The 131,233-nt window shown below is 49.4% G+C and overlaps 43 protein-coding genes across 43 annotated transcripts; 25 read left to right on the top strand and 18 right to left on the bottom strand.

Moving 5' to 3' along the window:
• Positions 1 to 3,500: 3,500 nt before the first annotated feature.
• BDQ94DRAFT_153765 (MFS transporter) lies at positions 3,501 to 6,328 on the bottom strand. The gene is made up of 9 exons (XM_026768186.1): positions 5,880 to 6,328; positions 5,762 to 5,815; positions 5,518 to 5,702; positions 5,251 to 5,445; positions 4,749 to 5,190; positions 4,660 to 4,686; positions 4,503 to 4,599; positions 4,171 to 4,444; positions 3,501 to 4,112 (listed from the first exon to the last, which is right to left on the bottom strand). Exons 1-9 carry the CDS (start codon positions 5,991 to 5,993, stop codon positions 3,926 to 3,928), a joined length of 1,575 nt encoding a protein of 524 aa, XP_026620587.1. The 5' UTR covers positions 5,994 to 6,328; the 3' UTR covers positions 3,501 to 3,925.
• Positions 6,329 to 6,338: 10 nt separating this feature from the next.
• BDQ94DRAFT_112610 (carotenoid oxygenase family protein) lies at positions 6,339 to 8,300 on the top strand. Its single transcript, XM_026763597.1, has 3 exons — positions 6,339 to 7,100; positions 7,172 to 7,641; positions 7,750 to 8,300. The coding sequence occupies exons 1-3, from the start codon at positions 6,641 to 6,643 to the stop codon at positions 8,179 to 8,181; spliced, it is 1,362 nt and encodes a 453-aa protein (XP_026620586.1). The 5' UTR covers positions 6,339 to 6,640; the 3' UTR covers positions 8,182 to 8,300.
• Positions 8,301 to 9,090: 790 nt separating this feature from the next.
• Positions 9,091 to 10,681, top strand: BDQ94DRAFT_153760 (uncharacterized protein). Its single transcript, XM_026768185.1, has 2 exons — positions 9,091 to 10,597; positions 10,654 to 10,681. The coding sequence occupies exon 1, from the start codon at positions 9,548 to 9,550 to the stop codon at positions 10,154 to 10,156; it is 609 nt and encodes a 202-aa protein (XP_026620585.1). The 5' UTR covers positions 9,091 to 9,547; the 3' UTR covers positions 10,157 to 10,597; positions 10,654 to 10,681.
• Positions 10,682 to 11,729: 1,048 nt separating this feature from the next.
• BDQ94DRAFT_153759 (uncharacterized protein) lies at positions 11,730 to 12,306 on the bottom strand. Its single transcript, XM_026768184.1, has one exon. The coding sequence runs from the start codon at positions 11,955 to 11,957 to the stop codon at positions 11,802 to 11,804; it is 156 nt and encodes a 51-aa protein (XP_026620584.1). The 5' UTR covers positions 11,958 to 12,306; the 3' UTR covers positions 11,730 to 11,801.
• A 14,896-nt stretch (positions 12,307 to 27,202) lies between these two features.
• Positions 27,203 to 28,981, top strand: BDQ94DRAFT_112504 (uncharacterized protein). Its single transcript, XM_026763596.1, has one exon. The coding sequence runs from the start codon at positions 27,666 to 27,668 to the stop codon at positions 28,680 to 28,682; it is 1,017 nt and encodes a 338-aa protein (XP_026620583.1). The 5' UTR covers positions 27,203 to 27,665; the 3' UTR covers positions 28,683 to 28,981.
• Positions 28,982 to 29,131: 150 nt separating this feature from the next.
• On the bottom strand, positions 29,132 to 29,518 carry BDQ94DRAFT_112503 (uncharacterized protein). The gene has a single exon (XM_026763595.1). It carries the CDS (start codon positions 29,439 to 29,441, stop codon positions 29,169 to 29,171), a length of 273 nt encoding a protein of 90 aa, XP_026620582.1. The 5' UTR covers positions 29,442 to 29,518; the 3' UTR covers positions 29,132 to 29,168.
• Positions 29,519 to 30,618: 1,100 nt separating this feature from the next.
• BDQ94DRAFT_153748 (ankyrin repeat domain-containing protein) lies at positions 30,619 to 31,942 on the top strand. The gene is made up of 3 exons (XM_026768183.1): positions 30,619 to 31,074; positions 31,108 to 31,149; positions 31,192 to 31,942. The coding sequence occupies exons 1-3, from the start codon at positions 31,045 to 31,047 to the stop codon at positions 31,642 to 31,644; spliced, it is 525 nt and encodes a 174-aa protein (XP_026620581.1). The 5' UTR covers positions 30,619 to 31,044; the 3' UTR covers positions 31,645 to 31,942.
• Positions 31,943 to 32,236: 294 nt separating this feature from the next.
• BDQ94DRAFT_163537 (uncharacterized protein) lies at positions 32,237 to 32,489 on the bottom strand (the record flags this gene model as incomplete). The annotated part of the gene is made up of 2 exons (XM_026769762.1): positions 32,237 to 32,436; positions 32,468 to 32,489. 2 exons carry the CDS (start codon positions 32,487 to 32,489, stop codon positions 32,237 to 32,239), a joined length of 222 nt encoding a protein of 73 aa, XP_026620580.1.
• Positions 32,490 to 32,842: 353 nt separating this feature from the next.
• Positions 32,843 to 33,085, bottom strand: BDQ94DRAFT_175551 (uncharacterized protein; the record flags this gene model as incomplete). Its single annotated transcript, XM_026772523.1, has 2 exons — positions 32,843 to 33,022; positions 33,080 to 33,085. The coding sequence occupies 2 exons, from the start codon at positions 33,083 to 33,085 to the stop codon at positions 32,843 to 32,845; spliced, it is 186 nt and encodes a 61-aa protein (XP_026620579.1).
• A 2,673-nt stretch (positions 33,086 to 35,758) lies between these two features.
• On the top strand, positions 35,759 to 36,773 carry BDQ94DRAFT_175550 (uncharacterized protein; the record flags this gene model as incomplete). Its single annotated transcript, XM_026772522.1, has 3 exons — positions 35,759 to 35,825; positions 35,882 to 36,285; positions 36,348 to 36,773. The coding sequence occupies 3 exons, from the start codon at positions 35,759 to 35,761 to the stop codon at positions 36,771 to 36,773; spliced, it is 897 nt and encodes a 298-aa protein (XP_026620578.1).
• Positions 36,774 to 41,762: 4,989 nt separating this feature from the next.
• Positions 41,763 to 42,714, top strand: BDQ94DRAFT_163535 (C2H2-type zinc finger protein; the record flags this gene model as incomplete). Its single annotated transcript, XM_026769761.1, has 7 exons — positions 41,763 to 41,816; positions 41,898 to 42,099; positions 42,180 to 42,222; positions 42,273 to 42,404; positions 42,472 to 42,514; positions 42,555 to 42,634; positions 42,684 to 42,714. 7 exons carry the CDS (start codon positions 41,763 to 41,765, stop codon positions 42,712 to 42,714), a joined length of 585 nt encoding a protein of 194 aa, XP_026620577.1.
• A 2,846-nt stretch (positions 42,715 to 45,560) lies between these two features.
• BDQ94DRAFT_175549 (uncharacterized protein) lies at positions 45,561 to 46,289 on the top strand (the record flags this gene model as incomplete). Its single annotated transcript, XM_026772521.1, has 1 exon — positions 45,561 to 46,289. One exon carries the CDS (start codon positions 45,561 to 45,563, stop codon positions 46,287 to 46,289), a length of 729 nt encoding a protein of 242 aa, XP_026620576.1.
• On the top strand, positions 46,219 to 47,689 carry BDQ94DRAFT_112484 (uncharacterized protein). The gene has a single exon (XM_026763594.1). It carries the CDS (start codon positions 46,346 to 46,348, stop codon positions 47,528 to 47,530), a length of 1,185 nt encoding a protein of 394 aa, XP_026620575.1. The 5' UTR covers positions 46,219 to 46,345; the 3' UTR covers positions 47,531 to 47,689.
• Positions 47,690 to 49,832: 2,143 nt separating this feature from the next.
• BDQ94DRAFT_112479 (uncharacterized protein) lies at positions 49,833 to 50,334 on the top strand. Its single transcript, XM_026763593.1, has one exon. The coding sequence runs from the start codon at positions 49,865 to 49,867 to the stop codon at positions 50,207 to 50,209; it is 345 nt and encodes a 114-aa protein (XP_026620574.1). The 5' UTR covers positions 49,833 to 49,864; the 3' UTR covers positions 50,210 to 50,334.
• Positions 50,335 to 52,712: 2,378 nt separating this feature from the next.
• BDQ94DRAFT_153742 (uncharacterized protein) lies at positions 52,713 to 53,115 on the top strand (the record flags this gene model as incomplete). The annotated part of the gene is made up of 1 exon (XM_026768182.1): positions 52,713 to 53,115. One exon carries the CDS (start codon positions 52,716 to 52,718, stop codon positions 52,938 to 52,940), a length of 225 nt encoding a protein of 74 aa, XP_026620573.1. The 3' UTR covers positions 52,941 to 53,115.
• Positions 53,116 to 53,126: 11 nt separating this feature from the next.
• BDQ94DRAFT_184506 (uncharacterized protein) lies at positions 53,127 to 53,561 on the bottom strand (the record flags this gene model as incomplete). The annotated part of the gene is made up of 2 exons (XM_026774661.1): positions 53,402 to 53,561; positions 53,127 to 53,370 (listed from the first exon to the last, which is right to left on the bottom strand). The coding sequence occupies exons 1-2, from the start codon at positions 53,473 to 53,475 to the stop codon at positions 53,127 to 53,129; spliced, it is 318 nt and encodes a 105-aa protein (XP_026620572.1). The 5' UTR covers positions 53,476 to 53,561.
• A 1,048-nt stretch (positions 53,562 to 54,609) lies between these two features.
• Positions 54,610 to 55,451, top strand: BDQ94DRAFT_153737 (Con-6 family protein). The gene is made up of 3 exons (XM_026768181.1): positions 54,610 to 54,978; positions 55,034 to 55,183; positions 55,247 to 55,451. The coding sequence occupies exons 1-3, from the start codon at positions 54,935 to 54,937 to the stop codon at positions 55,332 to 55,334; spliced, it is 282 nt and encodes a 93-aa protein (XP_026620571.1). The 5' UTR covers positions 54,610 to 54,934; the 3' UTR covers positions 55,335 to 55,451.
• Positions 55,452 to 58,227: 2,776 nt separating this feature from the next.
• On the bottom strand, positions 58,228 to 61,112 carry BDQ94DRAFT_163532 (uncharacterized protein; the record flags this gene model as incomplete). The annotated part of the gene is made up of 10 exons (XM_026769760.1): positions 58,228 to 58,352; positions 58,514 to 58,667; positions 58,810 to 58,944; positions 58,981 to 59,112; positions 59,260 to 59,471; positions 59,599 to 59,796; positions 59,853 to 60,383; positions 60,418 to 60,422; positions 60,550 to 60,732; positions 61,093 to 61,112. The coding sequence occupies 10 exons, from the start codon at positions 61,110 to 61,112 to the stop codon at positions 58,228 to 58,230; spliced, it is 1,695 nt and encodes a 564-aa protein (XP_026620570.1).
• BDQ94DRAFT_153734 (uncharacterized protein) lies at positions 61,042 to 61,346 on the bottom strand. Its single transcript, XM_026768180.1, has one exon. It carries the CDS (start codon positions 61,337 to 61,339, stop codon positions 61,139 to 61,141), a length of 201 nt encoding a protein of 66 aa, XP_026620569.1. The 5' UTR covers positions 61,340 to 61,346; the 3' UTR covers positions 61,042 to 61,138.
• Positions 61,347 to 63,292: 1,946 nt separating this feature from the next.
• BDQ94DRAFT_153733 (uncharacterized protein) lies at positions 63,293 to 63,617 on the top strand (the record flags this gene model as incomplete). Its single annotated transcript, XM_026768179.1, has 1 exon — positions 63,293 to 63,617. A coding segment is annotated over one exon (172 nt), but the record flags the coding sequence as incomplete, so codon positions are not given.
• A 2,309-nt stretch (positions 63,618 to 65,926) lies between these two features.
• BDQ94DRAFT_163531 (uncharacterized protein) lies at positions 65,927 to 67,040 on the bottom strand (the record flags this gene model as incomplete). Its single annotated transcript, XM_026769759.1, has 3 exons — positions 65,927 to 65,929; positions 66,525 to 66,704; positions 66,774 to 67,040. The coding sequence occupies 3 exons, from the start codon at positions 67,038 to 67,040 to the stop codon at positions 65,927 to 65,929; spliced, it is 450 nt and encodes a 149-aa protein (XP_026620567.1).
• A 2,829-nt stretch (positions 67,041 to 69,869) lies between these two features.
• On the bottom strand, positions 69,870 to 71,658 carry BDQ94DRAFT_112422 (uncharacterized protein). Its single transcript, XM_026763592.1, has 2 exons — positions 70,617 to 71,658; positions 69,870 to 70,553 (listed from the first exon to the last, which is right to left on the bottom strand). Exons 1-2 carry the CDS (start codon positions 71,650 to 71,652, stop codon positions 70,258 to 70,260), a joined length of 1,332 nt encoding a protein of 443 aa, XP_026620566.1. The 5' UTR covers positions 71,653 to 71,658; the 3' UTR covers positions 69,870 to 70,257.
• Positions 71,659 to 73,617: 1,959 nt separating this feature from the next.
• On the top strand, positions 73,618 to 75,939 carry BDQ94DRAFT_153727 (Zn(II)2Cys6 transcription factor). Its single transcript, XM_026768178.1, has 4 exons — positions 73,618 to 73,833; positions 73,887 to 73,998; positions 74,052 to 74,779; positions 74,835 to 75,939. The coding sequence occupies exons 1-4, from the start codon at positions 73,640 to 73,642 to the stop codon at positions 75,892 to 75,894; spliced, it is 2,094 nt and encodes a 697-aa protein (XP_026620565.1). The 5' UTR covers positions 73,618 to 73,639; the 3' UTR covers positions 75,895 to 75,939.
• Positions 75,940 to 76,997: 1,058 nt separating this feature from the next.
• BDQ94DRAFT_153724 (uncharacterized protein) lies at positions 76,998 to 77,287 on the bottom strand (the record flags this gene model as incomplete). The annotated part of the gene is made up of 2 exons (XM_026768177.1): positions 76,998 to 77,115; positions 77,154 to 77,287. The coding sequence occupies 2 exons, from the start codon at positions 77,285 to 77,287 to the stop codon at positions 76,998 to 77,000; spliced, it is 252 nt and encodes an 83-aa protein (XP_026620564.1).
• Positions 77,288 to 77,649: 362 nt separating this feature from the next.
• Positions 77,650 to 80,445, top strand: BDQ94DRAFT_175542 (Pfs, NB-ARC and TPR domain protein; the record flags this gene model as incomplete). Its single annotated transcript, XM_026772520.1, has 3 exons — positions 77,650 to 78,667; positions 78,720 to 79,355; positions 79,403 to 80,445. The coding sequence occupies 3 exons, from the start codon at positions 77,650 to 77,652 to the stop codon at positions 80,443 to 80,445; spliced, it is 2,697 nt and encodes an 898-aa protein (XP_026620563.1).
• Positions 80,446 to 80,611: 166 nt separating this feature from the next.
• BDQ94DRAFT_153722 (uncharacterized protein) lies at positions 80,612 to 81,269 on the top strand. The gene has a single exon (XM_026768176.1). The coding sequence runs from the start codon at positions 80,906 to 80,908 to the stop codon at positions 81,239 to 81,241; it is 336 nt and encodes a 111-aa protein (XP_026620562.1). The 5' UTR covers positions 80,612 to 80,905; the 3' UTR covers positions 81,242 to 81,269.
• A 1,211-nt stretch (positions 81,270 to 82,480) lies between these two features.
• BDQ94DRAFT_184494 (Lactonase, 7-bladed beta-propeller-domain-containing protein) lies at positions 82,481 to 84,042 on the top strand (the record flags this gene model as incomplete). Its single annotated transcript, XM_026774660.1, has 4 exons — positions 82,481 to 82,851; positions 82,906 to 83,032; positions 83,086 to 83,508; positions 83,551 to 84,042. 4 exons carry the CDS (start codon positions 82,481 to 82,483, stop codon positions 83,686 to 83,688), a joined length of 1,059 nt encoding a protein of 352 aa, XP_026620561.1. The 3' UTR covers positions 83,689 to 84,042.
• Positions 84,043 to 85,499: 1,457 nt separating this feature from the next.
• Positions 85,500 to 87,269, top strand: BDQ94DRAFT_163525 (major facilitator superfamily domain-containing protein; the record flags this gene model as incomplete). The annotated part of the gene is made up of 5 exons (XM_026769758.1): positions 85,500 to 86,157; positions 86,220 to 86,482; positions 86,538 to 86,663; positions 86,734 to 86,852; positions 86,912 to 87,269. The coding sequence occupies 5 exons, from the start codon at positions 85,500 to 85,502 to the stop codon at positions 87,267 to 87,269; spliced, it is 1,524 nt and encodes a 507-aa protein (XP_026620560.1).
• A 1,299-nt stretch (positions 87,270 to 88,568) lies between these two features.
• BDQ94DRAFT_112290 (SDR family oxidoreductase) lies at positions 88,569 to 89,962 on the bottom strand. Its single transcript, XM_026763590.1, has 2 exons — positions 89,368 to 89,962; positions 88,569 to 89,312 (listed from the first exon to the last, which is right to left on the bottom strand). The coding sequence occupies exons 1-2, from the start codon at positions 89,804 to 89,806 to the stop codon at positions 88,906 to 88,908; spliced, it is 846 nt and encodes a 281-aa protein (XP_026620559.1). The 5' UTR covers positions 89,807 to 89,962; the 3' UTR covers positions 88,569 to 88,905.
• Positions 89,963 to 91,479: 1,517 nt separating this feature from the next.
• BDQ94DRAFT_163523 (uncharacterized protein) lies at positions 91,480 to 92,519 on the bottom strand (the record flags this gene model as incomplete). The annotated part of the gene is made up of 3 exons (XM_026769757.1): positions 91,480 to 91,763; positions 91,812 to 92,410; positions 92,470 to 92,519. The coding sequence occupies 3 exons, from the start codon at positions 92,517 to 92,519 to the stop codon at positions 91,480 to 91,482; spliced, it is 933 nt and encodes a 310-aa protein (XP_026620558.1).
• Positions 92,520 to 93,606: 1,087 nt separating this feature from the next.
• Positions 93,607 to 94,565, bottom strand: BDQ94DRAFT_163522 (uncharacterized protein; the record flags this gene model as incomplete). Its single annotated transcript, XM_026769756.1, has 3 exons — positions 93,607 to 93,972; positions 94,002 to 94,340; positions 94,419 to 94,565. 3 exons carry the CDS (start codon positions 94,563 to 94,565, stop codon positions 93,607 to 93,609), a joined length of 852 nt encoding a protein of 283 aa, XP_026620557.1.
• Positions 94,566 to 96,304: 1,739 nt separating this feature from the next.
• BDQ94DRAFT_163521 (uncharacterized protein) lies at positions 96,305 to 106,876 on the bottom strand (the record flags this gene model as incomplete). Its single annotated transcript, XM_026769755.1, has 34 exons — positions 96,305 to 97,281; positions 97,352 to 97,567; positions 97,656 to 98,361; positions 98,397 to 98,692; positions 98,732 to 98,861; positions 98,904 to 98,999; positions 99,033 to 99,221; positions 99,252 to 99,307; positions 99,338 to 99,430; positions 99,494 to 99,732; positions 99,771 to 101,382; positions 101,424 to 101,556; positions 101,596 to 101,730; positions 101,850 to 101,906; positions 101,966 to 102,040; positions 102,096 to 102,418; positions 102,455 to 102,562; positions 102,599 to 102,640; positions 102,674 to 102,965; positions 103,077 to 103,215; positions 103,246 to 103,409; positions 103,440 to 103,561; positions 103,595 to 103,736; positions 103,773 to 103,892; positions 103,935 to 103,940; positions 103,974 to 104,119; positions 104,150 to 104,203; positions 104,234 to 104,246; positions 104,280 to 104,429; positions 104,469 to 104,495; positions 104,528 to 105,097; positions 105,134 to 105,138; positions 105,189 to 105,411; positions 106,259 to 106,876. 34 exons carry the CDS (start codon positions 106,874 to 106,876, stop codon positions 96,305 to 96,307), a joined length of 8,274 nt encoding a protein of 2,757 aa, XP_026620556.1.
• Positions 106,877 to 107,812: 936 nt separating this feature from the next.
• Positions 107,813 to 108,076, top strand: BDQ94DRAFT_184488 (uncharacterized protein; the record flags this gene model as incomplete). The annotated part of the gene is made up of 1 exon (XM_026774659.1): positions 107,813 to 108,076. One exon carries the CDS (start codon positions 107,813 to 107,815, stop codon positions 108,074 to 108,076), a length of 264 nt encoding a protein of 87 aa, XP_026620555.1.
• Positions 108,077 to 109,063: 987 nt separating this feature from the next.
• Positions 109,064 to 109,785, top strand: BDQ94DRAFT_153699 (uncharacterized protein). Its single transcript, XM_026768175.1, has one exon. It carries the CDS (start codon positions 109,141 to 109,143, stop codon positions 109,408 to 109,410), a length of 270 nt encoding a protein of 89 aa, XP_026620554.1. The 5' UTR covers positions 109,064 to 109,140; the 3' UTR covers positions 109,411 to 109,785.
• Positions 109,781 to 111,149, top strand: BDQ94DRAFT_153695 (uncharacterized protein). Its single transcript, XM_026768174.1, has 2 exons — positions 109,781 to 110,829; positions 110,893 to 111,149. Exon 1 carries the CDS (start codon positions 110,112 to 110,114, stop codon positions 110,643 to 110,645), a length of 534 nt encoding a protein of 177 aa, XP_026620553.1. The 5' UTR covers positions 109,781 to 110,111; the 3' UTR covers positions 110,646 to 110,829; positions 110,893 to 111,149.
• Positions 111,150 to 111,281: 132 nt separating this feature from the next.
• Positions 111,282 to 114,413, bottom strand: BDQ94DRAFT_184486 (FAD-dependent oxidoreductase). The gene is made up of 6 exons (XM_026774658.1): positions 114,386 to 114,413; positions 113,948 to 114,271; positions 113,617 to 113,891; positions 113,185 to 113,555; positions 112,373 to 113,127; positions 111,282 to 112,313 (listed from the first exon to the last, which is right to left on the bottom strand). Exons 1-6 carry the CDS (start codon positions 114,403 to 114,405, stop codon positions 111,575 to 111,577), a joined length of 2,484 nt encoding a protein of 827 aa, XP_026620552.1. The 5' UTR covers positions 114,406 to 114,413; the 3' UTR covers positions 111,282 to 111,574.
• A 222-nt stretch (positions 114,414 to 114,635) lies between these two features.
• BDQ94DRAFT_184483 (uncharacterized protein) lies at positions 114,636 to 117,107 on the top strand (the record flags this gene model as incomplete). The annotated part of the gene is made up of 6 exons (XM_026774657.1): positions 114,636 to 114,736; positions 114,821 to 115,208; positions 115,288 to 115,462; positions 115,540 to 115,571; positions 115,638 to 116,957; positions 117,015 to 117,107. The coding sequence occupies 6 exons, from the start codon at positions 114,636 to 114,638 to the stop codon at positions 117,105 to 117,107; spliced, it is 2,109 nt and encodes a 702-aa protein (XP_026620551.1).
• Positions 117,108 to 118,594: 1,487 nt separating this feature from the next.
• On the top strand, positions 118,595 to 119,880 carry BDQ94DRAFT_175531 (alpha/beta hydrolase; the record flags this gene model as incomplete). The annotated part of the gene is made up of 2 exons (XM_026772519.1): positions 118,595 to 119,764; positions 119,812 to 119,880. The coding sequence occupies 2 exons, from the start codon at positions 118,595 to 118,597 to the stop codon at positions 119,878 to 119,880; spliced, it is 1,239 nt and encodes a 412-aa protein (XP_026620550.1).
• A 306-nt stretch (positions 119,881 to 120,186) lies between these two features.
• On the top strand, positions 120,187 to 123,711 carry BDQ94DRAFT_184481 (bifunctional cytochrome P450/NADPH--P450 reductase; the record flags this gene model as incomplete). The annotated part of the gene is made up of 6 exons (XM_026774656.1): positions 120,187 to 120,292; positions 120,338 to 120,456; positions 120,509 to 120,544; positions 120,593 to 122,665; positions 122,734 to 122,930; positions 122,984 to 123,711. The coding sequence occupies 6 exons, from the start codon at positions 120,187 to 120,189 to the stop codon at positions 123,681 to 123,683; spliced, it is 3,231 nt and encodes a 1,076-aa protein (XP_026620549.1). The 3' UTR covers positions 123,684 to 123,711.
• A 964-nt stretch (positions 123,712 to 124,675) lies between these two features.
• BDQ94DRAFT_184479 (uncharacterized protein) lies at positions 124,676 to 125,656 on the top strand (the record flags this gene model as incomplete). The annotated part of the gene is made up of 1 exon (XM_026774655.1): positions 124,676 to 125,656. Exon 1 carries the CDS (start codon positions 124,739 to 124,741, stop codon positions 125,654 to 125,656), a length of 918 nt encoding a protein of 305 aa, XP_026620548.1. The 5' UTR covers positions 124,676 to 124,738.
• Positions 125,657 to 126,230: 574 nt separating this feature from the next.
• BDQ94DRAFT_163515 (uncharacterized protein) lies at positions 126,231 to 126,494 on the top strand (the record flags this gene model as incomplete). The annotated part of the gene is made up of 1 exon (XM_026769754.1): positions 126,231 to 126,494. The coding sequence occupies one exon, from the start codon at positions 126,231 to 126,233 to the stop codon at positions 126,492 to 126,494; it is 264 nt and encodes an 87-aa protein (XP_026620547.1).
• Positions 126,495 to 128,266: 1,772 nt separating this feature from the next.
• On the bottom strand, positions 128,267 to 128,740 carry BDQ94DRAFT_153686 (uncharacterized protein). Its single transcript, XM_026768173.1, has one exon. It carries the CDS (start codon positions 128,605 to 128,607, stop codon positions 128,317 to 128,319), a length of 291 nt encoding a protein of 96 aa, XP_026620546.1. The 5' UTR covers positions 128,608 to 128,740; the 3' UTR covers positions 128,267 to 128,316.
• A 364-nt stretch (positions 128,741 to 129,104) lies between these two features.
• On the bottom strand, positions 129,105 to 129,272 carry BDQ94DRAFT_153685 (uncharacterized protein; the record flags this gene model as incomplete). The annotated part of the gene is made up of 1 exon (XM_026768172.1): positions 129,105 to 129,272. The coding sequence occupies one exon, from the start codon at positions 129,270 to 129,272 to the stop codon at positions 129,105 to 129,107; it is 168 nt and encodes a 55-aa protein (XP_026620545.1).
• Positions 129,273 to 131,233: the final 1,961 nt, after the last annotated feature.

Raw genomic sequence — 131,233 nt, 5'->3', positions numbered from 1 at the left:
TCGTTTCATGCATAGGCAGTAGCGGATTAAGCAAAGGTAAGTAGTCTGTCTGTGTGCTAAGGCCCGTCCTCCAAAAAGGATGAATGTCTGCTAATGGAATTGGTAGGCCTTCTTTTAATAGGCTAGCTATGCGATGCGCGCATGGATGCCCCATAGTCCTAGTAAAAACGTCAGTACAAGGTCTTAAAGGGGCGGAAGGGGTAGCTCTTTTAGCCTTATCAGCCTGTTCTTTAACTCAGTTAATTAAATTGCGCGATGGTGTACGCTTTAACTCCGAATATAGCTGCTGGGAACAGTAGGTAAGGGTTCTGATCTTATCTGATGCAAGTTTAGATGAAAGGACGTCGGGCTGTGCCTTTATAGCTTCATCAATACGCTCCCAAACAAGCACAATATCACCAGGAGGCCCCATAATATAATGCTTTAAGGCTCCATGTGAGCCTTCGACTCGAGAGGTAGCCGCATTACCTAGATGGAGATATTGTCTAGTCCACGCAGTCACGAACATCTCTTTATAAGTTAGCCACGTTTCCTTCATATAAGTTAGGGGGTAGGATGATTTATATATATCCTCAAACCTGCTTAGCTTCGTCCAATATAAGTCCTCGGTGTGTGAATAGATTAGATCAAACCAATCCCGCATAAAGGTATTATAAGACTCTTGTGTATCGAAGCAACCCTTAACTTTCTCTGTCACATTTTTTGTTAATATGCCAGATACAAAGCAAATGAGGGCTTAGTGGCTCAACTTCACGGATAGCACCTAAAATAGTAAGTTAATACATATAAGGTTATTAGATTTGATCTATAAAAGGTCATACTTACCTAGTAAGGCTAGTTCCCTGTCCGTACACAGTACTGGAGAGTTAGAAATAGGATCAAGCCATGAAAATAAAGCCCTAAGTGCCCAGACATAGCCACCCTCCTGCTCATGCTTCATAAAACAGAAAGCAACACTAAATGACGTATTCGACGGTGACATGCCAACAATATGTAGTAGGGGCATCTTGAATTTATTCGTCTTATAGGTGCAATCTAAGACGAATACCCTATTATCTCTATTAGTATAAAATAAGGGTATAAAAGAAGGGTATATTAACTTACCTATTATATTGATTGGCATATTGGATAGAATGAGGATGCGCAAACATAAAGAAAGTACAATGCCCATCACTATCTTGCTCAAAGATATACCTCCATTTTTGCTGAATAAGCTGACCACGAAGCCACTCTAATGGCTCAGAGTCCTGGAGTTTCTCTCTTCGGGTCGATAGCTCGCTGATTTTAGATATCTCGAGGCAAAATCAATGCATTAGGCGTATGCTGCTTGATTAGGCTGATAATCTGCCGGGGCATCGAGCCAATCTTCGTTAATTGCTGTATAGTGTCGCGTTGATGCTGGGTTAATTGCCGTGCTATAGGATGGGCGATCATATTATGATCAGGTGGATGGTTATGGGAGGGGTTTTTGACCCTTAAAACCCATTTAGCATTAGCATTAGCTTTGCTGCTCTTACTCCCATATAGACGAAATGGACAATCAATCCGTCTCGTACTAGTTTTGCGGCGCTTAGAACCCTCAGGTGCATCGATTCGGTCACGGTATACACCCCCCCTATCGCACCCAATACTAACATATCGGTCTTTATCAGATCGGATAGTAGTAATACCATAGCCATAAGATAGCGCATGTTGTCGTACCGAGGTAAGTAACTGATCCTTAGTGTCGAACGACCCCTCAGGTGGCGGTGGCATAGCCGGGGGAGCTATATCGGTGGTAGCAGTAACGGCAGTAGCAGTGGTTGCTATAGTACTAGTGAATATAGTAGTGGTGGCTATAGTAGTGGTGGCTATAGTAGTAGTGGCTATAGCGGTGGTGGTAGCAGAAGTCGTAGCAGTAGCCGTGATATCTGCAGTAGACAAGATAAGAGCAGCAGGGAAGGCCATCTTGGTTGAAGCAACGGTGGTAGCAGTGGTGATACTAGTAATAGGCCTTGCAGTGGTAGTGGATGGTAGGTAGAAGCGGTAAAGTGGGATGATTACTTTCATATAGCTATGATATAGCTACTATGGCATCTGGTTGCTATAGTAGCTACTACTGGAATCTAGAACGATCACGTCGTGCTGGCTGATGTAAGCCTGGATGACATAATTGCGGTGTCCCTAACAGTTCCCACTATCCATTTGGGCCGCCCTGGGCGGCCCGATTCGGCCCATTTAGTGCACAATTCTCCCAATTTATAAGCATAACTCGATGATTAATCTGATAAATTACCTGTTTTTTACACCTGTTCCAGTTCCCTACACTAGGTGTTGATATTTATTAACCTCCCGCGTATACCACCGAATCAAGATGTGAGGGTGATGATATTATACATTACTAGGTAGTATGTTATAGAGTAATTCAATCAATGTCAGGCTGGACCTATCCGAACAACCGCTTCTCTATCTCTTGATTTTTCATGTAAGGCGAATACGCAAAAATACGAATGAAAACTGCACAAATAATGCATGTCACGGGTTTCCCTATGTTTGCCCTGTTTGACAGCCCGCCGGGCGCCCGTTTCAGCCCACCGGGCATGCCCAGGGCTGTGCCGAGGTTTAATTTGGACTAACACCAATTCTACTACCAGATGTGAGCTTCTGATTTTGATACCAGCCCTCTATATGAACCTTTCCTTTGAAGATAATGCAGGAAGGAAGCGCCCAACCAGTAGTTGATACGCTCAATCGAAGTAACACATTTCCGATTGCCTGGCTGTACGAAAAGCGCTTTTCCATATTAATCTGCTCTAGTAACTGCTCGATCAGTAGCTGCTAGGTCCTTAGCGAAGCCAGTTTCGTTAACATAGTAGATGTCTTCGCGTGCGAGCCCGTGTTGCATTATAGTGATTTGTACACAATCAAACCACACCCTAAAAGTCGTCAGTTCTTCGCAATTAGTGCGATAATCATAGCGTCGAGAATAGCGAGACTTTATTTCATCTCGTCGCTTAATAAAATTAGAGACCGAGTTTGCTCCGACTGATTGAATAGGTGTAGTACCACGGAAAGGAGAATATCGGCCATTCTCGTATATGGAAAGGTCGGGGAGGGAACGTCGATCTAGCGACAGAATCTACCGTGCAAGCGATTCCTCTTCATTTTGAGTCAGTTTATGTCTGTTGGCGCGAGATTCTGAACGTGCAGTTCTCCCATTAAGTCGTAGACGAAGGATTTCGTGGCAGACATCAAAAAAAGCAGCTTCACGAATGCTGCAATCCCCTGTTCAGATGAATCTCTTCATCTTTGACGCGCCTTTGGAGGCATGGGTGGTGGTTGAATTAGGTGAGATTTTCAGTCGTAGCCAAAAAGTATTCAGTGTCCCGCTCGGTGATGCGTCACGCTCAGTAGTGAAATACTTTAAATCCATCATCGGCCTGGATTATATATACTAAGCTTATAGAATAGACGCACCCCTTTTTCTCGGTGTGACTATGCTCTAATCATCTCTGCAATTTGGCAAGATGCTTCTATTAATCCCTGGGCCGGCAACCAGCCCTCTTGTAATGAGGATAAGCCATCAGTCGCTAGGGAATGCATGGCTGAAGTCAAGAGTTCGGGACGGAATTAATGTGCAGAATAAACGCATATTTATGTTGCGGTGGGGCAGGACATTGTAAATTGACCAGGTAACAAACAATGACTTAAACCCTATCACTTAGGGTGAGACTGAAAGGTTGCCGACCTCAAACTGTGCTTCAAGGCCAATAGCACCCAGTGTTATTCATATATCGGCTTTCCCAGGCCTGATTTGCTCATTACTGCTGAGGAGGGTGTTTTTGCAGCAATCGCAGTCCAGCCACCCATTTTCGGCTCCTTTTCCCAAATACATCTTATTTTATTGCATCACTGTGAGCAGCGATCTCAAGGAGATGTACAAAGATCACTTACACATCGGCAAGGAGGTAGCGAGAAGGCAAGCTGATACAATGCCGAAAACCTTGAAAACATCCCCAGGCCCGGATTTGCTAACCCAGCCATTCATGAAGTAGGAGAAGCCGTAGAAAATGAAGTTCTTCACGGACATCAGCAAAATGAAAACTTCGATTGCTTGGTCAGGATGTGCATCACTGGAGAGTTTTGCTAAAGTCAGTCGTTGGTCCAGATGGAAAGGAGTAAACCACTCACAGGATATAAACCGAACTAGAAGTCGCTGCTATAGTTACCCCGGCACAGATGCAACCGTGGCAAAATGATCCAAGGAAATATCCAGTCTTTGTCGGGTGTTCAACGTCCCACATGAAGAGAAAGAAGCCAAGGCACAAAAGAGCAGCCGCAATAATTTGCGCGGGAATTCGAAATTCAGGTTCATACACGCCACGGTTGCGTTTCGTCAGCCAGTTGGTGGACAAATCACACAGCTTCGCACCTCCTATGCCACCGATCAGACCTCCTAGCAGAGCTGTACTGACTCCAATAATTAGCTTGAACTCGCCTCCACTGGACGGACTGATCCTTGCCTCCGACATAAAAATAGCCATTTCCTGCCGAACCAAGAAAGTAGGGGGGCGCGGACCATATCTGCCCAAGGATATACGAAAGGGTGCCGTAGAAAGCCTTGCATGGAAAGTCAGTTGGGGTACGGCTAGCGCTTCCGCTCATCTGCTTTTGACCTACAACAGCGATACCACCAACCAAAATTGACTTCGCAACTGTTAGCTTCAAATACCAAACCATATGTGAAGGCCTAATACTTTCAAACGTACCCAGGTAACTGATGGGATCACCAATGTAATGAAAGGCGCTAGTAGTAGCTTCATTACAGATTCATTGGTGTATGTCCCACTGACTATTGCCAATGTCTGTACATAGCGTTTCCTCCTCGACAGGTGGTGGGCCTCAAGTGAACCGGGCCTAGTCACAGTCTGGACGATTTCATCGTGTGAGAAGTCGGACTGCTTTGCTGTGTCTGCCTGCGCGCTTCCCGGGGAGCGCTGCTCGCAAGTAGGCCTCTGGAATTGTGTCTCTGGAAGAAAAAATATCACAGTGATGGCACCCGCTATCTCAAAGGGGAGATGGACGATGAACATGTATCTCCAGCCTAAATTCTCTGTAATCGGCCCGCTGACGATGGAAACGACGGCCGACATGCAGGTAAGGGAAAGGGCCAAAAGACCAGCGCGGCTGCCTCGCTCATGTACAAAGTACCTATCGTCATTAGTAAATACTCCTCGAAAGTTGGGCTGAGATGCAGATTCTCAGACTCACAGATCACCTAAAAGGCCAAGTGAAAGACTCTCAAAAGCCACTATACCAAGCCCTTGGACCAGACGTCCTGCGAGGAGGACATTGTAACTATTCCCACTGCCAATGTAGATTACCGTCCCAATAATCGCCATTATCGCCGCAAACACGAACTGCGGACGCTTACCGTATTTTCTTGCTAGTGCTGATACTATAGGTCTGTACGCGCTCGTAGTCAGTGGGCGACTTACAAAGTCGGGAACTTCCACTATCGAAACAGGACGAACTCACCCTAAAGCAGCAACCAACACGAGTTGGTAACCGGAAAGTAAGGTAATTGCCATTGTTGGCCGCCCAAAATAAACAGATAGAACCTGAAGCGATGCTGCCAGTAGCGGGGGAGGAACGGCTCCCATTATTATGGTGTTCGTAAAGACGACAGCAAAGACCAGATTTCTCCTCCAAAGGGACCAATTCTGCGTTTTTAGACGACTTGTTAGCATGGATTCCAACTTACCAGCCTGACTGTACCAACCAGCGGGTCATTTGGGTTGTCTGTGGGTTGTGGGACGAGGATGACATGAGCGTCCTGAGAGGGAATCAGTCTTATGGTTACGTTGCCAGCATTACTGGCCGGGGCACCAAAAATTAACCTTGCTGGTGCCGTGTCGCACGTTGCATGTATCAGCAGCATTGCTTCCTTGGTCTACGAGAGTGACCGTTCCAGGAACATGTTCACAATCGTCATCGAGGATCCCCAGCGGCATAGTGATTCAGAACGTATCTCGTATCTCGTAACTAGGCCTGACGGCGGCAGGGCTTGCTGAGTCTAATCAGCTGCTGCTGATTATAAGAAATTTGAAGAACAAAAGATAACGGAAGGCTCAGAAGACTATCAGGCGAAATTTAAAGGATCTTGTTGCACTGTATTTAAACTATCTAACAAAGTTTGCGACCACTCAACTCTGTTATGTAGTGTTAACGCTGGTAAGGAATGAAAGTCGATAAGGTGACCCGCTAATTCCCGGGCTCTATAGCATTTTCCAAATAAGAACAGTTCCGTCTAGAACCAGAAAGGGGCGTTCGGGGAAGAGGCGGCATCCCAGGCGTAAATGTCTCGTAGGTCTAGGAATCACAAGCAGACGTCGGGGAACGAACCCACGTTCTCCGCGTGGCAAATGCCGGACCGGGGAACGGTAGGGTGTCCCGGAAGCGCAACTTACTTCACCCGCGGCGGGTCTTTCAGCACGGGCGGAATACTTTGTCCTACCCGGTGGCGCTCAACAACACGCGTCCTCTTTGCGGGGGAATGACCGCTCGAAAGAAGGAAATATATAAACTTATCGTTGGATTTTTTGTACGATAATTCGCCTTGCTTTCATGTCCACGGTAATTGACAGACAATAGACTCACAATGCACCTAGGCGACTTCGAGAAGGGGCTCGAAACCTCCAAGGAGGTCAACGTCACGAACCATCTTGAAGCTGAGGTCTACAACTGCGTCGTTCGCGGACAGGTGCCGAAGGGGCTGGATGGCACCTTTTACAGATACCTGCCGGACTTTCCATGGTCACGGATCGACCATGATGACGTCTTCATCAACGGCAACGGTTGCATTGACGCTGTACGTTTCCAGAATGGCCATGTTGATTTCAAGCAACGCTATGTGCGGATGGCGAAGTTCGTTATCGAAAGAGCAGCGCGTCAGGCGGTGCTTGGCAAGTATGGAAACCGGTACATGGAGGACCCTCGTGTAAAGCACATGATTCATTCCACCGCCCACAGCAACATTGTCTACTATCAAAATCAGCTACTGGCTACGAAAATGGACTCTCTGCCATATGTTGTCGATCCAGACACCATGGAGACAAAAGGTTGGTATATTTTCGAGGACAGTCTTACTCCCGAAAGAGGATACAAAAGAAAGACTGACTCAACTTGGCAGGTGTCTATGACTACAACGGCCAATACAAGGCACCCACTCACACGGCACGCCCGAAGATTGACCCGCGTAACGGTGAGTTGATCACCATGGGCTATGAGACTAAAGGTGATTCCAGCCCCGACATTGCCTACTACTTGTTCGACCGGAACGCCAAGAAGCTTGAGGAATGTTGGGTGAAGGGTCCCTATGCCAGCATGATCCTTGATGTGGCGGCAACGGATAAGTGGATCGTGTTCGTTCTCAATCCGCTGGCCGCAGTGCCCGTCGAGATGATGCACACCGTCCATCATCACTTTGCTTGTGACCCGCAGAAGCCGGCGGTCTTTGGGGTATTGCCGCGTCGCGGCCCCAAGCCAGAGGATGTCAAGTGGTTCCATTTTGAAAACACCTTTATCGGCCATACGGGCAACGCTTTCGACGGCGAAGAAGGTTGCATATACATGGATACCTCAGTCAAATATGAAAAACTAGTACGTTCCGACTGCTGCGGTGTGACACAAGCAGCTGTGTTCCAACCCTAGTCACAACTTCTCTGCCAGTGGATCATTCCAACTAAACTTTCTCTTTATCCTATCTAGTTCTGGTCCTCTTCCCCCGAACAAAGGAGCAACCTACCGCTGATGCCACCAGATCCGAGCAAGCACAAGAAGGGCTCTTACGTGCGTTGGCGGCTCGATCCGAATGCGAACGATTTATTTGTCAAGCCCATCGAGCTGATAGACCTTGAGGGTGATACGCCTAAGATCGACGAGCGCTTCCAAATGCAACCGTATAAGTCCCTCTTCTTTAACACGCATGTCGGCGCGCATAAGGAAGGCCCAAAGGGTGCTTCATGGAATGCCATTGCGCGGTGCGACGTGGAGACGGGCAAGTACGATATATGGAATGCGGGGCCGGATACAGCCCTGCACGGAGTGGCCTTTTCACCTCGTGGTTCCGATGGTGAGCCCCACGTTTACTCCTCAATCCACGAATCTCCGCTAACTCTCTACTCTACGCGGAGTCCCTGAAGGTGATGGTTACCTTATCTCTATCGCTAACCGTTGCGACACCCAGCTAACCAGCATTGTAATACTGGACTCAGCACGCGTCAGTGCGGGGCCTATTGCAGTCATTCAGCTGCCCTTCAGCCTGGATCTTGGCATCTGCGGCAGCTGGGTGTCCGCTGCGGACTTCGCTGAGCGCAAAGTCTTGAGTGACGTGCATCGTGTTAATGAAATCCACAGTGAGTTTGAGAATAAGCCCGTCATGCTGCAGGAGGGGATTGGGGCTGTGCAGATGGAGCCCCCAGCGATGTCGGCCGCAACTACGCCCAGCGTTGGAGTCATTGAATCGGGCACCACCGATTTCGAAACTTGGCCTTCGACATCGGTGGGATCCTCCGACTATCCCGCCATCAGCGACCGAGGTCCTAGCATCATCAGGACGGGAAGGACTGATCAAACCGCAATCGACCGAAACAAGCAACTGGTGAGAAATTTTTACCGGCGGGTCTTCGACGGACAGAATGCTGGTGCAGTCAAGGACTTCGTAACGGAGGACTACATCCAGCACGGCGCCCACGTACGGCCAGGTCGCGCTGGGCTGGAAGACTTCGTGCGCACGACCTGTCCTGGTGGCCCCGTGCTGGAGCCTGCGGAGATGCGTAACCCTCCCACCTTCATGGTCGCGGAAGGTGATATGGTGGTAGTGTCGGCTAACTTTCCGCAACCCGACCCCGAGCGCCCGGGCGAGACCTACGACTACTACGTCTTCGACTCCTTCCGCATCGAGCGTGGAAAGCTTGCGGAACACTGGAGCAGCATCAACAAGATCGCTCCCCCGATCGCTCCTGATTTCGTGCCGGTAAGCATAAGGAAGAGGAATACCATATCCGAATGCAAGAATATCGCGATTGTCGGTGCCGGGATCGGGGGGCTCGCTGTAGCCGTACGGCTACAGCGAGAAGGATTCGACGTGGATGTGTATGAACAGGCGTCGGAGCTACGCGAAGTCGGTGCCGCCATTGGCCTGCGTCCGCGAACCGCGAAGATCCTCGCAAGCTGGGGCCTGAAGGATCGCTATACCCCTTTAACCAGCCGGGTCGGCAACATCCTCTCACTCGACGGTAGCACTGGCACGCCGATCGGTGAAATTGTCATCCCGAGCGAGACCGACGATCCGGATGAGAACTGGTCCGACATTATCCACCGCGGCGAGCTGCACAGCCTTCTGAGCTCTGAAATCCCGCGCGAGAGCATCCACCTGTCGCACAAGTGCATCCGCGTCACTGATCTGGGCAATCATGTGGAACTCACTTTCTCTGACGGGAGAACCGCGACCGCTGCGGCGGTTGTCGGCGCTGACGGTATCCACTCGCGGATCCGCCCACTCATCATGCAGACGGATGCAGTGTTTTCCGGATTGCAGGGCCATCGCGGCATCCTTCCCTTCGAGAAGGTCAAGGATCTACTGCCAGAGAAGCTGCCGTGCAACTGGCTGCTGATGAACCAGGACGGTGTCCTGTCGCTGTTTGTCGTTCTTCCCTATGGCGGTGGCCAGTACGTTGCGTTTGACGCCGTCCTTCCCGCCAATGAGGAGGTCGCCGAATCGTGGCGCAACACGACCACCCGCGATGAACTCATCGAGCGGCTCTCCGGATTTGAGCCACGCGTGCAGGAGATCGTGCGCCGCTTCGATCAAGATGAGGTTCTCGCCCTCGGCATGTACGACCGTGATCCGATCTCGCAGTGGACGAAGAATCGCATCACGCTTCTGGGCGATGCCGCACATCCGATGCTGCCCACCGAGGGGCAGGGTGCAAACATGGCGATCCAGGACGCGCAGACCCTCGGTGACTGCTTGAGCGGCGCCACACACGATCAGTTCCCAGCTGCGCTACAGGACTATGCCGAGTTACGCATCCCGATCACCCGCGAGATCCAGCGGAAGTCGCGCGACAGACGTCCCTTCGACTTCGAGATACCGCCCCACCTGACGATGTGACCGGCGCGATATGCCTGATCTGAGTGGATAAACGACAGCAATTTGGAACCCTCGCTTACGCCGGCCCGGGAACTGCCATGCTTAGGTAGGTGCCTGCATGGATCTACCACGGAGGGGGTTGCCATAGAACGCACTGTGCAGCTCGCTTCCTCTTTCGATGTGGAGCGGACCCCAAATCATAAACCCGTTCCTCACTCACTACGGCAAAGGTCCAATCCTGTATATGACGTATTTCACAGCTGAGTCGGCCCACACATAGAGTCGGTCACCGCCAGCCTTTCCTGCCCATGGCCTAAATAATAGAACCTTTATGAATCAAGCAATTGCGTTTTTTACGAAAATCAATGCCTAAGTGGTTTATGGATCTAACTCTAGTATGTTGAAGAGACAACACATGGCCTTTAATGATCTTGTGTAATCGCGTTGTTAGTAAAGGAATAGGTCTGAGCGTGTTCTCTAAGCAGTTTTCTTGCTGCGGGTGCTTACTTCCTGAATAGGTTCTGCTGTAAAAGCGCTTTTGCCAGCCTCCGAAATGATCTCTAGTAAATTAAGCTCGTCGATATGGCTGACTCCTAAGCGCATTCTTTCCTGCACTAAATCGCCGTACGCGCTTTTTAGAGCCCAAAAACAGCCTATACCTAAAAGTTGGAGATTGCGGGGAAAATGTGCAGGCATGCAGATAGGAATGATATTATTCTCACTGCATATTTGATTGAATTGAGTCGAAGGGTGGCTGCCATGACCATGGCCGTCTTTGACTAGAAGTCGATATATCCCAGTCGTACGGCGAGTAGTGAAAGAAATAATGAGATATTTGAGCCAGCGAAGGCTATCTCATTAGTAGTCCATCCATTAGGACTAACTCCAAGCCTGGTATCCAGTGGGAGCTTTGGTTTCTCATACCAACCCTCTATATGGACCTTCTCTTTGAAAATGTTGCATGGAGGAAGCACAAAACCAGTAGAGTTGATAAATTCATCGGAGTGACACTTTTCCCTATTTGAGTAGTCATCTCTAGTAATCATCTCTCGAGCATTACATACTATGCCCATAGCGAAGCCGACCTCGTCAAAGTTGTAGATGTTCTCCTGTGCGATCCCATATTGCATTTTAGTGATTTGTACGCGGTCAAACCATTTTTTTAATCAATTTAGGGTCTTCGCATTTAGCACGCTGGTAATCATATCGTCGAGGAAAGCAGGAAATCACTTCAGGACGGCGTTTGTTAAGCTGGTAAACCAGTTCACTCCAACTGATTGAGTAGGTGGAATAATATTAGTGATTCCTCGTGCACGTGATGGCTTGGGAGGCGCTCCACGTCGATCTATCGATAGAACCCATTGTACAAACGATTCCACTTCATGTGAGTTATCTTACTATTATTGGCGCGTCTTCCTGAGCGCAAAGTTCTTCCACTAAGTCGACGCCGTAGAGTTTCATGGCGACATCAAAAAAGTACGCAACTTCACGAATACTGCACATTTCTTATTATTCAAAGCGGAATAGCAAGTAGGATTCTCACTTCCTTCTCAAATGGATTCCTTGATTTTTGACACCCTTTGGAGGCATGGTTGGTGGTTGAATTAGGTGAGGCTTTTTGACGCGTCCAAGTTACGAACAGTGTCACGCTCGCTAGTGAAATACGTTACCTGGAAGTGCAAGGATTAATAATCTCCTGCTCCTTGGGGACACGAGAGGCGCCCGCTCTACGCGTGACAAATGCCACAGGAACCTCCGTCGCCCCGGAGCGACTGTTTACCGCGACTACAGCGGCGTCCGCTACCCCCGGGTGGCCAAGCATGAGACGACCTTCAAGCTCCGCAAGGGCGACCTGTAACCTTTGCACCTTGATCGATTCCCGCGAGTTTGTGGTCTTAGAGAAATTCGAGTTGCAGAAATCTCGACTTTCAGCGCTTCTCAGCTTTTCCCGATCAACAATATACCACCCGTTGGCTTTTGCGTCGAACAACAGATATCTCACGTCCGAAGCCAGCCGTCTCGGTCAATGGTCGCCTCGGTGGCATCGGGATTGTTTAAGTATCCAACCATGAGAGTAGGACTTCGAACGCAGAGCTTGCGTTGTGTATTAGGCTGCGCAACCTCCTTGCCTCCTTCGTCAGTCAGCTTTGCTTCCACATTCGGAACTGTTGTAATTCAGAAGAATATTGATTATTCTATTCACATCAGGAAACTCGAGGATTTATATACAAGACGAATATCAGATTGATTGGAAATCAATCTGGTTGTATCCGGAATAAATTCCGTGTACAAGCTCTGTTGTTTACTTGGTCGAGCCTCGATTCACAACATTGCCCCTCAGGATCACCGTGCTTGCACGCTGATACTGCACTGGCGAGAATCAACTAGGCCTCGGTAAAACCACTAAAACCCTGCTCGGGAGAAAAAGTAGAAAGAGCGCCCCTGTACGATTACGCCTTCTATTTTGGGTCTTCAACAATACTTATCAGACCGATTAACTGACAGAAATTTGCGAATTCCTTCGGCGCCAAAGATTTGGTAAGTCCGTCTGCAGCCTGCTGCTTGGTCGGAACATAGTGGATATTGATCTCTCCAGCATCCAATACGAATCGCTGATAGTGAAACTTGACATCGAAATATTGATTCATTTATAGAACTCCGGATTCCTGGATAAGGCTATAGCAGATCAATTGTATGTTATAATGTCTGTGGAGAATGACCGATAAAATTTGGTTTTATCCAGGAAGATGCGCAGCCACTGCAGATTTAAAATAGCATTATACTGGCCGGTATTCTCTGCATGAGTAGTGGACGTGGCGACTTCTCCCTGTTTCTTGGATGACCAGGAGATGGGGCCTCCCGCAAGCTTAAAGACATATCCGGAGGTGGAGTATGCCCGGTCAGTCATAACCAATCCACCGAAATCGGCATCCGTATAGCTGATCAGATTTCCCTTTCAACATAAGATGCAAGCATCCTGCGATACCTTCAGGTAGCGGAGCAGCCGCTGCAGCACATCTTGGTGATATAATTGCGGTCGAGACACAAATCAACTAAGTGTCGCTACCATAAACGCGATATCTAGTCAGGTTCCGATCATCAGATACATCGATGCACCGATAGCCGAGCTATAGCGGGCTCTAGAGGAGTTGTCAAGTCTGCGCTCATCTAGACTTGGGTCCAGAGAGCTTTGGGGAATCATTGGTGTACCCTTAAGCTGGCAAGTCTCCATGCAGAAATCAGATAAGATCTTTTAGATATACTGTCACTGATACAGAGAAACAGATCTATCATCATGAATATCGAATTGGATTCCAAAAGAAGATCGTGGAGTTCCTAGATTGTTCAGTTTGAACTCCGATTCAAGAGCGCTTCTAGCAAGGTAGATTTCTCGGTCATTGACTCCGGCCAGCAGGAAATCATCAACATAGACACAGACCACACAGTTCTCCTTGTAGAAGACGCAGTTGTCGGATTATGCCATGAGGAAACCATGCGCCTTTAGGACTCGCCGTAGACAGCGATACCAGATCCGGGGAGCTTGTTTTAAGCCATAGAGAGATCATCGCAGACGGCAGACGTACCCTTCTTCCTGGAAGCCTTCTGGGAGCTCTATATAGATATCTGTATCGATGTCTCCGTGAAGAAATGCTGTCACCGCGTCGAACTGGTAAAATTTTCAGCTTTTTAGGACAACACTGGCTACGATACAGCGGACGGAGTCCATTCAAGAGACCGCCCCGAACGTCTCATGATAGTCGACTCCAGTCCTCTGGCAAAAGCCCTTGATGACCAGGCAGGATTTTCATACTCCATTCGCTTTGGTCTTGAACACCCATTTACTCTCGATAGCCCGATGTCCAGGTGGAACATCTTTTCGCAGGATTTTTTCCCATGTACCATCAAAATGTGAGCTGTATTCCCCCTGGATGGACGCACACCATTCTACATGATATAGACCAGATACAGCCTCTTGGAAAGTCTGTGGGTCACGGTCTGAGGACGACAACAATAATATAAAGTAGACCTTGCCCATCACTTCGAGGAGTCACCGAGACGGCTGCCGCCGTCGCCTAAAGAACAAGTATCCTAGGTCCGGTATATCTTACACTTCAGACACTATGGGATTGGTCGTTCCAGAAGAAACGGTGTCGTGTATAGTACCGCCCACTTCTGGCTCGTCTACTTCTGGTAGAGGTTGAGAAGGCAGCACGATTGACAGTATTACTATCGATATCAGTTTCGGTGGACTGAGGTCCACAGCAGCGGCCGGAATGTTCGGAAGGTCTAACGACGGAGGGTCATTGCTTGGGAGGTCTTTGCCGGCTTCGCCCTTGATGTGTGGCGCCACGGGGGTCCTCTCATTGGACTCAACATCACGGGAAAAGACGATCCGTCCGGAATGGACCTCGTATAGTTTATATTAATTCGGTTCGCCGTACCCGAGCAGCCGGCACTCGAGGATACAGGACCCTAATTTGGGCCTCTGTTCTTTGGAAATCAGGACCCAAGCTTACGAGCCGATTCAGCGGAGATGGGACAAGCTTGGTGGCTTTCCGTATCGAACCTCATAGGAGGTCTTCTTTTGCAGGAACAATACCGGCACTCGTAATTTCAGGTAGACGACCGTGTCAAGGATCTCGGTTCAAAAGACTAGAGGAAGTTTCGCATTATACATGAGCGTGTTGATCCGTTCCCGGATTGTGTGGTTCGTACGCTCCGCCAGGCCAATCTGGCCCTTGCAGTACGGAGCAGATGTGTCAAACTCTATGCCCTGGGACTCGAGATAAGTGCTGATGGCCAGATATTCTCTTCCGTTGTCGCACAGAAACCGCTTGGTGCGGGTCCCGAATTGTCGGCGTATCCATGCTTCAAAGACCTGGAATCTCTGTAGCGCTTCGGACTTCCATTTCATCGCATAGCTCCGAGCCGCGGGAATAATCATCAGTAAAGGTGACACCGTACCTGGAGCTTTCTTGCCAACAGGCATTTCCATTAGATTAGAATGCACCAACACAGAAATCCTGGAGGATCGAAGTTTATGTGAGTTGGCTCTAGTATCCATGCAAAATTTAAGTCTATTTAAACGATCTTGAAATATTAATCAAGGAACTTAATAAACACGTGCAGCTTCACAAACAAACTTTATATATCTTTCTGAATAGCTTCAACCACTAAGCAGAGTGTCTGCCCTCTTGTTCCACTAAGACTTTTGATAATTTAGACATTTTTGGTGGTGTAATGGCTGTTTAGATAACATCACTTTCAGAGGTGCGGACGAGTTTCGATGGGGTGGCCGACTCGCTTACGTGGCCGACTCGCTTGCCGATTAACGTAATCGGACAACGAACCGCCGGGACAACGAGCCGCCGGCGGTTGGCCGCCCCGCCCACCAAGATGCAATGATCGATTCAACATGAAGCAATTCAACACTATACAGATAATATATACAGAATTAAACTACGTGTTGACTTTATCTGGACATTTGAGGCGATTATGGCCTTCTCTATTGCAATTACTGCAGCGGGGTGGCCGGCGTTGAGTGCTTTGAGTAGCCTGCTTCTGTATAGCTTCAGCATTCTTTTCTTGAGTAATTTGATGTGCAGTATGGCCATCTCAAGTGCATCTTTCTTGTAAAAAGCGTTTTGAAGCCATTCTCTTGTTCATTTTATATTGGTTCACTTCACGGAGTTAATTCAACTCCTGCTGAAGCAGTACAGCATTCTGCATTGCCATTTCTGCACCTTTATACACCTTTTCAAGTGCTTGATCAGCAATAAGTGATGATGATCCTGTTTCTGCAGTGCTTCAATCTCTGCTTTTTGATGATTCATTTGATAAAGAATTAAAGGCGTTTTCCCGAGATACATAGATTGATTAGATGATGACGTTGAAGGTGGAGGAGGTGTTTGATTTGATATCTTAAGATTTTGAAGCACTCTTTCCGGGTTGTACGGCGAAAGACCTGTTGCAGCGAAGCCTTGCTTTATATTTGCTGTACTGAAGGCTTTGAGATAGACCTTTTTATAATAATATAAAAACTCTTCTTTCTGTATATGGTGGATGCCTTTATCAGCTGCATCTTTGATTCGACGGCCGTACAGGATCTTTAGCGGTGCAAAGCAAGTGACATCAAGCGGTTGAAGCTTGTGAGATGAATGAGGCGGCATGTATAAAGGAATAATCAATCTTTCTTTGCAAAATTGATCAAATTCGACAGTTGAATGACTTCCGTGGCCATCAAGAATAAGAAGACGATACTGGCCCACTGTTTTTGATGCTGTATATGCATCAAAGTATTGAAGCCAGTCATAAGCAAGATTATTATTCGTCCATCCGTTGTCACTAATACTGATCCGCCAGTCATCGGGAATAGCTTCAAACCACTTCTCCTGCTGCATCTTGCCTGCAAAGATAATATGCGGAGGTAGTACGACCCCTGCTGCACTGATTGTAACGATCGAAGTAACCCATTCACGATTCCCGGGTTGTATAGATCTTGCGTTGGTTCCGCGAGATTCAGCACCACAGACAACCTTTGCAGTTGAAGCTATTCCCATTTGAAATCCCGTTTCATCCATGTTATAAGTATCGTATTCAAGAATCCCATATATTTGTATAGTATTCTTAACTAATTCGAACCACCGACATATGATACTGGGATCCTCGCATTTTGCACGTTGATAATCAAACCGTTGAGTGTATCTCGACTTCAATTCAGTCTGATGACGTTGGATGAATCGATTGACCCAGCGATCACTGATATAAGCGTTGTTTTTGGTGTTTTCTGACTTCAATTTTGACGATAGAAGGATCTCTGCAAGATGTCGTGCTTTTGCGATGGTAAGCGGATAGCCTCGTGAGTCTAATTCAAGGACCCTGCGCTTCAACACCAACTCATCATTATTAGATAACTTTCGCAGATTCGCCTCTATTTGAGTACGGGGTTTGACTCCTTTCAACCGTCCCTTCAGAGTGCTTATCTTGACATCAAATGCTGCAGCACACGCTTGCTTAGAGGAAAATTGACCTCAAGGCCTCGCAGCAAGCTCTAGCCTTTTATCTCTAGAAAGACCCTCCATACGTCTGAATAGCTTCAAATTTGAATGAATTAAGCAAGGTTGGATATTGCGTGTTGTAGAGGTTTGAAGCGGTGAGGATCACCGGCGGTTCGTTGTCCGATTACGTTAGTTGTTGCCGTAGATTAGTAATCCAGGAGCCCCACCGCCTGGCATAAGAGCCATTGTTGTACTTGGAAGCTCCCAGTATTTACAGCAGCCACATACTGTGACAGGCCAATGAAAACATTATTGACGACACGAGCTTTGCTACGTCAGCCTGACTTGACGAACTCGCAGCTCTTGCGTATCGGGTTCGGACAGTTTCACAAGCGCTAGGTTTCTCAGGCTTAACAAACTCTCTTAGATATTGACATACTCTGTGAGCGCTTGACAACTTTGTAGCATTGGTCTAATTCTAAGGCATTCATACTATAGTATTGAACTAAATACCCGACGTGATCAACCAGGTATGCAGGAGAGAGTCAAAACTTAAACAGGTAACGCAACCAAGACTCAACTATTGTCCGGCCATTGCGGCAGCCCTGGATATACAAAACAAACAATTTATTAACGCCCGGCGGCTGAGCCGAAAGGGCAACTATCGCTAATCTACTAGTACATTTCCTATCGGGTGCCATGTCTCCTTCTAGCCCGTACAGTTTCACGTTTAGCATATGTCGTGCCGTCTATCAGTATTGTAGGAGATTCTCGTGGGTTAGTAGTTTTGTTAGTAGGCTGGCTTGAAGGCGCTTCTCCAAGTGTTCAACATCCCATCTTCGGCAGTTGAAGCGCGTCTACCATGTCTGGCACGAGGTGGTTGGTGTGGGTTAGTTCGGGAAGGGTGGGTGATTTGTGTTCAACGATATGGTTAAGCGACGTCGAGTCGGCCAGTGGCGATTGCAAACCGTATTGACGCTCGTACTGAGTCTAAGTTTGGAGTCCAGTCTTGGTTATCTGAGGGCGACTTTCCGCCCAGGGAGAAGGATATGTTGCCCCAGTGAGTGTTGGTGCATTGCAGCATTTCTGTCCGATGTGCCGTCCATCTCCGACAGCGAAAGAGAAAGTGCTCTACCGTCTCTCTCGCTTGTCCACATTCACACTGATCGGTTTCCGCAACGTTGATTCGGTAGAGGTATCCGTTTAATCTTGCCATGCCCGTCCGGAGCTGAGCCAGCACGCTCGCTTCTTTGCACGATAATCGATCATACAGCAGTCGAGTGTGCTTGCCTGGGAGGGCCGCATCCACCCTTTTCACGTGTTTGCCTACTTTCTCGGGCAGGCCTTTGCTGGTGTCTTGTTGGGATCGTGCGTTATTGAGAGTGGTTGATTTCATCCTGGGGAGCTGTATGTATGGCATGGGATCCTCTTGGGTCGCTGCCCTGGCCTGCACTTTAGCAAGGCTCAGCAGTTTGTTTCCCTCGCTTGTGGAGACCCAGCGGATTGTGATCCTGTTTCCGTTTTTCCACAGTCTTCTGATCAGCTTGTATATCAGGCACACGCGCCCCCGGCCCGACTGTTGTCGCGGGTTTCCCAGGGAAAGTGCGGCCGCTTTGTTGCTCGTCAGCAGCGTGATTCTGTACAATTTCAGTACTGGTAGCGTCTTTAATGCGTGTGCCATTGCTGCCAGCTCTCCCGAGTATGGGTTCTGCTCCGATCTTGCGCCCAGTGTGACGGAGAAGGCCTTTAGTCTCGGCTTCTTGTACTTGGGCGGTTGCTTCTGAATAACTCCGCCAAATCCCACTACCTCATTCCGTGCCGAGCTGCTGACTGCGATCTGCATAGATCCGCCGGCTTCTGCTGGTGACTCTGAGGTTTCTCCAATATCGGTCTGCAGTCGTTCCTCCCATGGTGCTAATGTAAATGGATTGATGGTTTCCAGTGTTTCCATCTCGATGTTTTTCAGCACATCTGCTACCTGATATAACGGCGAGCGGGTGGAATCTTCGGAATTTCCTGATACGATCCGTATTTCTGCGGAGTGGCTTGGTTTCTGGTAGGGTGTGGATGTCCGTCCACATCTTCACTGCCCGTTTCCAGAACCGGCTCTGCGCCGAGGCAATGTGAGCCTCTGCTTCCGCCACACTGGTTGCGACGGTGAGGAATGTTCCCACTATTGCTTGAGCTCCAACCCGTTGAACCCGGTTAATGGGCCCGCTGGCCTTATCCTTAAAAGCGTGCATCCAGACATTAGAGGCATAGTCCACCATTGGGGCAACAGTTGACGTGAACAACTGCCGCGCTGTTGAGGGAGAAAAGCCTTTGAGTCGTTTGAGCTCCATCGCTGCTTCTAGGCCCTTGGACGCTGCCCTGGCTATGTGTGCCTTGTATTTGAGTCTAGTGTCCATCACTACCCCAAGGATCTTGACGTGGTCTTTAGGCTCAACGGTTTGTCCCTTGATGGTGAAAGGCTCCTGTTCTGATTTGTGTGCTTTGGGGGTGAAGTGTATAATGGCAGTTTTGTCTGCTTCAAACGCCGCTCCACTCCTCCTCTCCCAGTCAAGAGCTTTATTAATAATTGCCTTAATACCTTCCCGGTTGCTCTGCGCAGTTGGCCCGGTCACCCACGCGGTGAAGTCATCCACGAAAGCAATCGCTCCGCCGCGGCTGTCGATCTGTCGTTGCACGAGGTCTGCGTTGAAGAAAAGGAACAGGATCGGTGATAGGGGAGAGCCCTGCGGTAGTCCAGCCTGTGGTAGGCTTTGTACCTCAGACCCTTGCCCATTGATTTGGATGGTCGCTGTTCGTTCCGAGCAGAAGGCCTCGACCCACCGGATCAGACTTTCTGGTATGCCTCGCGCTTTCATCCTCTGGAGTAGTCGTTCTTTGCAGACCCCATTGTAGGCTCCTTTGACATCGAAGCTGATCAAGCTCAGGACCCGACGGCCACGCCAGGCCGTGTAGATTTGCTCTTGCAGGAGCAGGAGTGCCTGTTCTGCTGATCGCTGTTTTCGGGCTCCAAAGTGACTGGTTGGGAGTAGGCCGTACGTTCCCACTGCGTGTGAGATCCTTTCTGCCACCACTGATTCTAAGACCTTGCCCAGTGTCGCGAGAAGTGAAATCGGCCTCCAAGCTTTCGCAATGGTGTAGTCTTTTTTGTTTGGCTTTTTGAGTGGTATGATTTTTGCATGTCTCCACTGACTTGGTAGCGTGCCCTCTTCCAGCGACGCCTGGAACAGGTCAAGAACCCTGTGTTTAACCACGGGCCAGGTCATCTTCCAAACTATCGCTGGTAAGCCATCTTCTCCCGGTGCCTTCCATGATTTTGCTTTGAATAGTTGTCGCTCTACTTCCTCCATGGTGATGGCAGGCATCTCCACAGGTGCTCTTTGCGGCCTGGCTCCTTCTTCCTCAATGTCGTTTGGTAAAGGAGGAAAGAATTTAGCCAGAAGCTCTTCTGCTTGTTCCTTGTGATCGGTGGTGGTGGTTCCATCTGCACGGATGAGCTGTGGTACCTTCCCGAATGCTGTATCGTCTCCAGACTTCAGGTACTTGGCGGCCTTCCATATGTTGTTGTTGTCTGCAAGGAACTCCTTCCAGTGCTTTTCTTTTGCTGCCGGATGGCATCATGGTATTGCTTCGCTGCATTTTTAGCTGTCTCTTCTAGTTGTGATGTGATTCGTCCTGCCCGCCGCTCCGAGCGGGCGTGGTTTCTCCAGTATTTGTAGATATCGCGGAGTTGTGTCAAGTCCGTCGTCCACCACCTCTTTGCGTAAGGTGACGGTCTAGCCTTTGGGGTCAAGGCATGCACCGCCTCCAACACCGCGGCCATTAATCAGTCGGTTCTCTGCTGCACCGTACCATCAGACGGCGTGCTGCTCAGGCTTCCTGCAATTCTGGCACTAATCTCCTTCCATGGTGCGTTCTTGAGCAGCAGTCGCTCCTGCTGTTTGGAAACCGGAACCGGAACGTCAAACGCGGTCCCGATTGCGCGATGGTCGGAGCCGTGCTCTGTCCCATGTACTGCACACTTGACCATGGAACCCGTCAGATTTTCCGAGGCAAGGACGAGGTCGATAGTTGACTCGGAGTCTCCACCCTGCCATGTTTTTGTGCCTCGTTTTAGTAGACTTCTGAGAGCAAATTCACTCATAAGGTCAATGATTGGATCCGCTTCGCCCTGTCTCTCCAAAGACATCGTCTCCTCCCCAAAGTTGATCATGTCGGTTGAAGTCCCCCACGATCAGAACTTCCACCACTGCGCCTGTACCTCGCCTTACCTTGGTAATTGCCTTGCGTAGGCTACTGCAAGTATCACGCAAGGCTTAGGCATCTCCCCCTTCCGCATAGACTGATGCCATGAAAATCAATCGCTCGGGAAGCCGGATGACCGCCGCTGTCAGATCCGGGATTCAATCGGCACTTGCTCCGCTTCCACGTCCTTTCCTACCCAAAGCATGCTCCGGATTGCCCATCTGCCTTCCCTCCATGCGGAGGGGACCATCTTCGTCCATTTGTGATGTCCCATCGGAGTTGTCAAGAGTCGGCCGTTAATTCTTCTCGCTTGAGGTTCTTGGATTGCTATTGCCGCTGCATTCTGAATTTCTTCGTCGTTCATTAAGCTGTCATGTACTGCTCCCTGTTTCCTGACATTTAGCTGAATTATTCGGAGCGTGTTATTCATGTTGCACGGGATAGAACTTCCGGCAATTTCTGCTGTACTAATTAATGTGGGCCTCCGCACGGAACGCACTTGAGGACCGTCTCGTTGCAGATGCTGTGGCGGTGGCCTTCCTTGGCGCATTTCGCGCACTTCTGGGCGTTGTTGCATTGGAATGCCTTATGTCCGATCTCTTGGCAGCTGTAGCATTGTGTCGGTCGTGGTCGATGTCCAAAGGCGCTGGTAACGCCAGATTCTCCCCCAGCGTGGAAGAACCCCTCGGCCAGGAGCCTTCGTGCATCGGTGCCTTTGGTCAGGTACACCACCATTGACCATAGGCCTTCGCACTTTCCTTTCTGCTGAGCCATGCGATCTTGGCAACGGTGGCTTCATTCTCCTCGCTGAAAGCTGCTGCGGCTCCTACCCTGACCTCGTTATTTTCGTCTAGCACCGCTGCCTTCCTGACACTGTCGACTTTAATTGGGTAGAGGTCGTCGCGGAGCACCCGGGCTCCTGCGCCAATTGTTGCTTCTGCAGCTTTCTTAACCAGCTGGTGTTCAGCTTCATCTCGGCAAGCAATTCGGATCCGGTTGGTGTTCTTTGGGTCCACCGTAACCGCGCGACAGCGCCAGTTAGTGTGGTTCTCCATTGCCCGGATCTCGTTCTCCACTGCTGCCCTAATTGGGCCTGCGGACGCTCTATCGTTTTCATTGTCTGCCATCTTCGAGGTATCTATCGTGCAATATAATGTATCGGTGAGGGTGGTCTGTGTCGTGTTAAACGAAGAAAGAGTCCGTATGTTGCTTGGCTGGCTCGTTGGAGGAGTGCGGGCGACATCTGCGTAGGACAGGTTGTTCGTAGGATCAGGGGTGGTTATAGAGGTACGTAGGGATTGGATTTCGCGATGTGTCTCGTCATGGTTGGTTTGGGATGTGGCCAACTCATTACGCAGCTCCGCTAGTTCCTGTTGCATTCCAGAAAGAGCTTCCGTAAACTGAGTTTTAACTTCCCTTAATTCTTCTCTGTGGGTCTCATCCCTTCTCTTGATTTCTCTTCGTAACTTGACTAACTCTGCGAGCAGTTCAGTCGTGTGCGGGTTGCTGTTGCCGGTTTCTATTTCGTCCTCTGAGCTGTCAACGCGCTCTGCTGCGGTTTCATTGCGGGTCTTTGGTCTGCCTCTCCCTCGGCGTTCAACTTGACTGCCCAACGCATATCTTGTAGCTTCCTCTTCCTGTTCTCGGGCATAATTATTCGGTGGTCTGGTGACTCGTTTGGGTCGTAGCCGTGGTGGTGATTCTTCGCGTTCGTCGCGGTCGGGGGCTTCGGGGGTTCGTGTTTCGGCCCGTCCCGCGCGCGCGTCGCGTGTCGGCAGCTTGCCAACAACCTTCGGCAAGTCGTTCCGCGAATTCCAATACAGTCGTCAGCCTGTACCGCGATCGCGATGACATACGCTTCGCCAAGTGAGACACCAGTTTTACCGACTCAGTTAATGACACACTAGATGGGAGAAAATCTCATCATCTCGGTACTGTACAGTCGTTTGCTTTATGGTTGGGATGTATTTCAGCTCCACTGTTCCAAGGTCTTGGACCTCTCCTTGCCATTTGCGTTGGATTTCCATATGCTTCGTGCGGGAATGATATTGCGGGTTCGAAGACAGGGCGATGGCTCCTTGGTTGTCACCGCAAATGATCGTGGCGGCTTTACCTTGGCTCATGTTCAACTCATTGAGAAGTCTTCTCAGCCAGGTTGCTTCTTTGATTGCTTGTGTCTGGCCTAGAAATTCAGCCTCACAAGTTGAGAGGGCAACAACGCTTTGGCGCTTCGATTGCCAACTGATTGCTCCACTCCCGATATTGAAGAGATATCCAGCTGTTGAACGTCTGGTGTCGCGACATCCACCCCAGTCTGCGTCTGTAAAGCCTTTCAGCATCTGGGGTTGACCCTTGTACGTGAGCCGGAGGGTTTTTGTGCCGTTGAGGTATCGCGCGATGCGTCGGGCGAGTTTCATGTGTTGCGGTCCGGGATTTGCCAGATACCTGCTCGCCATTGAGACGGCATACGCGACGTCCCCTCTAGTTCCAAGCATGGTGTACATTTGAAACCCGACAATGCGTTGGTATGTGACTCTTTGGTTTGGAGGACAGTCATATCCTGGACTGTTCTCGGGAAGTGGTGAGGTTTCTATTGGTGTGCCGACAGGAGCGCCGTTGCTGATTACAAATTGGTGAGCGACCTTGTCAATATACGCTTCTTGATTGAGGTATAGCGTCCTGTTTTGACGGTCTCGCTGAACGGACATTCCGAGATAGTAACTGCATGGTCCTAGATCTGTCATTTGGAAGCGGTTTCGGAGGCTCCGCTTGATCTTCTTTATTTCTGCAGTGCTTGGCCCCACGATCAGAAGATCGTCGACGTACACCGCGATGTACATATTGCTCCGGATGAAGATCCCAAGATCAGTGCTGATCGGCTCGAAGCCGAGGTTCCGAAGGAAATTTGTAAGGGTCTGGTACCAAATCCGAGGAGCTTGTTTGAGGCCATACAGTGCCTTTCGAAGTTTGCAGACCTTAGATGTGCCGTCGCTCATGTGGTGAGGCTGTTCGGCGTAGATCTCGTGGTCTATGTACACATACAGGAATGCCGTTTTGACATCCATCTGCTCGATCTTGAGATCTAGGGCCGCCGCGATTGCGAATAGAGCTTTGTAGCTCATTGGCTTGACCACTGAGGCGAATGTTTCTTCATAGTCGATCCCCTCTTCTTGTGTAAAGCCTCTCACTACCCATCGGCATTTGTAGCGAATGACTTCGCCATGCGGTCCTTGTTTGACTTTGAAGACCCATTTTCCGCTGAGAATCCGCCGATCTGTGGGAGGATCAGCGAGCTCCCACGTTTTGTTTTGGTGGAGCGAGTTCACTTCTTCAAGCATTGCTCTTTCCCATTCGAGCCAGCTCGCGTCATTTTTCGCTTGATGCAGGGTACTTGGCTCAAAAGGTTCTGTTTCCTTTGCAGCCACTGTTAAGAACGTTGGGATGATGTTTTCTTTGGGTATATTCATTAACGCAAGCTCTTCTTCTCTATCACTAAATGTGTCTAGTGTGGCCTGCGGAGCGCGAATTTTGAGTTCAGGATGGTTTTCTAGTGCTTCTTGTGGCACCGTATGAATTGGGTGGTCACGTTGGAGTTCTGGATATCGTTGCCATTCTCCTAGGTCTTGACCTTGGTGAGCGTCGCCTTGTTGCTGGTCGCCGCCGGTTGGTGACTCATTCCTCTGGATGATGTCTTGTGGATCATCTGCGAATGGTCCAAAGGTATCGTCACTCCTTGTGGGCGACAAGGTCCTATCTCCCTGTACAGCAACGGGTGGCTGCGAGTCTTCGTCACTCGATTGAGACGACGCTGGTGTTTGCGAGTCTTCGTTACTCGACTGGTTTAGCCCTCGTGAGTTATCGTTACTCGGTCGAGGCAGTGTGTGCGAGATATGTTTGCTCGACTTAGGTAGGGCCTGTTCTGGTGGTGCCATCGACAATTGGCGCCCAGGGCGGGCACGGATGCTTGCCGTATGCCTACCGACGGTTGGTTTATTAGTCCCACCGTCTCACTCCCCCCTGCGGCAGCAGCCGTTACCGCAGGTAAGCCGTCTTGTCTGGCCACCACATCTTCTCTGGTCTGTGTGGAAGGAGCTTCAAGGACTTCATGAAATTCAGCGTTTGGGGTCCCAACGATTCGTCCGTCTTCCAGCAGGATACGGTAGTTGGTATTTCCCTCGTAGCCTAGTAGGATGCATGGCCTTGTCCTTGGCCCTGTGAGCTTCTTCCTCAGTTTGGGGTTAATCAAGTACTCCCCTTTGGATCCGATCACTCGGAGTCGTGATAGGTCCGGCTTGTCACCGTACCACGCTTGATATGGAGTCATGTTGAGTTTGGATGAGGGCGACCGATTGGACAGGAAGGCTACGGTTCGCGCAATTTCTGGCCAGAATTTCGGTGGTAGCCCCGCATGCGCGAGCGTAGGGCCAACCCGATCGTAAATCGCCTTGTGCGCTCGTTCAGCGACTCCGTTCTGCTGGTGTTGGTCAATCCCCGTGACTTCCGCTTGGATGGCCCGTGAGATGAGGACCTCGAACTCCTGCTGGCGCTGTTTTCACTGGTCTTCAATTCTTCTTTTTCTGGGCGGCCATTTCATCTTTTTCATTGGTCTTTCGAGCATTGGTCTTTTTGTGAACACCAGTGGTTTTTGAAGTATCTTTTCCTGAACGTGTGTTGGCCATGTTTGCTACAGCCAACAAAGTTCGGTGGTGGATAGATGGTAGAAATCACAGTCCGGACACAGAGGATCTATATGTTTACTACGAGCTGCTTTAGATGTGAAATTAAGTGAATGTAAGTGACAAACAGGTATACCCTTATGATTTCTGAGGCATACAATAAATTGCGGTGCAGTGAGACTGAACAATAGTAGTGTCTCGGGAACTCTCTCGAAATGGTGGGGAATGAGCCTGCATCGTTCATAAAGCTTGTCGATGTAAGCCATTGGATTTTGCGGGCTTCGACATAGAGACTCAAGTCCTTTCCCGCGGATCAAGCTACATCCTGGATTTAGAAGGACATTTCTCCGGGTATCTGCCATATCTTCCGCCTGGGAGCTAATATTGCTTTGAATTCTTAATGCTCTCAGTGCCTCGTACAGGCTTAGTCGGGACCGTCTCGGATCTGGCACCTGCAGCATAGAACTGCGGGGCAAGTGTAGAGATTCCCACGCGTTTGTGAGTACGTCCTTCTACACGGGTTGCACGTTCTGGATAGTTATTCCAAGGGCTGCTTCAGTCATTCTGTTGACCATTGTTGGTACCGAAAGTAGTGGTTGGCAATCGGTATACGCAGTTGTGACAATCACCTTATGATGCTTATTATGATCTGGGTTCTCCCTCACGACAGTAAGATACAGAGTATAGAAACGCTCACCGCTGGTCTGGTGTTTTGTTAGCAAGGACTTAGTAACCAATTTGGGGAACACCGAGCTTGTACTTTGGGTGTCGTCGCACAACAACTCTTCTTCTCGTAAGACAACCAGCCTGGAACCAATCGAAGGCCCCCGAACAATGACAAAGCGAACAATAACAAAGGCGTGGGAAGAGGGAGTGTTGTCAATGGAAGCATATCGAGAAATTTTAATAACAATACCGAGCATTGCTTACTACTATCTATTTAGTACTGGTAACCCCCCTGGTCCGTCGTCATGTGAAAGGGCGGGCTGAAATATTACGGTAATGCATTCTGCTGCATGGCTCAGACCCACGCTTCGGGCTTCACTTTCGGGGACGTTACTCACCCTCGCAGTAATAGTAATAGTATTCTTTCCCTTCTGTCCTGTCAGCTCCTTCACATCCAACTCACTTCCCCTTCCATTGCTTCTATCTTCTGCCCTCGTTTCCTTCCCCCCTTCTTTCCACCTCCTGATTGTGGTTCGACCCCTAGTGTCAGTCACCTCTGCTCTTTCATTGTTCATTCTTCTTCTTCCCCGGTACCTTAATTTTCCTCATCTCGCCCACTAGCTCGATACCGCTCTCGTGAGCAGTTCCCGACCCATGGAACAGTCGTAGGTTCCTGAATCCCTACACCTTTGTTCTCACAACCACCGCCCATCGGCTGTTCACGAATCCACGACGAAACGGATTCGCTACTCTGTCCCATAACCCAATCTGTCATAAAACCGTTCTTACTGCTTTTTCCTTGCTGGCGACCGAGACGGCTGGAAATTCTAAAGTGGGCTTAGTGGATCACCAACCCCCACACCTAATTTTCCGCCCGGAAGTACAAATCCGGCCTACAAAGCAAATGTTCTCCCTCTCCTCACACTGAATCACATCATGCTTGCTCAAATGGACGCCCTGGGGGCCTTCACCCACCTCACCGAGAATATTCCCTCCTGGATCGATGGACTTGCGGAACTATCCGCCTATACCGCTGCAAAACACGCAGAATACGCTGAGGCGTACAGAAGACATGTTACTGTGAGACCGCGCCGTCGCAAGAACAGCTCTGTCGGCTCCATTCGCAACAAGGACCTGCACTCATCGGCCCCCGAAACAGAAACACGGCCCCAATCCTCCGCAGCGGCAATACATACCACCGTCACCACGCCTGATACCTCCCAACACCAAGCGAATGTGAACCCTCGTAAACGTGGTGCTGAAGATGCGCCCTCCATGGAAGCCAGGGACAGGGACCCGCTTGTCAGTACGCGCAGCAACCTCACCATCCATTATGACGGGCACACACAACACGTGCTGGAGGAAATGGTGTGCCATATTGGGACAGCTCGCAACAACATCCGAAAAGGCAGAATGTCTCAGCTGCCATTGCCGGGGTATCGCAGCAAGATGCTGGACAGAAGCTCAAGAATGAATAGCTTGGCCCCTTCACTATCCCCCTTGGACTCTGGCAAAGATGATGTGCTATCTAGCATCCGCAGAGCCCGCAACCGGGGCCCTCCGATGCCTCGCGCTCGGGAAATATCTAAAGAGTCGCCATTCGATATGGCGGAGAAGCAGCTGGAACTGGCTCACGGGGTGTGTGAGACAGCTGCATATCAGTTTCTCCGGTCCGGAGATTGTTCGACGGATTTGACCAGCGTAGAAGGCAAATTCAAGAGCCTTTTAGACCTGGCTACCAATGAGGTCCGTCGTCTGAAAGCAGTACAGCCAGAGGACCAGACGGTAGAGGAGGACAAGAGAAAAATACCGATTGTGGAATCCGCGGCTACTACCATTGAGGCTGACAGGCAGTCTCTGTCGAAGATGGACACCATCGAGGTGGATGATAGTGCGCAGTCGGTGGAATCGATCGATTTGACTGCTTTTCGCATTAAACGCCTTCGTCAATAGATGTACCATGGCGACGCACATACAGCATTGCTGGCGCACTCTTTTAGCGTGACTGGATCGTTTCCCTTCCAGTTTCATTTCTACATAAGCGACGATACCACCGAGATACTCCTTTGTTTTGTGTTCAATCCCCGTCTCTTCCTGAAAGTGCATTGTTATAGCCATCTATCATTGGTCATATCTACTCGCGTGACTCTCATTAAAGCGCGTGGAGTTGGCTGGGGCATTTGTTTTGTCTGGATTTGTTTTCCATCCCTTCCTTGCTGTTCACCAAAGCAAAAATCTTACTGTCTGCATAGTTGTCAATGGGCACATATGTTGTTCGACGACAGATCATTCACGCAACGTGAACTCAATGAGTTAGTTATCAATGTGGTGCCAATGGCATCAAGCCTGTGTAACCGGTTTGCCTTGTCCCTCACGGGCTTCTAGCTACAATTAGATGGTCTCCCAGTCCAGTCTATTACCTAACGTTAGTGGGAATCGTCACGGGAGTGACAGTACCATACCGGGCTCCATCCCTCGGGCTCCACTCTCATACAGACGGAGAATCCGGGAGGGATTGACAGCCGCGGTCGGGTCGGAGTAATTTAGTCTGGTGGCACAAACAAACACCTCTCTCTCTTTCTTTCTTTCCAACCTCCAATGGTCGTCTCGCTGCCTTGTTGACGGTGGATGTGGATCTTTTGTTCGCGGGGTTGTAATGTTTGGTGTGGGTATGGTATGGATCGCGTCCCGTCCCTCAAGTCTCTTTCCCATCCTCCATAATTTACATTTTCTGCAGTGCGTTATATGGGGTAATTTCCCTGAAGACTGCTTAATATACTTGACAGTTGTAGTAGAGTTTGTACCGTAGATGAATAATGGGTTTGTTGTTTGATAAGCTGGATTGTATGCATGTATGTGTGTAATGCAAATCAGCAAACCTGCACTGTGTGAGCGTTTTATCTACACCGAAATGCATTCAGCTGCCAAGCCATTATTCTGAGAGAGATCGCCACTTCGATTAGATGTGATATTAGAATCCGGATATATAGCAGAGCCAGACTTTTAAGCGACTTTTCAATTCAAGTTGAGTGTACTCGTCTGAGCTCTCTGATTACCTATTACATGTAATTGGCTCACCAGAGACCGTACCAGGGATTCGCTGAAACAGCAAGAGAGGTTCGATTTGGTTTTTTGTCGCTCTTTAAGGGGGCCGTGACTGCGCTTTCTGCATACTAGTACATGAAATGTCCAGGAGCTGTGCTCTCAAAGACTTCCTACCAGGATCATGTTTTCCGATGCCAAAAGAAGTTACAAAGGGCTTGTCTAGCGCGATTATTGCAAAGTACCATATTTGTCCGATCGCCATAACAGCCAATTTTGAGCGCAAGCTTTTCGAAAACCACCAGTCAAACAGACAATGAGGAAACATGCTCAGATCTATTCCTTGTCCAGTATGTGGTTTTCATCTGAGTGATAAACACCCATATCCATCTCTTCGCATCACAGAAGTAATAGTTCGCTCTGGAAACGCAAGGACGACAATCAACCCTGCAGCAGGGAAGTCTGAATACGAATGGGGATATGCTGCCGAGTTATAGGGCATTTATTGCGCAGTCAATCACCATGACTTAATTTTCCTTGACTGCCTCGTCCTACGGGTGGGGCATGACACAATCACTCTGCAAAGCGGAAGTTCCGAAGACATTTGGCGGAGCATCAGCTTCTAACGTACATGTCGTTGCTGGCCTCAGGTCGAGGAAAGACGAAAATTCCGACCAGAACTTACCGTCGTTTCCTTCCTTTGCTCTATCGTTCTCAGTATGTTCATCCCATGAAACATCCAGTACAGAGATAGTGCACTTATTCCTCAGCTGTGGTTGGTGCGTGAATGAGGTGGGTTTAGAAGGACGAACGCCATTACACCGCGCCGCGGACAAAGGGCACTAATCCAGTCGTCCAGGTGCTATTGAGCAACGAGCAGCTCGACGTGAACGCGCGAGACCAACGGGAGTCGACCGCCTTGCATGAAGCCGCCTGGAAAGGGCATTTGGCAGTGGCCGATCTACTCCTGACTAAGCCCAACATTGATATCAACGTCGAGGATAGGTACGGCTGCACCCCGCTGTGGTATGCCACGCGACACGGTCACTATAACGTGGCTTTGAAGTTACTGGAAGAGCCAAACGTCACCGTCAATGCTGTATGTCGATTTCGGACTCAGCCTGAGATATCAACACCGCTCCATCATGCGGTCAACTGCAATACGACGCAGACCGTGCAGCGGTTGTTGGCCCAGACAGCTCTCAACCCCAATATTACGGACGACTGCGGCCGCACTCCACTGAGCTGTGCGTCCCACGCAGGTAACTTGCCAATGGTGGAGCTCCTGCTGGGTCGATCTGACGTGTAGGTGAATGCAGAAAATCGAAACGAACAGCCACCGCTGTGGTCAGCTGCTTCGCAAGGACATATCCAGGTCGTGGAGCGCCTGCTGCAGTGTGGAGATATTGATGTCAATTAGGGATGGGGCTCTTATTTGTCTCCGCTCCTGGTCGCAATTACGCGAGGTCATTCCGATGTAGCCATGCGGTTGCTGGATTGCGTCCCGCGGCTGGATGTCAATATCCGGACCTACCTAGGGGATTCTGCTCTCTCCATGGCCGCTCACCAAGGACATGTGGACGTGGTTGCGCGTCTGTTAGAAATCTGGCAGACCGACCGGAATGGCGCCGACAGGTGGGGACGCACTGCGTTATGGTGGGCGGCCCGGGCGGGTCAGGCTCGAATTGTGCAGCGGCTGCTGGAGGACGACCGGGTTCTAACCGACATGATGGACAACGACGGGGTAGATGCTATGGATGCTGCGAGTAGCCAATATCATCTTGACGTTGTTCGGCTGATCCGGACTCATTACTCCAGGCGAAACAGTAATTGGACAGGCGGTGGCCCCCACAATTTGAGGACTAGGAGCTAGAGCATTTAGGGCCTTGCCAGAAACCTTCCTTCCGCGGATTTGTACCAGCGGGGGGTCTTTGCCAAAATTAATGCTCGGCTCATTGCTCGTCCTGGGACCGTCGGTCGTGCGGTCACTCGGTCCATTGTGCGATTACATTTGGATTGTTGCTACCTAATCTTCTTTCCTTCAACAACGAACCGTCAGTGGCGCTAGATGGCTCTTGTATTCTGATGTGTCTACCGAAATGAGGGTATGATTATCAAATCTGAGAGCGCACAGTATTTGTTCTTATCCATAGATTGCAAGGGTACTGTGCAATTTTACTATATAATAGGTTTCTTTGCTTTCATGTCCTTCAATTTCTCAAAGTATCGAGCAGGTTTATTTTGGTATGCAAGCCGCTGTTTCCTCGCTTGGCTTCGTCCATGTATATTGAATGTCATGGGTCAACCCCTGACTGAAGCGTAAACAGAGGAGAAAGCACCGCCGACAGACACGCAGATATAGGAACAACCTTCTGCGTTGTGAACAAGTGTTTCTTCAATACTTGACCCCTGCCAGTGGAATGAATCTGGGAATGACCTACTGCCTACAGAAAATCCTTCCAAGTTTAGTTACTTTTGTACTTTCTCATCCTGAGCGAGTCGAGAGCGCAACGCAGGTCAGCCGCGATCGCTATGGCTGTGTCCACACCCTGATCTGTTACACACTGTCCCCTGTGTAAAGTGCTCAGCCTATGGAGTATGTGCAGGATCATGTCTTGCAGATCCTTCAAAAACAAAGAAGGGTAGCATGCACGATAGTACGTGTCTTGGCCTTGTTGGCGACCAATTTGTCTGACAAAGCTCAAGAATTTCATCCATTGTCTCGGTCCTTTGGCGTATGAATAGGTTGTGCGACACTCTGTTAAGCTCTAGGACCTGTCTACACGACACATAGTTCAGTACAGTTCTCTTATAATTATACATCACAAATACGCTAGAAAAAGGTAAGCTTGTTCGCACTATGTAAGTGTTGGCTTTCTAGAGCCGTCAAGGACGAGACTCTAGCGCCAACCTGGAATTTCACTGCATCAGCCAGCTTTTCAAGGCTAGATCACACGGGAAGTATATTGCATTCGTCGCCCCATCTGCGGTCAACATACAATGTCCAATTCATGCCATACGTACAGCACTATAGCCTTACTGGTATAACCGAGGCATACCAGGCGAGGAGCCTAGGCTGAATTGGGGAACTCTCCTCCCAGGACTAGAGTATACGTAGATGTGACGGTGCCATCTAGGATTGTCTGCTCGACATAACCATAATTGAAAAAGTCGCAAAGCTTGCAGGCGCTGAAGACCTTTTCCGCGGGCTCCACTAGATTCCCGCACTTCGTGCGGATCGATGTAGAACCCTGCCATATTGTTAGAGTTGCAGTTCGTTTCAAGTAATGCTATCGCGAGTTGCGTACTGACATAATTGTAAACGAATATTGACGACAAGCTCGAGTTTGACACCCGTGCGCAACTATCCGCTGGCACAGCACTCCCGCCAATGGGTTTACAGGCTAGGCTCCCTTAGCAAAGGTCGCATCCTAGAGCGGGCGTGATTCAGATACGGAATTCAATCCCTAGATAGAATACCTTGTTTCCCTGATAGAACCCAGAAGAATACCGGTAAAGAGACCCTGCAAGGCATGCCATTCCGATCAGAAAGCAGGAAGAAATGGCTGTTCCAAGTTGTGGTTGCCAATGCTGTCTCTGGAAGACAGGGAGACTATCGTTACTTCCCGAACCTCAGAAGACAGGGGCCGCAACTGAAGGAGTATCCAACCCGCTGTAGCAGAGGTGGATCCCCATCTCATAAGACCATATAGTGACTTGAATGCTATAACATTATCCAGCGGCCTGCCGTACTGTGGAGTCAGGCGTTGGAGGTCATTGGCCAGCACTCACGAGAATGCACCATTCCCCCACTCACCACGACGGGAAGAGATATGCTTTTCCGTGTCTCACCACATTTTAATGGTCTAAGAAGTCGCATAACATGGTCGGCAGGGGAACTAGTAGCAGGTATTAGTATGATGGGTCTCAAGTCAAGAAACAAACCTAGCATCAGCATCACTCAACCATGTCTTTTTCTCCTAGGTCGAGCAGCCAGTGTCTCTTGGCATCACGGTCGGTCATTAGGCAGTAGTTGTTCGCTGCCACCACAACAACGCAAACGACGATTCCTTGGGCTTGTGGATGGGGTTGCAGCTGGTCGAGGAGCCTACATAGTGAGTTATTCAAGCAGGGTGACGCCTCACTGCAAACGCCGGAATGCTGCATCTGCTCTTGTATGTCGGCAAGTCTCAATCTTGCCTTAATTCTCCTTTCCTTGGACACGCAAGGGATATTGCGCCGATCAGCTATAGATCGTTATTTTATTAACCTGCAGTAAAGGCGCAGCCGCGCTGACAAGTTGGTATTGTGAATCAACGCGTAAACATGTTCAGATAAGCAACCAAGCAGTCATTTCTAGTAGCTTCAACTGAACTTGGGACAACATTATAGAACCACGTCGCTATACCATTGATCCTACCTTCTCTGACGCCTCCAAATACGAACGATAGCGTAAATCGAACCGCGCGGTTGCAAGTCTGATAGAACGATACCCATCCCAGCAATCGCCGTTCAACAATAGCATTCCCTTATTGGGCGCTGCCTGCCTAGCGCTTGTCCGACGTGACTTTAGCTCTTGAGTTCAGTTGGTATCAAATGTACCCCAGGCGCAAATCGGCCACCTGTCTTGAGTGACTCCTGCAACAGCAGCTTTCTGCGTGATTATCCCCATTTCGTAAACGAATCACTGTAAGTACACCTCCAATTTATCCGCGATTGAAAAGCTTGTTATTTCACGTTTTGTTTCTTTATTGTCACTAATTTCTAAATGCGGTCCCAGTAGCGGCTCGCACTCGTCGCACAGTTGTGGTTGCTTCGGATAGGTTATCTACATCCGGAGACAGGCTTCCCCCTTCCTTCCCGCATCTTGAGCTCTGTGCTCGTTTACACCACACCAGGCGTACCGATCCTGCTTTATTGTGATGGCTCAGGAGAATACTGTATTCACGGTTCACATCGAGTGGTTTCTGATTCATACGGGCTGATTTATACCTTTCTGTTCTTCCGTCCATCATTACTAACACACTTGTATCAAGTTTCCCTGGTTTGTTTCTCTCCAGAATTTCTGGATGTATTTGCTGCCGTTCAAACCCTGGCACTGTATTCTAATTGCGCCTTCCATTAACAACGGTCTGCGAAGCACCTTGCCACTGGGTGGCTCGAAAACCACCGACGGAGAGTATACAGGAATATCACGGGCAATCTTCGAGCTCTACGGGCTTCCCCATGACTGAGGAGGAAATTGCCCGACGGGGCGGTGCTATTGGCCACCCTCTGGCGCAGCCAGTCTCAAGATCGGCTACCAACGGCCTGCGATACAACGCACAACAGCCTGTAGTGCAGAAGTTATAGTAACTTTCCTCTCAATTCGAACTGCTACATTTGGGCCGCTTGCAGCCACTAGTCACCGTGCTTGATTGCCTAAATCAAACTGCTGGTTGCCTGCGTCTACATGCTGCTCCCTGACTGCCTTACCAAGCCTTCAGCATGTCCCTGCAACTACAGGCACCACAGCTTGTCGCTGTTTCATATATTAGTCCGATGTGGCACGGTCGTCAGATCCAAGCGCTTCTATATCTTCAAATTTCCTTATACAGTCATTAGCGACCATTGATTTTGGCAACGGTCCAGCAGATGCATTTTACTGAACCGGGCCCGTCCTTCTAGTGTTCCAATGTATACTAAATCCATGCCCATGAGCCCTAATGACACATGCTCTGGTTCATATCCCATCCTTACTCCCCTCTCCATTATGCCATATTGGCTAACATTCTCCCTTCGTGTACCATAATGGGGTAACCTGCAGAAACATGGTTTCCCACATCGAACTCACTCAGGACGTTCTTACCAGAAATGCCGTATGATGGGGTGTCGAACGCATCCCATCTGGTGTCCTCACTGTGAGTTTGTATCTACTGTTAATCGACTGTCGCATGTGCCAATCAATAAGGAGACTCAGTGACATGTACGGCCAACCGTCCGCCAGTATGTCACTCAGTCTGCAGTCCCAGGAAATAGTCGTCCCTGGCAGTGCTTTAACCACCGAAAGATTTGGTGGGTACCGGAAGCCTAAACTCTCCATCAACATCTATATCTAACACCCTTATCAGATCAGAGGGAGATTACAAGAACGGCTTCCTTCACAACAGCAGCTAGAGCTCTGAAGAACTCTATCGAGCAAATTAAGCCAGTGTACTGCGGATCAGAGAACATGTTCCGAGAACAGATTCAGCGGCAGTTGTCACAGCCAGTTGCTGACTTCCCTCCGTTCTACGACACTATGTTGCTTCTACCTGTTGTTTCCGGGACTCAATTCATCAAGCCTGAGATACTGGCCGAAATACATAATGGTTTGTTCCAGGTTGATGGTAATTGGACGTGCTATAGACGCAACTACTTGTCAATTTCGTGTTCGTTTACTTTGCAACCTTGGTCAAGCGCTCCTCTATACGTGAAATTGTCAGATCAGTGGACAGAACGCATTATAAGGTTTTCCATGCCAATCTGCGCCACTGTGAGTCAACAGGTTGAAGAGATTCGAGACTTAATTCAACAAGCCCAAAACGGGACAAGCAGTCGTGCAAAAAGCCGGGAAAGGTCATATTGCAGCCTTTTCAGCCTACGCCCTTGGTTCTCGGCCATGAAGCGTCATCAAACAGCATTCGACATCGGTTTTCAACAGCCTATCAGTCTGCTGAGATATCCTTGGATTACGAGGCGTATCCGGGACTAGCCCAGCCTTCGCAGCCCCCGAACCGGCACACGTTTGAGCGGATCCAGTTCCAGAAGGCGACGGCGAACAACGGGAAGCGGCGAGCCCAGCAGCAGTACTATAACCTAGTCATTGAACTCTATGCTGAGATCTCCAGCTTCGTTCAGGAGAGTGAGAGCCAGTGGATCCGGGTTGCCAGGCGACTTTCGCATCCTTTGGTAGTCCGGGGTCGCTCTCCGAGCCATTTCAAAGGTGACCGCCGCGACTGTCCGACAAGCATGGGTCTTTGAAAAGGAAGGACTGAATACCAGCATAGTGCTGCCAGCTATCTGACATCACGTGCCGGCAAACCAGGGCGGAAAGAGCTAATTAGTATTGACACTCCACTATGGGGATATGCGATGGAGCATTCCAAGGCCTTATGTCCGTGTGTGGCATGTAGGAAGGGCTGTCGGGGTAGGCAGAAATTTCAACAGGTCCTCGAGTGGATACATTTCTTTAAAATAGGTGGCTTGTTGTAATCAAATTCTGAATTTTCGCCAGAGGAAAACAGTTGTCTGTCATCGAATTAGAGACCAAGCTTCTCACATAGGCCTCGCAAGGATTATCTATTATCAGCAGAACAGTAAATTCGTACTTTACTGGAGATTTTTCTAATCTTTTCTCGGCTCCTGCTACTGCTAAGTGATTTGGTTAATCCTCGTTCTTACAACCGACGTAAAAAGAGGTAACATAGGTGGGGAGACAAATATAATGCGAAAGTGAAGCTACGTAGGTCTATAGCCCCGGAGCCATTACAGATATCATGGAGACGCGATCTATGTCTATGCAGAGCTCTCTTATGCTTCTGGAATGCCAGTTGACCTATAGCCATCCCGTATTGACAGAGTATCCTAAAGCCGTGACAGTAGGGTCCTCGGCCTTGGCACAGCATTCGCCTAGGGTCTTGTTACTATGCTAAGATATAATATCCGCTGCTATACTGACGTAATTATCTTCGAGGTCGAGGCAGCCCTCCAATCCGTGCACAAGTAAAAGGCGTTGCAGCGAGACAATAGATATGACCATGAGATGTAGTTACGTATGATATAGATTATTTCGTACTTATGATGGCCAACTTTCATTAGGGGTAGATGCAGCAGCTTAACTTACGAGTTTGCCAACAAAAAATAATCGAAATGGTCACAAGGCGTTGAGCATATACGAAACAGAGCTCACCACAGATAAGGAAGGTGCTGGTAATGCCCGGTAGGCCGATTCTACAAACTGTTCCGTTATTTCACCGATCCTCTGCAGTAAAGCTGAGAAATTGAATAAGACCACGGTCACATCCCTTTTCTTTCCCTGAATTGACCTTTGCATATCTTCCAGCAGCAGTGTTTGCCTCCGTCGCAATAGGCTGAAGGGAACTCCGTCTCCAGTCGCATATCTCGATGTGCCGTACCCTTAAGAATCCAAAAACCTTGGTTATTATGCTTCTGTCGTTCCTCGCCCAATTTTGCGATGAGATCCCGCAGAGACCGTGGGTGTTCTAGGCTCAACTCATATTTGCTGAAGGTACCGGAAGATGCGCGGAAGTATCTAGAACCATTTGGTTTGTCTCACGACCAATGCTACTAAGACCATATAACCTTCCCACATGAGCTCCCCTATGCGGTAAGACGGTTCTGGCTACTTAAACGGTTACTTCCGTTCAAGAAGACGTTACGAGTCGCTATGGCAAATAGCTCACTAAGTCTGAATTCTTTTCGGACGACAAAAGCCAAAGACAACGGGTTCAGGAAATTCTGATACCAAGATCGCCTGAACATTAAGGCATGCAAATGTATCTACTCTCCGTCAACTATAACCGCCATGCTACTGTGCACCTTTCAAAGGAGGTTACCCCTCCCTAGGAGGGTGACCTCGTTGCAGCCCACAGCTCATCCATAGGGTCGTTGATAAGATATTTCAGCGGCTCCAGCCTTCAATGATTCTGCAAAGGCCCGTCTTCCTGGCATTCAGACGCGAATGGTCACATTTCAAGCTATCGGAAAAGGACTACTGGGAGTATCATTCCGTTGTCACCTAGCTCCCAAGTAGGTTTTTCCATCTGTAGACCATACTGTGTCACGTCGCTAGCTATTCCTTGCGGTGGGCAGACGATGTTGTCTATTCGGATTGCACGACCGTGTGTGAGTCACTGCTATGGAACAAGCCGAAAGAAAAGTAGGGTATCTTGAGAGTAACAAGAAGACTTTATTACACAGCAGTTGCATATTAAGCATGCGTATTATAGTATGCTTACGATTTGTCCGCACACGGCCAGGTCGTCGAAGCCCCCCGACTCCTTGTGGTTAGCGATAGTCTGTAACGCAACTCAACGATACGTGCTCTCAACTATGAGCAAGGTCCCTGCCGCAATGGCAATGACGCACCAGTCGACCATCACCACTCAGCGCTTAGACTTGTGCATTGTACACTGCTCCGGTTGCTATACAGCCACATGCCCGCCATATACTGAAGACATATCAGGGTGCCTAGAAGGTGCCGGCGAAAATGATACTTCCGAAGATAGGAATCACGCCGGCAGTGATGCAGGCGATCACTGTGACTCCACAGGTGCATCGTAACCAGACGGTCCAATGGATCAAGGCCGTTGAGACAAGGTGGCATGAACCATGGGGAGCGCACAGGAACGCATATTCCCCAGTGATCTATCATAACGAAGGCCTAAGGCGGAAACAGGGAGTATTTCTATAGTGCTACCCGAACTATAGGAAGTACAGGTTCCGGTCATTGGTTGGTTCTTCCAACTCGCTCCAATTGATGATATATGCAATCGATAAGATGCAGACCTAATCTATTAACACAAGTCCAAGCCGCTGAGCCACCGGTGTCATTGTAGCTATAATGATACTTATCACGGAGCCATACGCGCCTCCAACCATCATGAAGGTTCCAGCCCCGGTGACGAAGATACACCAGGCGACCTTTGCGTACCATTTGTTATGATACCACACTTTGGAGCTTCAGTGGGGCGAGATAGAAGAGCCTTGCATCATCTACAATATATACAGCCTGTTGTGGCTATCAGACCGAACAAAAGCGCCTCCATTTCTGGGAAGGATAATAATTGGACGAAAAGACGAGACGTCGAAGAGATCGTCCTGCGAGGTTTTGATCATAACCAATTCTTTCTGGACCGTAATTCGAGCACAGGACCCCAGATTCTGGAGCGAAGGCGATCATCCGTGTCATTGAATAACATTAACAGGTCCCCTGTACCCAACAAGTATAATTACTTGGGAGGCTTGGGATACGGAGATGCAACAAGAGTCATAGCTGTGGTCACGACAAGTCTCGAAGACGGCCTCATCAGATGCCGCACACGGACAATTCGAGACTGGTGATTTAGATAATGTCTCGCTAGAAACGGTATTCGACCTTCCGTTTTCACCAAAAACATTCCAGGTGATTTGAGCTGGAGACGGACAGGCAAGGGGAAGCTTTACCGTACCTTATCCGAATACATACTGATGTTGACAGCTCTACCGACCAAAGAAGCAATAGATAGGGCCACACAAGGGATTGTCTCGCCGATCATGACAGCTGTACAGAAATCGACCCCAGTATCGCGGCCCAGCTCGCGATTGGTACCGGGATGGACAAGGGAGTGCAATGAGGCACAGCAGTCGGCGCGGTCGCCTTCGATGGATATATTAGAGAAGAGGGCGCCGGAAGCATAAGAAGCATGAGGCGGGACGCGCAACCCTAGATCACGGCTTATCAGGGACACGCTAAGGGATTGCCATAGAACGCGGATAGACGAGGCCACATAATCAGCGGATGGTCTCTGGCGACTAGGAAGATGGGTTCGGAACAAAAGGCCACATTCCACGATTATATCACCCCGTCAGCGACCGGACGGCCAGACGGAGAGAGACGCAGCAAGAAAGTTGGAGCTGTTCCGACAGAGCTTCTCCCCTCCGCCCATGGAAGTTGATCTACAAGATATCGGGCTACGCATAACCCAGCTCCGTGAGAATAGCTGCTGACTACGCTTATCAGGGTTCTTGAGGCGTCATAAAGCGCATACCTGGGCAGGTAGCAGCGGGCAAATATGCTACTCGTCCACTACGTTGTGTCTCTCAGCACCTCGCAGAACCCCTCCAATGCCTCTTGAATGCAAGCATCGGACTGCGATATTGCCCCCCAACGCCTCCGTCAATCCTTTACGGTTACGCTTCGAAGACCCTCCGAGAGTGCTTACGGACAAACAAAATCATGCCGACCAGTAGCACTCCTAGAACCTGGGAAAGGTTATGAAGCCGGGTACCGTGAAGCGATTTAGCCACGCAGTGAGAATACACGGCCGACTGCCGACCCAACATTCGGACGGACGGAACGTAATCAGGACAGAGCACGCCTTACATCTTTGGAATCTACCACATATGGCTAGCCTCTTTATAGACGTATCAGGCGCGCATGCGACCGTTCTCCGCACGAATGACTTGCTCTAGAATGTCAAAAGAAGGCATTTGGACTCATATTCAACAGGATCGATCGGGGGCTCCCCCAGCGACGGAGCGACAACCCTACGGATGGGCGACACTAAACCGGACACGTTTCAAATTGACATAGGCCTCCCACAAGGATCACTACTTCGGCCATACTATACCCTCCAATCAGCAACGGTGATCAAGCTTTGTAACCAATATAAATACGGAGGCCAGCAATATGCCTGCCGCTCAGGAACTCTCTTTAGGGCGATGGCGTTCGGTTCGATTATCACACTGATGCCCCGAGGTGGTGGTCCCAAACAGAGAATCCACCGAGATCCGGACGGTCCGGACCAGTTCTGTACCGCGTGATTGTGTTGACGGAAATAGTAGTATTATTATATGGGGAAGTGCACGAAAGGATGGCTAGGGGACGAAGCCGTCCCAGCGGCCCAGCATTACTGCCGGTATCCGCACTTATATTGAGTGTTATTCTTGCTCATTAGCCTTTCCAAGTCGGGCGGATTCAGACGTTTGTCATGGCACTGTAGTACTTCCCTTATCTCCTGATTATGATTTCAAGTGAAGTCCCTGTTTCCTCATGCTTGCGCCGATCTCTTTCCCTGTTCTTCACCCCCTCCCTCCCCTCCCCTCCCTCTCCTCACTCCCAACTCGATCCCCCCCTTTTCTTTTCTTTTTTTTTTTTTTCTTTTCCACTAGTCGAGTCACTCCCCGTTGTCCTGAGTGGGGACCCATCTCTCCAACAGCTCTTAATTTGGCGTCCTCATCCTCTCAACCATGAAAATTGGTGGTGAACGTGGTTTCCACTGCACTTGGGATGATTGTGACAAGGTAAAGTCTTTCTCATGTCCTTTGCTGTGTTCATTCCAATCACCTGACTTGAGAGTCGACTACCCCCCACCCTAACGCTAGCATGTTTTCACTCGCAAAACAGACCTGTGCAGGCATTCTCGGATACACACCAACGAGCGACCATACCAATGCACCGTCAAAGGTTGCAGTAAAAGTTGTCTCCAGCGGAGTACATTGAGTGTACATTTGCGGACGCATACAGGACAGATACCTCACGTTCGTGAATATGGAGGATGCCATAAGGCCTTTTCTGACGCACGCAGTATCTTCTCTTTCCTAACCCTCTCCAGTGTTAACCGCTACAACCATCAAGTCTTGCCCGTCATCGGAGGATCCGCACAGGAGGACGACCCTTTATCTGTCAGAATTCAACATGCAAGAACATGTAAGAAAGCAGTCCGGTTGCGGTACTGCTGGCTTTCTAACCACATGAAGATTTCGCCGCAAGGAAACACTGACCAAACACCAACATCGTTTGCATCCCCGAAACGTCGTAATCCCGCTGCCCTCTAAACAGGTGATTTCCGATGAGTTGTTTCCGGAGCAAGCCGGAGACGCCAACGAACAGTATTTCTCCAGCAGATCTCATACCCTCATACTTCATGGCCAACTTTAAGTCTCGTGTTCACTATAGCCTGTACATAACGCCGGTGCCCGTGCAAGATCCAGCCCAGCTTGTGATGCAGCCTATTCTGGTCATCACCGGTTGCCATTCAGTGTGATCAGCAATACTACGTACAACCAGTGCAACAGTGGCAGCGGTATGATCCCGTATGCCAGCGATATACACCGCCGGGGTTTTGGCAACTCTACATCAGCGAATGTTTTTGTATGACTTATTTACAGACCTTTTCTGGCCAGAGGCCTCATCCGCTGACGTTGTATACTCTCAGTTCATTACATTTCGCCATTTCTGCTGTCTTTTGTTAATTGTAGTTGTCACTACAGTGTGATCACGCTATTAATAGGCGCTTGTGTTTAAGCTGAAGTTCTCCGAACCCTCCCCGCCCACCCCCACTTTCCCCCTTCCCCTTGTGTTAAAATGTAAGGGGAGAGAGACGAATTAGAAAAAATTACACGAAGAATGCACTTTTAAATCACCCCGCCAGCATGTTCTAGGTTCGTTTTGGCCTGGACCGCGTGCAACCTAGTTGACCGGATCGTGGGTGTACGGGTGGATGCGGACTGCTAGGAGGTAACTGGAGTTATCACCTATACATCGGCTAACTATTGTAATCCGCTGCCTTCACGAGTGCCAATCTAATTTCAGACAACAGTATAAAACTAGTATACAGTACATCAAATGTAGACTAACAAGTTTGGACAGAGCGGATTGCAAAAGACCGCCCTGAGATACGATCAACATATGCCCGCCAAAGTAGTGTAATGTATTGGAGTAGGCAATAGTATCCCCACTGAGACAGCAGTGACCACACAGAAAGCGCAGGGAAGGGATTACAGTATCCTACCAGGAGTACGCCAGCAGGCATGGTTTGGTAAGGGGAGGTACATTGGCGGATGCTACTACGGCGGGGCTGCCGTACCGCTGCCAGCTGCTACAGCCAGAACTGTGCGAGTCCCTTGCGCGTCCGCCGCATGTTACTTCGCGGCGGCAACTTCTACTGGCCAATGAGGGCAGACGTACGAATGCCAGCACCTGCAGCGGTGTCACGCTGCATATTGATAACCCATTCCGTAGATGTTCTGGAGCTGTCGGCTGAGAAAACTCGCTGTACAATTCGAGGTTCTTGAAGAGGCTTGGTCACTGTTTGTCCGCGGGCGACGGTAGGGAAGCCGAATATTCTAATGCAGAATTCAAAAATCATGCCTTGTGCATGTTCCGCCTATCTATCATGATTGAACTATGACGGCATTATGGATTAATAAGATCCTGCGCTTCAAACAGCCTGCATGAGAGCAAATAGCCACTTATAGTATCTGAGATAAGCGTCATGGGACTTAGCAAAATCTGCAAGCCTCGTCGCATGCATAACAGTAACTTTACGCCATCCCGTCCTGATTGCGCAGATCGATTTCGCCGGACCAAAAGTACATTATGGTCGTTACTGGCAACTGCCAGGTAAAGTTAAGGATGTCCAATTATATTACCTCTGGCCTAGACCTTAATCCGAGTCGTCTCGCAGTATGCCTTGATATCCGAATTTGGATTAATCCGGTGCTTCTTAGGGGCAAGGCAACCACCTCAGCAAATAGACAGACAGCCACCCGATCTTCGCTGGCCGGATGGCCAAGCCGGTAATTTCCCTGTCTATCTTGGGCAACGGAATTGGATGGTTAGTAAAATATACAGAAATATTGATTTCTTGTATCTGTATCTGTGGCGCCCTCTACATATTTCATAGCATTCTCCTTGCCCTAAAACTATGTGTAGTACGTCGGATCCTTTATTGACACTGCTCCCAACTGGATTTTGGTGGCAGATGATGCCTAAAACTATTCCTCAACCCTTTGTTTGACGCTTTGAAGAGAGATTGCCGATACGCAGCACCGACATATGTAGCGTAGACCGTTAGAGATCTTTCCTTGACAACTTTCCTCCCGTAAGTCACATCAGTATAGAAGGAAGTTACTGCTTCTTCACTAGACAGATGTATAATGATGAGTACTGTTTATGTAGAATGTGTCACGCGCAATGACGATCGCTCTGGAGTCAAAAAAGGCAGTTCGTGTCATTAGACGGCTTATTGAGCGCTTTGAGTTGCAAGTCACTAACCGCTTGCAGTCCTGTCTGCTGGCAGGAACCTTATATTTTGGGTTGCCATATACGCAGGCTGACACTTACTACAGATGGCGGGTTTCTGCATCTGCTGTCATGGGCCGGCAAATTATGCCTTGTACATTTGGTGGCGTTTCTGGTGGCAAGTTAGACTTGCAAGGGGTGTCGCACAAATGAGCTGTAGTTCGGCAAGGGCAGCCCCGCCTGTTGCACGGCAACTTAAACGCGAATTTTAAGGTTACACAAAGCATATGCCAACTAATAAACATAAACACAAGGCTCCTCCTCGCCCATTTTGATTAATATTGATTCCCGCGTGTATGAAAACAGGAGACATTCACAATGATCCGAAATGCACCTAAGAAACGCAATTTCAGGTTGGGTTTATCTAGGTCTTGACTCTCTTTCCCGGTCCGTACATTGGTGACCATGCGGGAACGGCCCGTCTTCGACCATTGCGTCCGGCAACTGAGGCCCCATGTGCTGAACCAATTCTTAGCGAATTGACTTCAAATTGGCGAAATACTGTATGTAGAAATGTTGAGTATCACGGTGGCTGAACCTTGCAGCAGGGATCGGAAGTGGATATATATACGAGGCATCCCGCCATGTAAAGATATAGCTCTCAAGAAGCCAACCAACATAAGAATCAACCTTACCTTACTTCAACAGGTTATGAGCCCGGGTTGCTCATCGAGGCTATCAAAAATGCTACCTAGAGCTAAGTTTCCTCCGTTGAACTATACTCTGTTTTGTTAACAGAACAATCCAATTTTCTGTTCAATTGAATGTTGAAAGACGAGAGTGCGAAATCTCTTTCACCCTCTTGGGAGAACGAGGCGGATGAACTTCCCCAGCCAACATCCGCGGAGATATAATACCAGTCATCCCTGTCTCCATCACTATCACGCCGCCGATATCACACTATCACAGGCATCGTCACAGCATGTCACAGTGATACGGCCTGTGATTTGTCAAACGAAGCCATGGCACCCTCCAGCGCGAGATCTAGCGCTAACTTCTCGCAATTACCGCGTGGGCCCTCAGGGAGAAAAGCCAAACAGCAAAACAGGCAATCTTGGACCGACAAGAAGTTAAGCCTGCTTTCGCACCTCCGACACCAGCATCGCTGGTCGTTCAAGCAAATCCAGGAGTCATATTTCCCATCACGCTCACCAAGTGCCCTCTTAGGAGCTTACTGGCGCTTATCTGCTGAAGATCGTATCCGCTTAGCATCAAGGGTGGCGGCGCTAGCTACAAACGCTCACTCTAACAAGGGACAAAGCCATCTTCAACGTAACGCTCGTCCACCCTCCCAGTCGAGAAGCAACATCTCGACTTCGACCTTATCCGCATCCTGCTCTACCACTGGTGACGAACCAGCGGCAATCGACAATAGTAACACAAATCGCTATAACCTTCGGCCGAACCGACCTACAACTTCCCGGAAACGGAAACCGCGATATACGGTTGATCGTGTCCGTTTCCCTCACTTTTTCGAGTCGTACAGCCGTCATCTTAGGCCAAGCGAGTTAACAGATTTACCAGATAGCGAGTACGCTCCTCCATCACACACCCCTACTCCAAGCTTGTCGGACCGCAGCCCGTCCGTCATCTCGAGTCTGCCCAGCCCAGCGTCAAGTCTAGAGCTCTTTGGGCTAGAAGCGCGTTCTCTTAACTCCTCAGACCGTGATTCCTCGGTCACCTCTGACTGAATCAACGACGGATCCAGTTCAGAGTTCTTTAGTCCCGAGGAGCATCTATCTACATCATGACGGACACTACGAGATTTGAGCATTTTGGATTAAGCGCATTCTACAACAATATCCCAACCCTTGATAATGCCGGTGACTGGTTCCAATGGAACAAGAAGGTCAACGAGTTTATTCGAATCTCTCCCGTTGCCGACGATGGAGTGGCCCCACCAATGGAGGAGGACGAGGCGCGACAATGGACCCATCGCCAGAAGTTCTACTCGGCGATGGTCACAGCGAAACTGACCCACAATGCGGCCCAGAGGATCAACGCCTCTGAGATCTCACAGGTCCAGCTGCTCATCAAGGCTGTCAAAAACCATTTCAAACCGGAAGGCACCGGCACATACGTGAACCTCCAGCGACGGTATATGTCCCTCACGAGAGAAAAGTGTGGGAGCGCCCAAGCGTTAGGCGCTGAGATCCGGAAATATCATGCTGAAAGGCTCCTCCTGGACCCCGACTGTGTTACCTCCGAGATTGAGCGAACATTCTTCTTCTTGCACGCACTGGGCCCCGAGTACGAGAGCTTTCGTGACCACATCTTTCGACAAATGGATCTTGTCAATGAAAGGGGCGCCAACGGTGCCGTTACGAAAGCGGCACCCACGTTCGACTATATCGAGAACAAGGCCATTGAGGAAGAACATCGGAAGGGACAGTTGGGCAAACAACCCGTCGACGGGCACACGCTGCCTGCCCTCGCTCTCATCCGCGGGCCCGGCGGCAAGAAACTCATACCGTCACTGGGCGGGACAACATGTCGAATCGAGATCGATAACGTCCCATACTGCTCCTTCTGTCGGAAACCCTATCACGCGGACTTTGAATGCTTCCGCAAGAACACCAAACGGAAGGGTCAGACAAAAGACGAACGGGGCCACAAAGAAAAACCAGGCAGCTCACATACAGGCGCCCGCAAGCTATTGAAGCGACGGGCCTCCACTGATGATGAAGATGACGATGTGGCTGGCCCAAAGAATCCAAAGAAGCCCACCTTCATAGCGACTCACGTGTCCAAAGAAGATGTCAATCAAGCATTCGGAAGGGATGTGGAAGGGAACCTCGCCCTGCTTGATCACATCCCCTCCATGAATGCTACCAAAACCCTGCCGATCCGTGATGCGTGGATCGTCGACAGCGGATGTGCTCAGCACGTCTGCAATAGCATCTCGAGGTTTATACAAATGGACAAGTACTAGTACCCCCACTGAGGAGCGTCGATGCCTCCACGGCTCCCTCAGGCGTGGGAACAGTAAACTTCCTGTGCAATGTGCGCGGCCGCAGGAAGTGGCTGGTGCTCGACAACGTCCTCTACGTCCCGTCTGCGCACGCAAACCTGATATCGGTGCTCCAGCTTCTCAAACAAGGAGCCAAAGTTGGATTCTCAAGCCAAGGGGCTAGTATCCGCAACAATTCAAACGGAAAGAACCTATACACAGCCAGCCAGTATCATGGAGTGTACGCACTCGACCTCTGGACGAATCTTACCTTTCCTGCCTACCATGTCAGTCCGCAAATGACTCTGTGGCATAACCGACTGGCTCACCTGAGCGACGGGAACCTACAACGGCTAAAGAAGCAGGCCCACGGCATCCGGGATATAGAACCACGTCAGCCATGCAACCCATGCCTCCAGGGACGAATGATTGAAAAGCCCCACAGCCGCTCAGGACAACGCAGAAGAGGGGAATATGCAATGGAACTCCTCCATATTGACGTCGCAGGGCCATTTGATGAGGGCCTGGACGGCAGTCGCTACTGGCTCACGATTGTTGACGACTTCACAGGCTGGATCGAGAATACTGCGATACCACGACGACAGGAATACGTTGTCGAGTCGCTGCGTTTCTTCCTCAGCCACAACGAGCGGCCCGAGCGAAAATGCAGACGAATCCGACTCGACCGGATCCCGGAACAAGTGGGAGAAGAAATGGAATTCACCCTCTTCTCACGGGCCATCCAAGCCGAAGTCACGGGGGTTGACCAACACCAGCAGAACGGAGTCGCGGAACGAGCGCACAAGACGATCTACGATCGGGTTGGCCCAACGCTCGCGCATGCGGAGTTACGAAATTCTGGCCCGAGATTGCGCGAACCGCAGCCTTCCTGTCCAACCGGTCGCCCTCATCCAAACTGAACATGACTCCATATCAAGCGTGGTACGGCGACAAGCCGGACCTATCACGACTCCGAGTAATTGGATCCAAAGGGGAGTACTTGATTCCCCCCAGACTGAGGAAGAAACTCACAGGGCCAAAAACAAGGCCATGCATTTTACTAGGCTATGAGGGGAATATCAACTACCGTATCCTGCTGGAAGACGGACGAATCGTCGGGACCCCAAATGCTGAATTTCATGAAGTCCTTAAAGCTCCTTCCACACAGACCAGATAAGATGTGGTGGCCAGACGAGACGGCTTACCTGCGGTAACGGCTGCTGCCGCAGGGGGGAGCGAGACGGTGTGACTAATAAACCAACCGTCGGTAGGCATACGGCAAGCATCCGTGCCCGCCTCTGGGCGCTAATTATCGATGGCACCCCCGGAGCGGGCCCTACCTAAGTCGAGGAAAGATATCTCGCACCTTCGGCCTCGATCGAGCTACGATAACTCGCGAGTGCCACCCCAGTCGAGTGACGAAGACTCGCAGCCACCCGTTGCTGTACAGGGAGATAGGACCTTGTCGCCCACAAGGAGTGACGATACCTTTGGACCATTCGCAGATGATCCACAAGACATCGTCCAGAGGAATGATTCACCAACCGGCGGCGACCAGCAACAAGGCGACGCTCAACCAGGTCACGACCTAGGAGAATGGCAACTCTATCCAGAACTCCAGCATGACCATCCAATTCATACGGTGCGACCAGGAGCACTAGCACATCATCCTGAACTGAAAATGCGCGCTCCGCAAGTCACACGAGATATGTTTAGTGACAGCGACGAAGAGCTTGCGTTAATGAATATACCTGAAGAACATGTCATCCCAACATTCTTAACTGTGGCTGCAAAGGAGACAGAACCGTTTGAGCTAAAGACGCTGCACCAAGCAAAGAACGACGCAAACTGGCTCGAATGGGAAAGCGCCATGCGTGAAGAAGTGAACTCGCTCCACCAAAACAAGACGTGGGAGCTTGTTGATCCCCCGAAAGATCGACGGATCCTCAGTGGAAAATGGGTATTCAAACTCAAACGGGGACCGCACGGTGAAGTCATCCGCCACAAGAGCCGATGGGTCGTAAGAGGCTTCACACAAGAAGAGGGGTCGACTATGACCAAAAGTTTGCCTCCGTGGTCAAGCCAATGAGCTACAAAGCCCTATTCGCAATCGCGGCGGCGTTAGATCTCGAGATTGAACAAATGGATGTCAAGACGGCATTCCTGTACGGGTACATAGACCACGAGATCTACGTCGAACAGCCTCACCACATGACCCACGGCACATCCAAGGTCTGCAAACTCCGAAAGTCGGTAGATAACGCTTCTGGCTAACGTTATCGGCTCCTAGTGTTCTCGCACCTGGCCCTGCGAAATATGCCAAATAAGAGGAGGGTATGCATTTCTCGTCCAAGTCCCGATCGAGGGAGCTTGAGCACAACACCTACAGGAACTCGTACGAAATCGTCACAGAATCGAATGACTTATCTGAGCCAAGCTACTGGTGGGATAAAAATGTATGACGCTCGTGGAAGCGCATCTGACATGGCTCGCCGTGTGGATGTCCCAGTCCCGGGAGATAGTGGTGCTAAGCCTGGCTCATCCACTACGTGCCCTGAAGATGTTACTGCTCATGGGGAATGGTATGAGAATAGAAATAATGGGAACAGCACTCTCCCATCCGACATTGGCGACAATGCAGGCTGGGTAACCCCCATCTAGCGCAATCGCACTCCCGGACTCGTGTATGCCTGCAGACACCTCGACTGGGAATCCTACGGCAGATCCATGGTACTTAATGCCGTGGGCTATGGAACCAAGCTCGTGGGAGACATTGCCCGCATCTTTCTGGGGTTGGACCTGGTCTCAATCCGGGTATCTGACCGGGCCGGAGACCGACGGTTTCTCGTACCCGTCTATTCCTGCATCGCAGACGGCAGGGTGGCCCTTTGGATACGAGGGTGAACAGCCTCAGCATCCGAGCAGAAGCGGCGTCATGCCCTTTTGAAGAGACCACTCACAAGAGCTGTACCCTCCAGGTCCCTCTTTTGATGCACTCGGGCTCCCTTCTATTTTAAAAACTGCGCCACCGAGCTTCCTAAGACTTCCTCGCATGCAGCATGTTGAGGAAGGAAGCTTGGCGCTCCTGGCTGAGTATCCAATGCTACCGCCTCCCTGGGATCCATTGACGCCTGTTTCCACAGCATTGCCCATGACGGACTTCCACCGCCGCAGCTTGCATCAACAACGATCTGCACTCATCCATGTTCGAAACATCGAGTCGACAGTACCCCCCATGGCTACAGACTATGATGGATTACCAAGGGACTGAAGCCAGCCCGTTCGATAACGTCGGTGCCCAACAGACAGGAGTCATTGTGTAATGTCACGGTGGCGGAAGACCAGGTCGAGCATCGTCATTCGACCTAGTTGTGTGGCTCCAATGCTAACAAGAAACGGGAACCATCTGCGTAGTCGGAACGCGGAATTTTACATGCCTGGATGTATTTGGATTAAGATACAATATCGTTTATAATAAGTTGGTACTTTTCTACATACGGTTTCCAAGATCATATTGTAATATGTATTACTGTATGTAACCCCTTCCAGCCCCTTCTCTCGCGGGAAAAGGGCTTCATCCGGAAGAGAGTTCTAAACGAGTGGAAGGAAGAGTGGGCCAAGTCTACAAAGGGAGGGCACCTCCGCCAGATCGACAAAGCCCTGCCGGCAATCCGTACCCAAAGACTGTACGGACCGCTCCCACGGAACCGAGCATACCTACTCACACAACTACGGACGGGTCACGCGTGGTTAGCGACGTACGAGAAACAACATGGGTTCCGAGACGACGATAAATGTGTCTGCGGAGTGCGAGAGACGGTAGTCCACGTACTGGTGGACTGCCCGAAACTCAGCGACCGGCGACAACAACTACGGAGGAAGATTGGACCTGCGTTTAGCAGCATTTCAAGCATGCTAGGAGGGCAAAAAGGTAAGGAAGGTAAGGCACAAGTCGCTGAACAAGACCACAGCACCCTCGGGGCTGTACTGGACTTTGCAGAAGCGTCGCAGAGGTTTTTTGGTTGTGCGCCCTGGGGGGCTGCAGAACAGAATACTAGGCAACTAGGCTAACATAGGCCTTGATGAGGCTCTAAGTTCGTCAGGAAAGTAGTGGTTTAATGAATATAAGGAATATATAGAGATAGGTAGATAGGGAGATCCTGCATATCGCTTTAAATTGCGAGGGGTCAGAGTATGAATACAAATACACACACACACACACACACACACACACACAGAGAGAGAGAGAGAGAGAGAGAGAGTAATATGCCTAAGACGGCCTCAACTTCGATTCGAAAACGGGGCCTAAGGAACAGCCATGACGGGTCACTATACGAAACCTCGCCGCTATCACCTTTGTCCTCTGGACCAAATGAGCTGGTATCAAAAAACTGAGGTCCTACTCACGGCAAGAGTGTTAGCCTATGAATTTCATCATCGTCAACATCATCCTTTAACCCGCGACGGATTCTGTCAGTCAATCCGAGCCTTTGTGTGAAGCAAACTGTGCACAATGTTATCCGAAGCATTTCGGGCCAATGCTCACAGACTGAAGCTGTAAGATCTTGATGGCTATTTTTAAGATGGTTCAGCATGGCTCTGTCAGAGTTGAAACTCCTATGATCGCTTGTAGACCGTTCACATTCGAAGCAATACCAGATATGCCCATGGTCGTCCATGATTCCCGGGCGTCCAGGCCTTCTGATAAAATTAACGTGGTGCTGCTTTCGTAGATGTTCGATTAGATCCGCATCACCCCAACAGCTGGCGTAAAGCAGCTTTGACAGACCTGCTTGTTCAGGCCACTGTCCTGGTTTTCAGTCTACTTAACTCTTAAGAAGTATCTTCCAGATATTAAGGTCCCGGCCAAAATCTCTCACCCCAGGTATCTCCAGGTTTGCTCCTTAAGCATGCATCACCAGTATTTCAGCTAGAGCAGCTTCACTTCTGTTAAATAACCGCAGGTTCTCAGTATAAGTGGGATAGTGAAGAAGGGTGGAACCCTCCTCACTAGGACACCACTACTTTGGCCATTTAACTAGAGGTCCCCTGTGCGAGTAAGGTAGCTGATTTCCGTCTCTTTGCACACTGACATGTGCATCCGTCTTCTCAAGGCTACATAGACAGTCTTGTCAAGTTCTCACCACTTGTCCATCACAGCCATTATATGCCACGCCTCACAGTGAATGTTTCCCTCCTTCACGTTACTGGCCGAGATCTCTCTCGACTAGCCGACCGTGTCTTGTCCGCAAATGATATGTACGAGAAAAGCGAAACAGTTCGCCAAGCCGACACCGCCCGCCGCATTACCAACTGTGGCGTACAGTGGCAATCCCCTATTTTTCGATTCAATCAACATAGGGAGAGTATCTTTACGCCGATATCCAGCTGACAAGTTTATGGATGTTGAACATGCCAGATATTCAGAGTGCGGCTACCTGTAAGGCACAATTAGACCTAAGCTACCATTAGGAAGTTTGTGGGGGCGATTCCAGCGTATAGAGGGACATGTTGGTTTGATGTGTGGAACAAAAAGGGGTTGCTCCAAGTCCGTCCGCCCTTCCTCCACTAGTTGAGCCTACTGACATCGATACGATTCATGAATCCTCGTCGCAATGGGGGAATCCACTCGGTACAGCTCCTGCTGCCGCATCGAAGGTCTTCCGATGAGAAGATCATATTCAACATCTTCTACAACGTAGAACGCTGTCCGGTAAGGCTTGCTGCGCCCACAGAAAGACCACTGAACTTCTGCAATTCCATCTGGTATGCGATCTTGACGTCCCAAAACTGGGACAGGAGCCCCGCGATAAGGCTCGATGCTCGTCCCAAGTCTCTCGTGTCTCTTTCGACATGACGTTGGTATCTGCGTGGAAACTAAGCCTCATGTATCGACGGAGCTGCTTCTTTCCAGGCGGACCGGCCATGACGTCTCAGGCAAAGTCGCACTGATGATGATGATGATGATTTCATACGCTTGCCCCTCGCCGTCAGTTAGAAACCTGAACTGAGGTACAAGTGTGATGATATATTCACTATCGATGGGGGTAAGTAGAGCTATTTATAGCTATAGTGTTGCCTTGTCTGGTCTCACCGCATATCCTGATCAGGCTACCTCTGGTAGCCTGTCAGATCCATGCAAGGTACACATCATAATCGGATATCACATCGTATCATCTGACCTGGGATCCAACTTTCGGCGAGGGGCCAGCGTATGAATCATCATCATCATCATCGTCATCATCACTGTAAGAATCGCGTCATGACGAGTGGATATACTCTGGCAAGTACTAGTCCCCAGCACCGCCTAGAGGCGGCTGGCCATAGCTGGGGTGTCTCAGAACGGGGTCCTAAGAACAAAAGAACCTGTTCATCTGGGAACGGTCCAAGGCACAGGTGATATGACTTGGGGCCCGTGGCCACTGTGGATCATAATAAAGTTCTTCCACATTGGCCGAGAGAAGAGATGCAGAAGATGGGTGATTGCGATAGGCAAAACTACCGGGTTCCACATTCTTTAGGAGTCGACAATAATAGATCTGACATCGCGAGGGATTTCAATAGAGAGCTGGGGAATTCATTCGAATATTCAGTAGTCTCCCCGTTATGCTCTGCTACAAACTCATCAGAGAACTTGACCTACTCCGCTACCCGTAGTTTCTTCCTCGCTTATTTTAGATGAAAAATGGTCCAGGAGCAACGGTTCTTGTGCAGAAGGATGTATAAGAAAGATACTATGGCTCGTAGTATGTTGTGTCCGCTTCAAGAGGGACAAAAAAGCAAGGTTTGTCTTCCCCACTCATGCTCAGATTGTGGACAACAGGAAACAAATTATACAGTAATAATGCACCTGAATATAACTCGTAGTCAGGTATGAAAACTTGATCCTCTCCAATATAATCTCGGTACATTATATGATCCTTAGTGACATCAGAGAGTTCCAGAGTTTCAGTCTCTACGTCATCCTTGCGCAAGTGACCTTATCGCATCCCGAACGGGAAATGCTCGCTGTTCGGCCACCCATCAATAATCGGCCATCGTCCGCCACAATAGCCTTTCATCAACAGATATAAGCATTGGCTCAGTTCGTTACGGAGCGTGACTTTCAAGTTACTTACGACGTCTATTCTTGGGTAAGGGTTTGGCCTTCGGAAGGTGGTCTTTGTCCGTGAGAAAGTCATTAGTAATGACCAGTGCTTGTCTCTCTGGTTACACTCAAATTAGATCATCGAATATTAACTAAGTTCTTCTATGATGCATCCAATCATCCACACTGACGTAAGTGTCGCGCATGCCTACATCGATTGTTATATAACAGGCTGACCCAACGTTGACAACATGTCCTGATTCTGATGCACTCATAATCTACGCCAACCATCTTTCTCAATGTCTACTGAGGAGAGACTAAACGCCATGCGCGGCTACAAAGCGTCAGTTTCACGAACCCTTTTGTTCTTCAGTCGGGTACTTATGCCATAAAAACAGCACTCTGAGCAATCCCCACACCTCTGATGAAGCCAAACAGAACGCTCAGGCAATGCTGGAACAGCTTGGAGGAGACCAGCCTCGCGATGAACTATACGATCAGACCGAACGTGGAAAAGATCCTAGTCGTTTTATGGGCGGATTAAAGGCGTATGGAACATTTCCCACTCTGGTCTTTCAATCTAAGCAATACTAACTTCTGTGAAATCGAAGCGCACGTCACAATCCGAATGTGACGGACTCTGGCCGTCAGAAGGCGGAGGAGAAGTTGAGGGACCGGAACGAACTTCCAGAGGAGTAATTGGTCGTGCAGGTGTATTTTAGGCATATGGGTATAATCTAACGATTTATCCAGAATGTATAGTTACTTCCATAGTACTATATATGAAGCGTTATAATGATACGTCTGAAAACAAACCATCTATTTTAATATGACGAGCGAGAGCATTCATAAGGCGCCATGATGTATCATATGTGTTATAGTACAAAATGATGAACAACTCCTCCAGAAATCTTATGAGTGCTCTGCGACCTATATTTCTGTATTTGAGTATGGATACTAATGGTCCAGTTCGCTACCGCGACTCGACATCCATCGGAAGGGTCAAGTTTAAACGCAGTTACTTACCCGTTGTTAATAACTAAGAAACTTAGCGGACCGGCCGCATAGCCACCGACAGAATTGTGTTCAAGTACTTGAAGCTGAAGTGTACCTACCCAGAGAAGACCATCTCCATCTCTTTCTCACCTAGCCCACAATGAACAATACAGAGCCAACTGCGCTCGATCATGTGACGCTGCAGAATGGTGGGAGAACGCTAACTTTCAACGGTTAGCAATCAATATAAAGCAGTCAAAGCTTGATTCTCCCCCAACGGTACCCGACCTACACCATGAAATCGGGGGTCTACGACAAGAGCTTGCTTTCCATCAAGAGGCACTCATGGCCTTGAATCAGGTATTCAACGATGCGCACGGAGTATCTCAATCAATCCGGGAAGCTTTGCTTCGAGCATCGAACCAGCATAAGCTGTGGCATGCATCCCTTATAATATCTTCAACTATTAAACACGCCAAAAAACGACTATAGTCCTCAAGCATGTGTCTGAAAAACTTGCGGCTCTAGAAAGAGATCTACTCTTCTCATATAGCGTCAGCTAGACGATATACATAGAAAGGATTATAGTATTGTCTCAGCACTATGGAGCGGTTATTTATGTTGGAATATTTATAAATGTATAATGCTGGCACGGAAGTGAGGGTTATTACCCGGCGTTTATTATCTCTCATCTGGTGTGCAGGGTCTTTTCTGAGTTAGCCTCATTTACGAATCAGGTAATTATTGCCTTTTAGTTCACTTTTTCTGTTCCTTTCTTCCTTCCTTCCCTTCCTTTTTGAAAGAAAGTAGTTTTCACTACAATCTATATCAACCTCAAGCCGAATCACACAGGCAGGTATAGAAAATAGAATATCCTCCTTATTAATGATTGTCTTGCAACTAGCAAGGCTACTCTACCAGTTCTAGGATAGAAATTTGCGGTTCCGGCCTGTTAGGAGACGTGAAAATATACATTATATGCATATTGTGCTCAAAATGGACTCACATTCAGATCAAGTCATATGTGCAAAGCTTACAATGCTACAATGCTACAATGCTACAATGCTACAATGCTACAATGCTACAATGCTACAATGCTACAATGCTACAATGCTACAATGCTACAATGAGGTACTTGCCATGCCACCAATATCACCGGAGCAATATACATATAAATATTATCTAGGAAGACCCTCCATCAACGCCAAACCATCATTCAACCTGGAAACATGCATCTTTTTATTATACGTGGATGCAGGAACATTATGGCGTCTGTGAGAGCCATTGCGTTAGGGGTGAAGGTGTAGAGGAAGCGTTGGACTGGGAGATACTGAGAACAGAAAAATGACACATACAATCGGCGAGGAAGTGGAAAAGTACGGGGTGCGGGCCGTGCGGCGGTGTCGGTCACATGACAGGCTGTCTTTTCCATGCCTGCCTCTTAGTACACCGGGGCATATCCGGTAACGACCACAACAAAATAATTAGCTAGAGGCGGAGATTACGTTCTAAACTACTAGTATGGGGGCTAAGCATATTAGTTTGGCTGACACTGAATAAGGTCCGAGGTGTGACTGGAACCAGCCGACGGCATCCTTGACCCGCGGATCAATCTTGGTCGGCCACGGCATAGATTTGGTCCCCCCAATAAGCACTAGGCAAAGTAGTTGCCAACCGTACGATGTAACAGGGCACCTGGACCCTCGAAGAAAAGATGAAAATGCGGCCCCCACCTGCATGGCTGAACCTAATATAGTCTCCGTAATTGCTATTTCCGCTCCATCTTTCCTGGCTGAATGCTAGAGCATCATCGGGCTGTCACTTCTTCAATCCCACTCCTTATGCCAATCAGTTGAGCGTTTTCCCCGTCATGGTGTGTTCTTCTCGCGGATTTTTCTGGGATCCGCCACTGTCCTCGCCGGGTTCGCAAGCTGGTCGCTAGTCTGTCTGATTCTCAATGTCCGAGAGGCTCGGTCAACAGGCCTTACGTATGTGATTTTACCCTGCTCCTTGCTGGGGGGCCCATGGCTGTTATACCGCAATCAATCCAAAAATTAGAAAGTGCCTACGTTACCCAAATTCAAGAGCCCGGACTTGCCCGCCAGCTCCGTGATCCGTGATGTCAGTGGTAGTCTCTCCACCGTTCGAGGCACTGGTAGCAGAAGCCATGCCGACAACTGCATGAATGGGGCGTATAGAATCAAGACGAACATGTACACGGCTTTGTATCCATAATGAGACAGAATTTAGTTCGTGTAGCGTAACAAAGCGAGTTGCAAGGCTGAAGTGACATTCCGGTGGACCGCTGAATCACACCCTAACAAGCCCGAACAAGGAACATACCAATGCAGAAACGCCAGAAGAGACGGGGAAACTCCTTACTGGCCGGGTAATATGCCAGCAATCTACATTCGATTTCAATAGGCGAAGTGAGCAGGCGCTTGTGTATTGCTAGGAATACAGCTCGACCGTACGTGCTCAAGCACGCTTGACCATTCCCACAACAACAAGGGAGCCATCGCTCTACACTCTTCTCGCCAACGCACAACCCTTGGCTTTCATCAAAGTGATACAGTGTCTTGTACCACGCGTTGATCTACAGGCACAGCCCCGGGACTCCTGATCTCCATTGGTACATAGACAATATATCCTGCCGCAAGGCTCTAAGCTCGGTATTCACCTTCCATGCGCACGAGAGTGCAGCAGCACCGATCGAGAAGCCTTTCGGAAAGCTTTTTTTAACATGGGTCAGTTGCGTACTTGGAATTCCAGGCAACACACGCCCGGGAAGTCAAGGGGAGAAAAGGTGGGGAACTGGGCATACGAACTTGAAAGTCCGTGCTTAAGGTCACGATGGAAGCTCCATGCGCGCGGATAATTACTTTCACAGGCTTCCTCCACCGACGGGTTCGGCCCAACGAGAGGCATTCGCTCAGCAAACAAAAGGAGCACGAGACTGCCGCGGAACAGATAAATCCCCACCAAGTAGGCCATGAATGACAGCTCCGGGTCGATAGAGAGAACATAGGAAATTTGCTGGGCGGCAGCAATTGAATGAGAGGCGCATTCAGAGAATTGTGCGGAGGTGATCCAGTCCCCATGGTTTTCCAGCATGCTGGTGGCATCATTCCCCATACAGCATTACAAAGAGAACCTTGATAATTTATGAGGCGTATACCATTGTCATCTCGGAACGTGGAGCCGCTGAGGAAGGTCGAGAGGCGTTTGCTGTCCGATCTACATCGCATATCCATTCGGAAATACAGTGATGGCAATTAGTAAGCGCGGTGGCGATGGCGCTGACTACGGCATGCTCGTCAAACTTCATTCATGGATGGTGGCGCCAAACATGCAGTTCGATGATATCTCCCAGGATAGACATCAAGGGGAGGAAGTACTCAAAGAGCCCAGTTCCCGAAATGACGGTTGGCGGGCCGTATGTCCTCGAGGGTAGGGTGTCAGCTGTAAAGCCGTCCAACCTCTACCAGGAAGATTCTGGTAGAGGCGCAAGCACTTCACATTCGGCGTGGAGGAGATGAACGGCACGATCGTGAGATACGGCCAAGTGCCGATCCAAGGCATAAACCAATCAAAAAGCCCGCCGTTATTCTTCTTGTTTCTCAATGACCTGAAGTGATCTCGGTTCGGGCTGGCCAGTCCGCAAGGGATCCTTGTGAAACCCAAGATACCTGATCAAGCGAAGTGTTTTGTTCCACCACTTCAAGCAGTCTGACTTGTATTCGCCACCGGAAATGACGATAGTCAGGAAGACGAACGTGAGGACATCATCTACTGTAGGGGTAGGGCCAGTCCCGAAGGTCCTGCGAGCGCGGTCTGGGTCTCCAGCATCAAGGGCAGAGACACAGTCGCTTTATAACTGCCGGGCCCCCAGCTCCAATTGTTGGCCGCTGCCTACTGTACATTCTCTTCACCCCGGATGGATGGGAGGGTGCGGGTATACACTTACCGTTTACGCGATGCCAATTTTCCGGGTCCAGGCGCTGCAGTAGGGACATCACCAGGCAGTAAAGATGATCAACAAATCGTGCTCGTGATCCTGGAATGTAATACAGCCTCCCATATGCTGTGTGTGCTGCACACCAAAGCATTGTTGCCAGGAGCGCTGGGGAAGTCGGTCGCGGCTGGATCGGATCCAAGACCGCAGCTTTCCGAAGCACGGAGGAAGATTGTAGGGGCTGTGGGAAGATCCAGCGGACTCACCCGGCTCAGTAAAGAAGATTTCGAGCAAACTGCAAGCTTCCCCTGGGCTCATAACGCTCCTTAGGCGAGGCAGGAGGGGCTCGAGACATGGGAAGCGGCAGCCCGCGGGCAACGACGTGCTTGACGCCGACGTTGCCGTAGCATCCGGGGAGGTTAGCGCCAACGTGAGAAATCGAGGGATTGGGGTCAGCGCAGTTGCCCCTGATTCGGGGTGTGGCAAGTCGAATGTCCGGGGAATATTGGCCTGGTAGGTTGCGAAAGTGGCCTCGAGACTATTCATACTCACCGGCTCGTGAGAGTCTGCTAGCCCGTGGCCCATCGAAAGCAAACCCGAAAACGCTGGCACGCCATCTGTCGAGGTCTCTTCGCGGGCTGGTCCAAAGGAAGTTGGATGAATGCTTCGTAAATACGGAGGGCTCGGTACCTCCAGATCGCAATGGGCCCCAGCCGGTAGCGGACTCGGGTGGTTGACGGCCGCTTTGCGGCCTCGTTTCTTGAACTTGCGTTGATATTGACAGGGACGCCCTAGCGCTATATTGAACCGACCACGTCAGAAAGGACGGACCAACCCTTCCGGTGGCAGAGATGGAATGGGGATTCACAGCTTACCTTTACAGCGATTGCTGTTGAGCATTACCGTGAGTAAGGTCCAAGCTATCAGAGCCAACGGGTCAACGTGTTGATGATTTTTTCATACCAGGGCAAATTCCCGTCGCAGCGCGTGCGGGAGGAGTTATACGGGTTGCAAGCGCGGCCAGTCCTTCTCCGGCTCATAACAGACCCTGGAGGACGCAAGATAAATGCGAAGAGTATAGAGCCTGGCAGTTCCCGAGTGAGATTACATGGTAAGAAGGTGATATAAAAGAAGAAGAGAGTGTAGCTAGGGTGCACTGTCACTGGGCTCGAGCGGTAGTTTTGGCCCTGCATCCTTCTCCCCCGCTTTCTCATTCCTATGCGGAGATGATTGGCAGCCATCGGGCTAATGTGGTACGAGTACATGCCCCGAATTCCCCACCCTTCCCGGCCAAATTCAGTGCAGATTTTCCTTGTGCTTGTGCTCGGAACAAGGCATGGCGCCACTGTCGTCCAACTTTTCCCCGCTTTCCCCTTGATTGGGTGCGCATTTCGACTTGCTCTTTCCATGGCAACGGGTACAGAGATCATATGACACATTACATAGTAAGCTTATCTAGTTCAACAATTCCATGACACTTAGTAGTCATGTCAGTTCCCTTCTTACTCTTCATTGTCGTCTTTCATGACTCGCTCTTCTGTAAGAGAAAACCCTAATTCGTGCCATACACCACATCCTGCCGGCGATCGGCAGACTCAACGACTAAACTGTCCACTACTCTATTCCCGGTAAGGTTCCCTGATACCGTCGTCTGGGACGGCGCTAGCAGTTTAAAATATCCCGTCCAGTCACTGGGCCACGCCGGCAAGACACGGATCTGGGTGTTATTCCTGGCAAAATTCTGCATTAACATCTCCTGGAGCCCGATTGCGGCGCTGCCATAGTGATTGATGTCCGGGCTCCAATCATAATTGGGGCCTTTGAAAGTAGGGAATCAGTACGTTCTGCTGTCCGATAGTCGGGAGATCGTGTTCGCCTTGGCCGAGTCGGTCAACCCCATTCGCGCCCGCCAGATCTGATCTTGGCGCCAGCCACTATACCACGAGGTCAGTAAGGAATGGAGCAATAGTTGACCGATACTAGACCGGGGCCATATCATACTAGGTGCCATGATATCCAGCGGATTGACTGTCATTGAAATACGCATGCATCGCATGACTGAGATTGGTTGGCTGGCCAAGGCCATACTCGCTCCAAGCTGCAAGGCAAGAGGGTGACTAGAGTCAGCGCCTGCTCCGTCTGGAATTCTCCTTTGAGGGGTCAAATACTCACGAAAGACGGGGTACATTAGCTGTAGACTCGCTGTTGACTGTAGTAGAATAATTTACGGCAGGAGATATGCAAATAAACACTGCGAACAAACTAGATCAGTAAGGTGAATTGGGGGTGCCTGTATAGTAAGCACAGCAGGAAGGCGGGCCTACCAGAAGAGATTCGGGGATCCGTAGGACTGTACTCATTTAGAAGAGCGAAGGCCTGCCCTTGGCTACAATATCCATTGCTGTTTTCCGCCAATGGGTTGGGGCTTCCACTGGATTGATCTACGACCGCTGACTTGAGATCACCATGCTCTGTGATTCCACGGCCCTTTGGCGGTCAGCAGCTCGGCACGGGACGGGATGGTAGGATTTGGGGTGGCGATCGAGAAGCAGCCACCTCGATATCGAAAATTGAATATTAAGACGTTCTCCGTGACATTGTGTGCAAGATCAGAACAGAATCCACTCTCTGCAGAGCTAGCGACTATAGCACATACGCTGAACGGGCTGGTGGGACTGAGAGATTTCAGGCTCAGGTTGCTCACAAGCAACAAAGCAGCGGCCCTCACGATACGGATCCCTCGACAACAGTCAGGCCAGGAGTTCGTCTGCCAGACATACAAGTTGATAAAATAACTGCGGAGAAAAGATAACCATATCAAGATTCTTTGGGTCCCTACCAGCGAAGACAACAAATTACTGGGCCTAGCTAAGGAGCAGGCCAGAGCCGCGACCCATGAGGGTGCTATGCCACAAGCGCAGGTCTCCAGAATGAAATCAATAACCTTGAATCTTGCGCGATCCCAAGCAGCCACCACGAAAACCTTGCCAGAGGACGTAGGAAGACACGTCAAACGAGTGGATGCAGCACTCCCCCGAAAGCACATCAGACAGCTGTATGATGGATTATCATGGCAAGAAGCAACCGTGCGGGCTCAACTCCGGACCGGCATGGTAAGACTGAATGGGTATCTTTACCGGATCAATGTCGCGCAGACAGACCAGTGTGCATGCGGACAAGCAAGCGAAACCGTGGAGCATTTTCTCTTCCAATGTCGGAAGTGCACTACGTAACGGATTGCACTGCTACAATGTACTCGAAGTCAGCGGGACAATCTCTTCTTCTGCCTGGGCGGGAAACCGCCTTCCGTTAACCAGCTATGGACTCCGAACTTAGAGAGAGTACGAGTCTCAATACGATTTGCAATCGCCACGGCCCGACATTGTCTAGCCACATCGACCAATACAATGATACCCTTCCCCTAACTCACTTACACCTACCACCTTGTGCCCCAGAAGGTAGACTCGCTTCAACTGCTGAGAATAGGATGGTTAACACTTGAAGAAGCGCCTTCAAGCCAGTCTATTAACATAAATACTGACCTACAGGGATTCCTATGATATTGACAGCTGAGAGGACATATACCGAAAGGATATATGTATGGTCTCGAAGGAGATACAGCAGATGTACATCAGAATTAGTGCTGATGGTTTAGTGATAGTTGCCCTTTAGGCGGAGCCGCCGGGCGTTAATGAATTGCGTGTTGTAGCTCGCAATCTCTATTTGACGTGGCCACAGAGGGCAAAAAATGTACTCCATCGAGCGCAAACCTCGATCGAAAGAATCTCTACGAACCAAGTATCGGCTTCTACAGAGGGATATTAGACGACACTGCCCTCCGCTTCGCAGGTCCTCCTCGCGGCGCAGGCGGCGAATCCCCAGGCCACCGGTTCAAGATCGGCGAGGCGCTTGGCTCAATCATGTCTCGATCAGCACCCCCACCCCTTCCCAGTACAATCCAGGCGGGAGCCCTCGGTCGATGGGCGTGAGGCGACCAGCCCCTGCACGCGTCGCCGGTCCGCAGCACGACGGTCAGACAGCGCCGATGACCCAAGGTCGGCAAGCGATTATCAAGACCCCAGCTGGACGCGAGACAGGCAGGGGTGCGACTCGTCGGCAAGTTGAGCGTTCGTTGAACCACCTCGGCAAGAGCCATGTCCCCACGGGACAACCGCAGCAGTGTGGTATGTTAACGTTATTTGGGATAAGACTTGAGAAAGCAGGAGGGACCCCTTCTCGGTTGTTGAGTGCGCCCTCCACCATCGATTTGTTATGGAAATCACTATACCGCATCTCCGGCCGCTCCAGGCTGTAGGCATGAGAGGGAGCGAACAACATGGGGTGCGAAAAAGCATTTGACCCCAAGCCTGCCGTCCATGTATTTGCCTAGTTTTAGGCGATTATTCGTCTCTTCCCAGTCGTTCAAGATAGCCCTCCCCCAGCTCGTTGCAACTCGGTCGTAGAAACCATGTAATACACAAAGTATAAGGAGGTATATCCAAGATCAACTTTTCTGCGCGAGTCTCTGGCATGCCGACAAAAAAACCAACATTTTCCCTGCCTCATCGACAACACGAACCTCATTCTGTATTTTTTTCAGTGCACGAAAGGGCTCAGAGATTGGAAACTGACTTGCATCTGTTCCAGTTCCCGCACCGGTATGGGCGCGGCTGTGTTGGATTGCATACGGCGGATGTTGACTTGTCTGGTTGGGGGAATAGGCAGAGAGAAAAATATATGATTGCGATGGAAGAGTCCCGCCAAGGTCATCAAATTTGTTATAGTTTGTGAGATTAGAATATAAACCGCGATTTTCAGATGTTGACCCAGCTGTGATTAAGTCACGGCCATTTCTAGGCATCAGGTCGTATCAACTTCGTATATCTGTTGAGCAGCGGTATTTAATCCAAGTGAGTGTTACTCTTGGCGACTTCCACTAGTGTCAAACAAGTCTTTCATCGTTTGGGGGGCATATAGAAAGATTTCAATCTACCTGCATTATGCGCCAGGTATTGGATACATAGCCACGGCCTCGGTCTGCACGAGCAGGATCTGTATAAGACTGTGCCGCGAGACGTCCTATGGGGGACTTGAACGTGGTAAAACATACCGATTCGGCGATGTCATCTAGATATATCTCCAAGAGTCCACAAATTCCGCGTATCACAACAAAAGCCTAAACTTCCCCAAGTCGTTTGTGTGTGAAATTGCTACCGGTGAAATTGATACCGGAAGCCATCTTGACACCATTGCCCTCTTAGGTCTCTATGCTGTGGAGTCAATCAAGTTGTTGAAGCCGACTGAACACCGATTGTTTCGAGCATGCCACCCTGTTCAAGATCTTGCTTAAGTCTCTGACTACGAATCTTGGTTGTATCACGAGATTTTGCACTTTAAGTTGGACGAAATAATCCAAGACGCGGTTAGATGCCTGAGGCACCGAGGAATTGTTTCGCGCCACTTTACAGGAGTATCGGTTCTTGGTTACCACCTTCTGAAAGGAGCTGAGGTAACAGCTCAACACGTAAACCAACATAAGGATAAAGAACATGATTATAATATATTCTTTACATTTCATCTATCCCGTCAAATTTCTGTATACGAACCTTATCTCGACTTAACACCAATATCTATGTCCCGAAACATCACGAACACTCTATTAATTCTGCAGATAGCTATATAGAGCCCCGGTCCCCCTTGCCCTCTTCGTCGAAAAGAGATTTTGAAATAAGAGAGTTAGAAATGCAGTCTACCGCATGACATGATTGAGAGCGCAATTATGGCAACTCTGCCGATCGTCGTACCAAGTGCAATATACTGTTTTTAATTGTTGAGGAGACAAAACTAAAATTTTGAGGTAGCTATAGCTCTCTTTGATCCTGAATAGTAATTTATCGAACTAGTAAAAGTATCTCCATCACCTTCTCGGAGGGAGTTGAGAAGCTATGATAGTAGATTCGGATATCGAAAGAACCGATATTAGTAATTAATAGTGGCATCGCCAGTGATTGTGTCATGCTTGAGAGCGCCCGTGACTGTATCCCACAGCTTGATGGTATTATCATCCGAGCCAGATGCTAGTAGCTGGCCGTCGCCTTAGGAGGCGACCGAGCGAACTGAGTCATGATGGCCCTCCAGCGTTTGCATTTCTGTATCCCAATACTCTTCTACCTTTGGATCTCTAGATAATCAAGCAGGAAGTTCTCTCTCAAAGGTCTCTTTGATAAGTGTTTTCTGTGGTGCAAAATCAGGCTAGAGCTGTATACTTGCAATGGTGCCATATTAATAATTTGTGCACATTTAAGAATGGATCTGCGTGCATCTACTATAAAGACATGTATTACTTTACTGAAATTGTTCTAGATTTCCTCTTAGTGTTAGTCTGTCGGCTGCCAAAAGCTAGTTCTTTACTTACTTTCATTAGTTGGAGTAATGAATTTACTGCAACTATGGTTTCAGATATTATCCCCAGAATGCCCATGGCTTCAAATCAATGAAGGAAGTGTTCTTTTAGGAATATGAGTACTTGGTCAAGAATTCTGTCTGGTGCTGGGCTTTGAGTTAGAAGGTAAATCCAGTAAAGACAGGCGTACTGAAGGGCGGCTGGAAGATATCTTGCTATAGAATTCGGGTGTATTTCTGTTCGGCTGGTCCTATAAATTGGCAGTTCGCAAGTCTTTTTTTTTTTTTTTTTTTTTTTTTTTTTTTTTTTTTTTTTTTTTTTTTTTACTATGTTATGATCCCTATCCCCATAGAATTGTTCTTCAATGAAGGCACACCGAGCTAACAGATCCGCCAGGTACCCTGATGAGTTAAATATACCCCCCGGAGGTCTGCATCGGTTTTAGCTATATTAGTCATTAGCTATATTATTAGTCATTAGCTATATTATTAGTCATTAGCTGGTTGTCTGGCTTGGCTTGGTGCAAGGACTGTACCGTTAATCCAAGGGATATTATCGCCCAAGCACTGGGAGCGTATCTAGTTGGATCAAATTTTGTAATTTTATTGACAACATCCTGTAAAGACAGCACTGCGTTTAACATCCAATCGGCTGTGGCCCCAATGCTATCTATTCTCTTTTTTTCCTTGTACTGCGCCTTTGTTGCCTCAACTATCTTGTTTAATATCTCTCTTGTTCATGTATGCCAGCATCCTGAGACTTTGTCCCGGTAAGCGGAAAGTACTGTTATACTGTTCGGGTTGCTCTCTGTTAACCCCTCGTACTCCATCTGCCAGAACCCCTTCGTGTTGTGGTTGCTGGGTTGGGAAATGTCATATTTGGAATTGGCAGGGCCGCATTTTGCGTCCGGATTTGCGGTGATGACTGATGTGCTTGATTTCGGAGCAATGAGAGGTGTATCTTTGTCCATTTTTCGCCCTTTGAAGACAGTCTTCCAGTGTCCGAAGAGGCTGTGTCCTGTACTGTGGACAGAATCACTGGGAGTATCCATAGTCACATCGGCGGAATCGCTTTGCAATGAGATCTGGTCGCAGAGATGCGTGGTAGATGTAACTGGGAAACATAAGTTAGACAGTAAGAAGGGCAAGAACCACGGATAATCTGGCTATTTCCGGGGGATAAATAATGGCTGAAAACAGGGGAATGGTTTTCAGCCAGCCATTAGCTGCAGAGAGGCCCGATTTTGACGCGTCGTGCTTGTTTGCTTTTTCTCTGATTGAAATTGGTGGTTCATAGCTCTTTCGAAACTTGAATACTGGATCTGGCAGTGGAACTCAAAAGAACCAAAAGTTGAATGATGAAACTTTTCACACCAGACGGTTGGTGCGCCTTCCTTAAACCTCAACTGATTCGGAGAGAGAAGGCGGTTCAAACTCCCACCAGAGATGGTTTACCAATGGCGACTACCAGTGCCCATGTCCACGCCAGGATTATACTTGGAAGGGAGAAGTACCCTCCGAGGAGTTGGGCTGAAAAGCTATACAAAGACAGCATCGTCCAAACTCGTACCAGAATGGTCAATGATATAGTTATCAGGTGTGTTCTAGACGATTAAATAACGACTACACGGTCGAAACCCGGCGGATAGGAACAACGACCTATGGAGAATTGAAGGAGAGCCAAAGTTAACGCCGGCTAGCCAGCTAAAAGATGCAAAAGTGCAATTTTGACATGGGAATATTACTAAAAGCTGATTGATTATTACCCACTAGAGCGGATAAGTATCCGAGATATAGCCAGCCATGATTCTAATGCCTTTTTGTGATTTACTTAAAAGAATTTGCCTACAAAATATGCTTTGCACTCAATACATCATAACATCGGTGCATAAGCATGTGATAAGATCATAAGACTGACTTTCAGTCACGTGGCATGACTAGTATGGAAGCCGCGAGAGGATTCATTTCACTAAGCTTTCTCCTCGAGGGTGGGCAGCTGCCGCCTCTCAAGTTTGATGTGGCATTGCACGAACTGGACGCACTTATATCTACTGTTTGGTAGGAGACTTTTGTCTACCACCCCTCCTTGTTATAGAAAGAACTGTCTTATGTCCAATGAGCTATTCTTTCTGGTCAATGTGTGACTCACTTCTAAAAGCGTGACTCGACTCAAGAACTAGCTTCGAAGAGGCTCTTCACTTGATCTTCTAAACTTATTCTTATGAACCTAGCTATCGTGGCCAGGGAAAATAGCACGATTACGGCCCGCAGGGCAGCGCCACAATTTTGGCAACCCCAAACACTATGATTGATAACTCCATACCATATACCACGATGCCTAAAACACGGCGCCAAGCAAATTATGGCAGCAGGAAGGGTTATGTAGCATAGCGCGAGGCATAGGTGACCCACGCAAGCCCTTGATCTCTATTACATTGTCGCACTTGATCACGACTGCAAGATTCTCTCCAGTTTGCATGCAGGGGGCAATATTGCAATATATTCCTACTATTAGAAACCCTGTCCCTCTAAAAGCCTGACACGTGCTACTATCTTCCATGTATAGAAAGTATATTTCCAGGCATAAGTGATTTGATCAAGCGTGGGCTTGGCAGGTGAAAGGCAGGTTACTCAGCTAAATCAGCCATACGGGCATGTAATCTAACTGATAGTGAGCTTACTCGGTGCTACTTTGGCTGACAGAGACTGAAAGGCGCACGGGATCATATCGACCATTATTGTTGTCTGGCCTGACGTGAAATATAGCCTCGTCTACGTTCCTCTCGCGTAATCCTAGTTCTTCGGTATCTAATAATCTGAACGGGTGCATCTGACTTGCAATATTACCTGGAATGCGGAATTACGAAAGCGTAGCATTGCCTACGCCACGCCTGGGAGCTTGGAGTTCCCGAAGGGGGAAGGAAGGCGAAGTCAGCTATGGCCATGAGGCTAAGGGCGGGACGCCGTAAGACAACGCATATTTGGTTGAGCCTGTATAATCCGCGTAATACCAATTCTATTTTGTGAATCGTGTGCATTGAGGCCCAATCGAATGGAAAGGCAGCCTATCATGGACTTGACATTATTGATTCAGAAAAACGGAGGCATCGACAGGGCAGAATGGCGAGCACGAACTCCGGACGCTGCATGTTCAGAACTTGCGGACCGCGAAGGCTATCAAAATTTGGATCTAAAAGCACAAGTAGGTCATGCTCAGTGCTATACTTCCTGTTATATATCATCTCTCTTTCAAAATCTTGGCTTAATCAGCGTTCTGAAATGGAGCTCATAAACTAGTATCTCGGTAGGAGGAAAGGTAAGGGGCCAGAATCGAGATCAAAACGAGGAAGCCATTGGAATCTGTTTTTGGCCAAAGAGACAACGTGTAGCTACGAAGCATGAGACTTTGAGGTCAGCAACTGATGGTTGCCCGGAGCATTCCTCCGCATCAATCTGGTCGTCCCGTAGGCGAAGCATTCTGTTAGTTACTGAGGAGGTTCCTCTTTTGTCTGTCCTCCTGTACGAAGAGTTGTCCTCTCTATAATTGATAGAGATGGAGACTGTAAGCATTTTCTTGGGCCGATGAAGGAGATCTTGTTATATGAGGATTTGCTTGATTATAGGTGTCTTATCGATGTCAGCCTTTTCAAACCGCTTTGTAAGATCGCTGCGAGCGTTCATTTACGGAAACCACAACCACAGTATCATCAAACCTCACTCGGCGACCACGGTGTATTTTCTGGAGTAACACGCGTTCCGCCTTTTGCTTGATTTGCTGCCAGTACGCCACCTTGTACAATCACCCTGCCTACCCAGACTCTTTCACAATTCTTCCCAAATCCTCCATACATTTATACTAGTCCGTATACAGTTAGTTTGATACCAAAGCTTCTTGGCAGTATCGATTAGTACTGTAACCTAAACAATTTTGCTTCCTCAGCTTACAGTAGCCGTATTATAAATACAGGAATGTACAAGCTTTGACATCGATGCAACAGCGCATTCGAGTAGCGACAAGACTGACTGTCCCTTCTTGAACATATTATTGTTAAATATCCCGAATTTCGTAAACCACTAATCAAAAAACAAAAGGACAGTCGCGCCTGCAGTATTCGCTCAATGATCCTTCCAAAAAAGGGAACATTAAAGTCCGAACAGTCAGCTGCTCATGCGCCCGCATAACTAGCCGTACAAAGAGCGCGGTCTGGCTGAGACAAGGCGGTTATGCCAACATCAGAAGAAGTTCAGATCGTATGGAATTTGCCTCGCTTATTCAAGATAGATGAATGGCCAAAATTCACCGGGCTGACCATAATCATACGCAGCGCCGTACCCTTGGACAGTCTTATCGAGCAAGTCTTTTTCGAGTTGTAGTGTTATTCCCGTTCCGTCGAGAATGTTCCGTAGATCTGAACATGTCTTGTTGAATAATATATCAGTCGCACCCCTTTTCGGTAAGTTAATCATTTGGCCAGGATAGGTGATATCGCTGTGAAGAGAGATACATTGTAAATTCGGCAGTTGGCCGTTTAGCACGGATTCCGCTATACAGGCCAATGCTTTCGCTATTGGTGATCAGCACTCCCGTATTTCAAGGTGAATCAAGGAAGATGGAAGTTCAGATGTACAGTTGAAATATACTTGATCCAGTATTAGGTATTCCAAGACAACGAACTGTTTAAGAGAGCCGCCGAATTGGCGATCTTCGAATGCCGGGGGAATGGCGAACTGGTTGCCAAATGACAATTGGAGGACCCGCAAGCTATCCCGTCGGCAAGAAAGCAGTGAGTATAGTCGTCGGGGACTTAACTGAAAATTATAAGAACCGCACTGCCCATAGTAAAAGGCGGTCAGGTATTTGCATAGCCCGATCAGCACATCGAAATCTGTTTCCTCGATGGAACTGCCGCTGAGCGAAAGAGTTGAGGCAGAAAGTGATCTGAGAGGAGTAACATCTGCGTCGTCTGTTTCATATGAATCTTGCCCACCAGAACAGTAGTCGGTGATCTGTATCTCTCTCAAAGGCAGCAGAGAAAGGAGCCGGGCGATACTATTCATGTTCATTCCATTATTGCAGCGACCATTCCGGCAGCGCAGGTGCAGTCTTTCCAGGCCGTCTAGGCAAGGTGATAATGATGAAAGAGCATTTATACGACCTTGGCATAAGCCAATCAGGAGGAATAGGCCTTGGGGGTCAAGAGTAATAGCCAAAGATCTCAGGTTCTGAGAGCGTGAGATTATCAACATAGTAAAGATAACGGTGTCTCCGATTTCAGTACCAAAATGAGATGCATCTATGCCTCCCAAATTCAGATCCCGGGTTTCCTTTTCGAGGAGGTGAATATCTGCTTTTGGCATTTTATCTGGGTAGACAGCATTGAAATTATTTTCATCCTCAGCCAATAAAAAGCCTGGATTGTCGGTGTCAATATCAAGCTGTTGCACATGCGCTGCTATGAGAGGGCAGGTAGTAACGGTACGGCAGAGAAGTAGGATTGACAACAGTACATCTTCAGGGCCTAGGATAGTCTCGTGGTAAAGAAGCGGCTGGGCGATGGCGCAAAACTTCTTTGATACCAAGCAAATATCGTTTAAGGCTGCAGTAGTCTCAATGAAGTCCAGGATTATCAAGATGATCTCTGGCGGTAGGTCGCTGAGTTCCATCTTCGGCATTCGTCGAAGAATAATCCAAACTCGGGGCGAGAGCTGACGTCCTTCTGGCTGCTACACGTGATGTACCCCGCAACGACGCAATACCTTCCGACTGACTAACGAGTCAGTTGTCGGAGCTACACTGGTTAGTTAAACGTAATCGAACAACGAACCGCCGGGGACAACGAGCCGCCGGCGGTTGGCCGCCCCGCCCACCAAGATGCAATGATCGATTCAACATGAAGCAATTCAACACTATACAGATAATATATACAGAATTAAACGACGTGTTGACTTTATCCGGACATTTGAGGCGATTATGGCCTTTCCTATTGTAATTACTGCAGCGGGGTGGCCGGCGTTGAGTGCTTTGCGTAGTCTGCTTCTGTATAGCTTCAACATTCTTTTTTTGAGTAATTTGATGTTTAGTATGGCCATCTAAAGTGTCTCTTTCTTGTAGAAAGTGCTTTGAAGTCTTTCTCTTGTTCTTTTTATATTGGTCTACTGCACGAAGTTGATTTAACTCCTGTTGAAGTAGTATGGTATTCTGCATTGCTATCTCCGCCCCTTTATACACCTTTTCAAGTGCTTGATCAGCGATCAGCGATGATGATCCTGCTTCCTGCAGAGTTTTAATCTCTTCCTTTTGGTGATCCAGTTGATAAAGAGTGAAAGGCGTTTTTCTGAGATACATAGATTGATTAGATGATGACGTTGAAGGCGGAGGAGGTGTTTGATTTGATATCTTGAGATTTTGAAGTACTCTTTCCGGGTTGTACGGCGAAAGACCTGTTGCAGCGAAGCCCTGCTTTATATTTGCTGTACTGAAGGCTTTGAGATAGACCTTTTTATAGTGATATAAAAACTCTTCTTTCTGTATATGGTGGATGCCTTTATCAGCTGCATCTTTGATTCGACGGCCGTACAGGATCTTTAGCGGTGCAAAGCAAGTGAAATCAAGCGGTTGAAGCTTGTGAGATGAATGAGGCGGCATGTATAAAGGAATAATCAATCTTTCTTGGCAAAATTGATCAAATTCGACAGTTGAATGACTTCCGTGGCCATCAAGAATAAGGAGAAGATACTGGCCCACTGGTTTTGGAAACTGTATATGCATCAAAATATCGAAGCCAGTCAAAAGCGAGGCTTTTATTCGTCCATTCGTTATCACTAACACTGATCCGCCAGTCATCGGGAATAGCTTCAAACCACTTCTCCTGCTGCATCTTGCCTGCAAAGATAATATGCGGAGGTAGTACGACCCCTGCTGCACTGATCATAACGATCGAAGTAACCTATTCACGATTTCCGGGTTGTATAGATCTTGCATTGGTTTCACGGGATTCAGCACCACAGACAACCTTTGCAGTTGAAGCTATTCCCATTTGTAATCCCGTTTCATCCATATTATAAGTATCGTGTTCAAAAATCTGATATTTTTGTTTAGTATTCTTAACTATTTCGAACCACCGACTTATGATACTGGGATCCTCGCATTTTGCACGTTGATAATCAAAACGTTGAGTATATTTTGACTTCAATTCGGTCTGATGACATTGAATGAATCGATTGACCCAGCGAATACTGATAAAGGCGTTGCTTTTGGTGTTTTCCGACTTCAATTTTGATAATAGAAGGATCTCTGCAAGATATTGTACTTTTGCAATGGCAAGCGGATAACCTGGTGAATCTAATTCAAGGATCCTGCGCTTCAACACCAATTCATCATTGTTAGATATTTTTCTTAAATTCTCCTCTATTTGAGTACGGGGTTTGACTCCTTTCAACCGTCCCGGCGGTTCCGTTGTCCGATTACGTTATCATAACCAACCGGATCACGCAAGTGGGCGGGGTGGTTCCCGCATAACAATCGACTATGATAAACAGGGACGGTAGATAGAATAATCCGATCCGATCCGAGGCTGGGGAGTTCGGGTCATTGCCAGTCGCAACTCTTGGGACACAGTTCATATCCGAAGACGCCGCAGTCTTGCGCACCATGGAGAATAAAGTTCCAATACCAAGAATTTCTATGGCGCCTGGTCAGCAACAAATTTCACGAACTCATAAGGCATGTCAGCCTTGTGGTGAAAAGAAGCGCAAATGTAGCGGGGATCAGCCGATTTGTCGGCAGTGCGGAGAGGCAGGCATTTACTGCATTTATCGCGAATCCAAGCGTCAGCAAAGAGACAGGTGCGTGTGGTCCTGAATTCATACTTTACCAGCATACTAAGCGATGCTACAAGAGAAGTAAATGGTCTCGCGAATCAATTGCAAATCAGCCATGCATTATTGCGACAAATACTGCCGGAGCTCGGTCCCGATTCTGCTCGACGTGTTGAGGCGATCCTGAGTAAAGTAACTGACAGGCTTGTCTAACCTAGGATGCTTCCCACGACTGATGGAAGAAGAATGTTGCAGAGACTATGACAGACCTTGTCAATCGCCATTTGCCTCCCTTAGTGCAACAATCCGGTTTTGCGGATAAAGAAGTGAGCCCAGGCGATAATATGCGAAGTACAGTATCCGACCCTAAGGGGGGGGATTCTAATCGAAATCTTATATACCAAGCAAATGACGTTGTGGGCGGTCATTCCGAAATAGCATGGTTGTGCAAAATGAGGAGAGAGTTGGAACAAAACCAGCGTCCAGCGACAGCTGGACACGATCCGTGTCTCCAATATGAGCAGACGTTTCAAGATTTGGTTACGGCGATAGACTATCCGATGCACGAGAGTGACCTCCCCATAGACATGGATGTCGACATTTTCGGTGTGCCACTCCATAAGATCGCCGACGATCTGATCAATCACTACTTTGACATCTTACACCCATTTTTTCCGATTATTGACAAACCAATTTTCAGGGAACAGCTCATGTCATTCTATTCGAAAAGAGATGTGAGGCCAGGGAAACGATGGTTAGCTAGTTTGAACCTCATATTTGCTATAGCCTCCAGGTACAGAGGCCTAGCGTACGACGACAACCGAACAGGAAATCGTGATGATCTGAAGTATTTCTGCAAAGCATGGAAGCTGTATGCAACAGACTTCGCCTTGGCTAATCATCCAGATCTCCAACAAGTGCAAGTCGAAGGTCTGATCACTTTTTATCTGCTTTCGATCGGACAGATTAATAGGTATGATATGCCTTTACTCAGTTCTACGTTTCCTGTACTAATTTTAAGAGGCTAGTTCATGGAGGATCTGCGGCTTGTCGATGCGGTCAGCTATGACAATGGGGATCCATCTCCAGAATGAGAGTCCTGGCATATCTCCCAACTCCAAGGAGAATCGCTGCCGGGTTTGGTGGTCTCTATATACACTGGACATCACACTATGTCTCAAAACCGGCCGTGGCCCCAACTTGAATACTGAGTTCATGACTGCTCCTCTACCACAGCCATGTGGAGATGAGGCAGTGTGGAAAGTAAGTGGCCCAGTATTGATCAGGAAGTGTAGAGGTCTCAGTCAATTAATTGGTCCGCTTCTATTGATGATCCAGCACCAACAGCGTGGTCAAAATCCAGAGATATCCTTGATAGATGTCACTATACGTGACCGCCTGGAGAGGAACGAAGACGTGAACGGTGGCCTCGCACTTGATACTTCGCGTTATTTTCTTTCTTTTGTTCAGTTGACCCTTCTAATGCGGCAGTCTATTGAATCACTACATGCTCCTGCAGGTTCCAAAGAACCGTGGAATGTCCGTGCAGCCATCACCATTTCACTGATTACAAAATTAGATGAGTGGGCATCACAGCTTCTACCTGAACTACAGTTCCAGGATACAAAAGCGCAGTCTGATGCTTATACCCGGCAGCGAGTAAGCTTGGCATTTCGTTTCTACAGTACAAAGCTTCTGCTTCTTCGGCCCTTTCTTCATCGAGCGACGAGAGAATCTAGCAGTGAACTATGCGAGAAGTTGGCCGATTCATGCGTGGAAGCAGCATATCAGATGCTGTCACTGTTTCCTGACTGCCCTGACACTTCCTGGCTTTACGAAACCTCGCCTTGGTGGTGTACGCTTCATTATCTTATGCAGTCAATGATTGCTTTCCTGCTGAAGCTGCAGCACGAGAAGCGAAAAGGCTTGGTAACGACGAATAAACTTGCAAACTGTCTGGGAAAATCTGTTCATTGGCTTAGGGATATGTCAACCAGAGATCCGCCATCTGAACGGGCTTGGAAGATTTGCAAGGAAATCATCATGAATCCTTTCCCTGTATATAACGAAGCAAGTTCTACAAATTAACGGTTTCCATTTTATGGTAGAATATTACAATACAATGACGGCCACTTGCGTGTCTTCGTTTATGCTGCAGATGTGAGTGTACAGCTTAGTCGTACCAGGAATATAAGTTATCAAGGCCTATGGTTACGACAGCCTGGGCGTAGGAAGAGGGAGGATGAAGGGTTCGCTGGATTGGTAGCGTGTGATTCATGAAACCGCTTCGTAGACGGAGCACGCGATAATGCACCTATATATATCGTACGATCTTAATACCGGAGGAGACGCTCCTGGAACAGATTTTGGGGGTTTATAATTTAATTTAGACTAGCTACAATCTCAGGCCAGTACATAATATAAGTTTCACGACTCATATTCATCTTATTGTCATATTCAGACTATTGTGGCCATAGGCTGCATGGAGTCCCCAGCTAGTGGCTTGCTCCACTCTATCTACCGTTCATGGTTTTGTCTTACATCTTGTATTGTCCTGCCCTGCACCCATCCCTCAACTTCTTCTCGGTAGCGTCCCCTTTGTATCCGTACCCCTGGGGTCCGTGTGGTAGCTTCCAACCTACGTGCTGCCGACATAAGGAGCGGATACTGCGTTGACGAGGATTCACCATTGAATATGATCATTAGTTGGATACAGTCGCATCATTGAGGCATGTACGGGGATCCATACGTGTAGGGAGCCATGTAACACCTCGCAATGGCACAGATTGTGAAACGAACCGCCGAGAGTACTCAGCTATCCCACCCGACAGCTTAATACTAGGTGTACGGGCATAATGTGTTAATGCACAGCGTATTTATGCACACAGGACGCCGTATGTCTTCAAACGAAAATCCACTTCCCTACGTAAAGTTAGGGATAGAGCAAGTCTTCCACAACAAGCTAGAAAGAAGATCGTAGGCAAAGCTGCAGCAGTAGTCAACCAATACGCTTCACTTAGCATAAAACCTTGGCTTTGGCTAGGCTGTGTAATCGGTTCTGGTGGGCCCCTTTGATGAGGGGTCGAGCCGTCCGGCTTTGACCCGAAAATAGCAGGATCGGTTTCCCAGCGAAACCGGCCCGAAGGGATCCGAGGTAGGCATGGCAGTTGTGAAGGACACGGCCGAGGTTTTCAGTCTGTACGGTGAATGAGCGCTTCTACTGCGCCGTCAAAACCCCAGAATTTCTCTTGCTCTCGGTCGCATTCTAGACAGGAGCTGCAGACAGTTTCCTCGGTCAATCGTAGTCTTCTTGTAGGGGTATAAAAGTAGATTGTGGCTGTGATAACGGCATGCTTGGAGTAAGTATCTGATTGTGATCTTGGCTTCTGGTATTCTCGTCTCCTTTCAGCAGCTCCTTTGCCTCATAGATACCCCAAGCTGGGTATACGATAGGATTGAACCCCCATCCGAACTGTGCCATCAGTAGATGATGCTGTTACACGTTTCCTGATATTTCTAGCTATTATTTAAAGGTCTTCCGTTGATAGCTGTCGGAAGTTTTCATATAAGGTACAGGTTCTTGTATTAGTGTGTGGCGAGTGATTCTAAACTTAATCCTGGTCTTCTGACCTTTTAAAGGGTTAGTATAATTCTATGGTATTTCCCGGTACGTAGCTGGTTGGCGCAATCGCGTCACGAGACTGGCCATGAGGCTGGCCGGTAAGGCCCCTCTGACTGTTTTTTCTTCCCTACGCTAGCGACCTCGGTCCATCTATTTGACATACCAAGGCTGACTGAGTCTTTGCCCGACACCATCAGACTTACTGAAGCCGACCTGCCTAGATGCGGCCATCCAGCCGGGACGAATTTGCGATCGCGATCATCTGCGCGCTGACCCTCGAGGCGGAGGCGGTTACAGCACTCTTCGACGAAACCTACGACCGATTAAGCGCGTTCTACAAGAAACAATCGGGTGATGACAATGCCTACTTTAATGGGAGGATCGGGTCCCATAATGTGGTTCTATGCCTTATGCCACGGATGGGGAAAGGGAATGCTGCCAGCGTCGCAGCATGCCTGAAAATCAGCTATACGAGGCTACAAGTGGCACTGGTTGTTGGTATTTGTGGCGGTGCCCCATATTCGCCGACCAAGGAAGAGATCTTTCTGGGTGACGTGATTATCAGCGATGCAGTGATTGAGTACGACTTCGGCAGGCCATACCGAGGTGGATTTATGCGGAAGACCGGCGTGAAAGATACGCTTGGGAGACCAAATCGAGAGATCCAGTCTCTACTGGCAGGCCTCCAGCCGCAACAGTCCCGCAGGGTCTTTCGAGCTAAGATGCTCCAGCATCTGCGCGTAATCCAGGCAGCACAACCTCGTTGGCGACAGCCGAGCTCTGCGGACGATGTTCTGTATGAGGCATCCTATGAACACAAGCATTACGGTTCAGGTTCACCGCACTTGTGTAGCTGTCTTGACCATACGTCCGATGAAGTCTGCCAGGAAGCTCTGGACGCAAGTTGCATCCTTCTAGGCTGTGCGCAGGACCAGATCCATCGACGTCGAGAATATCTGGAAAACTCCAGTCCAACTATACAGATCGGGACCGTTGCTTCTGCGGATACTGTGATAATGTCCGGTGAGCATCGTGATGATCTGGTCAAGTCCGAAGGCGTGATTGGGTTCGAGATGGAGGGTGCAGGGGTATGGAACAACTTTTCCTGTATCATCATTAAGGGGGTGTGTAACTATGCAGACAGCCACAAGAATAAGGCATGGCAAGCGTATGCAGCAGCAACTGGAGCCGCGACTGCTAAAGCTTTCCTGGAGTACTGGGACCCAACTGTCCGGGAAGGTAAGTCCACATTCCTAAGTCCAGTCTGTTATACTAAATATGCCGTTTCTAGAAACCAACGAATTCTATATCCCGCTGGACTTAAAAGGAGTTCCTGCAATCGAGGAGTTCATCGGGCGAGAGAAAGAACTATCCTGCCTATGGAAGTATCTACAACCGACAAGCGCGTGGACACGAAAGGTTGCTGTCCTCCATGGTCTTGGTGGGATTGGGAAAACGCAGCTAGCCATTCACTTTGCGAGAAAACACAAAGATGATTTCACAGCGGTCTTCTGGCTAAGCGGCAAGGATCGGTCTGCCTTAGTCTCATCTTTGAGCTCTTGCCTGCCCCGGATACAACATCTTCCCGTGGATAACCAGGTGGCCAATGAAGAGGAAGCCGAACAAAGAGCGAATCAAGTACTTCTGTGGCTAGCAAAGCCGGACAATACTAGATGGCTTATTATCTTCGACAACATTGACCAATACCCTCCGGTGCACGGCCACGACGACTCCAAATACGACCTCTGCGAATTCTTTCCAAGCGCAGACCATGGATCCATCATAATTACATCACGCCTTCAAGGACTGACTGAATTAGGAAAGTCGTTTCCGGTTCAGAAGCTTTCGCACGAAGATGCTACCCGGCTATTGTTGCAAAGCAGTGGCTTGTCAACTGAATACATTCGGCGGACAGGGACTGAGCAAGGTACTATAGTGTCCGCCAAACCTAAGGACCAGGACTAACCTTTATAGACATTACTGAGCTTGCGGGCCTGCTTGACGGGCTCTCGCTGGCAATTGTCATAGCTGGAGCGTTCATGCGTCAAACTGGAACGAATGCCAAGGAATATTTGGAGCTCTACCGGACTTCCTGGTCCGACTTGCGGTCTCAATCAGGTCCCACACGCCACTATCAACAAGGGAATATGGTACAGACGTGGATGGTCACCTACCAAGAGATCCAGAAATGTGACCCAACAGCCGCGAAACTCTTGCTCTTACTCGCCTTTTTTGATAATCGGGATATCTGGTATGAACTACTTCGAAATAGTTTGAACTGTTCCGGGCTCCCACCATGGTTTGAGATGGCAGTGTCGAGTAAGTTGGTATTCAAGACCAAGGTCAAAGCCTTAGTTGGATTCTCGCTGGTTGAAACCAAACAGCAGGGCGGAAGCTACGCCCTGCACCCTGTGGTACAGGATTGGTGCCATTATGTTGCAGATTATAGTAATCTTACGAGCCAACTGCATGAGCTGGCGCTGATATCTGTTGGATACATGGTCCCACACAACAGCGAGAGAGAATATGCAGAGATTCAGCAGCGGTTACTTCCACATGCCAATTATCTGATTAGCAGAGAGAGGGACCATTGGAAGGACGATACGATCGATATATGGAATGCTTTACACCGCATAGCAGACCTCTACTCGGATCAGGGAATACTGAAAGAGGCCGAGAAGATGTATCAGCGAGCCCTGGCAGGCTATGAGAAGGCACTGGGCCCTGGTCACTCATCCACCCTTGACACAGTCAACAATCTTGCGAATCTCTATAAGGCTCAGGGCAAGCTGAAAGAGGCCGAGGAGATGCACCAGCGAGCCCTGACAGGCAAGGAGAAGGCACTGGGTCCTGACCATTTGGAAACTCGTACAGCGGCAAACAATCCGCTGTCTCTTACTGCTCTTCGGGCTGATCAAGATACCCCTCGTCACACAGGCACTGTTGCCCCCGTTGCACCAGACTTACTGCTGAATACCCTCGGGGGCCACTCAACAAAACGCCGACGTAGAAGGTAGTTTTCGGAGACCGGGGAGATTAAACGAGTATATTGTCGGAGCGACGATCACCTTGGCCCTCTTTTTCTGGCATGCGACGCAAGCCAGGCTCGCGCGCTTCCTGTCCTCATTCGGATTTGGGGAATCGTTCCTCCACTGAGTGTGCTTGTGAGCAGGAAGTAAAGGTTTTAGTGACATTAGGGCTAGGTCTGGTCGCTTCGTGTATCTTCTCTGGCAAAATATACGGTGTCCTTGGGATCACTGATGAAACAAGGCCGAATCGATTGAATGACATTGAGAAATACTGTAAGAGTTGCCTGGTTCCGTTCTACTAATTATTCTTGGGAAGCGATGGCCGCTGACGGAATAGGGGGTGTGATACAAGCCTGTTGGCTAGCAAGCCTAACAAATAAATGCAAGTTCCAGAAGTACTATTGGTACGTTGTACCAATAGAACTACCCAAGTGATCCGATCCAATCTATGATCCCTGGGAGACAGGCCTTTTACAAGGACAGGCTGAACCTTGGACTCAGTCTATCCACTGACGATATCTGCCCCTCGTGCCACCGTTATTCCTTACCGGTCCGATTCTTCGTGCGCGATCTGGAAGAAAACATAATGATATCTTTACGCATTGGAGAGACACCCCGTCGGCTAAGAGCTTCTCCGAATTGCATGCAATGGTTCATCGAGGAACAGAAGTTAGATTGTGCCTTTGGATCCCCGAATCATGGCATTCCGCTCCAGGTGGAATGCCCTGACTGTGACGGTAGGAGGACAGCCCGAGGGAGAAAACGAAAGTACGTAGACATATGATACCCAATACTATCCTCCCAGGTTGGAGTTTTCTTTCTGTAAAGCCTTTTTTAGTTCTTTGATACACTTCTGTAGTGCTCTGTTGTACTGTAGCAGCATGGATTTGAGCCGATCATTTTGTCTCCGCAAATCATCGACCAAGGACTCATCTTCAAAGCGAAGACCACGTAATTCAGCGAGGAGTTTTGGCAGACTGGGTTCACTAGCCATGGTGAATGCTTGATAAATCATAATTAGCATAATTTGAGTGCAACATATATGATCTTACCTAAGGGGTCTCTTCACTTCTAGTTGGTAATCGTCGCTTTTACTGTGGGTTGGCTGCTTTTCGAAAGATGGGGCGGGTAGTTTGTGTTTTAATAGATTTATATCCCTGTAAGCGCTATTTTCGGACATTGTCTGGAGCTCTGAGCCGCCCAGGGATAGCCACGGTTATCAACTTATCAGGAATAAAAGGCCCTAAGCATGCCCGGTTATCCAACCGATTTCTATAACCTCGCACACAACGATGGAAGGACAATACGAAGACGCCAGCCAGTTCCTCCTAGGAATCGAGTACCTCCAGCAATATGAACCACTCCGTGGTCCTGGCATCGACCCTACGCTCCTCCTCCCAGACTCCACAGACATGTTGAATTTTTCCCCTCCCTTGCCATCCTTGGATGGTTCGACCGGCGAAGCCGAGGCTCACTCCTCTGGTAAAGAACTGGAAGATATGCGGACTCGGGTTGATGCTTTGGAGAAAGAGTACGTACGTTCGTGTGAAGGCTTGCGCTCCACCGGTTCTAATGACCTGCAAAAAGAAACAGAAAATCATAAAATATTCAATAATATTATAGATCATCCCAGATACACCTTGCGAGCATCCCTTCTTTATACTCCTCTTACTCTTCGTCTCTTCTTCTCTTCTCTTCTCCCTCTTGCACCATTCTTTGTCCTCCTTTGCACCATCCTTGCGCAATTCCCGCCTCCGAGTCCTCCTCCATTGTAGCTCTTCGTTTCGGCCTGCGTGGCAGTTAGGCCCTCAGTAAGTGTCTACAGCGCGAAACGCTAAATTGCCACTAGTTTAGGACAATTTCAGCGCTTCAGCGCTCCACCCGGTATAGTCGAACCTATTTGTAAAGCGTGGTGAAACTGCCGATCATCCGGGCATTTCCATCTCTACATTCATATAGACGACACCTCACCCTCTTCCGTTCACTCCTGGGGAATAGAACCATCCATTCCAAAGGAATCAAAATGTGGTCATACCTTCTGTTGCCTCTCAGTTCCATCGCCACGGCATCCCTCCTCTATGTCACCCACTACAGTGGCACCGTCTTTACTCTCTCCCTCGATGTATCCTCCACGGGGTATGACCTCTCCATTGTCCACAGTCAGCCCCTCTGCGGCACCTATCCCAGCTGGCTGACCTTCGACGTTGCCTCCAACCTCATCTTCTGCTCCGATGAGACCGGCGACGCCACCAACAATGGCTCCTTGTCGGCCCTGGCCATCGCTGACGACGGCAGTCTGTTGGAACAGGCCAAGACGGCCACCCCCGGCAGCGGCGTTCACAATGTGGTCTACGAGGGCGACCAGGGCGAGAGATACCTCGCCGTTGCGCACTAGTAAGCTCTTCGCCTCCCCAGCACATGGTCCAGGAAAGCTCATCCATGGAATAGCGGCGGATCCGCCGTCTCAACCTTCCGACTGCCCCTCCAGTCCGACGACCCTCCCCTCCAGGTCTTCCGCTACCAACTCTCGCAACCCGGCCCGAAGTCGCAGCAAGATGCACCCCACCCGCACCAGGTGATCCTCGATCCGGATTGTTCATTCTGCTCCCCGACCTGGGCGCCGACGAGGTCCGCGTCTACGCTATTGACAAACCCACCGGTCACCTCCATGCGTGTCCGGCCATCCATGTCACCGCCGGCGACGGTCCGCGCCACGGAGTCTTCGAGCGCTCCCAAACCGGCCTGACTACGCTGTATATCGATACCGAACTTGGTGGACACATCATCAGCTACGCCGTGTCGTACCTGGCCGCCGGGGGCTGTCCGTCATTCCGCCAGCGGCAAAAGCTCGTGGCCTACCCCGACGGAACGATGCCCGAGGGGGCGACACCCGCGGAGATCCGGCTGGCGGGCGATGAGCTGTATGTGTCAGTTCGGTCAGATCAGGGTTTCGCGCCGAACGACTCGATGGTGACGTTGGACCGGACAGTAAATGGGACGCTGGCGGTGCGGGAGTCGACCTCGTCATATGGGACGGTGCCGCGCACGTTTGTGATCAACGCGGCGGGCGATCTGGTGGCGATCGGCAACTAGGCGTCCTCGACAGTGGCGGTGGTCAAGCGCGACGTGGCAACAGGCGCGCTGGGCGAGGAGGTGGCACATCTGCAGGTCGGGGAGCCCGGGCCGGTGGGCACGATGACAGGGCTGAGCAGTGTGATCTGGGTCGAGTAAGGCGTACAGTTTGAATGGAAGATCAGGCAAAGAAAGGACTTCATTTATATTGCTGAATCACATGCAAAAATCACTGCAACCATACATGACATGAATGTACCAAAATGCCACCGTAATGTGTTACCGCCCAGCGTGGGAATAAGTCCAGCCAACAGAACCTGTATCTATTGCCGTTCAAGACAAGCACCCTTCAAAGGTAAGCGCACTCCGTGCATTCGCCAAGGAAAAAGCAGATACCCAAGTACTCCAGCAGACCCAACATCCCGACGTCATCTCTTCCAGGGAAATCTTCAAGGCGGCACGACCTATAGTTGATGACCTGCCTCTGACGTTGGAACACTGGTCGCCTGTGATAACTTCGGTCCGAGCTTCAGCTGGCTTCCATACTGGCCCTCATACACAGTTACAGTGTACCGCTTGTCGAAATATCTGACAGAATATGAACAACGCTTGGGCGGGTACGATAGAATCCCAATGGTTGCCCTCTGCCGAATTTAATGGGGGCAACGGGTTATTTTTAGTCGACACTTTGCAAGTGCTAAGGAAAGGCATTACGTGGGGGAGTGGGGGGTACGAACGCGTGGGCCTCAGCTGTGAATATGAAAGCTAACTTCAATCCGGGGGCCGGGGGGATTTTTCGTTGGCTTGACTGTGGGCGAACGAGATGCGGACGAGTATTTGCATCGTTGTGGGACAGGTTTCAGGTGGGGGAGCGAGGTCGAAGATCCTGTACAGGACGATGGCCAGATGACTTGGGAGAGGTTTCTTGCGCATCCAAGCAGTCAAGATACGGAGAATCCATATCGGTTGGTCGCTGCCGTCCGTTGGGGTGGGGCTGTTTTCTTCTCGGGGCTTGCAGGGCTTTTCAAATTCTTTGGTTTTTGACTTTATCCTCAAGCATAGGGATACGTTCTGGGCACAAGTCTTCACAAGCTTTGCTACTCCGCTTTCCAGCTCTGTAGCTCCTCTGTCAGTTGTGCCTGTACCTGTTCCATACGGCCCTGGCAAGAAGTCGGCAACTGTGGAAGGGAACCCTCCGAGGGTTTTGCTGTGCCTTGCGTCGATGGAATCGGACAGTGCCTCAAAGAATTCCGGTGTTGGGTGTCTGGACCCACAAAATTGGGAGGGTAAAGGGGTCAGAAGGGTGACGCGTGCAATTCATCACCACCGTGAGGTCTAACATCCTTCGTCGCTGGTTTTGAGCGGCCAGATGGGTGATCTATTAGATTGATAGGTGATAAATTCAGTACATTATTTTCCGTAGGTCTGTTCGTCCAGTTCACTAACAAAAGTCCCCCAAGCTTCTTACCCGAGTTGGTCTTAGAACATATTTCCCCGGTCGAACCGCATGGTTGTGACTGTGTCCAAGCTCGTTATAGCTCAACCAAGTGGCGGGAGAAATTCGGCACAAGAAGGACCAGAGAGATTCCAGCCTCCAGATTGCATTCCCCACCCCGTGTTCCCCCACGTCTCAGAATCGTGCCCCCACGCCTGCTCGGTCTGGACTAGTAGACTGGCTAGGAGTTTATCTCAGTACAATCATAGGACACCATTGGACAATGCGGCCATAATTGGCCACGGATTCTGGTCTTGGCACTGTCGGTATCTCCCCATGGGGTACTGTAGCGGCGCTGGACTCTCATGACTCCTCTTGATATGCTGGGGGGGAGAGCTGGGAATTTGATAGAAGCGCCAACCCCGGCTCCAGCAACAGTCAAATACATTGCCTTTTCCATGGGATCTCCCAGCCACAGAAGTCTTCACCTACTCCTTAGTCTCCCCATCCTCCTTCTGCAACACGACGAAACATAATGGACGGGATATCTAAACCTAGCTCAGACGCCGTCCAACCTGAGAAGCCCACTACCGAGAGCGTGAAGGGCTCCCATCCTGCCGCAACCTCCTTGGGGATGGACCCGGCACGGCGTGCACAGGTAGAGGCGAGGATGAAGCGCAAACTTGACGCTCGCTGTTCCCTGTTCGTACTCATCTACATCATGAACTACCTTGATCGCAACAATATGTCCGCTGCCCGTCTCAAAGGTCTCCAGGAAGACCTCGATATGGACTACAGCGAATATGCTACCTGCCTGAGTATTCTGTATGTTGGCTACATCCTGATGCAGGTCCCATCAAACATCTTCATCAACCGAATCCAGCGGCCCTCTCTCTACATCTCCTTCGTCATGTTGCTCTGGGGTCTAGTCTCCACTCTGTCGGGTGTCGTCCACAGCTTCGGCGGCATGGTCGCCATCCGTTTCTTCCTAGGGTTTGTGGAGGCTGCTTTCCTGCCAGGAGCTCTGATGATCCTGTCGAAATGGTATACTCGGAGAGAACTCACGGTGCGGAATGCCATCCTCTTCTGCGGAAATCTCATCTCGAACGCCTTCTCGGCACTTGTTGGAGCTGGAGTGCTCTCCAATATGCAGGGCACCCTTGGTCATGCTGCTTGGCGTTGGCTCTTCTGGAGTAAGATATCCCTTGTTGACCATCGTTCCATACACAGCCGGTTGATGATAGTATTTTTCCAGTTGAGGGGGCCATCACTATGTTCGTCGCTATCTCTGCAGCCTTCGTTCTTCCTGATTTGCCCACCAACACTCGCGGTTTCACCCAAGAGGAACTTCAAGTGGCTCAGCTCCGAATGACCGAGGACGTTGGCGAGGTGGACGTTGATTCTGATGACCAAGGGCCCTGGGACGGCTTATTCATGGCCATCAAGGATGTTAAGATCTATATTATGATGCTCACTTTTACTGCTTACGTCGTCGGTCTCTCTTTCAATGCCTTCTTCGTAAGTTTTCCTTCCCACAATGTCGCTGCATACTCGGTCTAACTCCACATCCTAGCCCTCCCTCACCGAAACCCTAGGCTTCAGTTATGTGCCAACCCTGCTCATGAGCGCACCCCCATGGGTTTTCTCTTGCCTCTTCTCACTCTGTGTGGCTTGGAGCTCAGACCGACACCAGGAGAAGGTTCGTTCACATGTTGCTATCGTCACCTAACGCATGGATTAAGACCCTGAACATTCCCACCCTATCTTAGTTCTGGCACATCATCGGCCCAATTCTAGTCGGCCTAGTCGGCTTCATCATCAGTATGTCTACCCTCAACGTCGCAGCCCGCTACGTCGCTCTCTTCCTCCAAGCCGCCTCTTACGCTGGGCAAGTCCTCCACTCTCCAGTCCCAACCCAATGAAGCAACGCCACTAACAAGTAACCAGCTTCATCGTATTCTACTCCTGGATAAGCTCATCCTTCCCGCGCCCGCCCGCCAAACGCGCTGTCGCAATCGCCCTTATCAACGCCTTCAGCCAGCTCGGGAACGTAGCAGGCTCATACGTCTGGGACCTAGAGGAGAACGGGTATCGCCAGAGCTACGGAATTGTGACGGCCATGTTTGGCGTCACGGTTATCGGGTGTCTTGGTTTCAAGCTTGTGCTGGAGAATCTTAATAAAAGGCTTGCTGAGGCGGAGATGGCGGATGTTCGTGATGGGCGGCCTGGGCCCGATATTTTGGCTGCCGGGGAGGAGACGGATGAAACCTTGAGAATTCTTAAGGGGTTCAGGTATCTTGTTTAGATGAAATGGTCTTCTGTGTCTGTGGTTTCGGTATCGGATCGTGACGTCTGGATATATTTCGGTGTTCTGTGATTCAGAGGAAGGTTGATTGCTCTTCAGACATCAAAACTTGAGGGTTTATACATAAACAAGATGAAGATCGGATTTATTTCCCATCAATTTGATTCCATACGGAATATATTCCATATCCGAAGCTCCTTGGAAGCTCCTTGGTCGACTTGATCGAGCCTCAATTCACAACATGGCCTATGCAAGTGGCATGATCTACGTACACTGACGTCACAGACATATGCATCCAACCGCCCTCCTTGCTTTTTGGAGGCTAAGGGTTCGATCCCCGTCGCCGGCACCACATTTCCACCACTATCGTCTCCTCTCTACAAGGTAACAGCTCATGGGAACAGGCAATCAATATATCATCACTCCAACAGTCACCTTCTCCCTATCGACACCCTGCTGCCACCAATTGATGCCTGACAACCATGGAGACAAGGGAGCCCCTTGGGACCCGGTCCTCTCCCGCCTTCACCACCCCCAGAAGATTCAAACCCGAAAGTTGTCCGTTCGTTATGGAGCTGCTCCTCTGGGAGCCACAGACTGCGTGGGCGGGAGGCTGCTTGTATCGGTCGAATGATTGCGATTGACGGATCCATATCCCGCGCTTCCAGTCCTTGGTCTTACATATTGGCCTGGTGCCCGTCCATAATCAGTCATGCGCCCCTGCTGGATGTACGCCAAGGGTCGGTGACCATCGGTCGGAAGCATATTTTGATGCATCTTTTTTTCCCGACCCTCAACCACCGAGGGCATTTTCGTTGGGGCATGGTATACGGCATCCCTCATGTCATGTCGCCCTATTTCAATACATCTGTCAACATTCTATTCGCCGATTTGAGCCCCAATGGAGTCCAAATCACCCAATCGGCTTCCTGCTTTGTTGGACATGCTCAGACCATAATATGATTTGCAGAGACGCCGATCATGTGCTGCGTTCTGAAACGCCGTGGCCTTGGGCTATCTCTATAAGTAGCGACGTAAGTGATTTTAATGGGACCAGAAACGGCATAAATTAGGCTTCCGCAAAACCCAACTTTCGACCCAGTCTTGGCATTGCCAAGAACCCAAGAACCCAGTTTCGACCCAATTGTGTTTTGCGGAAGCCTAGGCATAATCCAGAACGTCAAGAGTCGGAACTGTGTGGAGACTGTTCATGGGGTCTGCAGTCTCTGCAGCGAGGTCACATGTCGAGGTTTATGTCTTCCAGATGGAGGTAAGCTGCATAAGGCCCACATGACTGTCTCCAAGTAGATAGTTAAGCGAAAGTTGTGCTAATGCTGATCTCCGCAATATGTCTTTATATCCTCGCGGATGTCCATGGATATTCTCATTAAGGATATAGTATCGAAGTTATATCCATCAGCCTCGGATTTTGAATAGAGTATGTGAACTGATATCCAACGGAGAGGATATGCTGGAGCAAAAGCAGGGGGTCTAAACAGGAGCCGTAATCTCACCCTCAGCCTTTTCTTTTCTCGAGTCTGCTCTAGGGCCCACTTTTCTCCCCATACAAAATAAGCTCAGCCCTTATTTGAGTCAACCAGACTTTACTAACCCCCAGGGACATGATAGGTGACTACTAGAGTTGAACGGCCTGCCCATGCAACTGGTCAAGACCTGTACCCTTCGAGACAAGATTGTCCACAATATTAGGCGATAGGTGCCTAGCAACACGAACACGGGATGCTGTAGCACCTCTCCATATTTGGCCTTCCGAGCCATTCACCATGTCTTTCACAAGCTGGTCGGCGTACACATGAGCTTCCATTTTGTTATACCCTTCTGCCATGGCACGCTCCTTGATCTCCTTTGAAGCAGCCGAGTACAAAGACTTGCAAGGGAGACGGTGATTCTTCCCTGGGGAGCCAAGATTGGTGGCAACCGGCCCTGTAACGACTGAAAGGACTCGAACGTGGAAAGGAGCCAGTTCTAGGCGTAGTGTTTCGCTGTACCTCAGGAGAGCCGCTTTAGAAGCGCCATATACACCTTGTGAATATTGACGTTAGCAATCTCCCTGAAGTTTCTCAAGTGACAGGCATACTCTCAAATGGAACGTTGATAAACCCGGAAATCGAGCAGATATTTGTAATGCAACCCTTTGCCGAGATTAAAAGCGGTGAAAATTTCTGAACCATGGCAAGGACGCCCCAGAAGTTTGTGTCAAAAAGTTCTTTGGCTTGCCGAATGTCTATATCGAGTGATGGCATGATAGACATTACACCAGCATTGTTGACGAGGTAATCCAGTTGCCCCCCTGTTTGGTGTTTAACTGCTTCATAGGCGGTGTCGATGCTTGCTGAGGATGTCACGTCTAACTCGAGCAAGGTCACATCCTTGAGTGCCTCGAGATGGGCAAGTCGTTGCTTGGAACGACCAGTAGCAAAGACATGGAACCCTCTAGCCTGAAAAGCCTTGGATAAAGCAGACCCAATTCCACCATCGCTGCAACCGGTGATCAGGACGGTTTTCTGGGCCACCATCGTTGGCGGTGCAAACGCTCGGAGACCGAAAGATGAAGGGTGGGTGTACTGTTTTGCACTGTAGAATATAGGTTACAAAGCAACTGAGACTACACTTTTATCTACCTGGGAAATGTAAGACCTTTTAAAACGCAAGTTGTGCGGATGATAATAAAAAGCTAATACATGAAGAGAGAACGAAGTGGCGTCACAAACTCACAATATTGAAAAGATTACGTGATCAATTTATAATCAGAATTAACTTCCCGAGGTTGGCACAAGGAGGCAGGATAGAGTGAAAATCGTTTAGAATACATAAGCCTCGTGGCATTGACCGTCACTAGTTAGTTTGGTAGTTACCCGGTATCTGTTAGTCACCCTACTCCCTCAGCAGTTGGGTTTCAAGCCAATTTAATCCAAAAATCCCAATTTACCTCTTTTACAGTACGCTATCTGCCGATGGAGATTCGCTGGGTTTTAGCAAGTCACACAGCACACAACAGAGTAGGAACCGACTGGGAGGTGGGAAATTGCTTCACCAGTTAGTCTTGGTATTCCCCACTCATACGATGTTGCATTAGGAGTTATTCCGAAGTACTCTCGGCTGACATGAGCCTAGGCACAGTGCTTTTACTGTTCAGCCGATTCCAGACTCCTGTCATACTACCACGCAAGTGGTATTCATCGACCCGCCGGCTGCGCTGATGATGATCGTACAGAAAATCTGGGGTGGCAACAAGATGTTGAGATCAACTGAGACAATTATCTTCAAATATTAAGATTGATGATGCCTTCTACAGGTGTACCCGTTTTACCCAAAAAAAACTCGAGCGCCTGTTTAGCCGTGGCAAAGGGCCCACCGCAGACTATATCTTGAGAGGGAAGGTTTATCATCACAAAAGTGTTCATAGAACCCTTGGATCCCTCGGACTGACGGTATCTAACTGCTTCACCGTGGCTTTGACAACACAAAGCAATGTGAGACTTGTTGGTCGTCTTATGCCTTCCAACGCAACAGAACCCTTGTCGGACGTGGGATATTCTGGATGCTGATGGTAAAATTCTTCACCTACATGATTCCTGCATGCAAGGTTTTGGCATTTTGCCACTATGCTCATCGCCAATGGAATCCATGGGAATTCTGTGAGGCCCGTCATAGCCTTTTGAGATCGTCCGGCACGGAAGGAATCCTCCGGCTTGGGAATCCTAGCCAATCATCGCCTCGCGTGGTTCGTATCCTCGGGTGCTTCACACTCGATTTCGGAGGGGGCGACATTTTTCAAATTTGCGAGCGGGTGGTCCAGAGTCTTCAAGGTCGCCGGCGACACGCACACTTATTTAATCAGGTGGCCCCGTCGACTGGGTTCGACATTTTGACTGTGTTAAGTGAACGAGAAGCCGACAAAAACATCCCGAGAGGAATCTCAGATTAGCACTTCTGTCAAAAGGTCAAATATTCGCAACAATGACAGACGTTGGGCCCCGCAACAACTCAGATCCCAAGCCGTCATCGGTCGTACGTCACAGGAACCGCCGAGAGAGTCGACAACGCCACAACACCATCCGTGCCTGTGACACCTGCAAGGAGAAGAAGACGCAATGCAGTGGGACAGAGTAGAATTGTCATATTAGTCTTGCTTAGGCATTGGTTACGCCCAAAAGCCCGCCATTACAACCAGGTGTCTAATCACACTTCAGTCACACTCAACTTGCTGCTTACATGGTCGCTTCTTGTTCTTCTTCGTCGCGTCTGATCCTCGAAAGCCCCAACCCCAATCACCACCCTCCTCGTGATTGTAGTGGAGTTCTGAATTGGCCTCTTCGCAATCAACTGGAAGGAGCTCAATTGCGGGCTCACCACACGGACGGTTCCGATCAGAAGCGGATGGAGATGAGCTAATTCCAGGGCTATATTCTTTGGACAGCACTTCAAGACAATATTCTCCGTTGTGGTCTTCGGTAGGCCCAGATTGGGGTACTGCAAACGACGGTTCACACGAAGGCTCGCCATCATCCTTCGTGTCACTGCCGCCGCCGGTAACTGTAAGAATGTTCCGCAAACGTGAGGTCTCGGTAATAAAGGCCTTGACTATAATCTTCACTACAGCTTTGCTGAATGCTGGATCATCCACGATTTCCTTGTAGAACTCGTCCAGCTGAAATGTTGTCTCATCCTCCGCAAAGCTGCTAGAAAGTTTGGAGTCTAAATAGCGATGAAACCATTCTTCATTCTCAGGCAATTTTGAGAATATCGATCTGGCTGTTCGTAGGATCTGGAAAATTGACAGGGTTTCACCGAGAGCCAAGATGTAGTTTTGGGCAAGCGCATCGAGGCCCTCTATTTTATACTTCCTGGCGGCATAGTAAACCTGGACGCTTCTCTCATATTCAAGCTCAACTTCGTGTGTCTTTCTTTGATTTTCCGCGCGGAAGACTGTTTCGTATTTCCCTTTGTATAGGAAATGTAAGATGGTGTGGCCAACATCCGCGTCGACGTCTCTGAGTAGAATACGTGACCGAGACTGTCTTGCTTGGACTAGCAGATGCCCTGGGATATAATTTTCTGGAATAGAGTAGTGCTTGTTTCCGACGGTAGTGACAACGATTCTTGATTGTTCGTAGGGACTACGATCGAGGCAAGGGGATTAACACGCATCGTCAGAGACAGGGCATAGTTGTCTTACGATGATTGTGGCTGGTCGTAATCGATTGCTGAGCTCCTCGTGAAAGCCATGGTTGCTTTTGCCCCCAAATATTGAGCTCTTCTTTTCGTTCGTGGTTGATTGGAAGATTGGTTATGGATAGGAAATAAGATATAATTTGAGAAGAGCTTGAGAGTAAAGGATTCGAAACCAAGCAAACACGCGGAGAAGCCAACTTTTTGTAATCTCAGAGTTTTAGGAGAATGAGGGTTCTAGTGGTCTAATTTATTCAATTCAGTGCTAAGACTTCTTGCCGAGAATTACAGCGGAAAGAAATCGCGATGCCACGGGGCGAAGAATGCGACGGGGTGTCTTGTAATAGGCTGCCTTAATGTAGACATGCCATCCGAGCAATAGGCACCCCTTGCATGCCAGCCTTGCTAATATCCTAGCTTTCTTCGCAGAAGGGGTCTCTGACTCAAAAGAGAGTGTATGTGATTACATTTCTGTTATAATGAGTTCAGGAAAAAGAAGGCTGAAGGGTGTTTATTGTAAGTACTACTTAGTTGGTTTTTCGAAAGAGCTATCTCTATTCAGTGATCGAAAAGCCTCACCAGAAACTTGCTAAGCTGGCGGTCATACTTATATATCTAAATTTTCTATTTGTTTGAAACAAAAGGAATGCTAACATTAATTTTTTGTAGGTGAAACTTTTGGCCTGAAAGTCACAAGGGTATGCGAAGAATTTACCTTTCATGTAATGTAATTTGTTACTTAGCATGTTATTGCTGTCGGGGCAATATATGTGCTCTACAGAATTTTTTTTTTTTTTTTTTTTTTTTTTTTTTTTTTTTTTTTTTTTTTTTTTCAATATTCACTCTCAAAATGACTTGTGAATCAAAATGAATCACCTAATGTGTGCGTTGCGTAAGCAGATAATATACTGTATGTAAAGCGCACGGTCGCTGTTAATCACAGTGGAATAATTTGACCGCGGTACATGCAAAAGTGACACATAATATTCCAGACTTTATATTGCGGTAAAATTAGGTTGGAATAGTGTGGTCACTTTTCCTAGCCAATCGAGATCAAGTAAAACACGATGTCACCGCAAAAGGTCATGATCTATCTAGAGAACGACAGAAAGATCCATAATGCAGCAGGGCTGTTGTGCTTATCCTAGATATCACATTTGTCTTCCGGCCATTTAGCAGAGTATTGTATAAATGGGTATTTTGGTGGTGTAGTCTGCCATGGTGGAGACGATGCTGGCCCCAGAAACAGTATCATGCGGGAGCTCAAGGTCGGGAACTCTTTAAGGAGATCATGAAATGGACCCTGTACCCGGAGCTTGTCTAGGCAATATGCAGCGTACTGAGCCAACCAGTCTAACAATTTATCGTGTTGCGGGAGCCTGAGAAAGGAGAGCCATAAAGCATCAATTACTGCGAATTGTGTCTCAAGACTGTTCGGTATGTCTAAGTCCGTTAAGCAAGCAGTCACCTTTTCAAAAGCCAGCAGTTGAAGATTGGGAACAAGGTAAGTCTCAGAGAAATGTATAGACGGATATGGACAACAAGAGGGTGGTTCTCTGACGTGAAGTCGGTTTCGGGAGTAGTGCTTGCAGGCTTCTTGTCAATATCTGTCCCCGTGCTTTCCAGCAAAGTTGGAGTCTGAATGTTGGTTCCGCTGATTATGGCGGGATAATCGCCTCGGTATGCCCATTCAATAAATCGCGCAATTGTGCCCTCAGCCACCTCTTGAAATTCATACACGCCACTCTGGCCTTCCTTGAGATTACTGTCCAAGGCTGCAATTAATGGTGGGGCCTTTGCTTGGAGCAGCCTTCGATGGATCCTAAACGAACGTCCCGTTTGAGCAACTTGAAGGGAAACAGGATCAGAATCTAGAAACTTGACTCGGGTCAACGTCTATTACATATGCGATTTCTAGGAAGGAGTAGTTCACTCAAAGTACGATAATTCTCGTACTTCTTTCGTTATACTGATTGTTTCTTCAAGGGGCGAAGTTTGACGAGGGCTGAGTGGCAATTCTTTATTCAAGGTTGCAGTTTCCGAAAGGACGATCGGACCGAGCAGTCGTGATGGTCTCTGTTTCCTTTTCTTTTTGCCTGCCATAGCTTTTCTGGTGGGAATGAGGAATAGAAGATGTCAGGACTTATACCATCTTAGATGCGAATCGTCTATATGTGTCCTATCACGATTGGTGGAGGAACATGACTAATGAGATGGATGTACTGCCTGTAAGGGGCCAGGCAGGAAGTACGTACATGCTGCAGTAGGTATTGAATCTTGGCAATCATTTTCCTTTCCATTTTCCTTTCACGACGTCAGGCTTGTGGCGTCGTTTTTCCGATAACTTCGGAAAAGAAAGTCGGAAACTGCGTGGCACCTAGCCACTGAAGCAACCCCCGCTTCGCGTAATTTCCACCATGGTTCCTCTCACCGTGACAGTGCATAATCATCTCTATGGTTCAACGATGGAGATCGCGTGGCTTTACTCATAATGTCTAACGGCTGAAAGGCCCTTAGGGCTGCTTTATTTCTCATCATCGTCCATATCAAGGTTGGAAATACTGTAACCGCTCGCAACATCCTGCCTAGAGTTTCTTGATGGGCTAAAAATGTCTCCCCCATACTTTCTGGATGTACCCAACCGTCTGCGTCAGACTCTTGCGTCCTTGATAGCTATTGCCTTTTGGAGGGACAGCTGAAGACGAAGTACCAGAAACGGGAAATGCATGGTCCTATCATTGTGGTAGACCTACTAATGCACATGATAGTATAAGTTGCGCATCTTCCAGTCATATTGAATATCCAAATGAGCAATGTGCAGCGATAGTCAAAGAAGTAAATATGAAACAAGCATATAGGGGAATTTGTCATGAAGTTGAGGAGAGCCAAGACATGCTATTTCGGTTCAGAGCCAGACAGCTTGACCCCTCATTAAGTGAGACCCACCAGGACCAATCATCGGACAACGTAGCCAATGCCAAAATTGCTGCAGAGCGAAGCTTACTGTTGCTGAAGCTGTTGCCTACAGCCTTTTCTATATCTTTCGTTGCAGCCTTGCCTTATCTCCCGCTTTACGCAAGGAATTGAATGGATTTCCATGTGAAGATATATGACTGGTAAGATTGACAGTTTATATGGTTGACCGGACGAGCAACCTACTCCTATATATATTCTCAGGAGACTGGGGGAACGACGAGGTATATGGCTTCATACAGATAAGGCATTGCAAGAACCATAACGACTTAGGTTGTTCCTAGCGACATATGGTGCAATGAGAATAAGACAGTGTGATACCTCTATCTGTAGTCTGCACGTACATGCCCATTTCAGTAATTTATACAAAAAATTAACCTCGGCCTGGGTTAGCACCAAAAACTAGATACAGGAAGAGGCAGGGAGAAGACTCAGGAAACGCGCAACGTGGTTATCGGGCTGTACAGTTTTAGTGTCGGTTGCGGAAGGGGCAAGGAATATATGTAAGTATCGTGACGCTATACGCTCCCAACAGTCCCAATAGATTTGCCTGTAAAGCCGTCACAGCCTCGCTGCGATATTCAGCTCGAAATGCCATATTAGAATTGGGATGCAGTTAGTGGCATTGCTTTGACGATCGTGCCAGCATGCGTTTGTAAGTATCCATGACTCTTACAACGTATATCAAGAATAGCCCCCAGGAACTGGAGGGGACATGACTGGAAGGGGGAATCTACCGGCCAATTATGGGCCTGTCGCGTAGCCGAGTTAACAAAACCTCCATTGGTCACTTGATCTTCAGGAGTGTTACGGTATTTTTCTGTCACTAGTCCGAGGAACTGGCGAAGGCTCTCGTAGATCGGGAACGTTTAGTAAAGTGTTCCGGCGAAAAGACCCATATCTCGAGCGGTCGTTTGAGGCTGACAGGGGATCGTGTGACCGAGACCCACGTGCAGAAAGTCCAGTGGCTCGAAAGATCGCATAGTCTTGGTTGTCTTCGGGGTGTAAATGAGTAGCTTGGCTTTTTGCGAAGACCGAATGTCTGGTAAAAGTTCGTTGACTTCGTACTGACTAAGGAGAAGCAGTCTGGGGTCGTGCGTATTTGCGAGAACCCAGTGAACAGGCTTGAGAAATTCATCACTGCAGTCCTCTCTCAGTTGGACAGTGCGACTGTAGTCCTGTGTCACGTAAAGATGTGGCGCTAGCGAAGTCGGAAACCCGAATTGGCCCGCAGAAGTATGTCGAAAAATCTCAAATGCTGACTGCACCGCAGTATAACCGCTATCAGGCGATTTTCCATTGGTTACAAAGTAACGAACATCATCATGGATGTGATGAGGGATGGCAGAGAGCTGTAGAGGGCGGCAAATTTGATGCTCCCTCTGCACTTCGTGGTTGATTTGTCGCTCTTGTTCCTCGTGCAACGGAGCGAGTTGTTGCATGCCATGACCTGAGCCTCGCCAGACTTCTAGGAGCCCTTGGGCCATAGGGTTGTCCTGCACCATTGTTTCATCGATAGACCAACTTTCTAGCTTGTCCCACGGCGCGTATAGCTGGGACAAAGTCCGAGCCTCCCGCTCCTGTATATGTTGAACAGCCTCCCCTGGGGGGCTTTCCCCTCGCAGCAGCTTGTCCCATACTTTCTGGCGTCTGTGATACTGCAGACCTTGAAGTGCCCAGAGCGGACGCAGGCTCTGGAAGATATTGCATGTCTGGGTAAGGGCCCACCGAATCACATCGAGTGACGTCGTGGATGTGCCGCGTGGAGGCATACTGTGACTCACTTCGGGCGGGGTTACGAACGTCACAGATTGTCCCTGACCCAGCCCACGCATCCTGTTGCATGCTGAGCGATACATTGTCAGTGATAGTACAAATGAACCTAGCAGAGGTTGACCCTTCCAAGTTACACTTACCTTGTACCAGTTTGTCCTCGGGCAAACGAGGGCCTAGCAATACTGCGGCCCGGTAATCTGCAGGGAGTTTGAGATCCACGCCCCGCGAATGCTGCTGGTCGAGAAAAATAAAACAACTTCCCATTCGTTGCTTAAAGGCCGACGAGACCAGTCTCTCGCAGTGACCCTCGCAATCGATGACAGTGACCTCATCGCGCTCATCGAAGAAGATGGCAGCTTCCACATCAGACGATGCAGTCGTGGAAAGCCACCGATATGCAACGCTTTGATTGCTCAGTTCGAGGATCTGCGCATATCTGCGCACCCACATCGATGATAACCCTGATTGGGGGATGCTGCTGGCTGATGAGATCGAGCAGCTGTTCCGCCTGAAGTTGAAGGCCCATCGTATCCTCTGCCATAATGCAGCGCCTGTTTTCCTCTCGGAGCAAAAGGCTCAGGACCAATGCATTGGTGTGTAGGAGCTGCGGTAGATCCCGCTGCGGTGCAGACCGTGGGAGGAGGAATCGGTTATCATTCGTCCCGCTAAAGCCCGTAGTAAGTGGCTGATTAGGCTTTGATGGCAGATCCCATGCCGAGGTACACAATATATGAGAAAATTCTTTGACCTCCTTCGGAAACACGACTCTGGAGAGGTAAAAGTCGACGAGACCCTTTTGATATTGCAGATGGGGATATAGGACCTCCATGAAAGTCCAGGTATCTTCCAGATTAACACCGGTGAGCATCTGCAGTTGCGGGGTCAGAGTAGATCTACCTCTACAGATCCAGTCCTGGTACTCAGCTTCGGGGTCATTCTCCTTGGCCAGCAGAATAAAGCAGAGACGAACTTGCTCAGAACTGAGGCCATGGTAGTAGTAACTCAGGCATGTCAGAATGATTGCGACGTCCGGGTGACCAAACTCAGCGTGCTCGGACGGAATCCCCTTCGCGCGGAACGGGACCGCCATCATGCATCGGCTCGGATGAAGACCGTAATCCACGAGCCACCTCTTTCCAGCCAGGCGAACCTGAGAATACCATAGGCCAGGAGGCCTCGCAGAACCAGTAGCTTCCGCAGAGTAGTCCCCTGTCCGAAGGCGTCTCGGAGAAATTGAGGCTCCTGCGGCATCAGATGAGCAAAACGAATGAAATTCAGCGCCCGTTGACGGATCCGTCGGCTCCAAAGGTGCAGTGGTAGTCCAGTAAGCCCATGCTTATCAATAGCTGAAAGAACCATGCTCATCAAAGTGTCTGCTCTGTCTGTCCTCAGAAAACGAATGATTGGGTATCGGGCACCACGGTATTCGATGCTTATGCTGGATGGATCCTGGTTATGGAGTTCTGTCACCTGCTGTTCCACTAATGAGAGCAAGCTCTGCACGATTTGCCATCGATCACTGTGCCCGTCCAGGGACTGCTGGTTCCCGATGGCATACACTAATTGGAACTTCGGGTCAAGGACCTCATCGCTCTCGTCGATAAGATTGCGGCAATGATCTTGCAGCCATGTTTCCAATTTGATCGCTTTCTGAGCCAGTTTTGGTGTCCGTTCAATCAGGTCTAGTCCGACCAAGCGAAAAGATAATATATGTTCTGGCAGCGCGATCAAGACTCCCCAATACTTCTGACACTGCTCGTACATCTTTCGCAGACTCTTTAGCATCTTCTTGTCCAGAGGCGTATCTCTGGAGAAAGGGACGTGATAGATGGGACGGTTCAGGATGCGGCCCAGTACTTGTGTGAGTAGAATCAGACTCTGTTGAAGGAGGGGCTTCAAGACAACGATTCGCGGCACTGTAGAGCCATTTGCTAGATTCAGCGCAATCATCGGGGTGATCACGGTAGTCTTCCCCTCACCCATATTCAACTGCGAGACGGCATTGCCAGGCTGGTCGGGGCAAATCATGCGCTGCGCGACTTCGGCTTGTTGGACGCGGATAGTGATATTGTTCTCGATTTCGAGTAGAAGCCATTCTGGGCTCCTCGTGGTATCCCAGCCCTCACTCCCCGCTGTCTCGGCTTCCTTGAAGAAGCCATCGGTGTCAGACCGGTCATAACAGGCTAGCAGACGCTTGATCGGCGTAGAGACGTCACGCTCTGGGCAAACGCTAGCAACGTAGATTTCCACGAATCTGGAACGTGCCACCATTGGTCAGCAACGAGGAGCGATAGGAATTGAGAGCACACTGATGTGTGGCCAGAGCAGGGCACTAGAAATGCGTTCTGCAGACCCACTGGCGATGGTTAACGTTTCATGGAAACGGTCCCAGAGATCGTCTCGCTGTTGCGTGAGAACACGGCAGTGCCGTTCAAGAACGTCCCGCGGCACAGACAGCGAGGTGGGCGAACATGGCCACTCACGCGCTTCCAGAGCCTCGAGGCTGTCCCGCAGGCCTCCCCTAATTCGCGATGGTAGGGATCAGGGTTGCCGCAAAACTCAGAAATGAGAGAATCAAGCTCCGGAGTGGTATCATTATTATAGCACCGTGGAACGCGAGGTCTGTTGAATGTGAGGGGCACCGGTAAAGGTGGGACTTCCGTCGGAATATCATGTGTCCGTAACAGGTCTAGAAGTGAAGGGGGGAAGAAAGATCTCTCTGCGGGACGGGCCTGTTGAGAGGGGGCGGGCGGAACGCTCCTATTCTGCTCGTCTGGTTCAGTACCTAGCGCCTCCAAGCGGGCCTGGACTTCTCGCAAGAACCGGAGGAACGTGCGGTTTTGGTACCACTGGGAACACAGCAGGGCACAGGCCTCTGAGGCGTTCTTGCGGTCTAGGCGAGGAATGTCCGGTAGCTGGGGTCTTTCACACGGCCATTGGTCAGTGACGACATCCCGACATTGACGGACATGATTCTTCTTTTCGACCAGATACCTTTCTCGCTCCTCTCGGATTTCCCTTTTACGTGCGCCTGACAGACCTGACAGATGCGGTGGGTCTCGGAATGGCGTGTAATGGAGGCTAACCTGATCTGCTATTTCAGATGGGATGAGCTCTTCCCCCCGCTGCAAGTAAAGCACAGATTGCCCTCCGAAGCCAGGTACCGCGACATCAGCAAATCGACCAGAAAATGCGACCGCAAGCAATGGACGCAAGTTGAACAATTGCTCATCTCCCCCAAATGCAATGGTGCAGAAAAGAGACATGAGGCTGTATGAGTCCTGTCGCCGGTTTAGCGACCGGCACAGCTCGTACAGAGCACCCCATGTGTCTCTGAATGACAATTGCAGGAGTTCATTGCAGTTAAGACTGTCAACAGGCAGGTTAGCCAGCCGTATGCACTCCCAGTTGCTAATAGTCGCATAGAAATCTGAACCATGAGGCACGCCCGTTGGCCAGTCGCGAACTAGACTGGCGATCTCATAAACGCGGTTGCTTCGTTCACTCCCGCTGCCATGGTCGCGTGCCGAGTACACAGACGGCTTTGGTGCGCGGCGTACCGTGCTACCACCGAACTCAGCAGGGTAGAACTGTGCATGGCGCAGACGAGCCCTTGCAATCAGATGTGGCTCTCCCCGGTTCTGATAACAGCGCACATACGCTTCGAGGTCTTCGGTGCTGACATCGTGCAACATGGAGAACAATTGCGCGTGGTCGACGATCTCCTGAACAAGGGCCTGAAAGTCGTCGTGCTGTGCCAATTCCACAAGGTCACTGTTCCACTCAAGCGTCTGCATGCACCGTAGATGAGATGAATAATACTTCCGACGGGGCGTCATTGCTGCAAGGCGACCCAACAGTTCAATACAGTCTCTCTCAAGGGGTAAAGAAGAACGCAGTCTCGCCTGCCGCAAGATCCGAAGGGCCTCTGCGGTTCCCGATCGGTGAATGGCGGGGTCTTCAAGAACAAAGCCGGTGAGTGCATGCATATAAGCTTGATATAGTGTTCCCAACATATCAGAAGATCCTCGAAGCTCCTGCAACTCGCGATCGAGGAAATACTGGAAATAGCGATTGCGGGAGTCCTCCGGTGGTTCAATGCGGATAACCGTATGATGCTTTTTCTTCGACAGTTGAGCATCACCGTACGGTATCAACACTGATCGCCGATCTTTTCATTGATGTCTCGCAAGATGAGTTTGTTTTTCAGACCATAAAAACATCCGATATCCTGCCTACGATCCACAGTGGCTTGAAGCTCTGGAGCTTCCAACATTCCTTCTCTGTTGACGAAAAACCGCAAGCGTAACCTAGCTAACTCTACCACGACCATGTTTTCGGCTGTCTAATACGCGATCATATAATCCGGCTTGTCCAATGCTACCAAGGCCTTGGACAGTTGTACGAACAGCTGACTGTGTATGTCAACCATGGTGCAACGGGGTCGCATCATAACCGCTGGTCCTGCACCCGTAAGGCTCATCGACAGACGCCAGTTACCGGGATCATATTGCCACGCCTGTGCAACCGGACGAAATTATAGCGTTTTATCTTCAAGGTTGAGCCAGTGCGCATATTGGAAGAGTAGACACTTGGGAAAGTCGCCAATGAGCTGGTCGTACGGAATAAATGGAGCACTTGGCTGCCCTGCTGAGCTGTGATAACCAAACGGTCTTCTTCCATTTCAAATTGAACCTGGATAAGACAATTAGATTTCTAGATCCACTTGTGCTCGCTTGGAGGAGCGAAAATACCTGGTAGCCCTGGAATGGCCGCGCAGACATGAATCTGGATCCGGGCAGATTTGATGGGATTACGGCGAGCGTTCGCTAGGGCAGTCAGCGCGAAAGTTCCAGAGGAATATCCTCGTATTCACGCGCTCACCAAACCAAAAAGACATCGAAAGGTCGGATGTTGTGTATAGCTCTCCGGAAGACGGCCAGGGGGGGAATTATCGACAAGGAGCTCGCCGCTGAGCAAATCATACCGCACCTGCTGCTTCTGTCGCACTCCATCGGACGCTAACTGATTCATCGCCCATCGGTTCAAGCTACCGTGGCCGAAGCTCCACGGGGTAGTAATGACCGTGTTCGGCACACACTCCTGGATTGCATGGTTGAGGCCCGATGCATCTCGCTGTATCAGCTGACGCGTACGTGCTTCGACACTGTGCAGAATTCTGGAGGTCTGCACCCACGCAACAGTTGCTGTCGGATTAATTCCCCTCATCTCCGGTGGCATACTCTCAAAGACAATAACGGAGGCGCGGATGGGATGGAAGAGATCCTCCGCGCTGCGTAAGAGTATCGGGATAAGGTGCGACTCGACGGCATACATGAGCTGGCAGATTCCTCCGACCCGAACAAGTAACTGCTGCTGCGCATGACCCTGTACGCCTGTCTGTGAATCTAAGGTAGTGATGAGGCTTCCTATCCACTGCATTGTGACCTGCCGGCTGCGACGTAAAAATGCAGCCGCCCGTTCGACCACCACACCTACTTCAGACAGGCTGAGGGTGCGGAGTGCAAGGGTGATCAGCGTTTGAAGAGTATGATGCTCATTCCAATTTGCTTCAATAGAGTCGAGCCGGTGTTCCAGAGTCTCCAGTAGACACTCGCTGAAAGATACGTCCTCGAAGACGCGGTGGGCCTCTCTCAACTCCGTGCTCTTGCTAGGTGTGCCTAGCTCCCATGCCGCCTGGCGGATGAGAATGCCAACGGACTCTTCGTTCAACGAGAGAGCGGGGGATGCGAGCTCACGCACGATATTGAGCCATTGTACACGTTCACCCGCGCGCAAGCAGCCAAAAGCAACGAATTTGTGCAAACTCAGTCACTGGTGGCAGTGCGCTTGGTCCGCGAGGACCTGGTTCTGGGTGTGTTGGAAAGAGTCCAGTGCATATTGAAGATTGGAATAGCGCCCTTGTGGGAGACGAAGCGTGCACGATGGTTTGATAGTTGGAGACTCTGTCTGGTCAGTAACCCAGCCATTGCCGCTGCTGTCGCTGTCGAGAAGCCGGAGTCGAAAGGGATACGGGCGATTGATTTCCTGAAAGTCCACCGGAAATGTTCGACAATTGTAATGGGTCCGTCTCCATGACTTTGTCTTCGAACCTAGAGTGAGGCGCTGGCCCCACTTGACGGCAAACCTGTGGGTCCTAATGTAATTCAGCAGATTCTGCTCCATATCCTGCGCTTTCTTCAGTTCACGGCGACCAAAGTCCTGGACGATTTTCCAGGTCAAATCGCGCCATGCCGCAAACCAATGGGGACAGATTAGCTCAAAGAGCACAGACCTCAAACTGCTTTCATCATTCGAAAGAGGCCATTCATAGCTCTCAATAGTGATGTCTTCGGCCTGTTCCACATATGAGCACTTTCTACATGACCGCACGCAGCTATAGCGTCCTCGAGAGTTCAGCTCCATATCGTGTTCGAGCTGTGCAGCTTGAGCGTACAGCTCGCGGTATTTACTTGATTTTAGGTTCCATTCCATTTCCTTTTCCCTCAGTTGGCCCTGGGCATACTGCTCAATCTCTTGCCGCAGTTGCGGGAGTTTGACAGACAATTCGTAATATGAGACCGCAAAGCTTTCGCTCCCGGGATCACGATATATTGAACCACATCTTTGGTCCCGATGCCTAACTCGAATATAATTCTCGATATCTTTTGCTCTGCGCATCTGGCAACGGTGTGATAAGAGCAGTGGCTCGAGAAAATTGACCGGGATCTCGGGAGAGCACTTTTTTAGAAGCGGACACACTGCGGTACACATGCGATCGAAGGTAACCCATAACTCTAACTGGGTTAGCCGCATGACTGACATTGCCTCAGGGTTACCCGCGAAGAGTTCAGTCGCGCATTTGTCATACTGGCCAAATCGATCCGCTATCGCACAAATGGAATCCCCTGATGGAATCACTGTTTCAGCCCAGGCACGCATATCGTATTCGACCCAACGCTCAAAGTCCAAAACGGAAATGAAGTCACGTTCTTTTGGTATGGGAAGGCCGTGAGGATCACGTTGGTCGCGAGTCTGGCCATGAGAATCAAACCCCGGGGTTTTCACAATTGTAGGACCTGACGACATTGCTGCCGCAAGGATGGTAGTCGATTGAGAAAGTGTCAAGTGCAAATCTTGCGGAGTGCACACAAATCTTTCTGGAATGCTAATCGAGTCACTATCCCCGATACTCATCTGAATGTCTGCCAGTCTGGTCTTAAGTGCTCTTTCTGCCGAGCGTGCATGTTGCGCCACAAAATTGTCGACCTTATAATCGAGTTGCTGATACGACGAGCAATCTTGAACCGGATCACTTGTAGCTGATCAGCGCAGAGGGCGCTTAACATGACGTTGGTATCCAGGGCGATTTGGGCAACGAGGTAGAGCATGAAATTCTTATATTGGCGATGCCCCTCGATATCGCCGAACGCGCGTTGAAGAACAGTCTGTAGTGTGACTCGTATCACGAGCCAAAGGGGAGATCGTCTCCAGGGAAGTCTACTATTTCTCCAGTTGACCTCATCGCGCATGTGCTTGTCAAAGGACGGCCAATTGTTGTAGGTTCCTCTTGCTAGAAGCTGGATCATGTGGTTTTCGGTGACCATTCCAGGATGAATGGCGTCGCGCTCCTCAAGGGCCTGTGCTCCTGCTTTCCTAGTAGTGGGGACCATCTTGTCCACCGTCTCGCTAGAGAGGCGACTAATCTCTCCTGCTAACCAGGAGCAGAACTTCGGCTCGTCAACTACGCATGCTGGGACAGCCACGCTCAACCCAGGAAATTGCCGAAGAAGACCCCCCTTCGCAGATAAAACATCTGCTGCACGGGGGGATGCTTCAAATGCATCGAAGATCAACTTGTCGCCAGTCTGGTCATAGTAGGCCAGCTAGCCGCAGTTCTGAGCCCGGATGTGAAGCGCCACAGCCCCTGTTCACTAATATCAGTCAATTCCTGGAAAAACGAAATGATAACTAAACCGTGAATAAGTATATTGGAGAGGGCGTCTCCCAAAGTATCTTTGCATCGAGTGCCTCCTTTACCAATCGACATCCCAAGGTTTAGCATATTGATCGTGCTGTTCCAGGGTCCCGTTGACTCTGGTGGACAATTAGTAGCAAAATTTTCCAGGGTGCTTGAGACTAGCCGATATAACTCCCGTTCCAATGGCTCCTCCTTGTCGGAAGATTCTGTCTCATTGTGCTAAGGCAGCATTGGGGGGTTGAAAATCAAGTAATAGATGTACTTGATTGCGCGTGTGGACATTCTGAATGATTAATCGTAATCGATGTACTAAAATTGAACGGTTATTTTTTTTTTTTTTTTTGTTTTCCTCCTTATGTATCTGGATTATCGGCTTCTTTCTCTGCTGCGTCTTTGGGCAATAATTCAATATTCTCGGTCTTCTTCCTTGGATTTATATTTGCGCTTTCCACGTTAATCCCAGCTTGCAGTATTGGTGGTTTCCTATCAATGCATAAACGTCAACGACAATTGTCTACGAGGCCGGATAGTGAAGTCGTCAGAGTGACAAGTGCCGAACTTTGAAAGAAGGTCCAGATATAGCATTTATGATGTAGAATCCCTTCATTCCATGTTTGCGAGACACCCTAATGTAACCTCATGTGACGAAGATACATCGTCTATAACCTTCCCGTGGTTCAAGCTCGACCAATAATTCGGGTCTCCGTAGGAGATATAGTTCTCTGAATGTGAATCATCGAAAGTCTGCTTGGTAAAGTAGGGCAAACAGTAAGCCTTTTATACTATGTCTGCCGACGCAGTGGCTAATTTCCACGAGTTTTGGCGGGCGACCAAATATAGCGTCCATTCAACTATTAAATTTCGTAGGCTCAGCTTTGGTGACATCTAGGTTCACAATGTGTCATTTTTTTATCATTTTCGCATTGGTAGACCCATTAATTTGCTGCGCGTATGGAACATAGACAGCAGACAATATGTCACGAAGTGTGGCGGCAAGTAGCCTTTTCGCAGCTGGATCCGACTCATGCGTGATCCTGCTGGGGTGAAACCCCGGCACTAGACGGACCTCACGTTGCATGAATCGCACTATTCGCGTTCTTTTCTGCATTGCTTCCTCCATGGATGAGCAAAAGACCTGAGCAACTGGATGTTCCACGCTACTGAGAACGGCGTGCTTCTTTACCGAACAGTGATTAGTTGCACACTGTAGAACAACCGCGGTAGAAGGTTGTAGAGCCTCCAGGTATTGCGCAGTCAACTCGTACGCGTCCCTTATCGCCTGCCGCAGTTCACTCAACTGTCCAGTCCGGGCTTTCATCTGGGCCCAGTCATCACTGATCATTGGGCATATATCGTAGACGGGAATGTCATATTCGATATCTACGCCAATGTCTTCGGGGAGATTTCGGATCCACGTCAAGGAGGAGCCTGGTGTAAATATGTCCTGGAAGTCTTCGCCGTGATTCTTGTATGGGTTTTGCAGTAGGATCACAGGCATGTGGCAGTATCCGGCTGCTAGTCGAACGTGATTTTTGTAGCAGTTTGTTTCCAAGCCGTAACGTTCCTGAAGCGCTTTTGCGCCCAAGAACATAGGATCATCGTCACCAAGCTGAAGCCACTGATTTGTGGTCACAGGTGGGGTGTTTGCCAGTGTCACACCTGTGATGTTGTACGAATCCATCATGTTGGTCTTGCACATTTCTTCGAGATATCCGAGTGATGCAGCTTTATTGGCCTTTAAATATTGTTCTCTAAGGCAAGGAGAAAATGCCGACTGGTCAGGATAATGTACCCGAAGTTTGGGAATTAGGCTGAGCCTTGGCTCGCTGACCAGAGGCCTACTAGTATCGCTGGTTCTGGCTAGCCATGGTTCGAATTAAGTTTCAGCTTGTCGAGATACCTATTGCGTATCCATACCACTGGTAGCTTCGGAAAATAAGCAAAAGTATAGACGTTATGCTCATGAAAGCCTTTCTAGTTCGTCGGATGTAATGGCATCCACAGTGATACGTTTGCAGCCCGTGAATGCACCAAAGGAAAGATGTACCTTCGCCTATCAATCAGCTAGTGAATATAACATAGTTAGATGAATAGTGACACCTTCCCGCTTGAAGGGAACTGAGATCTAAAGTTGCATTTCAGATACGGTGTATTCTTCTGAAAGCAGTTGACATCGATCGTGGACCTATTCTCTGATATATAAACTTCGGTATTAAACCTTGGTTTCCAATGACATTTCCTCATTCCTCCCAAGGACTACATGCCCGCCACAACATGTCTCTAGTATGTTCAGCGGTCAAGGTTCTGGCCCCTTCTAGGACTAGGAAATTTATAATTAGACCGGCACGATAAAGGCGCAAGGAAGCATCGAGAGACACCGCCACAAGAAGACTCAAGATGTGGGTCTTGTCATGCATTTGAAAGTCCAACAACAGTCTTGCTATAGGAAAGCCACTGTCAAATGACATGGAATGACGTCTCACTGACGCGGGAAATAGAGCATTCTTGCCACAAGTTGTTTTGTAACCATGTATATTCTGATGTCATCCATCCCGATACTATCCTCTGGGTCATCCAACTACTGTACTGACTCTGTGTCCATCAATCTCATGCTAGGATTATGAAATATTATACCTGTACACAAGATGGCAATGGCTTTTGGGCTGATGCGGATTTAATCGAACATTTACGAAAGCAGCACCACGCTGATTTTATCAAAAGGCCTGGACGCCCGGGAATTATGGACGAGCATGGGCATATCTGGTATTGCTTCAAATGTGAACGGTCTACAAGCGATCATAGGAGTTTCAACTCTGATGGTGCCATGCTGAACCATCTTAAGCATTGCCATCGAGATCTTACAGCCTCTGTCTGTGAGCATTAGCCCGAAATGCTTCGGATATCATTGTGCAGTTTGCTTCACGCAAAGGTTCGGATCGACTGACAGAATCCGTCGTGGGTTAAAGTGGATGACGTTGACGATGATGAATTTCATAGGCTGACCCTCCTACTGTAAGTAGGACCTCGGCTTTTTGTTACCGGCTCATTTCGTCCAGAGGATAAAGGTGATAGCGGCGAGGTTTTGTATAGTGACCCGTTATGGCTGTTTCTTAGGCCCCATTTTCGAAGTCGGAGTTGGAACTGTCTTAGGCAAAATATACGTAACCATATGTCTACTTAATTTCTGGTGTGATTAATCATATATTATCATCTACACAAGCGAACATCAGAGCCCTTCCTTGCATGTCTGTGATCGTTCAACGTCCTATTCCGCGTGCGGTAAGGTAAAGAGTCCCATTGTGGGAACACGGCGTACTAGTCTCTTTACTTTTTCTGGAATTTTCTGGATCCTGCTAGCCATTATTTCCAAGGCATGGACAGGTCGTATTAAGTATAAGAAGAGCAGCATGTATATGGCAATACGGGATAGTGTTGTAGTTCCAGGGAAGCTTGATTATTATTATTCAGAGGGAAACATGAGGCTATATATACAACGAGAAGATCAACTTGATTTCCAATCAAGTTGATTCTTCGTATACATACTTCGGGATTAATTCCGATGGTTCGGCTTGGTTCCTGATCTGCACCAGCCTCATATTACAACAGTAGCTCTACCTCCGTATACATCGAATCAAGTAAGTAGCTTAAAGTTGGATGAAATATTGTTCAAATAGTATGGGGAATAGGAATCTTCTCTCTTGGTTATTGTCCCACTGCAAATAGCGGTCTGAGTGTAGCGAATTTGACTCAAGAATGTGGATGGTGCCCGCGGAAGGGTGGGTCGATTACATTATAGAATGCGATAGGGCGAAAATCGAGAAAATGGTTCTCGAAATATCGATGTGACTTAAGAGACACTTTCCTGCATGATAGGTACGTCTAGCATACCCTATAGGAGCGGTCTCACTTCTCATTACCTCCCACACAATATTGGCTGTTTCGGAAACCATGAAGCACATCTCTATCCTCATTTTGTTCAGCATAGGTGTTAACAGTGTGCTCAGCTCACCTATATCCGCCACTCTCGATGCATATATTAGCTCTGGTCGCAGTCTAGCGTGCTGCCGTGAGCTCCTGAACTGCGACCTTAACGTCCTGTCGGAGGGTTGCGATTTTTCCCATTACTGCTGTGACATTACGGTAAGCATAACTCTCAGGACTGTTTCATCGTTACGAATATATTGCTTTTATGCCTTTGAAGGAAAATTTCGCTTTTAATGATTGTCATCTGAAATCGGACCAGTAGCAACTTGTCTTCGTCCAGATTTGTTCGTTATTCATTACGAAATTTCCCTTTACAATGCCCATGGTTTCCAAGGTTGTGATGATCATACCGGAATTATGATGAAGAGACATATCATCATTGTCTTGGAACAAGAGACTGAGAGAAAATTTTCGCCTATTGGGAAAAAACACTTCTCCGCTGATCTTGCTATGACTAAGATCCGTGGCATTTGTGTTTGGACATATCGGATCCCAGATGCTACTTCCCGCTAAAAATGGAGGGTTGATTGGAGAAGAAATGCGGAACGGGGTGAATTCGATTGATAAAGACGACTTCCTTCAAATCTACCCTATCGCAAGAAAGGCTACGTTTAAAGCTTCTACTATACAAAATAGCTTTAAAGGTGCCGGTCTAGTACCTCTAGATGCTAATTAGGTATTAGAGAAGCTTTGTAACGGGCTAGGCCCTGCTGGACAAGGCAGTGCCTTGTCCTCTTGATGGTCTGAGCGCCGTTGCGCGGGTGACGACTTGTTTTGTTGGACTATTTTCTTTGCTCTCATCTTTCTTTCTTTCCTTTTTCCTCAGCTCGAATGTAAAACGCATGAGGACTATATAGCTGTAATTCACACTATTAGAACCCTTCACATACATTCGAGCTCCCCACACATTGAGTTCGCTTTCGGAAGTTCGAAAGATGGAGAACACCTCCACAGACCAAGCCAACATGGAGCAATCGCTCACAGACAGTTTAGAAGCAATTCTCAAACAGTTGCTCGAAGGTCAGAAGCGTCAAGAGAAGATACAGGAGCAGCAAGCTCTCCAGATCGGAGCACTACAGGCAGCAGCCAGAGAAACCGCCACGACACCACTATCGACACCCCAGCCGCCGACAGCATTGACCCCTGCGCAGAGTGAGCTAGCAACAGAAGTCACGCCGCTTGCCACAGTAGCGAACGTTGTGGCCCAGCAGCGCCCACGTCGCCGTCCGAAGGATCCTAAGCCCTTCAGTGGCAAGAAATCCGAGTTGAAATCTTTTAGATTGGAAGCAGAAAACGTCCTCGCAACGGACGAAGAAGCCATTGGAGACGCAACAGACCAGTTGCGTACCGTCTATTCCTGGCTAGAGGGAAAACCGAAGAGCTCCGCCACCAGTTATGTCAGCGCAAGTATGCAGAGGGGAATTGATAGCCGTACGTACAGCTCTGAAAGTTGGTTCCCGTATGTTTGAACCGGAAGCCTCCTTCCCTCCAGATGATCTCGGTTAAATCTCGCATCGCCAGATTCATCTCCGATCTGGGAAACATGTCGCTACCGTAGGCTCTTCCCTGTTCGGGAGCGTGGAAAGGTCCAAAATGGACAGGCAAAGCATCGAGATGAAAGGTGAACGTCTCGTCCAGGATCTCATGCTGGTCCTATGTGGCGAGACCAGCCTCTTAGCCAGGACGTTCCAAACTGGATTCAACAGAATTGCTTACTGGTTGATTCCAATTTTGGAGACGCAAAATAAAATCTCCCCAATCATCCACGTCGAGAGGGCGTTTCTTCGTGTGACGCTTGCAAGTCTTGTTACGCTTCCCTTGCTTGTTGAATCCGAACTCGTCTAGAGCACAAGGTCTTCTGCACTTGCTACAGAAGATAGTATGAGGAGGGCCATGAGAATCCATTGGTGAATAAGTGGAGCAACGTGACGCAAGCAGGAAATTGGTGAAGTAGTATATTGTATGGACGCGGGTTGCGTCGCCCGCGTTGTAAACAATCTAGTCCTAAATAGGAAAGATGACTAACATTCAGAGTATGTCACGTGCTGGCATTTTTTGTTAAGGTCATTACCCCCCCATCGTTAATCATCAACGCACCATATGATTGGAATTTGGCCCATTAGGTTTCCCTGGCGAAGGTTACATCCCAGATTCTTTACGGAAATGAATATATAAAGGCGGTCCCGCCCCTGTCAAGGACAATTTCTCAAGCGCTAGCGCCACAGCGGTGAACCGGCATAAAGAAAAGAGTGTGAGATGCCTAAGCTGCTTTTGCGGCTTCGTACAGAATGTTGAATTTCTGTCTTTGTTATTGAGGTGGCGTGATGAGGCACCAATAGTGTTGGTCTGCTTGCTCAAAGCCAATTCTGTAATACCCAGCCGAATCTTCATCTGACCTTTACTCGTCCTCCCCTGCCAGGCTATCCAGCATCTCTTCCCTCCACCCCCAACCAAGCGCAAATGCAGCCCCGGGACCAAAAGCGCAGGTCATTCCCACCAGCCCACCAATAGCCTTCCCCCCTGAGAAGGAAGCCCCCGCCTTCTTCAGCTCTCCAAACTTCAGCCCAAGCCAAATGAATCCACTGGCCATCGAGATCACCTCGTCATACTGGAGAAACCGCCCGATTCCTCCGGCGAACGATTTGACTGGCTCCAGATGGTCTCTCAACCCGGGCAAGAACACTCTGGCAAACGACGCGCCAGCTGGCACGGAGAACCGTGCATGGATAAACGAGAGACTAGAGACCAGGGCAAATGTCCCATACGCGTACCGGACATAGCGCATATTCATCTTCCGCGTGTCCTGTTTTGACTCCTTTTGTTCAGTTGCCAGAAGGTGCTTAGCTAGGAAATGCAGAGGAATCTGCAAGAGGGGTACGACAACCGGGAACAATTGCCACACTGCGTTGTAGAAGCCGCGCGATTCAATGGTCGGAGCTACGAAATTCGCAACCGTCGGCAGGTAGTAACCCGCGAACATGGCCAGGAGGAGAGAAATTGAGGTCTCGGACTCCACCTGATGCTTCGCCCCAGGTAGAAGCTTGGCAAGAGGTGTGCGGATGTGCTCCAAGGCGTAGTATATGGGCGCCAGTTTGCCGATCCCTTTCAGCTGAAAGGCCATTCCGGCATCAATCGGACTGTTCTCGGGTCGTTAGTCGCCTCCCACGGAATGTATGGAGCGCAGGGGTAAACTCACAGTAGAAGCTCTGCCCAGGAATGGGCCTTGCGGTAGCTTTCCAACAACCAGATCCCATATATGGGACCAAGGTCGGTCATGAAAGACAGCATTTGGATGCGGGATTGAGGATCAGACCCGCTGATAGAGGGCAGGAAGCATGTAATCAAAGGGCGGAAGAGATTGTCCAGAAACGGAACATGATAGATCGGTCTGGTCAGACTAAAGACCTCCCCATTGCCTGTGGTCCATACACCTTCAGCAAACAGAGGCAGCATGAAGAGCCGTACACGGGTGATCAATGTCCCCATCGTCATTCTGGCAGCAGCGTAGCAGCCGAGCAAGGGAGCAGTGGAAAGAACACGCGTCCACGGGTTGTCTGTCTTGCCCAAAGCATGGTCGTCTCCATTCAAATACGGCATTGAGCAGTCCAATGACTTTCGCGGTAGAGGTGCACAATCGAGTTTGGCCGCTCCGACAATCGTAGCCGACGTTTTATCGACCAGGTATTGGCTGAGATATGGAAGGAGATACAGCCCGATTAGCTTCTGCTTCGGACCTTCCAAAGCCTCTAGCCGAGTTAATTCATGAGCCGACAACCAAATCTTGTCCACGCGCTCTTGACGGGGCTTCTGCCATGCTTGCAAGCAACGGTGAATGTCTTGAACGTCAATCTTTACATGAGCAGAGTCACGGGCTAGCACAGCGAGGCTGTTTGCAAGAGATGCAGCACTCTCGATAGCGCTGTTCCCTCCCTGGCCCATGTTGGGCGTCATCTTAACACAGCACGTTAGGATCTCATCTCGTTACGTTATCGTACTTGGCAGACGTACCTTATGAGCCGAGTCACCGATACAAACATATCGGTCCACACACCAATGCTTGTAGAATGCCTCCTCCAACGATACAAATGTTCTCACAATCGATCTCTTGTTAACCTCGGAGAGAGGCACCTCTGATGTGATGGGTTTGTGCAGATACGGGGCGATATGGTCGTCGATTTCAGTCTGGCTGAGCCTGGGGATCTGAGATGCGGAGTACACTCGGTCCATCTTTGTGAAGAAAAACCAGAAGATACGTCCCTCCTTACCTACGATTGTCAGGATCGAATAGTGCTCTGCAAAGGTTCGATGAGCATGTCCCGGAGTCAGCCCCGGGGTGGCCGTGGATATCCCGAACACGCAATTGTACTCGGACGTCATCACTATAGGCAGCGGATTAGCAGAGTTGGGAGGAGATGGAAAGGCCCTAATGGAAAAGCATACAATTCCGTTCCTCCTGAGCGTCCTGTTTCATACCTCGAGACTCCATGTAGTTCCACATCTGCCGTCTTACTGTACTCCGTACTCCATCGGCTCCGACGACCACATCACCCTCGTAGACGGACTGGTCTTCACAATAAACCACAACTTTTCCAGGAAGATGCTCTACCTTGGCGACTTTCCTATTCACCATAACACGGGATTTGTGGTCCGCAAGACCCTCATACAAGATCTCGAGCAGAATCTGGCGATCCAAGAATGCGGTGGGATAGCCGTGTCTGTTGCGGGTTATATCAGTCTTTCTAGTCGAACGGGGCCTGTGCTAATTACTTACCTCTCGTGAAGGATGGCGGGCGAATTCGACGTTGTAATGCACTTGGCAGAATCTGCCCAGATGAAGGAGGTCCGAAGGGGCTCGACTTCATTTAGAACATCATCGTAAAGGCCGAGTTGGTCCAGAATCCGCGCGCCGTTCGGGAGAATACCGATGGAGGCACCGACCTGTGGCGCAATATCGACATGGGACTCCAACACAACAAAGTCGATGTTGTTCCTCAACAGACAGTGTGCAAGGGTGAGTCCGGCGATTGAACCGCCCACGATGACCACGCGGAATCTGGGTTCATATCCTGCCATTGTACGTACTTTTCTCGTGAAACTGAGGGAGAAGCAGGGACAGTATCAGTTGTTTGCCGTTAAAGAACAAATACGGCTAGCCATGGACATTGGACAATGATTTATATCCTGCTGTTATGTATGGGATAAAACGAACGCCTCACGATTATGCTGCATAATTCTCAACTGGCTCCAGCTCCTTTTCATTTGAAAAATGAAGGACAGCATGGCCAAGGGTCCACCAGCTATGAATGTAGTTAGAAGGAAGGAGCCATAACAGTGGGTCCAAACAGGAAAGAGACCGAGAAATCCGAGTAATCCGGAAACCTACTTACAAGAAAGCCGGGAACCGCGAGTCTGCTTCACACACTTCGCTGCTGCACACGATACAGTATTTTGTCGCGTCAATGGAGCCACTTGGGAGTATTCTTTCTTCAAGAACCGATCGGAAGCGGCGGGAACAGAAACCCCGAGTTTTGCTGTCGTGTACGTGGTGCAGAGAAAAGAAGTAGGTCACCCCGTATTCGGTCTGTTTTGGGTGTTTGTTGTCGTTTTTCCATGCATGGGAATATGGATACCAACAGTATTGCAGGGTCAAATGCAATCGCGGACGCCCCTGTGCCAACTGCCTCAGACGCGGCCAGGACACAGCTTGTCAATACATCACCGAACGTTCACGGCGTCCAGTATCGGGAGAACAAGAACCCCACGAGGTATATCGTCGTTTGCGGTATCTCGAGCAAAAGTTACTTCGTTTAGAGAAGGCAGCCATACAGGATCATTCTTCTACACCAGAACATGTTGCCTTGGATGGCAGTGCAAAAACACCTGATGCAGATGCTGCCAATGACAGATCCCAGGCAGAAGCCGAGTCAGCCGCCTCCCCAAGGCCAGGTTCTGTATCCGGATGCCTGCTGTCCGAAACGAGCGGCACTAGATTCATCAGTCCCAGCCACTGGCAGGCTATGATGAACAATGCAGTGGGTGGAACCTCTTCTTCTTGCTCCTAGGCAGTAAACCTATGGACGCAGTATGATCTAACATGATCCGCAGACCCAGGAGCTTAATATAGAGGATCGCAGCGTCAATTATGGCCAAGGAGCTGAGGAGACCGAATCAAGCCCTGACGGTCCCGTCTTACTACTGGGCATTTCGCACCAAATGGACGAGGCAGAGCTTCTCGCAGCACTACCACCTCGGAACATTGCGGATATGCTTGTCCGCCGCTGCCTAGGTTCCCAAGAGCCATCACTTAGTAGGAATCTAGATGCCTTCATTTGCGTGGGTCCAACGACTGACAATCTCTACTAGTAATTATTCATGTTCCGACCTTCAAGAGCGAGGTAACAGTTCCAAAATTGATTTCTCTCATCAACAACAACAACAGTCTAACATTCAACCTTGGTTAGTACCTCGAATTCTGGAAAGACCCTTCAGGAGTGTCCCTTGCGTGGCTCGCACTTTTGTATTCAATACTGTCATGTGCGATTTACATCGAACATACTACAAATCCTGAAGACACTAATCCACAATTACCGGGCACGTTCCATGTATACCGAACGAATTGCGCAATTGCCCTGGCAAAAGCCAACTTCGCCACCCCTGGACGATACAAGGTCGATGCTGCCATCATGTACTTGGGCGTCGAGTATCTCCAAAGCAACAACCTCAAGACTGGGATCTCCATGCTGCTGGGTGTCGTTTCAAGGCTAGCAATCATGATGGGATATCATCGGGAGCCTCGACTATATCATCCCCAAATATCTTGCTTCGAAGCGGAGATGCGTCGGAGGGCATGGCTTCTGCTGGTCTCCATCGACTCGAAAGTCGCGTGGCAGACGGGCCTTCCTCGAGTCATCCCCCGAAAGCTGGGAGATGTCACTCTCCCCAGAAATCTCCTAGATAGCGACTTCGGGCTTGACACAACGGTTCTTCCGCCTTCACGTTCCGTCGGTCAGCATGTCAGCAACATCGCGTATATATCTGCCCTGGAGCAGATGTTATTCGTTGTGGGTGAGGTCACAGACACGGTCTCAGGAGGTGCCATGGTCTCTGATACGGCGCAAGGACTTAGTCTGCGGTTAGAAAAGATCAAGAGCTCGCTGCCCAGCATTTTTCAGCTGCAACCTCGAGAGGCGCAGAGGCTGGATGATGGAAAAATGATCGAACGATATTGCTTGGAAATAACTTACCAACGCGCACGTTGCATCTTATATCGCAGATATCTGACGACTGCTCGCTCAGACCCGCACAGAAAGTTCAGATCGATCTGTGTGGACGCAGCGCGGCAAATCCTCGCGCTTCAATCAGAGCTTTTTCAGGGCATGCTGGCCAAGTCTCACAGTCGTCATCGGGCATGGTTTGGGTTATCTCGCTCAATATCCGATTGCCTCACGGCTACTATGGTCATATGCCTGGAGGTGATTAACCAGTCGAGGGATGGTAGTTCTTCGAACGACCATGTCCGGACTGAGCTTATCGAGTTATTGAAGTCTTCCCACATGTCCTGGAAACTTTCACCACGACCCTCTTTAGAGACAATAAAGGCTGCTGAGATAACAAGTACGGTGTTAGATCTTTTAGGGGCGAATAGGGTGGACGTCCTGCCTCCTCTATCTGGTAAAGAAGAAGGCCAAGGAAGTCCTACGGAACTTACAGAAAACCTCACGTCTCCCAATATTATCCAGGACATGTTGGTCGGTGATTCCGCCCTGGAGATGTTTGATTGGGTCAGTAATATGAGCAGCCTTGTACCGGTCTTGTTGCGCTAACTATGAGACTACCAGGCTCTCTGGGATCGTGAGATGCAACAGTTACAACAGGCCGATAGAGTCATCTTGCAATCCACCCAATTACACAGGTCTCATGTCACGGGATGAACCGGAAGAAATGTATTCTTTTTCAGAACTGGCCACCGGCTGATTCGGCTACAACGGTTTGTCCAAGAGGGTGAAAAGTCGAACTCTCGTGGAGTCTCTGACATAGGTAGAAGCCCAAGATTCCTCTAATCTGTCAACTGTCGAATTTTGATACGTGAAATCCACGTTTGCTGCGTCTACTCGTACACTAGCCCTGACGATAGTAGCTACTTATGAAGTGGCCTCTGCTTGCGGCAGGAATCAAGCGGAATTTACAAGGTTCTCTGTGCTGTGCATGTCCGCCTCTACCACGACGATAACCCGCGAGCGCAGCAGGGGATACGCGGCATCGCGCCCCACGAGCGACCAGTTCTGCGTCCAGGTCTGTCCGCCCTTTATTCCACCAACATCGTCCAATATTAAGCAATATTTAGAAGCAGAACGAGAACAAGTGTAAACTATGAATGCTAAGACTACGGTTTATGCAAAACTGGGTTTTTTGGGCCCCAGTCACTGGGTCTGAGTATCACGGTGGCTGTGTTGAGCATCATGGTGGCTGAACTTTGCGGCAGGGATTGGGCGTGGATATATATAAGGCAGCCTGCCCTCTAAATGATAACTCCTTAGGTTAACTAACGAGAATCAATCCATTCTCACCTCAACATTTTGCATCCAAGATTGGGTCCGTTTGACCCAGCTCTCTAACTTATTTGCCTATTGGGAATACGAGCCATTACAGTCTCAGCTTTGTTGTAATTCAGAGGAAGATTGATTGTTATCATTCACATCTGAAAACTTGAGGGTTTATATACTAGACGAACATCAGATTGAGGTCCAATCAATCTGATTCAATCCGGAATACATTCCGTATACGAAGCTCTACTGTCTACCAGATCGAGCCTCGATTCACAACAAGCTTGATCCGACAGAAGGTTATCCTGGACGCCACCTTGAAGTTGTATTTATACTATAGGATCCGGTAAAATAAGAGGTAGACATGGTAGTCACTGCCTGCGACCGCCCAGTGGCTCCAGTTTGAGTCGTGATTTTCCCGTTAGACGTCGCTCTGTTTCCATTGCCGGGTACGAATTTTGGAGGATATCCGGTGTAAGAAAGCCGTGGTCCAGAGCCAAGTGCCAGCAGTATGTGCCATGTCGAGGGCGAATCTGTTCGTGGAGAGACATCTGGATATCCGAGTGGGTAGGCGAACATCCCATAGCACAGAACCGACCTAAATCTGGTACGTTCGTTAGTTATGCGAGGGATATGGGCCGCGCAAAATTCGATCTTGAGAGAGCCCTATCGGCTAACTCGGTAGCCAGCTTATGGTTCTCTTGATACGCGACAGCTCTGGTCCACGGAAATTCGGAAACGATGACGGGCTGAGGTGGAAGCTTGGGTGTTTATGCTCATCCAGGGGCAGGCTGCTCGAAGTCTATAAAAATAGAGATGTTCACAATTTCCGTTATCCACAAGCATCTTCCTCGAGCCAGAACATCCGGGACGCCATGTTGAATGCCAGTTTCTCGTATCTAATGGTGGCAATATGCACCCTCTTCATCTCGTCGTCGCTCAGCGAATCCTGGGAGAGCCCTGCTGATTGCTCGGATCTCGTTATCTCTCTGCGTGTTTCCTCCTGGAACCGCCAGCTGGAAGGCTCGGTTCTTACCGATGGCGCCTCGGTGATCGCCCTGCTCACCGAGCTCGCGCTGACATCCAACAACTCGACCTGGGCCGAAGAGTCCACTGCGCTGAACATTAGTGCCCGCTACTGCGAGCCATCGTGGGCATTGCCACATCGAGACGCAATTGAACTGCTCGTCCATGGCATCACGTACACCAAGGACTACTGGTCTGCCCTGGGAATGCTGGGCGACCAGTCGCGGCTCTACTCTTGGGTTGACTTTGCAACCCGAAGGGGGTACGCCACGCTGTCGATCGATCGTGCTGGGGACGGCGCCTCCTCGCATCCCAATCCATTCCACACCGACCAGATTTCACTGCACGCGGCGGTGGCCAACCGGATCGCAGTGGAGCTGAAGCGGGGAAAGATCATCCATGGACGGTCGTTTGAAAAAGTCATTTATGTCGGCCACTCCCAGGGATCCGTCATTGGAGTCGAGCTGGCCGCCACGTACCCGGATGCCGTTGATGCCATGATGCTTACTGGGTACGCTGCCTCGTCAAACTCGCCGCTAGTCATGCAAACCGGGCTCGTGCCGGCCAAGGACGCGCTTCCGGCCAGATTCGGCAGCCTGGATGACGGGTACTTGGTTACCTCGTCTTTCCCGGCTAGAGAAAAGGCGTTTTACGGCCGCAATGGTACATTTGATCCCCAGGTGTCTGCTCTCGACTTTGACGTCCAACAAACTGTTTCTGTGGGGGAATTGGCTACATTCTCCAGAATAAAGGTGGTGTCCAATTATTCCGGCCCCGTGACAGTAATCACGGGCAACCAGGACGCTGCGTTTTGCTATGTCGACGAGACATCGGACGGTTCAGGACCCGGGGGCGAATGTGGACAGGGAAAGGCATCGCGGCCAGCCAACGTGTCGTCTCTGTTTCCGGCTGCTAGCAGCTTTTCGGCTACCGTGCTCGACAACATTGAGCACTGCATTAATCTCCATTACGAGGCGGTGACGGCGTACACGGTGGCGCATGATTGGATAGACGAACAAGTGGGTGCTGTACAGTCCTCCTAGTAGAAACTACTACTACTCCGTAGTACGTACTTTTACCGTTGGACCCAGCTTCGGATCATTGGATTTTCGTTTCCGGTTTCGGATACCGGTAGAGTCAGTTGAGTTTAGCAACCGTCGGGGTTTCTTCTACCCAAATTGGGTTTCGCGGAAGCCTACTGGCAGGAGTGAGAACGTGTGGGCCGAAGCGCATGGATACGCGCGGGTGATTGGCCAGTGATCAGCGTCCTCCATCCGGCTGAGGTATTATTCGAATCCTCTGTGCATCGACACAAGGCATAGTCAAGATATTCCAGCTGTAATGCAATCCCGAAGATGAGGGATCGCCATTATATAGTCTCCTCCTTCCAGACACCTCTCTCCTCCTTGGTCACTTTGTCCCTCACATATCTACCGTTGTCATGGTTGAAATCCCTGAGCCTAGTGGTTTGCCATTTCTCGGCAACATTGGCACAATTGACTCCAAATTCCCCCTGGGATCCCTAATCGGGTTGGCAGATGAATTAGGTGTGTCTGCAGTCCACACCGCATGCTCAAATCTAATCATCGTAGGCGAGGTCTATCGGTTGCGATTCCCCGGGCGAACAGCCGTGGTCGTATCCACCCACGCTCTCGTTAACGAAACCTGCAACGAGAAACGATTCAAGAAGTCTGTCAACTCTGCCCTGGTGGTGAGCAAAGTGCAACTAATAGTTCCGTGCTACATGCTAATTACGATGACAGCATGTGCGAGATGGGGTGCATGATGGACTGTTTACTGTAAGGGACCTCATTTTCGCAGGCCCGGATCCTGCTGACAGTCGACAGGCGAGAATGGGCGAGGTCAACTGGGAGATTGCACACCGAGTGCTGATGCCGGCTTTTGGGCCGCTCTCCATCCGCGGCATGTTCGACGAGATGTACGACATCGCAAGCCAGCTGGCCCTGAAGTGGGCGCGATACGGGCCGGACACCTCCATCATGGTCACCGACGACTTTACCCGGCTGACGCTGGATACCCTGGCCCTGTGCTCTATGGGATACCGATTCAACAGCTACTACTCGCCGGAGCTACACCCGTTTGTTGAAGCCATGGGCGACTTTCTGACAGAGGCCGGCGAGAAGACTCGACGGCCACCGCTGCCGGGCGTCTTCTTCCGCAGCAGAGACCAAAAGTTCCAAGATGACATTGCCGTGCTCCGAAACACTGCGCAGGGTGTGCTTGAGGCACGTAAGGCAGGCAAAACTGATCGCAATGACCTGCTTGCTGCCATGCTGCGAGGCGTTGATTCGCAAACCGGCCGGAAAATGACCGACGAGAGTATCATGGATAATCTAATCACGTTCCTCATTGCAGGCCACGAAACAACGTCCGGCCTTCTCTCCTTCGCTTTCTATCAACTATTGAGGCATCCGGAAGCATACCGCAAGGCGCAGCAGGAGGTGGACGAGGTCGTCGGGCAAGGGGTCATTGAGGTATCTCTTCTGTCGAAGCTCCCCTATATCAGCAGCGTTCTCCGCGAAACCCTCCGGCTGAATGCGACAATTCCCATGTTCACCGTTGAGGCCTTTGAGGATACGCTACTTGCGGGCAAATACTCCGTAAAGGCAGGGGAGGCTATCTTCAACCTCCTCGCCAAGTCGCATCTGGACCCCGAGGTTTACGGCGACGACGCGCATGAATTCCAGCCAGAGCGAATGGCAGACGAGGCGTTTAATGCGCGGCAGAAGGAGTTCCCGAATGCGTGGAAGCCCTTTGGCAACGGCATGCGAGCCTGTATTGGACGACCGTTTGCCTGGCAGGAAGCACTCTTAGTCATGGCCATGCTTCTCCAGCACTTTGATCTCTCGATGGACCCAGACTACGAGCTGCACTATAAGCAGACCTTGACCGTCAAACCGAAGGATATGTACATCAGAGCCCGGTTACGCCACGGCCTGACCCCAACAACCCTCGAGCGCAGACTGGTCGGACTGGCGACGGAGGTGACGCAGGCTAAGATGCCCTCCAAATCGGCTGACCAAGCGTCTACACGTGTTCCGATGACCATTCTTTATGGCTCCAACAGCGGAACATGCGAAACGTTGGCGCGGCGAATTGCTGCCGATGCGATTTCGAAAGGCTTCCAGATCACTCATTTCGACGACCTGGATAGTGCCCGTGATGCCCTACCCACAGGCCAGCCGATCATAATCGTCACCTCTTCTTACGAGGGTCAGCCGCCTGACAATGCAAAACAGTTCGTTTCATGGCTAGAGGACCTGGATCAGAATGGAGAACCCCTCAAGGACGTCTCCTTTGCTCTATTCGGTTGTGGAAACAAGGAATGGGCCCAAACATTCCACCGCATCCCCAGGCTGATCGACATCACCCTGGAGAACCTGGGAGGCACGCGCCTGGCTGACTTGGGGCTCGCAGATGCATCCTCCGGTGAGATGTTCTCTACATTCGAAACCTGGGCCGATCACGCATTGTGGCCTCGTCTTGTCGCCCAATACGGTGGAGAGTCCGAGCAGAATTTGTCCATTGGCCAGAAGGCTACTGTAGAGGTGACGGTCTCCAACTGGAGAACGCAGGCGCTCCGCCAGGACGTAGGTCAGGGCATGGTTGTGGAGACGCAAATTCTCACAAGCAAGGACGAGAAGGAACGACGAAAGAAGCACTTAGAGATACGCCTGCCGAAGGGTGTAACTTACACGGCAGGCGACTACCTGGCGGTACTACCCATCAACCCCCCCGAGACCGTTCGCCGGGCAATGCGCCATTTTAAACTGGCGTGGGATGCACAGGTCAAGATCACAGCCTCCGGACCAACAACTGCTCTGCCGATTGATGGGCCCGTGGCAGCCAACGATATTCTAAGTACTTATTTGGAACTGTCCCAGCCCGCTACTCGAAAAGTAAGCCAGGATACATCCATCCTATCCCATCTTCTAAATGTCTTGGGCTAACCCTCCAACTTTTGTAGGACCTGAGAATCATGGCCAATGTCAGCACAGACGCGGACACTAAGACAGCTCTTACAGCGTTGGCCAACGAGACATATACCACAGAGATCTTAGCAAAGGGCGACTCAGTCTTGGACATCTTAGAGCAGTATCCAGCTGTTGATCTGCCATTAGGATCCTTCCTCCTCATGCTGCCATCCATGCGAATGCGTCAATAGTCAGTTCTCTTCTTACCCCTGTGAAGCTAATCTAACCCAGACCGTATCACAGTTCGATATCCTCATCCCCCCTCTGGAACCCAAACCATGTCACCATCAGCATTTCCATCCTCGACGTGCCGTCACATTCACGGGAGGGTGGGCCGCGCCACCTTGGTGTGGCAACGTCGTATTTGGACACCCTCTGCGCGGGTGATATCCTTCAAGTAAAGATCCGAAAATCCGACGCGGGATTTCGCATGCCGACTGAGCCAGACAAGACCCCGATGATATGTGTCGCGGCTGGAACGGGCATTGCGCCCTTTCGCGGCTTTCTCCAGGAGCGAGCAGCCCTAATCGAGCAGAAGAAAGAACTCGCCCCAGCACTGCTCTTCTTTGGATGCCGTTCCCCCGGACAGGATGATCTGTACCGAGCCCAGCTGGACGAATGGCAGCAACATGTCGTTGTCGATGTGCGGTGGGCATTTAGTCAGGCAGCAGACAAGAGCGAGGGATGTAAACATGTGAACGATCGGATTTGGCATGATCGGCAGGAGGTCGTGGAGCTGTGGCAGAACGGCGCCAAAATCTTCGTCTGTGGGTCAAGGGGTGTCGCTGACTCCGTGAAGGGGGCCATCATTAAGATATTCCGGGAAAAGATTGGGAAGCGAGAAGGTGGTGAAGACAGCAGCGATATATCAGGCGTGGAGAGCGCTGAGAAATGGATTGAAGCCCAGAGAAACGTGCGGTATGTGATGGATGTATTTGATTAGGCTTCATACTCCTATAGACTGCCACTGGAGATAATAAATCTGTTTTACACCATACGCCCTGGAATACGTCTATAAGGGATCAAAATATTAAACCTAGAAAGAGCATCAGTTATTATTCAGACTAATAATCAGCAGTATAGTCGGCGCAAACCCAAGCATTTCCTTGACTCCCAATCCATCGTGCGTCCCGCCTGTTACAGCACAGAAGGCGCCAGGTTCGTCCTTATTTTATCAAACCCCTTTACAAAGGATAGGAGAATCTGTTCGAGACTGGCGTCTAGGACAAATCACCTACCCGTCGCGTTGCCTCCCCCCCACCTGAGCGGTGGAGGGTCGGCTACAGCTCAACGCAATTGACAGCTCAACGCAAGATTTTATGGACCTCCTATATAATCCAATTAGTGATGGACTCAACGTTTGGAACCAACAGTGGAGGGATGGACCTCTTTGCAGTATTGGCTGAAGTTGAAGGTACCGGCGTTCCTCTTGCATATTGCCTGGTTGAGCTGCTAAAGCCTCCCCAGGCCAACCCAGCACAGAAGAAGCCGATCCGCGCGGATCCAGGAGCGACGGCATACATTATTCAACAGTTTCTTGAGCGACTGAAAGATTTCGGGTTTAACCCAAGATGCGTCGCGATTGACAGGGATCCATCGGAGATTGCCGCCGTCACAGAAGTGTGGCCCGGGGTAAAAGTTCAACTTTGCTATTGGCATGTGAAACGGGCAGTAAGCACAAAGCTCAATTCTTCCAAAAGCACCAACACACAAAATCACTACTGGCCGGCGGAAGCTCAGAAGCTGGTCTCAGATTTGGAGATCTGCTGGGGCTCGTTACCGGTCCGCCGACCGGTGGGCCATCGATTTGGCGATTGCTCGTGCCCATCCAAAGGTGAGAGAATCGACGAAGTGGGACGACTGGAGCCCGCAACTAAGGACGACCGGGACACGGTTCTGGAGATATTCTGCCGACATTTTAACCTCCATCCCCTCATCCCGGATTCTAATGGCACATACAAATGCTCGACGACTTTGCACAGAGAATGTGCGGCAGAGATGTATACGTGGTGTAAGGCCCGGGGACACTACCGCCTTTGGGCGTATCTGTACATCAATTGGTACTGCCCAGAACAGTGGAAACTGTGGGCACGGGCGGCCGATCCTAGCGACATCCCCGTGGTGAAGACATCGATGATTGTTGAGTCGCATTGGCGAACACTGAAGCACGACTATCTGCATCGATTTAATCGCCCGCGGGTTGACCTGGTGGTGTGGGTCTTGACATCTCGAGTTCTCCCGGATGCAGTTCATCGAATGACAGCCATATCTAGTGGACAATTCCGCGTGTTTAAGGCTCGCTGGCGAGAAGCATTCAAAAAACAATGGCGAAGGGAAAGCTGTAAGGCAGTTCATCTGGACAAGTTGAAGGAATACCATACCAATCCAGCCAACTGGGTTTGTGCATGCAAATCCTTCCTGCACAGCCGCTTCCTTCTATGCAAACACATTGTGCGTTGCTTTGAGTCACCCAGTCCTGGATTTTTCGAAACTGTCAGTCGCCAAACAACATATCCTTTCTGGAACAATGCCCAACTGATCTTGCGACCCGAATGTGACCCTGGAGAGGGGTTCAGGTCCGGGAAGTTGAACGGGAGCAATCAAGTACGAGTTGCCGCACTGGAGCTTGAACTCGACTCCTCAGAGAGCGATTCAGAGCTAGGCGGCAGTGATGATGATCAAGACGCCATCCCAATGGAAATACAGGTAGCAGAATTCAGGAAGACGATGCAGGATGTAATGGCACTTTTTGAGGACCAGGTGGCCAAGGGAAATGAGAAGTTTGTGGAAAGATTCATAGCGTCTCACCAGATGGATCGTACCTTGATGGATGAAGTTAGGCATCGTCGTAATATACGCAGCATGCCACGGACTTGGGGTAAATGGCGACACCCTGCAACCATATATTTGAAGTAATTTGGAACCAATGGCTGTGATTGGCCGATACGTGATAGTTGGTAGCTCTTCACGTGATGCATGGATTTAGTCAAGTACATTACGCACACTTTATAAAAGATAGGTTAGAAAACTTAGAATAAATATTCCCCACAGCCTGCTCGCTGCATTCCGCTGCAAGAGCTGTAGCAGATTAGACTTGCCATTCTTCATCATATCACAGATAAGCTGTTTCTTTGCAGGTGTGTAAAGTGGTGCCATTCTCTGTAGTAATGTAGCAATGAGAGTATATGTACTTGATCAGGCAGTGTCAAGAATAGAAGTTCAGTCAGATTATATCTCGAACAGAAGACAAATGTTAACACCCGCATACAGGTAATTTACAGCAGCCTTGGTCATAGTTATATTGATTTCAATACATGTAAGGCTCTGGCAAAAATGCCAAGCTCAAACTAACCAATAAAACACTAACCTATATTGGCATTTTAATTTACAGCAGAAGTAGTTTTGAGGGGGAGGCTCATTTCGCAGATCACTGTACCAACTACCCCTGGCGAGCACGCTGGGTAACTGTTCTCGTCAGACAGGTAGGACGATGGAATTCTACCTTCTCGTGGTGTCCGGTGTCAGTACCCTCTCGCTGCGTAGAGGGGAAGCCAAAAGAATCCGGGTGGTGCGGGTAGGGCCGAGCCGCAGAGTTTTCCGTGGTAGCCGAGCCCGCCCAACCCACGAAAATCAAAGGAAAAGGGTTATAAAAACCATCCGACGACTGTTTACTCGATTCGTACTCGAGACCGACACTGGACTTGCTTTTCCAGCAGACGTGGTATCGTCTAAACAGGAGACAGGACGCCTCTGAGCTTGAACGCTCTCTGAGATTGCGACACGCCCAGCAGAATCGTGAGAACATAATTCGAATATGCGTGGAGCGGCGAGGGAGAATAGAACTAGTCAAGCAGTGGATAACGCGAGTCTGGGGAATGGGTGCCAACAGTTCTGGTTACAAGACCCTCGTTAAGGCTCTGCCACGGGCAGTCTTGATTGGAAATGCTGACCGTCTACTTCCCTAGGGGCGTGCGATCCAGCGACGAACCTCACTGAACTCGTTAAGGCGTAGCTACGGGTGCTCGGAAAGTCTGCAAAACTGGGGACACAAGCTTGGTTAGTGGAGGATGGTCGGAGTATCGCGCAGGGCTACTGGATGCTTCTAGGCCACCTCTGCAAGACACGGTCGGCTAGTCGAGAGAGATCTCGGCTAGTAACGCGAAGGAGGGAAACATTCCCTGTGGGGCGTGGCACATAATGGCAGTGACGGACAAGTAGAAAGAACTTGACGAGACTGTCTATGTGGCCCGAGAGGACGGACGCGCGTGTCGGTGTGCAAAGAGACGGGAATCGGCTATCTCACTCGCACTGAGAACCTGCGGCTGTTGACTGAAGTGAAGCCGCTCTAGCTGAAATGCCGGTGATGCATGCTTAAGGAGCAAACCTGGAGACACCTGGGGTGAGAGGTTTTGGGCGGGGCCTCAATATCTGGAAGACGCTCAGCTAGGCTACTTCGGAGATAATTACCGCATGGGAAGGTAGTATAGTAAGCAGTAGATAGTCCGCAGGATTCTCGACGCTAAGCACTCACCTTACGCCCGTCCCGACTAGATGCTTAACGTGCCAACCATTTACTAATATTATAAATTTTACTAACTTGGCCTGTCCTGTTCAAATCATCAGCCCTTATATAGTGGATTCAGACTCTTCAACAGCAGCCTAGATTTACAAATGGTAAAGTGAAGATGTTTGATGTTAATACATTGCCCCATCTATCTGGCACGTGCCTTAATTACCAATGACCAAAGCTTCTAGAATTTTGTATGGACTTTACACCACTTGTTTGATTAGGTATAATACCGATGAAATTACACAGTAAATGGCTTCGCTTGCCACCCAATGCAACCACAGCCTCGCGGCACCGACTCACAAAGTTGGTGAGGAATCGGCCCCCATTCACAGTCCATTCGTCAATCCTTCCATTACCCCCCCTTTAAACACTTACCAAACAAACCAAATTTGAATACAAGATCAACTAACCAACTATGCAACTTATCCCACCCTACCTACAGCTGTAAACAAAAGAAAATACACTGGAAGGCCTGAACATAGCAACGAGACGAATAAGATTCAGCCATCATGTAGTGATTTACCCTGCAATGCAGGAGTTCTATTATCAGCTGGCAGCCATAGCCGGATTAGTGATATTTAGTTGGATTCGCAATGCGGCTCGCCCGCTCATTTCTGTCTGTTGGTCTCAAGTTTTCTCTCAGGCAGCAGTGTCCCAGGGACACGAGCATTGTGTCGCTGAATCCTTGACTGGAATTTATTCTCTCTTTACATAAGGACAGGTATAGGACGTGATCTCATCTCATCCGCACACTATGATTGTCAGAGCAATCCACGCGACAGCGATACTCTTCCTCGCCATTTTAACACCACCAAGCAGCGCAACAGCTACATGCTACTCCCCGGACGGCTCCATAGCCACCAACAACGTTCCATGCTCATCTAACACGTATTTCGCGTGCTGTGGCAAATCCGACATCTTGCTTGTTCAATACGCTGGCTCCTTGAACGCTTGAACTTTGTTTAAGCTAAAGAACGGCATAATAAAATGCTGTAGTAAATAGTTATCATGGGAAAGCACTGTATTCACTGTGTGGAGGGTTGGCATGAGTGTCCTGGACACTCAGCTCATTAACGGAGATGCCATTCGTGCCTTGACTTAAAAGGGCAAACGCATCCTGATTCGGGTCACTTTCTTCCAAAGATACGTAGTCTTCAAGCTGCATGTTCATCTTGGCAAGTCCGGGGAACCCCAGAAGTGACCCAGTTGCCGGCCCGTCTAAAAAGAAGCCTGGATCGTATATCTTGCAAGGGTTTTCAGGGAGTGGCAAGGTCTGGTCGACTGCAAGTGGCCTCATGGAGCATGAAGTCTCGCGGCGGTTGGGAACGGGGCGGAATTGACATTAAAATCTCGAGTGGGTCAGATATTAGCAGAACGAGAGGGTTCTTTAGGAAGAGGTCCTCGCCCGAACTCTAATTTTACAGCTATATGGCAGGGCCACAGGAGCAAGGGAAAACTCAGATGGATGTTCATTCCGGAGAGCGACTATCTTTGGTAGAGCACGTTCGGCTGAGGTCGGAAGTCGCTTCCATCCACACAGCAGTTGTGATTGTCGCAGGGCGACCGGTAGCGGCCACGATACAGCAGGGTTTACTACGGCGGGTAATAGCGGCCATCGGGCAAAAATGATTTCAAAGCTAAGTACACTCACCGCTTCCCTCACCGCATACTGTATGTATTATAATTAGTAGATGATACTGATCATTTCTCTATATACAGTACTTTATTATTTATTTTCCTGGTTATAAATATTCTACACCTAATCTAAAATCGTACAAGACTGATAATATCAATCTATTTCATCAGAATCAATCTACAAGCGATATTACCTCCCATATTAAAGTAATATACCACGTACAAGTCCGTGAGCATGTATGTTGGAACAGATTTTTGCCAAGTAGACCAAAACGATATATCGATGGCCACCAACCAGCAGGGGTGACTCAAATGTCTCAACAGCATATAATCAAGGGTCAGTTAGGTATTTAGATTGTCTCTTCTCCAAGACTCCTTATCACGTATCGACCGCCTCAGGCTCACGCTCCTCCAAACGGAGGAAGCGTGTGCCAGTGTGTCCTGGCTCGCATCCTGTGAACCCAGCCTGTCACTGTTCTTTCATTGTATTGTGGACCTAGCTGCCATCGGGCAGGTTATCATCAACAACGTTTGCAGTATTCAAGGTCTCTACCACTGTGGCAGCCAGATTGAGCAGCAAATCCGAAAATCCGAAAATGTAGCAGTATTCTAAACATCTGGTCAGCAAGGTTCCCGAGGCCTACCGATTCACCTCGGTGAACAGTGATGAGGTAGACATTCCGGGTGACAGCAACAGCCAGTGGAAGCGAGAACGCATTTCTCTAGCCATGAGCTACCATAGCACCCGTATCATGCTTTGCCGCCCGTGCCTCACACACACTGGTTCGCCACTGAGCACTCAGTCTCCTGATCCATCAGTTTCCCAGCATTTGTGCCCGAACTTGCGCCCAAACTCCAGCAGTCGCACGCACTTCCGCTCCAGCATGGCCCTCATGTGCGTTCGCTCCGCCCCGCGCATTCCGGTAGTACAATAGCCCCGAGCCTGGGTATTGACCTTAGTGATCTCCCCGATTGCAGAGACTTGCCTACTGGTGGAAACGCATCACATTTGATTGACAGCGTTGACGAACGCAAGGTTAACAGTGTTCAATTGGCTCGAAGTTTTTCAGCACAACAACAAATTGACCTTCCGTACGTCAGGATCGAGCCTTACTGGGTTGGAAAATTGTTCTTCCGTAGACTCGGCGAATGCAGGGAAACTACATCCAGCTTGACCACAGGGGGACTCTACCAACATATTAAAGTGGGTTCTAGACGTCCGCATGCTCAGTGGATAACTAGCAACCATTCACAAGCACGTCTACACATGGCTTGGCCTCCAGTAAGCTTTTCTTTCATATGAACTAAATCTTCGTATATTGTTCTCTGCTGTGCTTCCTAAGCTGGGTAGGTGTTCACTGAGGGTATACCATTATATTGAAGGTGGGTCAAAGTAACCATCTACCCAGGCTCCTCAGGGTTGCAGATACTATGGTAGGGTCAAAGTCCTACTCTTGCTCTGCCATTCCATAAACGTTTCGCACTGTACTATTCGAAAAGCTCGAGGGTTAGTGTTACTCACGGTCCTCACGTATTTTTAAGAAAGCCTTTCAGCAGTGCAGGCCTTTCATATCCCTCAAATGTGACGACGTCTTATCTAATCAACAAAAACAGAAGATAATCGACTCAGACACAGCTCTACTCTCTTGGGAGAGTATTGTATACTCAAACTGTAAGCTCGATCCTGTGATGATTTTCACACAGGTAGGGTGCTGTTCCAGGGTTACAGATGCGAGCTAGGGACTGTTGTAGATAGAAGCCAACAGGCCAGCCTCACGTATAACCAAAAACATTAGGGCATTATGCATTTTTCATTTTCTCCCCATGGTAGTGGCTAGCTTATGTGTTCAATTTGCTCGAAGCTACCCACCTAAATGGCCAATGAATTAGAAAGCGGCTTCGGCTTCGGCAAAGAACCACTTGGCACGCTTGGTCCGTAGTATCACAATCCGAATGTGATTAGCCGTATTGTTTTTCTTGGGTACCCACGGAATGTCGAGCATAACCGGTCAAAAGTTGCCAGCATCCCCCCTTATGAAAGAGCCACTTGTCATCAGCAGCAAATACGCTCTCGAACTCATCTCGGCCTAACCTTAGTTTTCCTATTTAGGATGCCAGATCAAGCTACGGATATTATGAACAGGAGTCTTCTCTGGTATGAATGTGAAGACTGACTCGAACAAATTTAGTGTCTGTTAGACCATTTGACAGATTCAATTTTTTTTAGCGCTGATATCCGTCTTTTTAGCGCGCTCGGTAAAAGAGAAAGAAGCGGGTAAAGTCCCCTT

This window comes from Aspergillus welwitschiae (assembly GCF_003344945.1).
Source record: "Aspergillus welwitschiae strain CBS 139.54b unplaced genomic scaffold BDQ94scaffold_57, whole genome shotgun sequence".
Taxonomy (NCBI): domain Eukaryota; kingdom Fungi; phylum Ascomycota; class Eurotiomycetes; order Eurotiales; family Aspergillaceae; genus Aspergillus; species Aspergillus welwitschiae.
Note: the sequence above shows the minus strand (reverse complement) of the source record. Positions and strands in the feature narration are given on the sequence as shown.

Bases quoted from the DNA above. Each gene is read 5' to 3' on its own strand.
- BDQ94DRAFT_153765 (XM_026768186.1), bottom strand. From the start codon at position 5,993: ATGCCGCTGGGGATCCTCGATGACGATTGTGAACATGTTCCTGGAACG. The intron at 5,703-5,761 runs GTTGGTACAGTC...CTAAAAACGCAG, and splicing joins ACAACCCAAATGACCCGCTG to AATTGGTCCCTTTGGAGGAG. The intron at 5,446-5,517 runs GTGAGTTCGTCC...GAGCGCGTACAG, and splicing joins GTGTTGGTTGCTGCTTTAGG to ACCTATAGTATCAGCACTAG.
- BDQ94DRAFT_112503 (XM_026763595.1), bottom strand. From the start codon at position 29,441: ATGGGAAAGAGACTTGAGGGACGGGACGCGATCCATACCATACCCACA.
- BDQ94DRAFT_153722 (XM_026768176.1), top strand. From the start codon at position 80,906: ATGATCCCTGGGAGACAGGCCTTTTACAAGGACAGGCTGAACCTTGGA.
- BDQ94DRAFT_112504 (XM_026763596.1), top strand. From the start codon at position 27,666: ATGCTTGCTCAAATGGACGCCCTGGGGGCCTTCACCCACCTCACCGAG.
- BDQ94DRAFT_153699 (XM_026768175.1), top strand. From the start codon at position 109,141: ATGAAGCACATCTCTATCCTCATTTTGTTCAGCATAGGTGTTAACAGT.
- BDQ94DRAFT_153760 (XM_026768185.1), top strand. From the start codon at position 9,548: ATGCAGACGGATGCAGTGTTTTCCGGATTGCAGGGCCATCGCGGCATC.
- BDQ94DRAFT_153727 (XM_026768178.1), top strand. From the start codon at position 73,640: ATGGAGAATAAAGTTCCAATACCAAGAATTTCTATGGCGCCTGGTCAG. The intron at 73,999-74,051 runs GTAACTGACAGG...TGATGGAAGAAG, and splicing joins TTGAGGCGATCCTGAGTAAA to AATGTTGCAGAGACTATGAC. The intron at 74,780-74,834 runs GTATGATATGCC...TTAAGAGGCTAG, and splicing joins TCGATCGGACAGATTAATAG to TTCATGGAGGATCTGCGGCT.
- BDQ94DRAFT_112422 (XM_026763592.1), bottom strand. From the start codon at position 71,652: ATGGAACTCAGCGACCTACCGCCAGAGATCATCTTGATAATCCTGGAC. The intron at 70,554-70,616 runs GTACATCTGAAC...GATCACCAATAG, and splicing joins GGATCAAGTATATTTCAACT to CGAAAGCATTGGCCTGTATA.
- BDQ94DRAFT_112610 (XM_026763597.1), top strand. From the start codon at position 6,641: ATGCACCTAGGCGACTTCGAGAAGGGGCTCGAAACCTCCAAGGAGGTC. The intron at 7,101-7,171 runs GTTGGTATATTT...TCAACTTGGCAG, and splicing joins AGACACCATGGAGACAAAAG to GTGTCTATGACTACAACGGC. The intron at 7,642-7,749 runs GTACGTTCCGAC...TATCCTATCTAG, and splicing joins CAGTCAAATATGAAAAACTA to TTCTGGTCCTCTTCCCCCGA.
- BDQ94DRAFT_153737 (XM_026768181.1), top strand. From the start codon at position 54,935: ATGTCTACTGAGGAGAGACTAAACGCCATGCGCGGCTACAAAGC. The intron at 54,979-55,033 runs GTCAGTTTCACG...CCATAAAAACAG, and splicing joins GCCATGCGCGGCTACAAAGC to CACTCTGAGCAATCCCCACA. The intron at 55,184-55,246 runs GTATGGAACATT...GTGAAATCGAAG, and splicing joins TTTATGGGCGGATTAAAGGC to CGCACGTCACAATCCGAATG.
- BDQ94DRAFT_112484 (XM_026763594.1), top strand. From the start codon at position 46,346: ATGACGGACACTACGAGATTTGAGCATTTTGGATTAAGCGCATTCTAC.
- BDQ94DRAFT_153686 (XM_026768173.1), bottom strand. From the start codon at position 128,607: ATGAGGCCACTTGCAGTCGACCAGACCTTGCCACTCCCTGAAAACCCT.
- BDQ94DRAFT_112479 (XM_026763593.1), top strand. From the start codon at position 49,865: ATGCCAAATAAGAGGAGGGTATGCATTTCTCGTCCAAGTCCCGATCGA.
- BDQ94DRAFT_184486 (XM_026774658.1), bottom strand. From the start codon at position 114,405: ATGCAGCATAATCGTGAGGC. The intron at 114,272-114,385 runs GTTCGTTTTATC...CTTCTCCCTCAG, and splicing joins ATGCAGCATAATCGTGAGGC to TTTCACGAGAAAAGTACGTA. The intron at 113,556-113,616 runs GTATGCTTTTCC...CGCTGCCTATAG, and splicing joins CGCTCAGGAGGAACGGAATT to TGATGACGTCCGAGTACAAT.
- BDQ94DRAFT_153748 (XM_026768183.1), top strand. From the start codon at position 31,045: ATGGTGGAGCTCCTGCTGGGTCGATCTGAC. The intron at 31,075-31,107 runs GTGTAGGTGAAT...CGAAACGAACAG, and splicing joins TCCTGCTGGGTCGATCTGAC to CCACCGCTGTGGTCAGCTGC. The intron at 31,150-31,191 runs GTGGAGCGCCTG...GATGTCAATTAG, and splicing joins CGCAAGGACATATCCAGGTC to GGATGGGGCTCTTATTTGTC.
- BDQ94DRAFT_153734 (XM_026768180.1), bottom strand. From the start codon at position 61,339: ATGTTAATGCAGAATTTTGCCAGGAATAACACCCAGATCCGTGTCTTG.
- BDQ94DRAFT_153695 (XM_026768174.1), top strand. From the start codon at position 110,112: ATGGAGAACACCTCCACAGACCAAGCCAACATGGAGCAATCGCTCACA.
- BDQ94DRAFT_153759 (XM_026768184.1), bottom strand. From the start codon at position 11,957: ATGCTTGGCCACCCGGGGGTAGCGGACGCCGCTGTAGTCGCGGTAAAC.
- BDQ94DRAFT_112290 (XM_026763590.1), bottom strand. From the start codon at position 89,806: ATGGTGGCCCAGAAAACCGTCCTGATCACCGGTTGCAGCGATGGTGGA. The intron at 89,313-89,367 runs GTATGCCTGTCA...AATATTCACAAG, and splicing joins TATCAACGTTCCATTTGAGA to GTGTATATGGCGCTTCTAAA.